The sequence below is a fragment of the Schistocerca cancellata genome, chromosome 4, assembly GCF_023864275.1.
Source record: "Schistocerca cancellata isolate TAMUIC-IGC-003103 chromosome 4, iqSchCanc2.1, whole genome shotgun sequence".
NCBI lineage: Eukaryota > Metazoa > Arthropoda > Insecta > Orthoptera > Acrididae > Schistocerca > Schistocerca cancellata.
Genome location: NC_064629.1, coordinates 618319355 through 618439944, shown reverse-complemented (window position 1 = coordinate 618439944; position 120590 = coordinate 618319355). Strand labels below are relative to the sequence as shown.

The window sequence follows — 120590 nt, the reverse complement described above, 5'->3', positions numbered from 1 at the left end:
TCGTTTCAAATTGCATCGAGTGATGGACATGTACGGGTATGAAGACAACCTCATGAATCCATGGACCCTGCATGTCAGCTGTTCAAGCTGGTGGAGGCTCTGTAATGGTTTGGGGCGTGTGCAGTTGGAGTGATATGGGACCTCTGCTACATCTTGATGATACAACTCTGACAGGTGACATGTATGTAAGCATCCTGTCTGTTCACCTGCATCCATTCATGTCCACTGTTCATTCCGATGGACTTGGGCAATTCCAGCAGGACAGTGCAACGCCCCACACATTCAGAATTGCTACAGAGTGGCTCCAGGAACACTCTACTGAGTCTGAGCACTTCCACTGGCCACCAAACTCCCCAGACATGAACATTACTGAGCATATCTGGGATGCCTTGTAACATGGTGTTCAGAAGAGACCTCCACCCCCTCATACTCTTATGGATTTATGGACAGCCCTGCAGGATACATGGTGTCAAATGCCACGTCGTGTTGTGGCACTTCTGCACGCTTGCAGGGGTCCTACATGATATTAGGCAGGTGTACCAGTTTCTTTGGCTCTTCAGTGTAGTATGTACATTACATTTGTCCATTTGATGTAATGCAAAGAGATTTCTTTTGTGGCTCAAAATTTGTTCATCTCTAAAGGTTTGTGAGGTTTTTTTTTTATTTTTTTTTATTGCATGAAAGAATCACAGTATAGATTCTCCCATCATTCCCATAAAGCAGTTTTTGCAGTTACCTTTTCTAATTTCGCTGAACTGGTTGACAAAGTCACAGATTCTGCAGACATTTACATAACAATTCCAAACATAATCCACAGAAAAATAGGAATGTCACTAAATGTCTTGTCAACAGAGTTAAAAGAATTTGTTCACTGGAACATCTACATGCCAAATTAAAACATCTGAAGCAGGCTTTCCAGAAGCATGACTATTTGAAAAAAGTAGTAAATAGAGTTCTGTGACCAAATGAATTACTAGAGTCAAAAAGACAGTGGAAAAACACAGTTTCATTCCCTTTTATTAAAAAACGTAACTGCAATTAAAATTACTTCAAAGTTACAAATGTACAGCTGTTCCAGTTGAAATATGTAAGAAAACTGTACAGGATATTCTATTTTCAAAATTTTTTTGTCTGAACTCTACAAAATTTCTTTTTCATCATAGTTCACATCTTCTGTGATGTCATTTTCTGAAAATTCTCTTTCCTCTAAATCAAGGAGATAAAGCATGAGCATTTTTATTACTAACTAAGTCACACTTCACAATTTTAGCATGGCAGAAATATGTTGCTCCAACGACCCACAAAATGAAAGAAATATACACACTTTTCCAAGTTGTCCACATCATTTAACGATCAATGCTATATTTACAGTCCCCATTGAGCATCACTCAAAAGCAGGAACCACAAGAACATATAAAGAAATGAAAGAGAATATCAAGGAAGTTACCTTTAGAATTATGGGGAGGGGATACTTTCAGGTAGGCTAACATAACTCATACTTTTATGGGTTCTGGCCCCAAAGTGTTAACATTACAGGGAAAAAACAAATAATACATTTACCAAACACGTCATGCTTTCTGTTGAATAAATATTAGTGCTCTAGAAACTGTCTCCAGTGTGCAGTACATAAAGAAAATATGAAAACACATAAAACTGTTCTGAGTGTATATTTTTTATTACATGCAACAAAATTCAGTTGCTGACAATACAAACTACATCACATTTCTGCAAAAACGAACAAAACAAAAAAGTCACTAAAAATTCAAGATCACAGATTTTTCCAGGTTGGGTAGAGGGAGGGGGACAATCCTACCCGGAAACTTTAGAGTGTTCAGTTCCATAGTTCTGAATTAATCCAACTCTCAAGACGTCATGCAGCTTGTATTTTATACCCCTACTGCCATTGTCAGTGACCAAACAAACCTGTGTGCAGTAGCTATTAGGGAGGTACTCACTGAGGCAATATGATATGCAATGTGACTCGTGATACAATGCCGAAGCAACCCACATTGGTGGAGTGCATAAAAAATGTTGCAGAAATGACTAAACTGGATTGCACTGGGAAAAATGACAATATTATCAGAAGGATACTCACCATACAGTGGAGATGCTGAGTTGCAGACAGGCACAACAAAAAGACTGCTAAACAAGTAAGCTTTTGGCCAAAAGGCCTTCTTTTGAAGCAGACAAAACAATCACACACACACACACACACACACACACACACACACACACACACTCTGTCTTCTTCTTGTGCCTGTTTGTTTCTCAGCGTCTCCACTTTATGGTGAGTAGCAATCTATACTTCTCATAATATTGTTGTTATCCCACCTTGGATTTCCCATTGTGTAATGCATCAAAATCGTTTTTAACACTGGGAGAGTCATACCTCTTTCAGTTATGAGTAAATATGTGACATATTTGGAAGCTGTCCACAATGAGACTTGCAGCAACACATCACACATGAAGCTATTGCCACCTGCCATGTCTTGTTGCTTGACATATTGCTAATGTGGCAACACAAGTGTTGCAGGGAGAACTGACATGTCACATGACCTTTATTAGAACAAGTCATATCATATGTTGTATCGCCTCAATGAGAACAACTCCTTAGTGAATGCAGTGCTCTTGAGTACTGACATGTAATTTATAACAATAAGTACAATTACTAAATATGGTAAAAAGATTCTTTCAGTTTTGCAAAATAAGTGCACATTGTGACAGCAGTGTGCCAAGAAGGTGGAGCTTGCTTGTCCGCCCTCTGTTGGTGCTCAATAAAAAGTTTGCATTATGGATGAAAACACACACACGACACTGGTGTGTGTGAAATATTCTACCAAGAACCGATGGAACAGTCAAACCAACACAAAAAGTTTACAGATAGTATAAATTGCATTGCCATAACAAAGTACAACATCAGAACTTCATGTGGTGTGGACATGTGTTCTCCTTCAATAAATGTCAATTGGAACTTCTAAGAAACACAGTCTTCTGGATGTGCTATAATACATATACTGACTAACCAATTCTTAATGTATTTAAGTAACATGTACAAACAAATATCACTTTCAGTACGCACAACAAAAATATTCCCTGCAATAAAAGGATAAGTCCAACAGATAAATACGGAAAACACTCTACCATTATAATTACACGTATGACACAAAATGATTATTCTTTTTGGACTGTACTGATGGACTGTTACAAGAATAGTTAAAATAAATTCATATCGGCAGTACAGATACAAATCAATTCACATGTATTTTTCAGTTTTATATTCAATCTCTATATGACATCAACCTCTGCATAATATAATACTGGTGAACATTAATGCTGTCATACTCATTTCCTATATGATTTCAATATCTACAGCACCAAAATAATAGCACAGCAGGTGAATTAGGCCACCCAGATAAAAAAGTCATATAAAGTAATATACTCAAGTTCACATACATAATAAAATAACCAACTTATCTCCTTCATTTTTCACACTTCACTGTAACTTTTCAGTGACTTCAGTCATAAAAAATATGACATAAACTAGCAAAATCAGAAAACATATACATAAAGTCAATTAATACATTCAACATACTATATGAAACTTTGGCTGTATCAAAAATAGAGAAAAAATATAATAGGAAAACATTTCAGAAATCAGATCTGACTGCAGATATTTCTGACCATCTCAACACAAACATGCATCACATGATGTCCAAAATTAGTCAATCCTTACACAGATGTGGTGTGGCAGTTAATTTTTCTCTTAAAACCTACACAATACTGGTATACATCAACATAAAACACACTATCCTTTGTCGTGAAGGTATATACATATTTCTTCATAATTTTAGGTAGTAATAAACCTGTAAAGAGGAACCTTGTTAGACTATTTGCAGCAACATGTATGTGCATACATTACAATGCAATGCTTAATATGCTCAAAATTACACTGCATGACGAAAAAAGTGAAGCAACCAGAATGAGAGGAGGAAATGAAATGAAACTTCTCAGGTAGGGAAGATATGAGATGTTATTACAGTGGTTATAAAAACAAGTCAAACTTGCAAAAAACTTGGCAGTGTAAACCCATTTGTCCAAACTACTTTGCTCTTGCTCTGGCCTGGATGCATGCACTCATTAAGTTGAGAAGGGATATTACTGGAGAAGGGGGAAAACATGTGGCAGAAAAAAAATAAATAGTTATAAAATGTGGCAATAGATGGCGCTGTAAACATTATACTTTAATAGTGGTCAACCAAAAATGACAAATGAACCATACAACAATGCCTAAGGTGTACATTCGACATTAAACAACCTGTACAACTCAGTGTGATGGGAAAAATCAGTTTTTTAATTGTCCTGAGGCCAAAAACCGCATAAAAAAGCATCAATCAAAATCAAACCCGATTGTTAATTTCCTTGCAACTGGCGCAAAACACGTTCAACATGGTGTCCACCGTTTTCTGCAACAAGTTGAAGTTGAGAAATGTTCCACAACTAATCGAAGTGTTTCCGGGCTCATGTTCAGAATGTGTTGTGCAATGCATGCCTTCAATGCCGCTAAGTTTGCAATCGGAACACTGAACACAACATCTTTCTGATAGCCCTACAGCCAGGAGTAACATGGATTAAGATCAGGTGATCGGGATGGCCAGGCTGTAGGGAAATGGCAGCTGATAATTCTAGGATTTCCGGAATGGCGCTTCAGCAACTGCTTAACCGGATTTGCAATATGTGGAGGTGCGCCATCTTGCATAAAAATGATCCCATCCACACATTTGGAGAGCTGGAATGGTGTGGTTGCGCAAAAGACAGTCATAGGGCTTACCGGTGACAATACAGGTAACAGGACCGGAAGCACCTGTCTCTTCGAAAAAATGTGGTCCTACGATAAACATTGCCTTAAACCTGCACCACACAGTGAGCTTTTCAGGATGAAGTGGTACTGGTTGATTTGCGTGTGGATTTTCCATTGTACATATTTGGCAATTCTGTGTACTGCCATATCCTGTCAGATGAAAGTGGGCTTTGTCTGTCCACAAAATCTTCTGCGGCCAATCACTGTCCACTTCCATGCAAGCAAGAAAGTCTAAAGCAAAGGTCTCTCTCATTGGCAGATCAACAGGAAGCAACTCATGCACATGGGTAATTATGAATGTACACCAAAGCAGGATGTTCCGTAGGATTTTATGCACCGTGCTCATGGGTATGTCCAATGTTCGGGCAATTCTCCGTGCATGACACGTTTGCACACCACCACTCATCTCCTCTTGCATTGCTGTGACCACTGCTTACACTGACATAAAATCAATTCGTTTCCTCCCTCTACCAGGTTGCACACCAAAAGAACCCATCTTTTCTCCAGACCCACGGCACTCATCGGACCAACACCTTTTTTCAAACCCTTCAGTGTCCGGAACTTCTGCAGAGTGATGTGTGCACAGTCATCGTTCTTGTAATACAGCTTTACAAGCAGAGCGTCTTCCTGCATTGAGACAATCATGGCGAACGTCGCAGACGTGAAAGGAGGAAAAGCCGTGTACCCGGCGTGTTTATACCAACTTCAATGGGTCGTGCGCATGACAAGTGTTTTCATTTACGTATTCTGACACATACAGCGCCATCTATTGATCAATTTTCATACTACTTTTTTCTTCTGCCATACGTTTTCCCCCTTCTCCGATAATATTCCGTTGCAATTTGATGTCATTCTGACCAGTGGTGTTATTTCTACAATGTTTTGAAAGTTTAACTTTAGTTATAATCACCCTGAATTTGCCATGTTTGAGAGCACTGTCCTGCTGAAAAATGGCACAACAATACTGTTGCATGAGAGGGAACACGTGAGGACGCCTGCAGTGTGCTCCCAGTATACATACCTGTTGGAAAACTAAGCAAGGCATGGGAGCCAGTACCTAGCGCAAACAAAGAAAATCATAACATCCACATGCACGATGCGATGTGGGCAGTGGCTGACAGGCAACTGAGGCTCTCCCCCACCAATGAGCACGGCACAAATCCTGCGAGGCCAGAACTCTGGACCCACAGGTATACATACTGGGAGCGCGCTACAGACCCTTCATTCCATAATACCATCTGATGATGGCGGAACGGTTGTTCGCCGGAATATGGTGGACCTTTGACGATTCTGTCCGGCAGTACACCTGAGAGCCTTGGAAGCATCATATATGCTGGGAAAGCCTCAGATCGCATATTACTCCATTACTTGTTCTCGGATGGTAACGCAGATGTGAAGGTATTGTAATGTACTTGATGTAGAGTTTTAAAACTACTGTAGGCTACCGAAGACTATCAGAAGTTAGTATAGACTACGCTAGTTTTTGTAGTAGCCCTGATCAATTAAGATCATAACCATGTTACCTTTACATTAGGCATTTTGCATACTTATCGGGTGTTACCTCATATCTATCACTTTGTTTGCATATGAAGACATGGGGGAAGAAACGATGAATCTTACTTTATATCAAAATTTTGTTTATGCTTCTGTTAGACACATTGAAGTCCATATTGTCTGCTGGTATATTTGTTTTCTCAAAAAGTAATGAGTATTAGCAGTTATAAACAAATTTAGAATCATAAGACGAGGGAAAAATTATGATTGTCATGGAGTTTTACAAAGTAAACATGAATGTTTTGCATCTGTTTGAATAATATTAAAACCGGGTTCATGTTTGTATTTCAATGTTAGTAGTGCTGGATATCAGTTTAAAGTATTTCCATTGTTGTTTAGATGAATTATTACTTTAACTGTTTAAAATGACAATAGGTTCAAGAGCCACACCGATTAAGTTTAGTATTCTTGAAAGTCTTGAAAGACTCATAGTGACATGATGTGCTATTTTGTTAGTGCAAAGGTGTTATTATTTCGATTTCTACAATGGATCCAAATAAAAATGCTGCTCCAATGTGGAAACTTAATACAAAGAAAAGGCAGGAGTATGGACGAGTATCGGATGCTACTAAGAAAATAAGAAACAACATGCATGAAACTGGAAAAAACTGTGAATGTTTTGAGAGAATTACTGAAAGTGAAAGGTAGACTATTATAAAGCATTTTAATGGATTATCTGGTAGGAATGCTCAGAGTTTACATTTATCTGGGCTAATAAAAGCCCATTTCATCAAACAAAGATGGAGTCATAAAAATCAAGCCGAGTCTGATCTTCATAATCATTCGTACACATACAATTTTTGGGTAAAAAGAGGTGAATTATTACATGAAGAACACGTATTCTACAATGCCTTCATAGCACTTCATGGTATAATCCCACAACGTCTGCAAACTATTCAACAACAGCCGGCCACGTATGGTATGGAACGTCCTGATGGGACAGGTAAAAACAATATCAGACCCCACTCTGTAAGTAATGAAACATGGTTAAAGGTCAATGGATATATTCAGTCCTTCAAAGGTCGCCGTACTCATTACTCCTTGAGAAAAACATCCAAAATATATTTGCCAGAGGAACTCAGTGCAAGGAGACTACACAAAATAAATATGGAAATTAATCCAAATGTGCCCATTTCATATGATAGCTAGTTATGCATTTTTAACAATGAGTATAACATTCCATTAGGTTATCCTAGGTCAGACACTAGTAGTGAATATATCAAGCAATATTGTGTACTACAAATGACAGTTGGCAATACATCTGTTTAATATCCATGTTCTGACATCTGGTGATTCTGTGTATTGCTGCTATGATCAAACCTTTGCAAAGAAACGATTGGATGAAGTAGTATCCATGCTTCACCACTGTATCTTCAATATTCTTCCACATAAAGTGAAACAGCTACACATTTTCTGTTACTCTTGCGGTGGACAGAATAAAAATTACAGTTTTCTGCTACATTCATTACGCTGTAGCAACACGTTACCATTCACATAAAATCACAATAACATTCTCTGAATGGGGGCACTCTTATTTGGAGTGTGACAAAAATATGGCGCTCATTACACAGAAACAAATTATTGAAGTTCCTCAAAATTGGTATGCCATTATTAGAGATTGCAGAGTGAAGCCTAACCCATTCAAAGTAATTGAATGCAACCAAAATCTTTTCAAAGAGTGGACAAAATGCTTTTCTCTTCGAAATTTGTACAAGCCAAAATTATCTACACCTTCTAGACCATTGAAAGAAGTTAAAACTGAAGTGCAGCTGCCGCGTCTTCTTTCTCCGAGGTCAGGAAGCTACAATGGACCATGGGAAATTACAGTAATGACCATGAAGAAGAAGACAACAGAAGATAAACTAGCTGATGGAGAATTCATGTTACCTGGCCCAGCCTACTCAGACTTCATACCAGTTCCACTGTTGAAATGGAAAGATCTTCAAGTAACTATTGAACTATTCTCAAATATGTACTGGCATATTTCTATAAACTTAATTCTTCTATTCTAAAGATATTTTATACACTTTCTTTTTCAGAAAATTTCAAGTCTTGTCTCCAGTGAGACATCGAAAAACTGTTATAAGAATCTACCTCAATGAAAAAAAAAAGTGTTAAAAGTGTAAACAGGTTTCATTGTTTTATATTCTTAGAAACTTAAATTTGAGTAGTCTATTACTTCCTTAAGGTAGAAACCTCATTAACATAAAATAATTAGCACAATGAATATGAAATATGTCAACAAAAATGAACACCCATCATTTTTTCTGCTTCTAAATGATCATCAATTTTGAAAAAGTGTTCACTGTTATTATGACACAGTGCTAGTAACAGACTAGTCAATACTATGCCTAATATCCATACTTCATGTTAACCACAACTGAATTTGAATAAATAAGTAAATGTTCACAAAAAAATTTTCAAAGCTTAAAAAATTGTTTTTCTCTATAATGGTAAAAAGCGACATTCATCTTTTTCCCCGCATGACTTCATATGTGATTAGTGTCTTACTAGATTCTCCTAGAAACCAGAAGAGGTGAACCACCTAGAAACTGAGTGGCTATATATAATGGGCCACATAACCTACAGAACGTTTTTGTTCTACATTGTAGTCCTCCTGTCTGTCATTTAAAATTAAACAGTCTTCACAGCAAAAATTAAATTGTCAATGTTTAATTTAGGGTATATTAGAAAATTGTTGATTTGTAATGCAAAGCAGAGTGACGATATAGCAAAAGTAGAAAAAATGCAATGCAGATTGCCTTTGATCATGATGAAGAAGGTTCCACTGATTACAAAATAACAATAATTATTATACAGACTTTTTTATATTTGTGTGTACTTGAATCAAAAGTAATTGCTTTGGTTATATAAAAGTGCAGAAGTTATGTAATCAACTAATTTTTATGATTTATAAAATCAATTTATATTATTAAGGATATAAAATACACAATGAGCTAACACTGAATGATGTTCAGTTCTAATTATGTGTAAAACAAACAAACAAAAAACAAAGAGAAGTCATCGGCTCCCAACTTCTCTCTCATACATTCATTTATGTTTCTTGCCCTACCAATACTACCATTTACGACCGACCCTTAGTTTTAGTAAAGCACAACTCTAGCTTTGTGCACAACATCGTGATCCTCCCTTCTGATGATCAGAAGTGGTGTATGTGAATTTTGATGACGAGTATGCCTGACCATTTTCTCATGCTGGGCCAGGTCCCATTTGAATGCCCCAAAACATTAATATTTCACAATTAATCCTAATGAGGCCCCTTTCCAACACTGTCAGGTGCTGATAATGCTGTCTCATATAAGTACACGGCATCTCCATTTCCTTCACAGTGATCACTCATCTGATGCAGTTCATCACTCCCCTTATATATCATACCAGGCCTTGTAACAACACTAAACATTAACAATGCTAATGGACTCTTATAACTGCTCCACCTATTACAGAGAATTGCAACTCTTAATCATTTACATAGCCACAAATAGTGTGTACATGTACAAAGTTACAATGACTTCTGAGCATGTCTTCAGGGTGCTTCACTACTTTTTCAAGCAGTGTATATAAGCATGGAAAAGAATATTTCATTCCCCAAATTTCATACTCAAAAAGCATTTGATTATGAAACCATTACACTCAGAGTAATATACTTTCTGCTAAATACCCAAGTTCAAGTGGCTTGCAATATGATATTAAATTACTAATGTGGCAAGTCTTAATTGTCTTGATTGTTAACTTCAAAACTTTTCCTTCAGATGGAACAATTTTTCATGATATAAAACATACTAAGCCAAAGAGTATAATACTTCACTGAACATGAGGGGGAATGGGCACCAAAATGTCACAGAAATATTTTACAAAACATATGAACCCCTCAAGTCACGAAATAAATATATTGCAGTATTACTACAGTCTCCAAATAAATGCTGTAGGCCTGACAGATATTTTAGATTGCAAAAACTTTTTACAGTATATTTATGATTTAAGATGTTTAGATACATATGGAAATACAAGCTGAACTGGCCATGAGGACATTTAAATTAGTCAGACATTTTTTCCATATCGGCGACATAGAAATAGCTCACTGAGTCAATGTATGGGTTTTGATTGAATAATAACACAAAAAACTGATACTGAGCGTCTTTCTCCAAGAGGCAACTAAAGAAAAAAAGTAAAGAAATGTAGCAACAGGGCGGGTAAGTTATCTACAACTTGAGGTCAAGAGAAATATCAAGGTCACAGAACAACAAAATCAATGTTGCAGTTCTTAATTTTTGTTATTGCCTGTAACATTTTGTGTTTATTGAACTGGTAGACATGAGTGTTTTCACACCTCCCGCCCCCTGTATTCCTGTCTCTTTCTTTCCATTTAGTAATTTTTAGTTCCAAATAATCAGCTGTTGACCATCCAAATTCCTATTTTTCTCTCACAATTGTTAATATTTGCATGCAGCTTTAGTGTGGTATCAATTTACGTGCATTATACCAAATTTAGATTCCCCCAGAGATCCAAAATGAAAACATTCTAAACTCCTACCAATGTGGGACACCACAATTTATAACTCACTTTGAAACCCAACAGACACATTTTGATATCCTGCAACTTAAGATACCTTACTAATTCAGGCCATCGTACCTTTGGGAGATAATGTACTTCAACTTTGAAAATACTTTGGTTCAGAACCATTACCAAATAAAAAAAATTCACTATCTCATTAATGTCATAAATAAAATTATTTCCTAACAAATACTGCTTCAGTGGACATGGCTGATTCAGCAAACTAGTCAAATAAGTCCCAGAATGAGATTTTCACTCTACAGCAGAGTGTGCGCTGAGATGAAACTTCCTGGCAGATTAAAACTGTGCGCCCGACCAAGACTCGAACTCGGGACCTTTGCCTTTCGCGGGCAAGTGCTCTACCATCTGAGCTACCGAAGCACGACTCATGCCCGCTACTCACAGCTTTACTTCTGCCAGTATCTCGTCTCCTACCTTCCAAACTTTACAGAAGCTCTCCTGCGAACCTTGCAGAACTAGCACTCCTGAAAGAAAGGATACTGCGGAGACATGGCTTAGCCACAGCCTGGGGGATGTTTCCAGAATGAGATTTTCACTCTGCAGTGGAGTGTGCGCTGATATGAAACTTCCTGGCAGATTAAAACTGTGTGCCCGACCGAGACTCAGAAACTTTGCCTTTCGTGGGCAAGTGCTCTACCATCTGAGCTACCGAAGCACGACTCACGCCCGGTACTCACTGCTTTACTTCTGCACTTGCCCGCGAAAGGCAAAGGTCCCGAGTTCGAATCTCGATCGGGCACACAGTTTTAATCTGCCAGGAAGTTCCCGAGTCTGAGTCTCGGTCGGGCACACAGTTTTAATCTGCCAGGAAGTTTCATATCAGCGCACACTCCACTGCAGAGTGAAAATCTCATTCTGGAAACATCCCCCAGGCTGTGGTTAAGCCATGTCTCCGCAGTATCCTTTCTTTCAGGAGTGCTAGTTCTGCAAGATTCGCAGGAGAGCTTCTGTAAAGTTTGGAAGGTCGGAGACGAGATACTGGCAGAAGTAAAGCTGTGAGTACCGGGCGTGAGTCGTGCTTCGGTAGCTCAGATGGTAGAGCACTTGCCCGCGAAAGGCAAAGGTCCCGAGTTCAAGTCTCGGTCGGGCACACAGTTTTAATCTGTTAGTAAGTTTCATAGTCAAATAATTGTTTCAAATTTTCATACACCAATTTAGATAGATAAATATGCATGTATTTATTATGCTTGTGTGTAATTTCATAGTGTTTTTGTTTTGTATATTGGTACCTTGGTTGCTATGGGATTATTTATCAATTGACACTTTTTATTTTTAGTTCACTGTTGCTATTTGAGTTTACACATTGTCAGTTTGTCATTGGCAGATAGTGAGTGAAGCTGTGGAAGCTAAGACATGGACTACCGAGGGGAGAAATCTGAACATTTCTGATATATTCTTCTGTTTGAGTTCAGTAGAGGAGTGACAGCAGCAGAGGCAACCAAAAACATTTACGCTGTGTATAAAGATAGCGCCTCTGGACAGAGCATGGCATGAAAATGGTTTTCACATTTTAAGGAGGATCGTTTACACATTAGTGACTCTCCATGTTCAGGAAGACCTTCGGGGTTTGATGGAGATTATTTAAATGCATTAATCCACAATCATCCACAAAGGTGTACACAAGAACTGGCAAATGCAATGAACTGTTATCATTCCACAATAATGCAACATTTACATGCAGTGGGGAAGGTTAAAAAATCTGGTACCCGTGTACCACGTGCTCCATGCCAAAATCTCAAAAATTACTGGGGTGGCTTTGCTTGCTCATCATCAAATGTCTCACTGACCATTCCTTTGCTGTATCTTTATTGGTGACAAAAAATTATCTCTCTATGCTAACATCAAGGAAAAGAAAGAAATGGTTGAACCCAAACGCAGCAGGAACTCCCTGTACAAAGATCTGCATGGATCCACGAAAGATAATGTAACACATCTGGTGGAACAGCGACAGTGAGGTGCACTACTAATTTCTTCCCTGACATGTAACAATCACTGCTGACACTTATTATCAACAACTGAGACCTCTTGCAAATACAGTCCAAGAACAACAACCAGGAAGACTGTGTGAAGTGATGCTACTCCATGATAATGTCCACCCACATTCTCTTTGACTGACAAAAAAAAACTGTATAGGAATTGGGTTGGGAAGTCATTCCACACCCACCTTATTTACCTGATCTTGTCCCCTCAGATTTTTCCCTTTTCACTCTCATCCTGTTCATGACAAGATGTGTGAAATGAATGTAGTTTTAACATGCTGGTGCTCCAGTTTATGCACAAAGATCATAGCAGACACCTTCCAATGACAGGAGGACTATGGCTCTCAGAGATGCACTTAAATGGAGGAGAAGTAGTTAAAGTTTCATAACCAATTACTGGGTCAGTCTGTCCATAAGTTCACTAATTATCTATGTTGAAGGCACATCTGCAGCATGAGGATTCCCAATGACCCATAAAACATTGAGCATTTCATCTCTGGTTAAACAAACTCCATGTCATCATCCAGACACATAAATAAGCTCGTTCTGAGATATTTCTGTTCATAATGGTGCAAGTTTCATGTTGCAAGCTGCTTAACTACATTCATTATAACACTATATAATCTGCATTAAAAACAAAATATACTGTACCTCTTCAACTTAATTATTTTGCCAATTCCGTGTGTATAATCCTCAGTTCATTATTTGGCACCATACTCATGGCAAAAGAAAACACTTCTGTTCCTGCCACATCACAGTTTATGTACTGGAGCTAATTGAAAACATATCCTTTCTCTGCCAGGAGTTTCATAATTGAAACCATGTTGTAGCAGTCATCTGTAAAATAAATGACACTGTTACAAATTATAGCTTCTTAACAAGAATAGTAACCAAGAAAAAGGCCACACTACACATTATAAAATGAAAGTATTGCGTAATAGCTGAAAACAGAGGTGTAATAAGGACTCCAAAAAGAATAATTTTAAGGCTAACCAGAGACAAGATAAATCAGATAACACAAAAATCTGGATCTTAAGTGAGCAACATAAAGAAAAAACTAAGTAATACTGTTATTTTGTCGAAGTTATCATGGTGGGACTGTGCAAAAATACAGCTTAAGTCACACAATAAAGTAAAACCCATTCTTAATAACTAGCATTATTAATAGTTCCCACTTCTGTTTTTACAACACTGTTAGAATTAACCTGTAAGTACTATTGTACTTTCAAAACAACCAAATTATTAAATAAAACATATTATTAAGTATCATACCTATACCAGAATGCTGGCGGCCAGAAAATTTTATTCCAAATCTTTCCACAGCACTTTTTAAGCTGGATGGGTAATGGCCAGTTGCCCTGGCGATGCACTGATGAATGAAATAAACATATAAAATTATTTTTGTATGCACTTTGTGAATCTACCAGAGCACAATGCCCAACAGTAACAGCACCAACACAAAAAGATCTGTTTCACAGTGAATAGCATTTTTTTGCTGTAGATCAGCTGTGAGATCAATCAAGTATGCATATTTTAAAGCTCCACAACAGATGTTAGGAAATGGAGTCAATTATCTGTGTATGATACTAGCTTATAAATAAACTCTTGAAACAATTTCTCTCAGATCAAGAGAGTTGCTAAATCTTTAGCAGGTTCCTTCATATTTACTTGTGACTGTTGTGGTAGATGTGTACATTACAGGTCATGCTGCTCAGCAATCTAACAACTTAGACATAACATGTTTGCTCACTATAAATATTAACTAAGGACAAAGAGGAAGAAAGACTGGCAGAGACTTTAAGCAAAATACCTGCTTAGCACTTACCTGAAGTACACTATGTGATCAAAAGTATCCGAACACCCCCAAATACATACATTTTTCATACTACGTGCATTGTGCTGCCACCTTTCTGCCATGTACGGCACATCAGCAACCTCAGTAGTCATCAGACATTGTGAGAGAGCAGAACTGGGCACTCTGCAGAACTCATGGACTTCAAATGTGGTCAGGTGATTGGGTGTCACTTGTGTCATACGTTTGTACACAAGATTTCCACCCTCCTAAACATACCTAGGTCCACTGTTTCTGATGTGATAGTCAAGTGGAAATGTGAAGGGACACGTACAGCACAAAAACGTACAGCCTGACCTCGTCTGTTGACTGACAGAGACCGCTGACAGTTGAAGAGGGTCGGAATGTGTAATAGGCAGACTATCACACAGGAATTCCAAACTGCATCAGGATCCACTGCAAGTACTATGACAGTGAGGCGGGAGGTGAGACAACTTGGATTTCATGGTTGAGTGGCTGCTCATGAGCCACACATCACACCGGTAAATGCCAAACGATGCCTCGCTCAGTGTAAGGAGCATAAACATTGGACGATTGAACAGTGGAAAAACGTTGTGTGCAGTGACTAATCATGGTACACGATGAGGTGATCCGATGGCAGGGTGTGGGTATGGCGAATGCCCGGTGAACGTCATCTGCCAGCGTGTGTAGTGCCAGTGCCAGTGCAAGTGCCAGTGCCTACATTGATGTTTCTGATGGTTTAAGCATCTTCTTGCTTCCCACTGTTGAAGAGCAATTTGGCGATGGTGACTGCATCTTTCAATCGCCAATCTTGGTTGTGTAGGTTTTGCTGTAGACACAAGAAGAGAGTGGAACAGGAGGGGAAGATTGTTGCCCTTCAGATGGAACTAGATAAAGCAAAACAAGAGCTGGAAAGGTTAAGGGTGGAGAAGGGAAAAGAGAGGTGGGAAGTGACAACAGGTTATAGAAGAAAGAGGAATAGGATGTTCTCAGACAGTGTGGTTGTGAATGTGGAAAAAAGGTTTGATCTGTTGTCACAATTGGAAACTATGAGCCACAAATAGATGTAGGAGTAGGACAGGACAAAACAAACTTTCAAAAAGTGTTTGAAAAGTAAGAAGCCAGGAAAAGCTGTGAAGAAGAAGATAGTTTTGCTGTTAGGTAGTTCACAACTGTTGCAGGATGAACTAGGGTCAGGTTACAAGTTTTTTTAAACCTAGTGCAAGTCTGGGTCAGGCGATAGAGGATGTAGGTTCACTTTACAAAGACTTCATAAAGGAAGACACCGTGATAATAGTGGGTGGGGCAGGCCACAGCATAGATAAGAACCCTAATTATTCAACTGAGAGTGACCTGGTAAAGATAGCTTCAGCAACGAGACATACTGGTGTTGGGCTTGTGTCTGTTCTGAGGCCGCCATGACCCACCTCATTTAAACTATTCTATTAGGAGAGTTAATTTAGAGGTGGAATGGCTGCTTGGATCAGATATGGGGTCTCATATCAGTGTGGTTCCTGTTGACTCTATCAGCAAGTGGAATTATACTAGGCCTCCACCTCAACAGGAAAGGGAAGGGAAAACTGTCTGGGCTAATAGCAAATATCTTGGGGAGGGGGGGGGGGGGGCACTGCCACTAGTTATAAGTGATTAAAAGTGACAGATCAGCAGTTTTTTAGGATAGGGAGGACAGAAACAAAACATGTGCAGAGACAGGCTGAAAACATTCACATTGATAAAACAGGCAGCCAGAAAACAAATTTTAATGTACAGAATCCATGCAGGCAGCCTCTGATTGAAACTAGAGATACTCAAAAACTGGCAGGAAAATTAGGTTCATCCAGTTATAATTCAGCCAGTGTACAAAATCAATTATTGTTATTGCATCAGAATATCCAAGGACCAAGAGATACACTTAATGAGTTACTTATTTGTGTTGAAGAATTAGAGTTGAGCAAACCAGTTGATATAATCTGCCTCTCTGAACATGTGACCACTTGTATAGATATGTTAAATGTTACAGGATTCAAGTTAGCTTCTTAATTCTGTAGAGAAAATATGGAGAAAGGAGGAGATGCCACATTTGTAAGAAAATGTTTTCATTTCAAGAATATTGATATTAATAAATTTAGCTCAGAGAAGCATTCAGAAGCTCGTGCAATTGAAGTAGTATTTCATAATAAGTCTTTTATAATAGTAGGTATATACAGAACACCTTCAGGAAATTTTAACCTCTTCATAAAAAAAATCTGGAAGCTCTGCTGTCCCATCTCATGGAAAAAAAAATAAAAAAAATAAAATAAAATAAAATAAAAAAAGAGGAAATAGTGGTTGCTGGTGATTTTAATGTGAATTTATTGAAAAGCTCTGTCAGTGAACAGTTATTGCAGTCAGTAACACTATCATTCAATTTAGTTCCTACTGTGAACTTTGCTTCTAGGATATGTGAATGCTCTGAGACTGCTACTGATAACACCTTCGTAGACAGATCTAGGGAAAAAAGTTGTATCACACAACCAATAGTAAATGGGATATCTGATCATGACATGCAGCATCTTCTGTTAAATGTTGAAACTTGTCAGGATAAAAAAATCTATTAAATCTGCATACAGGAGGGTAATAAATAAGTCAAAAATTGAGAAATTCGGGAAATTGCTCAAAGACATGAACTGGATAGATGGTTACAATATTTCTGACTGAAATGGAAAATACAAAGCATTCATTAATAAAGTTACCTCACTTTTGAAAACTGATTTCCCCTAAAGGTAGCTTACATCACACAGAAGTCAAAAAATAAACTGTGTATTACACAAGGAATAAAGATATCATGTGGGACAAAAGGGAGACTGTATTACTATCTAGGAACAACTCTCATGTTAGAATTGTAATGCATTACAAAGAATACAGCAAAATATTGAAGCAAGTAATCCAGAAATCGAAGCAGCTTTATTATGACGAAAAGATAATTACATCAGGCAACAAAATAAAAACTGTATGGGATATAGTGAAGACAGAGACAGGTGGGGCCAAAAAGGAAGAGGAACAGATAGCTCTAAAAATAAATAAGACTTTGGTAACAAGTGCATGTAGAGTTGTAAACCTCTTAAACAAGTACTTCATTTCTGTTGCTGACAGCTTGGGGTTATCAGGTTCGGTGAACAGTGCAATGGAGTATCTCAGACCAATCTTTAAAAATAAAGTCAGTAAAATGGAAATAACACTCACACCTCCCAAAGAAGTAGCATCCATGATAAAATCCTTAAAATCTAAGTATTCTAGTTGATAACATATCAACGAAGTTAAAGAGTGCTCATGTGAGTTGAGTTCTATCTTAAGTTATTCATGTAATCAATGCATTATCAGCAGAACATTTCCAGACTGGCAAAAATATGCTGAAGTTAAGCCTCTTTACAAGAATGGGATAAAGAGATACCTTCAAACTATTGACCAATTTCACTTTTGCCAGCTTTCTCAAAAATATTTGAAAAGGTTATGTTCAAGTGTTTCCTTAAGCATCTGACTCCAAATAATATATTGCCCAAGTCCCAGTTTGGATTTCTTAAGGATTCTAATATAGGGAAAGTTATCTACACTTACAGTGAGAATGTACTTAATTCATTAGATAATAAATGAGAGGCTTCTGGCATTTTCTGTGACCTGTCAAAAGCTTTTGACTGTGTGAACCACAGCATTCTCTTAAGTAAATTAGAATATTTGGTGTCACCGGCAATGCTGCGAAATGGTTTGAGTCTTATCTCTCTAACACGCAATAGAAAGGGTGTCGCTGCGAAATACCTGTGCAGTAAGCAGTTGGTCATCATCTGATTGAGAATTAATTACATGTGGTGTTTCTAAAGATTCCATCTTGGGTCCACTGCTGTTTCTTGCAGTACATTAATGGCCTCTCATCAGTTACATTACCAGATGCTAAGTTTCTTGTGTTTGCAGATGATACAAATATTGCAATAAGTAGCAAGTCAAGTATAGATTTAGAAATAGCTGCTAATCAAATTTTCACTGACATTAATAAGTGGTTTAAAGCTAATTCACTGTCATTAATCTTTGAGAAGACGCACTATATGCAGATCAGAACCTGTAAGAGATTTCCTTCCAGCATGTGTATAACATATGAAGACATGCAGATCGAAAATGTTGACAGTGTTAAATTTCTGGGATTACAACTCGATAATAAATTCAGTTGCAAAGGGCATACCACAGAATTGCTGAAGTGCCTAAACAAGTCTGTATTTGCAGTGAGAATGATGTCAGATGTAGGAGATAGAAATGTAAAAAAACTTGCATACTTTCATTCTGTTATGTCATATGGGATAATATTCTGGGCGAACTCATCAAACCAAGCAAAAGTTTTTAGGACGCAAAAGTGTGTGATAAGAATTATTTGTGGTGTAAATTTAAGAATATCATGTAGAAACCTGTTCAAGGAACTTTGTATTCTAATCACTGCTTCTCAGTATATTTATTCCTTAATGAAAGTTGTTGCACGTAACACAGCTCTATTTGCAAACAATAGCTTGATACATAGTATCAATACTAGGAATAAGAACAATCTACATAAAGACCTAAAATTACTTCCCTTGGTCCAAAAAGGGGTCCAATATTCAGGAACACACATTTTTAATAAATTGCCAGCAACCACTAAAAACTTGGTTTCAGATAAAGCATGGTTTAAACAGAGTTTGAAACACTTTTTGATAGGCAACTTCTTCTACTCTATAGCACAGATTGATAAGCCAGCTGAAGTAAAAGTGTCTCTTAGATTTCAGTTTTGATAGCACTTTGTCACAACCGTCAAGATTAGGCATTTTATGTACGAAAAATTTATTAATAGTGCATAACAGTATTTCATTCTGTAAATATTAGCTGTTCCAATTTATCACACTGCATTCCCCTATTTCGACAATCTCCTGACAAATGATCAGGGTAGTAAGTATTATATTCAAATATTTTATGTTTTTATGTTATACTTTCTGACATGTTCTACACCCACAAGAATCATCTCATTTTTTGGGTCTATGGAATGAAAACTGAATCAAATCTAACATAATCTAAACACGATTGAGCACCTGTTCATAATGCACGCCCTGTGACAGAGTGGTTACAGAACAATAACATCCCTGTAATGGACTGGCCTGCACAGAGTCCTGACCTGAACCCTATAGAACACCTTTTGGATGTTTTGGAACGCTGAACTCGTGCCAGGCCTCACCAACTGACATCGATACCTCTCCTCAGTGCAGCACTCCATGAAGAATGGGCTGTCATTCCCCAGGAAAACTTCCAGCACCTGACTGAATGTATGCCTGCGAGAGTGGAAACTGTCAACAGGCTAAGGGTGGGCCAACACCATACTGAATTCCAGCATTACCGATGGAAGGTGCCATGAACTTGTAAGTCATTTTCAGCCAGGTGTACGAATACTTTTGATCACATAGTGTAAGTTAAGGAATCAAGGGAGACGTAAATCTCATTGGTGAGATCGGGTTTGACAGGCACTTCTATTGAATGTGGTTCTTGTGTTTCTTCTCTCTCTTCTCTCTCTCTCTCTCTCTCTCTCTCTCTCTCACACACACACACACACACACACACACACACACACACACACACACACACACACACACACACACTCACTCTACATAGTGTTCAACTTGTTTGTGAACTGAACTCCAACAGATGGTATTCACACAGCTACACAACAGTGACAAATCCTCATATTGATGCAACATGAAGTGACTTTTCATTCATCATGTTCATGATGGCACAGGACAAACAGCATCAACAATGAAGCACAAGACATCAACAACAAATGGCAATAGAGCAACAGTAACTGCAGTACTGGCAGCATTTTGCACCAATTTCAGTAAGAGTATTGGTATATGGTGATTCAAAACTCCTTCCTAACATTCTGTGAGGCAAGTGAGGAACAAGAAAATTACCACTGTCATCTGATGTATCAGTTGCCTGCTTGCCAAGTAACAGACATTGATCATCATCAAAAGATATTTTTCCTCATTTTGTCTTCCGAAAGTGTCATAGTTTTGCTTTAACAATTTAGCCCTCTTTCGAATCGTTGTAAACTGCCATTTTAAGAAATTTATGATGATCTATCTTTGCATTTTATGTAGTTGGCATCAAACCTAAGGCTGGTTTCAACACCACAGAGCTTTAATATTGGAGATGATTTACTCGTGCTTTCCTCTGACCTCTGCATTGACTGATCCAGGAAGTTATAGAACGGGCAAGGCAGGGGGGAAGGGGGGGAGGGGGCAAAAGTTAGCATGGACTACAAACTGCAGTGCAACTTACCTCCGGTGGTATCAGCCTGCTTCACATGTAACAGTGTCAAACACTGCCCAACCAAACATATCATGGACGGATACCACACATAAAAGGCTTAAGTACAAAGTGTAACTTTTATCTGTTGAAACACGATTTCAAGCAGACATATTTAGATTCTCTTATTCATGATTTGGCCACATGTTTTGCCCCAGAGGAAGTCATGCACTTGGAACTATTACTTTTAGCAAACCCAATATTAGAAGGTGGTGTGAAAATTACTGAGAGCAGGACAATGACTCCAAATGTACTATGATATGTCAATGATAGGTTAAACTTACAGATCAATCAACTGTACTCAGTTGTTGTGTTGCATCACACCTGCCCTCTCTTCTAGTATAGAGATGCAATTCTCCAATGAATGAAAACCAGCTTGTCTGATAAACAGAATAGGTGAACCTCCAGTTAATCCTTCACCCCTTTTTCTAGTTGCAGTCAAAAATCAAAATTATTTCATGAGAAGCAAATAATAACCTTTATGTCTTGAGTGCTTCAAGTAGTATCCACATCATCAACATATCCAACTGCCACCTACAAGTTCAAATGGTTCAGATGGATCAAAGCACTATGGGACTTAACATCTGAGGTCATCAGTCTCCTAGACTTAGAACTACTTAAACCTAACCTAACCTAACCTAAGGACATCACACACATCCACGCCTGAGGCAGGATTTGAACCTACAACCATAGCAGCAGTGTGGTTCTGGGCTGAAGTGCCTAGAACCGCTCGGCCACAGCGGCCGGCTCCACCTACAAGTAATGCTGCAGTTATATTGGAGCAGTGCAGCACGACCAGAGCAGCATGGCGTGGCAAGCAGAGCAGCAATGGTGAAACAAACCAGTGCTGTTCAGTGTGTGTGATGCTGCAAGTGATGGGGCGCGGAGCAGAATGGCACAGAGTGGTGCTGAGAGGATCAAACATGTTGGTTTTAAACAGACAGCGACCAGAGCATTTCGAGTGACTCTGCTGCGGGTAGCAGAATCTGTACTGTTGCTGGCACTTGTGTTTCTTTTGTTGTAGTGTTGAAATAAAATTAAATGATCATATGGCATTTATTGAATGGGATACCCCCTTCGGGGTTTGGCTGCCGTATTGCAAGTCTTTTTAGTTGACACCACTTCAGTGACTTGCATGTCAATGATGATGAAAATGGTGATGAAGGATACACAACACCCAGTCCACTGCAGCGAATTGAACCTGAGCCCCCTTGCACAGAGAAAATGGTAGCTGAAGCTATGATCGAAACTGTTTTTATCTGGCGTCCTTTATGGGACCACCAAAACAACTATCATCTCAACTGATTCATTCTAGACAAGTTTTGTGATGAGGTGGCAGCACTATTACAGACTATAAGTACAGAACACATTTCATTAATTTCTTATTCTCCCATTGTCTTAAAATGAGAGGCGATAATAAAGTTGAAGTAGCACAGCTGAGATACACATGAAAATCATGTTTTACTAAGTGAGAAAATGTTTTCAAAACCGTCTCATTTGCACAGCTTCATTTGAATGTCTGTTAAAGTTTCGTCCTGTCTGATGTATGTCTTGCACAGAACGCTCAATGTCTACTGTATGTTGCTCATCGATACTTAGAGATCGTTGTAGGTCAATGACAGTGTTGTGGAGAACATGTACATTTCACATCATCATCAACAAATTCTGCTAAAGTTTCTATTGGCTTCCAAAATATGCACCACTTTGTGCTCATTATTCCAAAAGCACATTCTATTAATCATCATGGTCCAGAAAACTGTTCGTTAAAATATTCATTCCATGAATCTAAAACACATTGACTGTAATATTTGCTAACATGCCCCAATGGATATGTCTCCTCTCCAATGAATACAAAAGGCAATTCAACTGATGTATTTAGTAGTGGAGTGTCTGGCAGTATATTAAGCTTCCCTTCTTGCATCAAGCGAAAAATAATAGAAGAATAAAATCTACCGCCTTCCCTATCCTTCCCAAACCCGCAACATTGATTGTAACGAATTTCCCCTAATGACCTGCAACTGCTAGTAGTATGATTAAATGAAAATTTCTGTAGCCGTAAAACAATGTACCGGCATTTTCTGGGCATTTTAGACCAATTTGTTTTCTGTGAACATCACCGACTGCAGATGGAAAGTTGTTCATGTTATATAAATCATTTACAGTACAGGGTGATTCAAAAAGAATACCACAACTTTAAAAATGTGTATTTAATGAAAGAAACATAATATAACCTTCTGTTATACATCATTACAAAGAGTATTTAAAAAGGTTTTTTTCACTCAAAAACAAGTTCAGAGATGTTCAATATGGCCCCCTCCAGACACTCGAGCAATATCAACCCGATACTCCAACTCGTTCCACACTCTCTGTAGCATATCAGGCGTAACAGTTTGGATAGCTGCTGTTATTTCTCGTTTCAAATCATCAATGGTGGCTGGGAGAGGTGGCCAAAACACCATATCCTTAACATACCCCCATAAGAAAAAATCGCAGGGGGTAAGATCAGGGCTTCTTGGAGGCCAGTGATGAAGTGCTCTGTCACGGGCTGCCTGGCGGCCGATCCATCGCCTCGGGTAGTTGACGTTCAGGTAGTTACGGACAGATAAGTGCCAATGTGGTGGCGCTCCATCCTGCTGGAATTTGCAGCTCTCTGCTAGCTCTGCGAGTCGATTTTCCTGGGCTGCGAACAAATGCTTGCTGGATGCGTGCTACATTTTCATCACACGTTCTCGGCCGTCCAGAAGTTTTCCCTTTGCACAAACACCCATTCTCTGTAAACCTTATACCAACGTTTAATACACCACCTATCAGGAGGTTTAACACCATACTTCGTTCGAAATGCACACTGAACAACTGTCGTCGATTCACTTCTGCCGTACTCAATAACACAAAAAGCTTTCTGTTGAGCGGTCGCCATCTTAGCATCAACTGACGCTGACGCCTAGTCAACAGCGCCTCAAGTGAACAAATGTACAACTAAATGAAACTTAATAGCTCCCTTAATTCGCCGACAGATACTGCTTAGCTCTGCCTTTTGTCGTTGCAGAGTTTTAAATTCCTACAGTTGTGGTATTCTTTTTGAATCACCCTGTATTTAGAAAAAGGCACTCACATGTAGAGTGGCTGGAGGCAACCCCACAACAGTCTGGTAGTTGACTACACAATTCTTACAATGGTTGTATTTCCTATTGTGAATGTCAGAGCGACGTCTCAAAAACTACTACTGGTTTCTAGGAACCTGTAACAATTCTCATTTCATCAGCTATTGACGACCCTTAAAAATGATGAGCGTTAAAAATAATGTTATTTCACTGGAAAAATCTGTAGTAGCTTGAATATCAGTTAGATATGAAAGTTTGGCCTATTAATCATATGACAAAATATTCTCCTCTTTGACTACTATCATTTGCTAAAATCTTGTTTTGATATCTCAAACTGTTTGTGAGATATGAGGAATGTTAAAAATATTTCATTCTGGCTTTTTTGCTCACACTTGAGTTCAGGATGAAGTGCTTAACATACAATCTATTTTCTCAAGACTGGTGACAGACAGTGATATTATTCTAAGCTTAAAGTATAATTCAGTATGTCAGCCACATTTCATATGCAGGAACATATGACCTAGCATGCACCAAATGCAAATTCATAGCAAGTGCTATTTTTCAGTGCAAACTTTTTGAAATTCTTGCAGTAGGTTACTTAATTTTGAAATATCACAATAACTATGACCATTAACAAAATGATAGGCAGTTCATCGTTAAGCTGGCGAGTAAAGCTATGAGATGTGTGAGAATCAATTTTTTTCACTGAATAGTTTCTTTAAAATCATTTGAGAAAGACTACAGATCGGCTGGCATGCATGTTTGCAGTCCATGCAGTCAAGTGAGCCTGCCCGGTGGTTGCACTGTTCCCTACCCCACTATACCCAGGCACAAAGCAGCACTGTGCAACGGCCAGACACACAGCTTCACTCTGCATTGTTGTGCCACTCCACTATAACCCGTGACTAATAAATCATCACTTAAGCCACCTCGGTTGGGTCTGCCATTTCTTGCGAGGGCACTCTTCTCCCGATTCATATTATGTACACACTATCACCCCTCAGCTGATTCCTGGTATCAGATCTCCACATGAATTACTAATTGATTCACTAATAAATAATAAGAAAGTTAAGCCAATAATAGACCAGGTGCTTGCATTTCACTGGACAAGTGGTGAACCTATGTTCTCTTTGAATCTGCTCTCTTGCTTGCTCAAAAATATGATTACGTGCAAAAGGTGATCATCAGTTACCAATTAAAGGCACATTCAGCATCAAAGTTATTTACCAAAATGCCTCACAGTTCCCAAAGTCGAGAATTTATATGGCCTTCAAACATTTCCTGTTTACAATTGACAAATTAATCGCTTTTGTACCTATATATGTATCAATCTAAGCCATGAAAGACATATGTCATCAACTTAAGGATTTGTTTTTGTCTCGTCTGGTCTCAAGTAACTATCAATTATGAGGCTCACATCACACTGAAACCATCAGCTTCTCCCAGTTTTGCCGATGCAAAACAGAAACTAGACCACTTGTAGTATCCAAAAGTACAGTGTTTGTGCATAACCAATAGTCATAATCTACATCTACATGCATACTCTGCAAGCCACCATATGATGTGTGGCGGAGGGTACGTTGAACCATTACTAGTCATTTCCTCTCCTCTTCCACTCGCAAACAGAGCAAGGGAAAAACGAGTGTCTATATGCCTCCATATGAGTCCAAATTTCTCTTATCTTTGTAGTCCTTATGCGAAATGTACATTGCTGGCAGTAGAATTGTTCTGCAGACAGCTTCAAATACCTGTTAATACCTGTTTTCTAAATTTTCTCAAGCTTGTTCTTCGAAAAAAACACACACACACACACACACACACACACACACACACACACACACGAGCTTTCCTCTATGGATTCCCAAAACATCTCCATAATACTTGTGTGTTGATCGAACCTACCAGTAACAAATCTACAAACCCAGCTTTGAATTGCTTCTGTGTCTTCCTTTAATTCAGCTTCGTGGTGACCCCAAACACTGTAGCAGTACTCGAGATTGGGTTGCACTAGTCTTCTATACGCAGTCCCCTTTACAAATGAGCCACACTTTCCCAAAATTTTCCCAATTAACCAAAGTCAATCATTTGCCTTCCCTACTACAATCCTTACATGCTCATCCCATTTCATATCGCTTTGCAACGTTACGCCTCAATATTTAATCGATGTGACTGTGTCAAGCAGCACACTACTAATGCTATATTCGAACATTACGGGATTGTTTTTCCTACTCATCTGCACTAGCTTATATTTTTCTGCATTTAGAGCTAGCTGCCATTCATCACACCAACTAGAAATTTTGTCTAAGTCATCTTGTATCCACCTACAGTCACTCAACACCATCTTCCCATACACCACAGCATCATCAGTAAGCAGCTGCAGATTGCTGTTTCTCATCCACCAGATCATTTATGTATATAGAGAATAACAGTGGTCCTATCAGACTTTCCTCGGGCACTCCTGATGATAATAAAGAGACTTAGCAGCTCACTCCACTTGGGCTCAGTTTTCAAGGCTGTCACTTTACAAGCCAATATGGATACTTACTTAATAATTTACTTACTAAACTGGAAGGTGATGAATGATAGATGAAAATATATTTATCAGACAAAAATTTGCAAATACCGTGTCTTTTACCAATAGAAGCATATCTGAAAACTACAGGTAGACCTGCAGTTGGAAGTGTGTGGATCAAGTTTCCATTGAAACAAGGCAGAAGTTATAACCTCACAACTCCACCTCCATTTCTGCCTACACGACACCCATCCCAGAAGAGGATACACTAAAAATGAAAAAGTCATTCAACGTATTATAGGTGATAAGGACAAATAACATACAAATATTTTTTAAGTGTAGGGAGTTAAGATTCGGATTTTATGCCTGGGTAGGGGTGCAGCCAGGGGAGAATATCCCTGGGGCAATAAAAGTGGTGTGAGGTGTTCCTCCCCAACTTTACCCCATAAGTTGACTACTAAAATGAGTGCTTTAACTTAAGTGGTAATATACATTTTCCCACATGGAGGTTAATAAACAAGATGCTTTCATTACATCATCAGCACGAATACATGGTAATCACTAGCTGAAATGTAAATTATGGTGTAGGTCGAGTGGGTGTGGACATGCCACAAGGACATGCAGACTGTCAGGGTCGCTCTGAAGGTGTACGGGTGAGGGTTCTCTTGTTGTAGTACGTAGACGTATGTGTGGCACGTATGATCAGTACGGATGCTACAAAGGCTCAGTTTCTCTTCAAGAGAAGCAAAGTGGCATGCCCCTCACCCCCCCCCCCCCCCTGCCCACCCCCCTTCTTGATGGAGACTTTTATCCTTCGGAGTTTGTTGGCTTCCCACTACTGTAAGATACAGCAACTGTAAGTCAGATTCTGAAATTTGCACTGCCAGTACATTTATTTTGAGGATTCCATTAACTAATGTAACAGCACGATCACTGACTGAGATGCCTATTTAGGTCAGCATCCAGAGGAATGACAAGGAGATTCTGGTTTTGAGGATATCATGATGGTGGAGATCAATGGCCGAGTCCATGAGTAATTGTCAATCATCTTCGAACTTCTGAGAAAGTCTGTGCAAGAGAATATTTCTGTCAGGTTGAGAGCTCTGTGCCTTTGCTTTAATTCTGCCTTGTAGATACTGCATACTTTGGGCTGTTCATAAATTTTTTTGTTGATATATCCGTATCCAACTTATTCATTGTTCTTGGACATGGCAGGGTTGTACTAAAGGTGGCATAGACATGAAGGGCTGGACATGAAGGGCCGAACAGAACCTATGGTGATGAACATTAGGGTCTATGTGATCCTTTATACCACAAGGGACATCCATTGGCACAAATTGAGGAATACATCAGTGAGAAAGCTCCATTTGTGGGTTGTGTGACCAAATTATTATGGAGAAAATGAGCTCCCAAACCACGCCTTCTAGTGTAACTGTTGTTGTTCTCCACGTTTTCAAATGGTTCATAAAAACAACTGATGTTAGGGTTCTGGAAAAGTCACATAAGACGGATGTTCTGACCCACAATAAAAATCTTAAACTACATAATTGAGTGTTGTTGGAGATGTACTCTCAAAGGTGGGATACTTGCTTCCACAAGGAGACTACTGACAGGGTTCGTGCAGAAAACTCCAGTAGCAAGGTGACCTCCATGGAAATGCACGGAGTCTAGCAGGCCTAAAACTGAAGGCGCTGTTGACCTGCAAGTGTCCATTTCATAGTCTGATTGAGTTAATGTCAATGACTGATAATATTTTACTAGAACTTGTCAACCCGCCAAGTGCACAGGCACCAAGGGATGGAAAAAAAGGTTTGAGAATTAAAAGAGAATTCTCCTAAGTATCATGTTGTTATTTTATATCTACAAGAGGCCTTTCCTTATGACTGTAAGTGCACGCTGTTGCAACAGTGTCATTTCATCCAAGTAGCAGTATATAGTAAACACTACTACCAACAGATGTCTACTGTTAACATGGTGTATGTAGCAATCATGCCGTAGGTTTCGACTGTTGCTGCCTAAAAACTCGCTCATGTTCAGCAATGGCGTTTGCTACGACGTTGTAGCATGTTAAAGGTCAGTGAGCAAGTGCTAAAACAAATATGTTACCTGGCCAAAGGCTTCTGATTTTTGCTGACTGAGAACAGGTGGAAGACTGAGTCAGAGTGCTTCAGTGTAACTGATAGAATAATAAGTGAAATGAAAAATGGGTCGCACATGTATCACACCATTTGTCTGATGTTAATTTCCTATCAAGAAAACACTTTAAAGAAAAAAGCTCTGTATATTATCTTGAAAAATGTGCAGTTGATTTTGATGCCAAATGCAGTGGAGATATTAATACTGTAGAGCTAGTTACCAAAATAGCTGCTTTCAAGTTCCAAGTGAAATGTCTGAACACGAACATTCACACAACTTCCCATTTGTAAATTTTAAGATTTTCTGAAGTATTTGTTCAGAAATGCTTATGCTAACATCAAAATAGCTTTGATAACAATTATGACAATGGAAGTGGCTGTAGCATCTTGAGAATGGAGTTTCAGAAAATTAAGGATGCCAAAAAAGTATTTAAGGTCAAATATTGGTGCAAGCAGACTGTCAAATTTAGCCATCTTGTTGACAGAATAGGACACATATGCTAAATTTGACTTCAATGGCACAAACAAAGAATTTTCTCTGCTCAAAACATGGAAAAGAGGAAGTAAAATTAAGTAATAAGTACATTTTGGAAAGGGGCAGTTTCCCAACTCTTAATTATAGCCCTTTTTTCTTTTATTTCTAATCAGTCATTTATGTACATTCTCACTCCGCAGAGGCTTGTGCACTGATATGACACTTCCTGGTGGATTAAAACTGGGTGTCTGGCCAAGACTCAAATTCAGGACCTTTGCCTTTCGCAGTAAAGTGCTCTACTTGCCCGTGAAAGGCAAAGGACCAGAGTTCAAGTCCCAGCCCAGCACACACTTTTAATATGCCAGGATGTTTCATATCAGTGCACACTCCACTGCAGAGTGAAAACTTCATTTTGGAAACATCCCCCAGCTGCGGCTAAGCTATGTCTCTGCAATATCCTTTCTTCCACATGTGCTAGTCTTGCACGTTTTGCAGGAGAGCTTCTGTGAAGTTTGGAAGGAAGAAGGTGAGGTACTGGCAGCAGTAAGGCTGTGAGGACAGGTTGTGAGTCATCCTTGGGTAGCTCAAGTCACTGGAGAACTTGACTGTGAAAGTTAAAGGTCCTGAGTTCGAGTCTCAGTCCGGTGCACAGTTTTAATCTGCCTGGAAGTTTTATTTTCAATTTATGCACTATTAATGATTTATATGAACAAATAAAACCTGTTATTTTAAATACAAGGTGATTACAATTAAAGTTACAGTTCCAAAATGCTGCTAAGAATGACACCAAGTTTGAATGAAATATTATGGAAGAAGTAGGAAACTTCATGGAAAGAAAAAAAATAATGAAAATTTTACCAGTACATGGTACTGTAAGCAGCAGAATATGCAAAATAAAAGAAGTGGGGTGCACAGCTGTTCCTCTGTTTGTGTCTGCAAACAACAGCATGACTGTCTCAATGATGATTAGCACACTGCCGGTAAAGCTTTTCACAAGAACGGTGACCACATGAGCTCTGCAGAAGTTCCTGACAGTCAATGTTATGAAAAAAAGGCATTGGTCCATTGTCTGCCAAGGAATTGGAGAAAATGATAATGAAATTCAAAAAGACAGACTATTTTTAAGTGCAATGTGGCAGAGCGAGGAAAACAACTGATCCAACAGTAGAAGTGTGGCCACAGCATTACAGGAGGGGTCGAGCAATGGTGTGCAGACATGTAATGTATGGAAAATTGCCCAAACTTTGGACATGCCTAGTGCATAACAATTTACGAAACATCCTGCATTGCTAGCCATACAAAATTACCCACGATCAGGGGTTGCTTCATGCTGACCTGCCCGTAAGACATATGTTGCTCTAGAATTTCTTGCTCATATGGAAGTGGACAATGAATGGCCATGGAATTCTGAGGACATACAAAGCCCATTTTTATCTCCATCGACATCCCAATACACAAAACTGCAGAATATGGGAAACAAAAAATCCACTGTCACATCAACAGGTATCACTTCATTCTGCAAAGGTAACTGTGTGGTGCACGTTCATGGCGTAGTTCATCATAGGGACATATTTTTTCGAGGTGATGGGTCCTGTTATCTGTACTGTCACTGTCAAATGCTATGAGAGACTTCTGTGCACAAACACTATTCCAACCGTTCAAGAGCTTGGATGCATGGGTAGGGTCATTTTTATGCAAGATAGCACTCCTCTGCACACTGACACAGCCAGTGATGCAGTTGTTGCAAAGGCATTTTGGAAATGTGAGAATAATCAGCCATCATTTCCCCACAGCCTGGGCATTCAGATCACCTGATATTAATCTGAGTGACTTCTGATGTTGTTTTTTTTTTTTTTGGGTGGGGGGGGGGGGGGGGAAGGAGGCCAGACAGTGAGGTCATCGGTCTCATCGGATTAGGAAAGGATGGGGAAGGAAGTTGGCCATGCCCTTTCAAAGGAACCATCCCAGCATTTGCCTGGAGCGATTTAGGGAAATCACGGAAAACCTAAATCAGGATGGCTGGATGCGGGATTGAACCGTCGTCCTCCCGAATGCGAGTCCAGTGTCAGTGACTTCTGACTGTGGGGTTATCTGAAAGATGATGTATTCAGTGCTCCGATTACGATGTAGCTGAACTGAAGGCACACATTGTGCATCACATTCCGAATGTGACCCCTGAGACACTCCACTCTGTCGTGGAATGTGCTATTTCTCAATTTCAATTAGTGGCAGAAAACAGTGGACAGCATACTGAACATGTCATGTGCCAGTCTCATACCAAACACTGATTTCACTGATTTTTAAGCAGTTCTTGGCCTCAGGACAATTAAAAACCAAGTTTTCCTACCCTATGTGGTACAGCCTTGCCACGGTGGATGGACTTATCTTACTAACAGTAAGTTTGTAATCCAAAAAACCACCTGCGGCTTAGAATAGAGTGCAAAGTAAGCGGAAGTTCTGAAAAATGTTGGTAGGTGGCGCCACAACTAACTTTTGTCATCGAATATATGTAGCGCTACACAGGCATGCTTTGCAGGCACAAAGATAAATACGGGTGCCAAAACCTCTGTGTCAGAAAAAAAAAGAGAGAGAGAGAGAGAGAGAGAGAGAGAGAGAGAGAGAGAGAGAGAGAGAGAAGAAGAAGAAGAAGAAGAAGGGTGGAAGACGAGCTTTTCTTTCCTCCGCCCCGAGTTTCGACCACTGCATTTTCATACATTATCCATCGAAGTAAATACAAATTCCATATTGTTCATCTCCGAATGTTGCAGCGTTTCAATGTACTACGAAAATCCGACTGGCAAGACTGTTAGGGATGTTTGTCAATATGGCCAACTCTACATTCTGAATTTTTTCCTACCTGTGAGAAGAGATGGTTGCTAATAGGAACTTTTATGAATTATGAATCACATGCAGTATTCTCTTCACCATAAGAATAATACGAATATAAACATTTTGCCATGTATTCTTTTGTGTTTGCTGCTATCTCATTTAAATTCTGTCTGCCTAATAAACTACGAAACTAGAGTGAGACAACAGCAAACGTGGAAGAATATACATATCATGTCATGTTTATATTCGTATTATTCTTATGCTGAATAGTGATACAGTCAGAAATGAAGCACGGCAATTGACTAGATTTTTAAATCTAAGATGACTCTAATTTCTGTGCAGAATGTAATGTACTAAAGAGGCGTCTGCAAAGATTTTCAAACAGAGAAAAATTTTCGCTAAACTCTCGTTCAGAACATCTTCAATCATACGCAGTCTATTATTTGGTTCTTGTTGATCGTTATCAAAGAAAGCAGCAGTGTAAGTAACAACAAATAGCAGTCTCTTGCAATTGTTTTGCTAATGAGACGATTGTAAGCGGCGGTAGCACGCACAAAAGCAAGCCATGCCGCGAGCGGCGACAGGCCGTAAACACTCATTATCAGAATGCGACAAACAAGGCATGACATAGTACAGTAATGCATCTTCAGCTTAGAGTGACGTAAGCACCTATAACAAAGAGAATGGCACTTATCAGATCAAAGAAAATTAAGCAATCAATTCAAACCAGATGAAGAACATGGAAAAGGAAGGGTACCCGTATAAATACGGAAGGAGCGCCTGACGCATAGCAATGGCTACCTGGTAAAGCTTAACTGCTAAGCTTACGACTTGAACCAAACTACTGTAGCTGTATCGGCATTCATTTGACCTAAATTGTGCCTCATATTACAATGGGCCAACTTTGTTTCGATTTGGAGGTGCGGCGTAAAACTTTTCTCTCCCCTTGAATTTCGAGTCTCAAATTTCCGGTGCGGCTTGGATTCGGGAAAATTTTTTTTTCCTTGATTTCGAGTCTCATTTTTCAGGTGCGGCTTAGAATCGAGTGCTGCTTATATTCGAGTAAATACGGTATATAAGGGAAGTGAACATTATCATATGCTGAGTGAACACTGAGAAGGAACTCAAGATGTCATGTACTCATGAGAGACAAGAGTTATCAGCACCTGATAGAGCTTGAAAGTGGCCTCATTAAAGGTCTCCATTTGGCTGGCTGGTCAAATTATGCAATATCAAGATTTGTGGGCAATTTGGATATGGCAGTGGCCTGATGTTGGGATGCATTGGAATGTGAGGTCAGGCATACTCCTCATCAAGGTTCTGATTGACCCTGTCTGACCACCACAAATGAGTATCGCCATATTGAGCACCATGTACATAGTAGCTCTTTCACATCTGTGTCCACCATCTGAGGACCAGATGACATTCTGGTGATTGTCCTGCATAATGACATAGATCTTTAGTATTGAGAGATGTCACTAATATTCAAGTCAGATGATACATTTGGTCCTTAGATCGAGTGATAAAAAAGCCCCCTGCATGGATAAAACTCAAACTAGGTCTGCCATTGCAGCGTCATCCGATAAAAGTGCAGGGAGTGTTTCAGGCAGCGCAAATGTCTGCCTGAGCATAGTTAAAAATGGACAGGCCAACAAGATGTGGACCACTGTCGACACTGATCCACAGCGACAGACAGGTAGGTCCTCACGGCGCAAGAGATGACCATGCATTAGCCAGGTGTGGACAATGTGTAGCCGGCAAAGAACAACTGAGTCCTTGCCGGAGGCTCGCAAGGAGGAGCGCCACACATCTGTAATGTCTTTGACAACTTGAAGTTTGTTGGGTGAAGGCAGGGTGTGCCATTCATCACCCCAGGCACCAAGCACCTTCTGCTGCCAAACTGACCTGAGATCACACTCCGAAAGGCCAATCTCCAAGGCCAGGGCATTGACAGCCTGTTTGGCCAGCGTGTCTACCCATTCATTTCCCGGGATGCCGACATGACTCGAGGTCCACACAAAGACCAAGGAGTGGCCGCAACAGGCAAGAGTATGGAGGGACTTCTTGATAGTCATCACCAGACTAGAGCGAGGAAAACACTGGTTGATAGCTCGTAAACCACTCAGGGAGTCACTACAGATAACAAAGGACTCACCTTAGCAGGAATGGATATACTCTAGGGTGCGAGAGGTGGTTACCAGCTCAGCAGTGAAAACACTGGAGCCAGCCAGCAATGAGCATTGTTCAGAATGATCCCCTAGAGTAAGAGCATACCCAACACAACCAGCAACCATCAAACCGTCAGTATAGACCATGTCAGAGCCTTGAAACACGGCAAGGAGTGAAAGAAAGTAGTGGCGGAGGGCCTCAGGAGGGACCGAGTCCTTTGGGCCCTGTGCCTAATCGAGCCGAAGGTGTGGCACACACCACGGGGGTAGATGTACATGGGCTCGGAAAACAGGTGGGAGAGGGAAAAACTCAAGCCCCGAGAGAAGAGCCTGGACATGAACCGAGATCATACACCATGACCGGGGCTGCTGTTCTGGAAGATGGACGACTGAGTTGGGGAACAGCAGACGGTAATTGGGATGCCCGGGAAAGCTACAAACATGTGCAGCATAAGTGGCCAGTAATTGTTGGCGCTGGATCCGCAATGGAGGGACACCAGCCTCCACAAGTATGCTGTTCACAGGGCTTGTGCGGAAAGCTCCAGTGGCGAGTCGGATCCCACTGTGAAGGATGGGGTAAAGCAACCGCAACGCAGAAGGTTATGCCGAACCGTAAGCAAGGTTCCCATAATCTAGACGGGACTGAATTAGCGCCTGATACAGTCATAGAAGGGTAGACCGATCGGCACCCCAGCTGGTGTTACTCAGAGGAGACCTGGGGCAAAAAATGGAAAAAAAATTGATTATTATTTTTTTGTTTCATTAAAATCTACGGAATCTCCTGAACATTCTGATATATTATTTATTTGGTGGAAATATTATCTTGTTGGTATTATCGTCCTTTACTGTACATCTGCACTGTCAGTTTTCATCCTCGTGACTTACATTGACTCATTTGAACGGTCATGTTTCCAAAACTATTTACTGTAGAAGGCTGTGGTTTTGTTGTTTTGTAGTTGACAGTCTGCTCTACACAGTGTATTGTTTCCACAGCTCTTTGTTTGAATGGCGTGAAGTGTTTCGTGAATAGCTTTCTGTTTAGTGGGTTTTAGTTCGCGCAGCAAGCAGACATTGACAGCATTTTGCAGAAGAAAAATGACAGAACCATGTGGAATATTCAAGAAGTGAAGAAACAAAGCTAACAAGTTTTACCGAAAATGTGTAGCTGATGAAGCTTGTTTGAGTATAGCACAAGGAACTACAAGTGACAGCAGTGACAAGAAAAGTGCAGTGCCTACACCCTCTCCCCCCAGTGCTTCAAAAAGGAAAGTTGACTATAGAGTTTATGAAGAGCTCAGTGTAGAAAAAGACATGGATATGAATATAATTGTGGAGTTCGGTATTTTGGCTCGTGTTCTAAGTGAAGCAAGGTGGTGCAGTAACACTGTCTGAAGATGAATCAGATAGGAAAGGAATTGTTTGTCATTTACATATTTCCTGTCAGAACTGTGAATTCTCTAAATCGTTTTGCACTTCAAGCAAGTGCAAAAACAACTTGTATACTAATAACGTAAGATTAGTATATGGACTGAGGTGCATTGGGAAGGGTCAGGCAGCTGGGAAAATGTTGTGCAGCATCAAGAATTTGCCAGGTCTTCCTACAGAGTATGAACACAACACAAATGTCATTGGTGATTGTGTAAAAGAAGTGGCTACAGATTCCATGATATCTGCAACAAAAGAAGCAGTGGAAGCAAGTGATGGTCGCACTGATATCAGTATTGCCTTTGATGGTTCCTGGCAGAGACAAAGACACAAATCTAAGAATGTAGTTGCAACGGCAACAAGTGTTGACACTGGAAAAGTCCTGGATCTTGAGATTTTGTCAAAATATTCTCAAGGATGCACATGTGCTGACATGGATAGAGAGAGAGAGAGAGAGAGTAGAAGCCCATAAGCCAAATTGTGGAAAAAATTATGAGGGAACAAGTGGAGGGATGGAAGTGGCTGCTGCAGTAAATATTTTTCAGTGATCTGAGGAAGAAAGGGGAGTTAGGTATATTCAGTTCTTGGGAGATGGAGACAGCAAGTCTTTCAAAGCAGTAGTGGACAGCAAACCTTACAGTGTGCCCATATCTAAACTAGAATGTGTAGGCCATGTGAAAAATAGAATGGGTGCACGTCTCAGACAGTTGAAAATAAAACTTGGCAACGCAAAGCTGTCAGATGGTAAAACAATAAAAGGTCCTGGCAGACTGACTGACAAGGTGACAGATCAGTTTTAAGATTATTATGGCAAAGCTATTAGGGACAACACCAATGATTTGCACAAGATGGTGAGAACAGTGTGGGCTATCTAGTATCATAAAATTTCAACTGATAACAATCCTGAACATTGTTTGTGTCCTCCTCCTGAGACATGGTGCAAATATAGAAAATCTGAAACTGAAGGATCTCTGGCAGATTTTAAGCATAAAGACAGTGTACCTCAACAGTAATGGAGGCTCTGAAGCCTATATTTAGAGATATGGCCCATCCAGATCTGTTGAAAAGGTGTTTGCATGGGAAAACACAAAACGTCAACGAATCTTTCAACAATCTTCTCTGGACTCACATACCAAAAAGTGTACTTGGGATGAAGACCCTACAGTCAGGAAGTATGACACTGTAATCACATTTAATAATGGATGTAGTGGCACACAAGAGTACTTGAGAAGGTGGGAGAGATTTTGGGGAAGAATAAAGTGGAAGGTCTTCACAAAGTGGACATCGGAAGAGTGAAAAAAGCTGAAATTTCAGCAAAACATGTGACCAAAGAGGCAAGGAAAAGGAGAAGGCAGCTGTTATTTGATAGAACTGGTGGTGAAGATGACCTAAAATATGGAGCAGGGCATTTTTAATAACATCATGTAACAATAAAGGTAAGAAATTGTATATGAAAACTTTAAACGTCCTTTTCTCACTTTATACATTTTTCACTACAAAAGCCCCTTTTTATCAGAAACTATTCATCCTATTGCAGTGAAACTTTTACAGGGTCCTGCACAACTATCCAGTCAGCCATGGATCTACAACCAAGAATATACGTTCGGCTCAGCTATTTTTATGTGTATTTATGTTAACAAAATTTAGGCATTGAGTAAAAAATTTGTAAAACCTTTTGTTTTGAAGCAAAACCTACCATCGTAGATCAGTAGAATAAAGAGTCAGTGGTTAATATACAGCATAATTTTTAAATCCTTATCTACAACAGTTTCTGAGATAATGGGTCATTAACATTGGTGAATTAACATGGGTGAGATAGGGGTCCGGGTCTCTCCTTCAGATGCCGCCAGCACGTTTGTTTAAGCTGCCGAATATCAGGGAGCCAAGTCAACCAGGTATCAAAAACCAATCCCAAAAACCGATGTGTCTCCACCACAGCAAGAGGTTCGCCATCAAGATAAAGCTGTGGCTCAGGGTGAACTGTGCAATGCTGGCAGAAATGCATAATGCAGGTCTTGGCAGCCAAAAACTGGAATCCATGTGCTACAGCTCTAGACTGCGCCTTGTGGATAGCACCCTGTAGCTGCCATTCAGCAGCTGCAATGCCGGTGGAGCTATAGTATAGGCAGAAGTCATCAGCACACAAGGAATCTGAGACAGACGTTCCCACCACTGCAACAAGCCAATTAATTGCAACTAAAAAGAGGCAGACACTCAAGACAGTCCCTTGCGGGACCCCATTCTCCTGAACTCGTGAGGAACTATGGGAGGCCGCAACTTGTACGCGGAAGGAACGAAGCGACAGAAAATTTTGCATGAAAATCGGGACTGGGCCCCGAAGACCCCACTCATGTAGCATGGAGAGGATGTGTTGAAACTTCCTGGCAGATTAAAACTGTGTGCCCGACCGAGACTCGAACTCGGGACCTTTGCCTTTCGTGGGCAAGTGCTCTACCATCTGAGCTACCGAAGCATGACTCACACCCGGTACCCACAGCTTTACTTCTGCCAGTATCTCGTCTCCTACATTCAAAACTTTACAAAAGCTCTCCTGCGAACCTTGCAGAACAAGCACTCCTGAAAGAAAGGATATTGCAGAGACATGGCTTAACCACAGCCTGGGGGATGTTTCTCATTCTGGAGAGGATGTGTTGTCGCAATGTTGTATCATATGCCTTTTGCATGTCAAGAAAGACAGCAACCAGATGCTGGTGGTGGACAAAGGCTGTACCGATGGCAGACTCCAGACAGACCAGATTATCGGTGGCAGAGCGGTCCTTACGGAACCCATCCTGAGACGGAGCCAGAAGGCCCCGAGACTCAAGTAGCCAACTCAACCTCCAGCTCACCATGCATTCGAGCAACTTGCAAAGAACATTGGTGAGGCTAATGGGGCGGTAGCTGTCCACCTCCAGCGGTTCTTTCCAGGTTTCAATACAAGGATTACGATGCTTTCCCGCCATTGCGACAGGAACTCACCCTCAACCCAGATACACTTGAAAAGGTCTAGGAGGCGTCGCCAGCAGTCCACCAAAAGGTGTTTGAGCATCTGACAGTGGATGCAATCTGGCCCGCGAGCCATATCAGGGCAAGCGGCTAGGGCATTTTGGAATTCCCACTCACTGACCAGAGCATTGTGGGTGGTGCGTGTGGAATGAAAGGCTCCGACGTTCCACCTGCTCTTTCAGAGAGCGGAAGGCCAGCGGGCAATTCGCAGAAGCAGAACTCTGAGCAAAATGCTCCGCTAAGTGGTTTGCAATCGTGTCGGAGTCAGTACAGACTGCTCCATTCAGTGAAAGTGCAGGGACGCTGACAGGGGTCTGATAACTATAGAGTCGCCTAATCTTGGCCCAAACCTGGGATGGAGAGGTACGGAGGCCAATGGTGTAGACATACCTTTCTCAGCACTCCTGCTTGCATCTGCAAATGAGGTGGCAGGCTTGCACACAGTTAAAGGCAATGAGGTGTTCCAATGATGGATGCCGCTTATGACGTTGGAGGGCCTGCCTGCGATCTCTAATTGCCTCAGTGATCTCGGGTGACCACCAACGCACAGTCCTCCGCCCAGGGGACCCAGACGAACAGCGAATTGCAAATTCTGCGGCTGTAATGATGCCGGTGGTGATCAAGTGAACCACCACATCAATGGCGTCATTGGAAAGAGTCTCAATAGCGGCAATGTGTGCCCGACCGAGACTCGAACTCGGGACCTTTGCCTTTCGTGGGCAAGTGCTCTACCATCTGAGCTACCGAAGCATGACTCACACCCGGTACCCACAGCTTTACTTCTGCCAGTATCTCGTCTCCTACATTCAAAACTTTACAAAAGCTCTCCTGCGAACCTTGCAGAACAAGCACTCCTGAAAGAAAGGATATTGCAGAGACATGGCTTAACCACAGCCTGGGGGATGTTTCTCATTCTGGAGAGGATGTGTTGTCGCAATGTTGTATCATATGCCTTTTGCATGTCAAGAAAGACAGCAACCAGATGCTGGTGGTGGACAAAGGCTGTACCGATGGCAGACTCCAGACAGACCAGATTATCGGTGGCAGAGCGGTCCTTACGGAACCCATCCTGAGCGGATGCAATCTGGCCCGCGAGCCATATCAGGGCAAGCGGCTAGGGCATTTTGGAATTCCCACTCACTGACCAGAGCATTGTGGGTGGTGCGTGTGGAATGAAAGGCTCCGACGTTCCACCTGCTCTTTCAGAGAGCGGAAGGCCAGCGGGTAATTCGCAGAAGCAGAACTCTGAGCAAAATGCTCCGCTAAGTGGTTTGCAATCGTGTCGGAGTCAGTACAGACTGCTCCATTCAGTGAAAGTGCAGGGACGCTGACAGGGGTCTGATAACTATAGAGTCGCCTAATCTTGGCCCAAACCTGGGATGGAGAGGTACGGAGGCCAATGGTGTAGACATACCTTTCTCAGCACTCCTGCTTGCATCTGCAAATGAGGTGGCAGGCTTGCACACAGTTAAAGGCAATGAGGTGTTCCAATGATGGATGCCGCTTATGACGTTGGAGGGCCTGCCTGCGATCTCTAATTGCCTCAGTGATCTCGGGTGACCACCAACGCACAGTCCTCCGCCCAGGGGACCCAGACGAACAGCGAATTGCAAATTCTGCGGCTGTAATGATGCCGGTGGTGATCAAGTGAACCACCACATCAATGGCGTCATTGGAAAGAGTCTCAATAGCGGCAATGGAGGTGAACCAGTCCCAGTCAGCCTTATTTACAGGGAGACCCAGAAGAGTGACGCTGTGGCAGTGACAGAAGACAGAAAGATCGGAAAGTGGTCACTACCGCACAAGTTGTCACGCACACTCCACTGGACAGATGGTAATAGGCTAGGGCTGCAGATCTAAAAGTGCCTTCACACATTTCACACTGAAGTCGTTAAGCAAGTGTTGGCACAGCTTGACCTTTCTCTTTTAAATAATGGTGCCTTCACACATTTAAAAGAGAAAGGTCAAGCTGTGCCAACACTTGCTTAATGACACTGCCTCGGCCTGTTGCCACTGAGCCAGCCCACAGAGGGTTATGGGCATTGAAGTTGCCCAGTAACAGAAAAGGTGGCGGCAATTGGGTTATCAGTGCAGCCAGGACATGCTGCGGGATGTCACCATCCGGTGGAAGATAGAGACTGCAGACAGTAACAGCCTGAGGCGTCCACACACGAACAGTGACAGCCTCTAAAGGTGTTTGAAGAGGGACACACTCGCTGTAAAAAGAGTTAAGGACGAAGATGCAGACACCACCAGATACCCTCTCATATGCTGCCCGGTTCTTATAATAACACTGATAACCACGGAGGGCAGGGTTCCGCATCACCGGAAACCAAGTTTCCTGGAGAGCAATGCAGGAGAAAGGGTGAAAGCTGACAAGTTGGCAGAGTTCAGCAAGGTGGTGGAAAAAACCGCTGCAATTTCACAGGAGAAAGACATTGTACATGGCCGAAAATGGCGTGAAGGGACCGAGGAGGCAGATTACGCTGCTAGGTCACCTGCTGCCACCAACTGAGAACCTATGGATGTGTCATCCATCGCGTCTCAGGGACGGGCGAGATCTAGGACCTCAGCAGAAGCCAGAGTCTCCACCTCATTCTCAGATGCAGAGCTGGTAGGTAACTATGGTGGCGGTGGTGCCACCGCAGTTTCCTTCGTCTTAGGGGTCTTTGGCGATTTCTTGCACTGTTCCTTGGGTTGCTCAAGCAGGGAGGGCTTCTTTGATTCAGTCTCTGGGACTGAAGAGGACCGCGAAGCCCTACGACCAGCTACCTGGGGCTTCTTCAGCCACTGTCTGCTTTGCCACTGGTAGGAGGAACCTGGGAAGGGAGTGACCCAAGGGACCCATTCCTAGCGAGAGAAGCCGAAGAAGATTTACACTTCTCTGGCTTAGAAGTGGGTATGGATGTCCCCGATGGTTGGGAGGGTGCTGTTCCCGAGGTAGGTGGTGCGGGAACAACAGGGAGGGGAGTGCCCACCGCCATCAAAGGGGCAGGTGTGGTCTTATGGCTCTGAGAGCTGACTGTAGTTGGTGTAACAGATGGGGGCTATCACTGTTGTCATAGCAGCGGCACACGAGGAAGTCATATGCACAGGATGGAGTCATTCATATTTCCTCTTACGCCTCAGTATAGGTCAGTTGGTCCAAGGTCTTATATTCCATGATATTCTGCTCTTTCTTTAAGATCCTGCAGTCTGGCGAGCAAGGTGAATGATGCTCTCTGCAGTTGACACAGATCGGAGGTGGGGCACATGGAGTATTGGGATGTGATGGGCATCCATAATCTCGACATGTGAGGCTGGAAGTACAGCGGGAAGACATATGGCTGAACTTCCAGCACTTAAAGCACCGCATCGGAGGAGGGATATAGGGCTTGATATCACAGCGGTAGACCATCACCTTGACCTTCTCCGGTAATGTATCACCCTCGAAGGCCAAGATGAAGGCACCGGTAGCAACCTGATTGTCCCTCAGACCCCGATAATGCGCTGGACAAAATGAACACTTTGCCGCTCTAAATTGGCACACAGCTCGTCATCAGACTGCAAAAGAAGGTCCCTATGGAATATAACACCCTGGACCATATTTAAACTCTTATGGGGCATGATGGTAACTGAAACATCCCCCAACTTGTCACAAGCGAATAACCTTCGTGACTGGGCAGAGGATGCTGTTTTTATCAAAACCGACCCAGAGTGCATTTTGGATAATCTCTTCACCTCCCCAAACGTTTCCTCTAAATGCTTTACAAAGAACTGAGGCTTCATTGCCATGAAAGACTCCCCATCAGCTCTTGTACAAACTAGGAACTGGGCGAATAAGTCTTGCTGCCATCCTTAGCCCTTCACTCCTCCCACGGTGTAACCAGGGAGGGGAACGATTTTGGATCATATTTCTGAGTGTTGAATTGAGCCCTAGAACACGTAGATTCTGCTGGCGGCTGGACACCAGCAAGAGATGATGTACCACGCTTCACTGCAGGTCATCTGCCCTGATGCCACCCACTCCGACTAAGGGCCCTCCCCATGGGTGCCACCCCGCCTCAGCAAGGGACACCTGGCAGGATGGCCACTGCCGTGAGTACCGATGCCCCAGGGAGATAGGCATCTACTCCTTGGCATATGTGGGGAGTTAACAGCGCAGGCATCAGCAGAGCAATCCGGGTCTTGTCAGGGCACTACAGCCAACAGGGTACATGGCGGCCCCACCACAACGGACTGGCTACCACGCTGGATATTAGGTGCAAGGAAGTCCATGATCGTCGTCTCCGCAGAAAGCGACACTGCACAGTGCATGGCAGAAATCGCACCCAGGAATGTATCCTCGCCCAAGAGATGCAGAACGAGCGGGAATGCAATGCGACGATGAGAAAGCAGGCAAAAGATCTCAATGCACGATGGACACAATGCACCTGGTAAGGCACCCTTCTCCAATTGGCTCGCTCTTTGGAAGAATTTTGAAATATGGAGGTCAAACCCGAGAGGGGACCATCACATAAAGGCCGAAACGTGTGAGACTCCTTTTAGTCTCCTCTTATGACAGGCAAGGATACCGCAGGCCTAATCTAACCCCCGAACCTGCAGGGGGACCCACAATGGTAACAGTTCTGTTTACGGCAAATGCAAAGAAGGTAGTGCTCAAAGACCCATATCATTCTTAGATGTAGTGCCAATGGGGCAACACACTTGAGATAAAAGCTGGTAGATTACCTTGGAATCCCTCATCTGAGTAAAGTAGCTATGTGTCCCTATGTTGCATCATAGGTCTTTTGTATGTCAAGGAGAACTAATAGGTGTTGACTAAATGCTGAGGCTTCCCTGACAGCAGTCTGCAACCATAACCTTTGAATAAATTTCCTTTACTACACAATTATAGTCACAAATTTTTTGTCTTCAGACTAGCGGTTTCTGTCTATTATGACACTCTTCAGATCTGCAGCAAAATATGGGAAAAATACAAATACACTAGCAGATTGTTTTCATCTTAAAACAATAAAATAGACCATAATGAAAAGTATTACTGACATACATGTGCATTTTTGCACTTTACAATTGAAGAGGCATACTTGTTTTATAAAAACATGTCCTAATATACTGGAGCCATAGTGGCATCGTCAAATGGTAAAAACAAAATCAGCACCAGTCTTGTCAGATTATATATAAATAATAGTATATACAAGAGTCATCTTGTCAACAGCACTACTGTTCAAAACAAACTGCGTACAATAGCCACAAAATGTTTGTGTTGCAAGTTTTCCAGATGTCGCTACTGTAGACGTACACTCATTCTTTGATGATTAATTGAATGATGAAAAATAACAGGGGATACAATCAGTAAAGTCTGCAATGGGCTTATAAGGTGTAAGAGGCATTACAGTGATAAAAAGCAATGAAATAAAACATGATAAAAGTTAGATTGCTAAAAAGGAAAATGTTAAGAGACTGTAACATATGCACAAATGGCGGTATTACAGATAAAGAAGTAAATAGTATACAGCTTTCAGAGTGCACAGAATAATACAAAAAATTACAAAATAAATAGCTAAAGAAGCCTAATGAATGAAAACAGACTACCACTCATAATCAGCACCCTCTGTTAGCACCAACTCCAGAACGCCGCATTGGAGAGAACTGGTTATTCTATATTCGGGTCACTGTTCAGTTTGCGACCATGCCGCAACTTGCATAACCTTTGAAATCCACAACAGGGTTGCTGTTAAACTGATTGGTCTGTAGCTGCCTATACTGTGGTTTTCTTTGCTAGGTTTCAATACTGATAAAATCATACTTCCCATCCAATAGGTGGGGAAAAATTCCTCCTGCTTGATCTTGTTAACCATCGTCAAGATACTTCGATCATTTGAGTCACCAAGTTAGTGAAGCATTTGATTGTGTAAGGAATCCAGGCCTAAAGAGCAGCTTCACATTGTGCTACTGCAATGCTGAATTTCCATTCTGTGATAGGGATGTTATCGATCTACATGTGTCAGGTGTTAAAATGTAGAATATTGCAATACATAAAGATTTGAAAGTGGCTGAAAATTGTTTGAAGCTGAAATTTTGACTTAGTATGTGGCCAGTAATTTGGCTATGTCAAAGGAATTGGTATGAAGTACTCTTCAATCTAAAATTCTGTTTTGCAGTTGTATCTGTACCCATTGAATCAATGTATTGTTCCCAACAATCCTACTTCCATTGTTTGATTACATAATGTGCTTTTACTTTTAATTATTTTATATAATATTATCTGAGTACCTGGCACTGTCCAGATGTGTATTTATTCCAATCTTTCATTAGTCTATCTTCTCTTTCCACTGTATCTGCACAGCTCCTTCACCCCTTCTCTGTTCTCCACCTCCACCCCCACCCCCAGTCTGTCCATCTCCTCCTTCCCCTCTGTCTGTTAACCTGTTCCTCCCCCTCTGTCCATCTACTCCTTCCCCTTCTGTCCATTTCCACATCCCTTACTCTATTTCCTCCTCCCCCCTCTATTTGTCAAGTTCTTCCCCTCTCCCTCTCCCCTCCTCCTCCTCCTCTTCCCTTTCTCTGTCCTTTTCCTCCTCCCCCCTCTCTGTTCATCTCCTCCTCTCCCCTCTCTCTGCCTATATCTTCCTCCTTGTCTCTGCCCATTTGCCATTCCCCCTCTCTCAGTCCATCTCCTACTGTATCTGTAATTATCTACTCCTTTCCCCTTACTGTCTGTCCATCTCCTCCTTCCCCTTCTCACTTCATGTTATCACAATCACCCCAATAGGATGCTAGCAGTTCTTATCCCCACAATATTTCTTCCCTGTCAGTAACTAATTTGTGAACCCAGTTTAATTGAGATCGTTCTAGGGGTTTAGAATGAGCTTTCTACCTGTGGCTTTGTAAGCATATGCATATGTGAAATATATTTAACATATTTCACACAAATTTGTACACATATTTCATCTGTATCTGCAGCAAATTTCACCCTGCAGTTTCACATTCATGCAGCACAATTTCTATGAAGTCGTATCTCTTGAACTACGTGCTGTACAATAATATAATTTTGCAGGTACATTCACTGGCATATTCAGATACTGCATGTGAAATGTGTTGAGAATAGAATTAGTAGTAAAGACGTGATAAATTAAGACATCATGCATAATGTGCCAGGTTTTCACAGATCTCAAGAGTTTATGATGTCATTATCTCCTGAACTACATGTCGCACCATGATTTATTTTTCTATGTAAATTCAGGAGGAGGAGGAGGTGATTAGTGTTCAACATTCCATTGACAGTGAGGTTATTAGAGGCAGAGCACAAGCTCAGGTTAGGGAAGGCTGGAGAACAAAAGCAAGCGTGCCCTTTCGAAGGAACCTTCCTGACATTTGCCTTAAGCGATTTACAGAAATCATGGAAAACCTAAATCAGGATGGGTTTGAACCATTGTCGTCCTGAAAGAGTCCAGTGTGCTAACCACTGCACTACCCTGCTTGGTATGTAGATTCAGCAGCATATGTTGATACTGCCTATGAAATATGTTGCAAACAGAGTTAGCAGTAAAGAAGTAATAAATTAAAATGTCATGCATCATGTGGCAGTAGTAAGCAATAACCTTTTTTGCTTTCATCATTTTGTGGGGCTAGTCCGGAGAATAAGTTTCATAGAGGTTTGAAATTATGTGTGAACATTGTTCCAAGTCTACATGTGCTCTCATTCTCAAATATTGGATGACTACAGTATGGATATTCACATGTTACTGACTACACTGCTTTTTCACGCTCACCCCTTTTATAGGTACTGATTACACACTTTTATTAGGCCCCTGCTTGGAGGATGTTGAGGGCAGAAGCTTGTGATCAGCTTGGAGCACTATGGATGATGAGACAACCACTTCCTTCTCCGAGAGCAGCCAGCTTGTAGATTATAAATGAAATCAATACATAATGGAGTAATGTGTTGCAGAAGTGTCACAAAAGTTGATGGTGAGTTACTACAAGGGCAAGGTCCAGCATCTTCGCTCATTTCTGTAAATAATATTAATAATCACTACGCAGAACACTGCACATGGATCAAAACTGTATTCTTATGGTACACAATACTGTTATGTAGCTAAGATTGGCAATGAGTGTACACATTCCGAAGTGGCACAAACTCAACTGACTTCCATCAATCACAGAAGGGCCAGTGTGAGATGAGTAGGTGGTTTTACCACCACTGCAATGGTTGGCAGACAGTAGGTGATATGTGTACCAAGTCTGGTTGAGATCAATCCAGTAGTTTTGGAGATCTGTCACATACATAAATTCATATGTATGTACATCCATTTTTATTATATATATGGAATAGATTACTGGCAGAGGTACGTCTCATTTGTCATTCTAATGCTTTTTGTCTGTTTTCTATGGCCTCAGCTATTTCTTGAGACCACCATAGAACACATCACTATAGGCACGCAATTGTATCACAGATTTGACACAAAGACTGCAGAGTGCTAAGCTGATCACAGAAAAGGTGCCAGGAGTGGCACTAAAAATGCACTGGAATCTTTGTATTCATCAGATAAAGGTTGAAATCCAGAAGTTGGGTGCTTGACTAGTTGACCTCTACTCATTGCATTGTCACTGCATTGCACATAATTGTGTATGTTGACATCAGCCAGCAGGATAAGATATAACAATTTTTCCACCTTCCAATAAGATACATCCCTACTTTTGGGGGGAGGGCGGTGGGGAAGGGGGAGAGTATAAGTTGTGAATTATTACCAAGGCAGACAGTCGAATTCTAACGGCTATGGCCTAACGGTGGTGTTCTGTAGAACCTTCTCACTAAAAATGGATGGTTGCACCAATGTGCAAATGCCCCCTGAAGCTCCTATCATGTAACTAAAGACATGGTACTTTCAACCCGAGACGTGATTTTCCGGTAACTGCGATTCTTGCAGTGCAACACATATGTGGAGAAGGGTGACATCAATTTCTTGAGTTCTGCCAGGTGGTGGTATTAACTGCTACAGTTCCATTGTATGAGCATTAAAAGAGGGGGAATATGAGCAGTGAAAATGAAAGGTGAGTTATTTCTGTTTCCTCCCCAGCTTCCCTTACTATTGGTGTAACATCCTCTGTCTACAGGTACTTCTACTGTAATGGGACATTCAAGGCCCAAGAGTTGTAACAAAGAGGTTCTTGATTTACATGTTATTATTATTTTGCAAATGTGTTCAACACAATGTTCTGCCACAGTTCGGAATGTCTGCCCAATATAAGACTTCCCACACTGGCATGGGATATTATGTTTCCTAAGGTGCATATCAAACCCCACGCCAATTTGGGATACCTTATACCAGGTAGACATGCCAAACTGTTCAGGAATGTTGTGTTGAACACCATTGTCATACAAGCCTGGGACAACCTGACAAATCAGCGGTAGTTTAGCACTGCCTGATCATGAGGCATCATATGTTTTACAAGAAGACTTAAGTTTTATATTCAGCATCATATTTCTTGAACTATGTTCTTAGGGAGGCCATACATATCTGTACAGCGGGCAATCTTATCAACAGTGGTTTTCAGTTAAGCACTACCTGGAATCCAGCTGCCATTAAATGAAAACAGAAGAAACAAGAGTTTCCGATTCATGACTCTACACAGGGAATTGCTGACGTGTGATTCAGTTTTTAAGCACAGGAGTGTCCAGTAGCACAGTCTTTGCCCACAGCACATGCACGGAAGGCCTTTCTGCAGCTCCCGCCAGGGGCACAAGTGCTGCTTTCCTCCAACTGTGAGTGTATTTCACACACACATACTGCCAGGCCCTGGCCAGATAACTGTCTCCCCCCCCCCCCCCCCTCAATTATTGTCAGCTGCATCTTGTAGCAGTGACAACAGTATCTATCACCATCTGAAGGTGTCGAACAGCTGTATTGATGAAATATTCTGGGATTCATACAGTATGATCCGGTGGCAAACTCGAGAAGAATATTTGCAACAGATATATTAGGAAAGCCTGAAAAATTTTATTATTATTACTATTTTGGAGCGCCAGCCTTTGACATACGACAGGTGATCAAACATTTTATGTTCCTGTATCTTCTTTTCCTTTTTAAACATCAGGCAAACTTGTGACCAGGATGAGTGAAAATAATATGGGTAGTTTGTGGACTGTGGAGGTTGTTGGCAAGTGTGATCGTCATGTAGAGTTCAGCATTTTCATATATACTTCTGAAGGAAAGTGACATGATATATAATCAAAAAGGAAACACTGAAAACATGTCGAGCCTAATGTCATATCTCTATAACATGAACTTTATTTTTTCTGGAAAAATGTAAATATGAAGGTACCTGAGTCAGCCTGAGTTTCCTTTGAGCCTCTCTGTATGCATCATACACTTTGAATGCTGCAAAATTTCATGTTTGAATTCTTCATCAAATTGGAGCATTAGGCCTCTTTAAAAGATAATTCCGTTGGTCACATTACTGCTTTTATCTGTAATAATAGTGAGAGGGATACCTTCTAACTTTGTAGAGGCTTGATGAGAATGTGTTTCAGTCAAGGCTTTAGCAAATAAGGATACATTTTGCATTTTTTCCAAGGAGATTGTCCATTCTGCCTCTGTCATATACTGCACAGGCGGTGATTTGTTCTCTACTGTACACAATTCCCAGTTTATTTGTGAATTGTTCTCCAATAAATGGTATTTTTGCACCTACACGGAAGTTTTGTCTACATTTATGTTGCACAAACAATACTGTCCTTAGCAGAGGGCACATAACATACCAAACTCACTTCACCTTAATCCTGTTCTACTCACAGATGTTCCGTATGCAGAACAATTGTCAGTACCCATTTGAACAAGCACAATTTCTCTAATTTTAACACTGTAGTCATTATGTGAGGTGTGCTGGAAAAATCAATATATTATTTCGTTCTAATTGGAATGTGGGCTCAGCATGTTTAGCACAAGACTCTTTACGACACACACTACATTTGTTGTCTCTTATTGCAGCTTGTTAAGTATTTTTATAACACTCTCTTGACAACAAAACAAAACCATGACAAATCATGCACCTCATCTCTGAATCTTCTTTTTTCTTTTATTCTGAGTTGGTAGGGCTCCTAGACCAATAATCAATACTTAAGAACTGGTCTAACTTGGTGCTTGCCATCAAGAGTGCTCTCTGATAAGGCCACACCAGAATCTAGCATATAAACTGGCCCAGGACTGGTCTGAATCAAATGGGATGCAATCTGTGGTTTGGCTTAGGTACTATTATCGTGCACTCTGTTTGTCCTAAGCGGAACTCTGATACAGCATGGACTGGACTTTGCTTTGGAATACAGACTAAAGTTAGATAGCACTGTTTCCGAGGAGCATCCTATATATAACTCTTGTTGTAAATAAACCAGGGTAAATTCCCACTAGCTTGTGTGTAACTCACCTTTAAAAATGCCAACAATATGAGAAATTAAATCAAAATCAATGACTGTGCAAAAGTTTAATTTTGTTTTTGATGAAAAGGAGAAATTCAAAGACACAGTTGTTTGTGGTTACATGTAGAAAAGTATATTCTCACATCAGACACAAACACAAGACTCTGAATTTGTTAAAACATTAGGATGAGGCACAAAAATAATATTACTCATTTTTATAGTACTGAGAGAGCCAACTGTAAAGAATTCAGCAGCCAAAAATAACTGTGGTAGAACACAAGATTAAAAAGATATCTCTGGCACACCAAATTGGTTAAAACAGTTTCCAAAATTTTAATATCCACATTTGTGTATTAAAGGCATGTGGATCCACCTCAAGGACTTGGAACTGGTCTACAGATAGCATTTCACTTATCTGCACAGACACTGACTTCCAATGATACCCCCATCAGTCAAGTGACCTTCTCTTTAGCAAAACAGTTGTTTCTCAATTCCACGTTCACTTACAGAGATATCTGTCATTTCTGCATCTATGTGCAACTGAAAATATAAATATATTCATTTACCTTCTTCAAATCAAGCCATTTTCTCATGCAGCTTGGAACAGCAATATTTGAAATCTGGCACTGAGTTGGCAGCAGCCTTTCGAAATCTTGGTTACCATATGTTACAAACACACATCTGTTATTGAAGTCATTATTGTGAAGCCATATTCTGAACTGCTGAAAAATGCTCTCAAATGTCTCGGAGTTATCAATTATCTCCTGGAATGAAATATGACAAGAGAGAGGAGTGAAAAATACTGCACACAAATAACAACGCAAAAACTGTAAAATAGCTGTGTAAATACAAGAAAGTAATAAATGAGAGCTAGTAATTACAATAGCAGACAGAAACAGTGGCTACTTACCTGTTACTTAAACTAGGATAACTGGTGTGAGGCTGAGTGTATATATATTCTCCTTGCTATTGTATCTTATCCAATCACAGTTTCTAAGTGACTTATCCATCTGGCCTACTTTAAAAGCCTTCAACATCTTGCTTCAGTCCTTGTCTCACATAGCCTTAGGAAAAGGGAACCTTTAAACCCAATGTTTTACAGTTAACTCTCTTTTTAAGTGATGGTTATACAGTGCCACCTGTGATTTTGGTACATACATAATTTTATCAACTACCTTATTTAATAGTATAAATTCCCTATAAAGCATTTTCGACAAGATACAAAAAAGGATGGAAATTTATAGTTAAGGTCCTATTGACACCTACATATACATGACTAATCTGCAAATTCACACTTAAGTGCTTGGCAGATGGTTCATCGAACTACCTTCAGACCCTTTCCTTACCATGCCATTCTTGAATAGCAATTTCTCTTTTTTATCACAATGATCATTTCTCAATATGCCAGTGGCCATCAACAAAACATTTTCACTTTTGGAGGGGAAAGTTGGAGATAGAAATTTCATGAAAAGATCTTGCATAATGAAAAATGCCTTTGTTTTAATGATGCCATCCCAATTGACATTTCATATCCATGTAAGTATCACCCCTACTTCGCAATAATACAAAACAAGCTGCCCTGTTTTGAATTTTTTTGGCATCCTTTATCATACCTATTTGGTAAAGATCCCATACCATGCAGCACAACTCCAGAAGAGGACAGGCAAGCATAGTGTAGGCAGTCTCTTTATAGACAGTTTGCATCTTCTAAGTATTCTGCCAATAAAACAGTCTTTGGTTCACCTTCCCCACAATATCAATGTGACCACTCCAGATTAAATTGTCCGTACTGTAATCCTTAGGTATTTAGTTGCACTGACACCTTTAAAATGTTTGATTTATCGTGTAAGTGAAATTTAACGTATTCCTTTTAGCACTGATGTGGAATACCTCCACACTTTCCCTTATTTCGAGTCAATTGCCACTTTTCACATCATACAAATATTGTGTCTAAATCATTTCGCAATTGGTTTCAATCTTCTGATAACTTTAGTAGACAGTAAACAACAGCATCATCTGCAAACACCCTAAGAGGGCTGCTCAGAGTGTCTCCTAAACCATTTAAATAGATTAGGAACAGCAAAGGGCCTACAACACTTCCTTAGGGAATGCCAAATATCACTTCTGTTTTACTCGACAATTGTGACCTTTCTGACAGGAAATCAGAAATCCTGTCAAACAATTAAGACAATACTCAATAGGCAAGCAATATGATTAGGAGACAATTTGTGGAGCAATTCCCAAATTGCCAGGTAATTTGAACTACTGAATCATGTTCTTCAACCCCAGTGGGGAAACAAGGCCTCTCCATATTCCTATAATGCATTGACACTCGCAAAGAGCAGCAGTGCTATTGCAGTTGTTTTGATACGACAGCTTTATGAGTAAAGCCCTGCTCACCTTGTCCATATCCATGCTGGCTGACTGCAACTGTAATGCACAATGACACTTATGTTTCAACCCTGCGTTGCCATACCAACAACAGTCCATAATGGCAAGTAATGACACTAACACTACAAATGCGAACTCTGTAGGCACAGTCTAAATATCATTTCTATAAACTTGGATACCCAAATGATAAACAGTTTTCAGTATACATTGGCTCAGGTAGCTAAAGTTTAATTATAAGCACCCTGAACTTCTAAGTTCCTTGTGTTAGCAGTGTTCTAGATTTGAATTTCTTTGGTGTAGGAATTCTGGAAAACTACATTTTGTAACTCTGTTTTAGTGGCATTGTCTCTGGTAACATTACTGTTGTTATCATGCAGTGAAGGTATTTATTGTGTCTTGCCACTGGTATGTTCTACATTTGACTAGAATTTCTTCAGACTGTTAGCAACACTACTTCTTTGAATTAAAGCCACATCTTGTGTGTGCTTCTACGGTTAGTTTGGAAAGAGTGCAGATTGCCCTTAAGAACGTGACAAGCGAATTTTTTTCTGCTTTTTTAAAATATATATAGTTTTTGTTTATTTTTGGTGAATATGGATGTTGCCATATTTAGTCTTGCTACAATGACCTTGTGGTCACTAATCCCTGTACTTGTCATGATGATTCGCTAATGATTACTTGTTGTTAAGAGGCCAAGTACATTATTGCAACACTTCAATTGGGCTTCTGAACTAACTGCATGAAATAATTTTTGGAGACTGCATTTAGTACAATTCTGGACACTGTTTTTATCCCTACCACCAACAACAAATTATATGAGTCAGGTACCTATTTGAGATAAGACTCAAATTTTCCTTGAACCCTTCAGCAACTGTCATCTGAGTCAGGAGTCAGTAGAAGGTACCAATTACTAACTTATTCCAGTTGTTAAGTATAACCTCTACCCAGATTAGCTCACACCAACTGTCTCCTTAAATTCCACTACAAGGTACACCACTTCTAACAGCAACCAACAGCCACCACCAACAGAAGTGCATCTATCCTTTCTGATCATCATCAGGCTTGGTAAAATCTTTGGCTGAACTTATCTGTGGCTTTAGCCAGCTTTCAGTGCCTATAATGATTTCTGCTTCAGTGCTTTCTATATGCACTTGGAGCTCTGTTTCTTTCTCAACACAGCTACAACAATTTAAAATCACAATACCAATGTTTCCTAGATCTACCTCCATCCTGTGTTTGACCTGTACCCTTTGAGACTGAAACAATTTTTACAATTCTGCAACCATCTAACCTAAAAAGCTGCTCACAGTCCACTCCACATAGCAACTGCCACCCATGTAGTTGCCTCCTGTGTGTAATGGATACCTGATCTATTAAGCAGAACCTGATACCCCCTACCTTATGGTGCGAGTCAAGGAAATCTGCAACCTACATGGATACAGGACTCCCTGAGCCTCTTATTCAGAATCTCCACTCAGCTCTGTACCAAAGGCCCACAGTTGATCCTGTCAATGATGGCACATGTGGTGAGCTCTGTCTTTATGTTGCAAGTTAGACTGGCTGTCTTGACCACTTCAGACAGACACTGGAAACCAGAGAGAATCTCTTCTGATAAAAAGTGACGCACATCATTAGGCTTTTTCATGGAGGGTACCACAGCCGAATATTTATTGGAAGAATGTGGCATTTTTTTCTTCACTTAGGCTTTTATTTATTTATTTTCAACACTGGTTTTGGCTTATGAAGTTATTGTCTAGTGCATATCTGTACAGAATAGAATATTTATGTTACTGGCATGAAATAAGAACACAATGGTGTTAAGGTAAATTCGCAGAAAAAATAGTTACCATTAAGTCTGGCAAATATTTAAATTGGCAGTGTCTTCACAACCTGTGTCTCAATTTAAATTAGTTTACAAACTATTCAAGGTGTTTTTACAGTTTTGGCATTTATTTTGTGCATATAAGGCAGAAAATATGCACAGATAGAATACTGACCAAAGAATAAAAGTGTAGGTGTCTTAATGATATCAGTATATACATAAAGAGAGGAACTAATAAAATGAAGTAAGATGAAATTATTAAAAAGTGTTACAAAATGGCAAGTTTGAAAATTTAAAGTTCGTTTAGTATATAATGTTAATAATTCCATCTGTCAGTGTGGAAATCATGTGTGACTAATCTTATATGTCAGTTTGGCAATTACAGATGCAACAGCTATAGTTTCTTTTTCTTTCCTTAATTAGCCACAAGCAGAGCACTAACAAAATTGTTGAGGTGTCCTCTGTTTTTCATCTGTCTGTTTGTTAATAAGTGTATTTGGCTGATTTTTAAAATGAATAATATTTTTATCTCTTCCAGAATATCCATTTTCTTCCCTTCTTTGACTGATGAAGCATTTCGAATTTGTTGAAAATGTCTCCGGATACCTGTTTGTTGTGGATATGTTTTATAAATTAGCGACAGTGTTGTTCTTACATATTAATGTGTGTAAAACTAAATCATGGTATCAAATGAACATAAACATGTGATATGGTCTTCAGCAGAGAAACTGTAAGTGCTTCAATGGTTACATAAAGATGAGTCTCTTCATAATACTGAGAGATGACATAAAGGGAAGAGGAAATTATGCAGACCTGAAGAGGATGGCAGAAGACCAGACAGCCTGGAGAACTACCATGTAAAAACCTGCCTTTAGGCAGAACACTGATGATGATGATACTGAAAATGAGGTAGTGGTTGGCATAACAACTGCAAAAGACTGGAGAAAAAAAAAAGCAGGAAAAATCTTGAATGTCATACAGTGGCGAATGATGGTGAGAAAGGATTGAGAAACTGTGCAAGATTCTGAAGTAACCTAAAAGCAAAATTCTAGACAATGCTTTGTTGGTGTAGTTTAAGCAGGAGAGAAAAAAAAAAGAACTCCATTGTCTGGACCAATCACAAAAAAGGCACTGCTTTTATGAAAAATTAGATGGAGACAATGCAGTAATGCTATTGGCAGTCACAAGATGCCATTGTTCATGAATAAAAAAAAAAAAAGTGAATAGAATCAAGATAAAACACCCCATGCACCATACGACAGCAATTTTGAGGGATTTGCCAGATGCTGAGCCCAGTGACATAAGTGACTGGATCAGTACAGCTAACGTTGACTGCAGAACAGAAGAATAATTAACTGACAACCAAATCATTGACGCTGTAATTCAAACAAGTAATGAGAGTGAGAAAGATGGAAAGATGATGATGGCAATGGAGACAATGAACCTATGGCTCAAGTATAACAAACAGATGTTAAAAATGCATTTGATATAGCCCTTCAATACATCGAACAAAGCCCTACATTTACCTCAACAGACATGTTGAGGATTAGGAAATGGCAGAACATCATGGCAAAATCAAGGTTGTTGTCTGCTAAGCAAAAGAACGTTACAGATTTTTTTCGTCCTTCTTAAGGACAGAAGATGCTTTTACTGTGTGATTTCTCATGTTTTAAATAGTTAAGTGCAATTTTGTGTGTGAGTGTGTGTGTGTGTGGGGGGGGGGGGTGAGGTTGTCAATGCAGTACTGGAATAAGGTATATAAATTCGTTAAACTTTCACTCACAGTAGCAATATCTTGCCATAAAATACAGACATATTTTACAGTACAGACACTACTGTATGTTACACTTACATGAAAGTGTTTTAGTGTGCTTTGTAACTGTTTTGACACAGAACAATATTTCAGACAGTATTTCCAGCTGAAAATTAAAGCTGTATTGTATTGTGAAGTTACGGGTCAATATACAAGTTCCTCTGATAATTCAACCTATTTTGCATTCTGACCATGCTCCATGTTCTGAAGGGAAGAGGTTAGCGACGTTTTACTGGATACAGAAGAAGAGTAAATTGACAAAGAAACAAACAGTCTTGCTTCCGTGATTGGAATTATTATTTATACCTATCTAAGTCATTAACAGATGGTTCTGAGTCCTGACACTGAAACACAGACACGCATGGTCGACTGGTAGAGCCAAGGAGGCTGCGAGATCAGATTCTAGACAGCGCCCTCTGAGTGTCCCATCCAGTAAACAAGTTGGGCCCATACAGCGCAGCACCACACAGATCGACCACGCCTAGTAAAGTCGTGTATTTTTGAGCCTTTCAGCCCTTGGGACTCAGTGATATTATTGCCGCAGTGGCCACAAATGATTCGGCCTTCGAGGCATGGATAGTGGCTTCACATCACTGGCCGGTTGGCCAAAGTGCCTGAACCAAATGTCCAAACCTGTGGTTCCTCTCCTATTAAGCAGGATTGCTATCGTAATGACACAGTCAACAGTAGGGTAAAATAAACCTATCTCATGACAGCCTACCTAAATTGGTAAATAAGTAATAATTACAACCATGCAACCAACACAGTTGGAAAAAATTTTAAGAGTAAATTGGTTTCTTCTGATAGTAATAACCTTTATACAAATACTAGCCAAGTATCTGGTGTTGATTGGGTATGTATTTATTCCAATCTTCCATTAGTACATTTCCTCTTTGCCTCTCTTTTTCCATCTCCGGTTCCCCCCCCCCCCCCTCTCATCACCATATCCATTTTCACCAGCCTCTCTGTCTGTCCACTTCCTCCACTCTCTGACCATCACCTCCCACCACTCTCTCTGTCCACCTACTCCTACTGCTACCCCACTCTTCATCATCAGCTTGTCCCCCATTTCTATGTCCATCTGCTCCTCCTCCTCTACCTCTCTAATCCCATCTTCATCTCCCTCTTTCTTTGTCCATCTCCTCCTACCACATCTCCCTGTCCATCTCCTCCTCACCCCTCTTGCTGTTCATCTCCTTCTCCCTCCTCTGTCTGTCCACCTACTCCTCTCTCCTCTTCTGTCAGTCTCCTCCTCCTCCCACTCCTCCCTTTTCTGCCAATTTCCTCCCCCTCACTTTTTATCTCCTCCTCCCCCCACTCTCTTCCAATCTCTTTCTCCCCCTACCTCTGTGCATCTCTTTCTGTCCCTTCTCTCGGTCCACCTCCTCCTCCCCCCATATCTTTGCCCATCTCCTCCTCCACCCTTTCTGTTTGTCCATCTCCTTCTCCCCATTCTCTTTCCCCGTTATTACCACAAGCCCAACAGGAGGCTGGTGGTTAGTTTTCTTGCGTCTTTGCCTGCATACGCACGTGTCGAATATATTTAAGACATTTTTCATGTATTTGTAAACATATTTCACCTGTATCTCTAGCGAATTTCGCCCTGCAGTTTCATTTTTATGCATCTCAATGCTTATGACATCATATCTCTTGAACTGTGTATGCACAGTGATATAATTTTTGCAGGTGTATCTAGCGGTATGTGTGTCTACTGCCTGTGATATGTGTTGTGAATAAAGTAAGCAGTAAACAAGTAATAAATTAAAAGTCTACATCTACATCCATACTCCGCAAGCCACCTGACAGTGTGTGGCGGAGGGTACCCTGATTACCTCTATCGGTTCTCCCTTCTATTCCAGTCTCATATTGTTCGTGGAAAGAAGGATTGTCGGTATGCTTCTGTGTGGGCTCTAATCTCTCTGATTTTATCCTCATTGTCTCTTCACGAGATATACGTAGGAGGGAGCAATACACTGCTTGACTCTTCGGTGAAGGTATGTTCTCGAAACTTTAACAAAAGCCCGTACCGAGCTACTGAGCGTCTCTCCTACAGAGTCTTCCACTGGAGTTTATCTATCATCTCCGTAACGCTTTCGCGATTACTAAATGATCCTGTAACGAAGCGCGCTGCTCTCTGTTGGATCTTCTCTCTCTCTTCTATCAACCCTATCTGGTACGGATCCCACACTGCTGAGCTGTATTCAAGCTGTGGGCGAACAAGCGTACTGTAACCTACTTCCTTTGTTTTTGGATTGCATTTCCTTAGGATTCTTCCAATGAATCTCAGTCTGGCATCTGCTTTACCGACGAACAACTTTATATGATCATTCCATTTTAAATCACTCCTAATGCGTACTCCCAGATAATTTATTGAATTAACTGCTTCCAGTTGCTGACCTGCTATTTTGTAGCTAAATAATAAGGGATCTATCTTTCCATGTATTCTCAGCACATTACACTTGTCTACATTGAGATTCAATTGCCATTCCCTGCACCATGCGTCAATTCGCTGCAGATCCTGCTGCATTTCAGTACAATTTTCCATTGTTACAACCTCTTGATACACCACAGCATCATCTGCAAAAAGCCTCAGTGAACTTCCGATGTCATCCACAAGGTCATTTATGTATATTGTGAATAGCAACGGTCCTATGACATTCCCCTGCGGCACACCTGAAATCACTCTCACTTCGGAAGACTTCAAGCATAATGTGGCAATTTTTCATGAATCTCAGTGTTTATGATGTCGATCTCCTGAATTACATGTCGTACATTGATGCATTCAGTGGAATCTGTGGATACTGTCTGTTAAAAGTGTTACAAACAGTTAGTAGTAAAGAAGTAATAAATTAAAATTCATGCTTCACATGGCAGTTTTACTGCATGAACAGTGACAATGTAGTACGCAATAAACTTTTTCCTTTTGTGGGGACTGTCAGTGAGAAAACATTTTGTAAAGATTTGAAATTATGTTCAATGTTTGTTGCAAGCCACTATGTGCTCTCATTCTCAAATACTGGATGAACTAAGTTGGATAATCGCGTGTTATGGGCTACACTACTTTTCACCCCCACCCCATACTCTTTGAGAGGTAGGAGGTTCTTATCCTCCCAATGATTTTTTACAGACAGTAGTGACATGTGTACCAACTTTGTTTGGTATCGGTTCAGTAGTTTAGGAGATGTGGAACATACAATAAACATACTTCCATATTTATAATATGTATGGATATATATACATTTCTAAACCATATATATTAAAATATGTATCCTATGTCTGTCCAAATGTTTATTAGAGTAATGTTTAAAAATTTGAAGTAAATCATTCAAGAACTTTTTGAGAGTTCTCCTAACAACATTAAACATTGATGTGCCTTTATAAAGGAGTATAGATTTTAAATATATATTTATGCACCACAAAAAAATAAGTAGACTATGTCCCTCCAAAGGTTTATTAGAGAGTCATGTAAAAATCAGAAGTAAGTCAGGCACATACTTCTCAAGACTTTTGGTATGTCCCTGTTAAGCAGATTAGTCAAGCTGCGAATTTTCACTGCTTCTTTAATAACGCTGTCCGAATACGAAGACTTCGAGAAGAGAATTTCGAGAAGAGAATTCCATATTTTGTCCTGTACTGAGACAATGCTACGCCACTGCAGATTTCTCTGGATGGTGCAGACGTATGTTTCCTTGATTTGCAACACATCTGTCCTCCACAGTGTGACAAGTTTGTAAAAGGTATGATGACCCACAGCTACAGGGAATCTTGTAGACACCAGGCCTTCTTAAACCAAGATCATCTTTCACTGAGCTTGAAAGCAGACGAAAGATGTATTTAACTTTATGTTTCTCCAATAATCTTCTTGTTTGTGAAGAAATACCACCGGCGTGTGTAAAAACAAGCATTCCTCTTTGTTTTTCACTTTCTTCCAGCTCCTCACTTTGTCTAGCACATGTTGTGTGTAAGGCATGGCAAATCTCCCATTCAGAATATCCAATCTCTACAAGGAAGGAAGGTACAGAGGTAGGGTAGCTCATCAGATAAGCTTCCTGAATCCAATATGGCTTGTGCTCTGTGGAGCAATATCCTACGCGTGCCATTTCATTGTGCTGGTTGGTGACAGCTGGAGGCCAGTAAATATAAGTCCACATGCGTAAGTTTACAGTACACAGTGTGACCCAAGGTGCCATCCTATTTTCTCCACACCAACATGTCCAGGAATGATAGTTCACCATTCTCTCAATCTCCATAGTAACCCTGATGTTAGAATGAAGACAATTTAGGTGTTGCAAAAATGAATTCAGCAATGCAGTGCCGTGGGGCCAGATGACAATCTCCATGAAATCTTCAGTAAAAAGATTGGCCACAGTGGGTGGAAAGGGCTTACCCAATGCGACACCGTCAGTGTGTTTAAAGTATTGGTCACTGAATGAAAAGTAAGTCTAAGTGAGCACGTGCTCAAACAAATCAACAAGCTCCCCTTCCAGCTTCTCACCAAAGAGCAACAGTAATTCCTACAGTGGCACTCAAGTGAAAAGCAAGACCACAATGAAACTAATGAGAATATCTGATGGTGCAAGTCACAATTTCTTGAGCCGATGGACAAAATATTGTGAGTTGCGATGTTGTGCTCCCATTTTCTCACTAAAGGGCTCAATTGTGCTACGTTGGTACCCTACACTCTAACACTGCTAACTGTTTGCCGAAGGAGCACAGTATCCTTATGAATCTTAGGCAATCCATATAGTCTAGAAGGAACTGGTGCCTGTGTATGAAGTTTCTTGGCCACAGCATCAAAGATTGTGCTGTTCTTGAGAAGCTCTAAAGTTCTCCGTCATAAAATGATCATGGTGGTCCTCATTTAGAAGGCGATACGCAGAGTCATTCAATAATGGCTTCATCTTATTTAAGTACATCTTTTCGGAGAGGATAACAGTTGTGTTGCCTTTATACACTGGTAAGATCACAATATTAGGTCCTCACACAGAGATTGTAGCACTGACCTCTCAGCAGCTGAGATATTATGGAGTGGGGTGGGGTAGGGGGGGGGGGGGGGGGCTAATGGCAATGTACAGGATGACTGACAGCCTCTGTGTGTATTCATCATCCAAGAGGTGGCATAGCTGTCTCTCTCACTATCAATCAGCATATCTCTACTGTTGGTCACCGAATTTGGCGCATTCACACCTGCACACTTTCTTCTGAGACTGTCATAAATAGGAGGCTTCAGTCACAGCCTCAGCAGTGTGTTCCCTGACGAAGTACTGTGGAAATTTTACAACATCTGATATCTCACCCGAGAATCAAATTTAAAATATAAGACACGCCATCCACAAAACAGAACCATTAAATATCTCTTACATCAGGAACCTATACAATTAGATGTGACATAATACACACTGGCCAAATAGGTAGGAAATTTGGATTAGATTAAAAGAACACATGAAATGAAATGAAAATAATCAAATTCCATTTTCAGTCATTTCAAAAATCAGTCAGATAAACTTATTGACGAACAAACTGAAACAAAAAACAGAAAATATCTCTACAATTTTGTCAGCATTCTGTCTAAGGCTAATAAATAAATAAATCCATTGGTAATTCCCATGCCAACAGACAATATTAGTCACACACAATTTCCACACTGACAGATAAAATCAATCATGTTAACTATACACCAAGAGAAATTTAAATTTTTTAACTCCCAATTTCATAACACCTTTTAAATATTTTATATTATTTTATTTTATTTGTTTCTCTTTTCAGTATCTCCTCTAGCAGATATCGCAACGGAGCCAGGTAAGCTGGCATGTTTATCGAAGCAGAATAGTGTGAACAACTGCCATGGGGGGAGGGGTACAAATTATGCATGGTATGGCTAGACCCGCTGATGGAAGTGCTTACCTGGTGGTGGCAATAAGCCAGGCGGGCAGTTCTATTGCTGAGTTCAGCCACCATGGACTCAGCTTGTTCTTTACGCCATGCATAGTTTCCAAGTGTTTAGTCATCAGCCAGCTGCGACAGCCATGTGCTGTGTTTATCTCCACACTCATCTCTACACAGTTTCAGATTTTCTGCTTCCCCGTAGACTGACTTGCACAGCAAGTTTAATTTCCTCTTACAGTGTCCACTTTCCCAGTTGATGTCAATCCACTGTCAGACCATTCAGTACCTTGTGCTGACAGTGTTGTTGACCAGCATTGCAACACCTGGGCAGATACTAAACTCTCTTTAGATGTACACTGAGATTACCAGACATCTGCCCTTTTATTCTTTGGGTAACATTATATATGTGCACAGTTCCCACCTTAGATGCACAAAATAAATATCAAAACTCAAAATACCTACACCAGTTTGTAAACCAATACAAAGTGAGAAACATATTGTGAAGATAGTGCCAATTTTAACATTTGGCAAATTTGAAGACAACAATTTTTCTGCTAATTTACCTGCACACCATTGTGTTCTTATTTCTTATTGGTGACAAAAGTATGCTTTTCTGTATAGACATTCACTAGACAATGGCTTCATAAGACAAAAATGGTAGTGAAAATAAATAAATAACAGCTAAAGCAAAGAAAAAATGATTCACTCATTCAACACATCTTTAGTACTGGCATGAGTCACTACCTGCAGCAATTGGCTGCCTCCTGTGCTCTTCATACCTTCCAGTAAGATCCCTTTAACATCTGGGATGACTCCCTCCTCCCCGGTATGCACCCAGAGAGCACACTGGACTTGTTCCCCTCATTGGGCCCCAGTATGCCCATAACACTGGAGCTCCCAACTACCAGTAATCCCACCCTCTGGTGAATGTCCACATCTTACAGGTCAAGAGGCTTCATCTGAAACAGGACAAGTGACTGCATCTGGCTCAAGGTCTCTATCAGCCACAGACAGCACCTGAAGCCTTTTTATCAGACAAGACCAGGGAGGCCTTACGATCAGTCCCCTGGAAAGTCTTTCGCTGCCTGCCACACCTAGAAATTACACCTCACTCGACCACGTATGAGATGTCAACCTCAATGTGAGTGGTAACCAGGCCAGCCACAGTAGTGGGCTGGGGTGGCATGAGGGACATGCAGAACATTCCTTGGATCCCCACATCCAGCCCCCCACAAGTGAATCCCATTGCAACAGCCTCAAGCTGTGTAAGCAAGCCAGCACCATCTTGTATGGTGCAAAACCACACTACATAGAACACAAGAAATTTACAATTAAACTACAAAAGCACACAGGCAAATCTTAATGAGTAACTTGCTCCTACTTAGAAGCTCAAAATAAACACACAAACAATGTACTGATCTGCTGCTGCTGCTAGTGCAGACATCAGCCCCTGGCTGAGCTCTACAACAGGCAATGGCTGTTCAAATCAAAACAAATGACAGAAGTAAGACAGAGGGTTTAAATATACAGCACACAGTTACTGAAATATGAGACTATGCCTTGTAAACACAGAAGCATACAAGAAATTTATGATTTAACTACAAAAGCACACAAACAAATCTAAATGAGTAACTTGCTTCTATTTAGAAGCTCGCAAAATGAGCACACAAATGATCTAACCATCTGTTAGTGATTGCACAGAGGTTGCTGCCTGACTGGTTGTTAGAACACAAGATCAGGTGGATGAATATGGGGAAGCAAATTGGTCATCTCCTAACAAAAGAAACCAGCTTGGCATTCACATGAAATGATTTAAGAAAATCCTAAAGCCAAGTGGCCCACTCTTCTCAAGTAAGAGTCTAGTATCACAATCACTGTGCCCGTTCACTTCGTAGACTCCCAGAAGCAGTTTGTGAAGTGATAACGTTTGCATGTCTTCATATTATTCACATATTCTAAAGACACAACATGTTTATGACAACAGAGATCTTTTTGGTAACATATGTTAATAAATCATCCTTGACGGAGTTGCCATGCCATATGACAGTTTTCCTTTCTGTCTTTAAGATGAAAGTCTATTTGCATGGTAAATGTGTGTGTGTCTTAACTGGACAATATGACTTATATGTTGATTGGTTCTCTCTTATTTTATTGTGTAACGAGCTTAAAAAAGACTACTTAGATAAAAAGGATTATTTATGCATACTGAACTTTTGAAAAACTTTGATCCTTAAACTGGTCTAATACAGAAATGCAGTATTTGACTTTCAATTCATTTCTGTCTTTACAGGACAGTAACACATACTTTTAAATTTTTATAGTGCAGTTTCTACTTTTAATAAATAATGGATACTTGATGTACCTTAAAACTATAGGTTTTGCTTCTACCACTTGTTTTACACCAGATTTTTAAAAATCACCTTGCTAATGCAGTATATTTGATAATCTGGCATTTACAGACCCCAAGCACACCAGATTATTGAGGTCCTACTGTATTTCGTCTTTCATGATATCAGCCTTGACTGGGATGGTGATGCAGAAATATATTCTCATGACGATTAGAATTAATTCCAGTTGGCAACGCCACTGTGAACGTAATATTTCAGCAAGTCACACTACCGAGATGTTTCCAGACTTTGTGCTGGTTATTGGCTTGACACTCGAGTCCAGTATGGGGAGATGTACAATTTCAGCACATTTGATTGCAACCAAATTGTGGGTGTCTGACATGTGAGACACACTACCTCTGAGTTCATGTAGGCTTACTGTGAATAGGGTGTACCACAAGAAAACCCAACACCACAGATTGTTACAGATGGGCCAAATAAATTAGTTGGGGCAAATATATCTACATTCTATGTGGACAGATTACGCAGTTGGTTTCGCATTCATAAATCACATTTAAATGTGAGAAGATCACATTATGCCTCATGTAAGGCGACCATCATGGTGATCACTGCCGCAACTCCCCTTGATGCAGCAGCAGACAGAGGTGTATTGCCAGTGGTTTGGCCAGTGATCATGATGATGTTCAGTTTGTGAGGTGCTCAACTGCGCGGTCATCAGTGCCCGTACAAAGTCCCATTTTTTTTCACAGTACAAGCTAGCCACTGTCACAAATGATGAGGATGATGATGATGAAATGACGAGGACAACACAAACACCCAGTCCCCGCACAGAGAAAATCCCCAAACCGCCCGGGAATCGATCCCAGGACCCCATAATTCAGAGGTAGCAACGCTAGGGTTCGGCCAGTGATAACAAGGTTCTGCACATAGCTTCGAAATGGAGGTATCCACATGTGAACATTCCTAGGAGAAAGGACATTGCCAAATGCAACAGTGTTGCAATTTTAATGACCAGCAGTGTACATTCTGGTTTGCATGGCCAGTAATTTGCACCTTTCTGAAATGTTAAAACAAGTGGCTGTGATCTATTTTCAAGGTCTCTGTGAGACTGCAGTTCATGTTCCTGATGCTGTCTGGGTATGCTGATATGGCGGGGCGGGTGGGTGTTTAAACTGTTACCTGCCCAGAGTGTTCTGTAGAGATTACTCACCCACTGAAAACATGTGGTCATGGGTTTCTAAGACATGCACACCATCACTCTCCAGCCATTATGACTGACGATTTCTATCCCAGAGTTTAAGCAGCCTGAAATGCTGTACCTCTATGTCATCCACGCTCAGATCAATTTGATGTCCAGCTGAGTTACAACTATTGTTGCTGCAAGAGGTGATAGCTTTATGTACTGTATCAGTTCAACCCCAGATGACTGGGAAACCGTGGCATGGTCAGATGAGTCCCGATTCCATTTGGCATGAGCTGATGGTAGAGTTTGAGGGTGACAGAGACCCCTTTAAGCTATGGACCCAAGTTGTCAACAAGGCACTGTGCAAGCTGGTGGTGTCTCCATAGTGGTGTGGGCTGTGTTTACATGGAATGGACTGGGTCATCTAGTCCAACTTAAGTGATCACTGACTGGAAATGGCTATATTCAGCTATCTGGACATCATTTGCAGTCATTAATGGACTTCATGTTCCCAAACAAGGGTTGAATTTTTATGGATGTCAAAATGCCATGTCATTGGCCCACAATTGTTTGCAATTGGTTTGAAGAACATTACGGACAGTTCGAGTCAGTGATTTGGCCACCCTGATTGCCCAGCAGATATCCCTTCGAACATTTATGGGACATAATCAAGAGGTCAGTTTGTGCACAAAATCCTGCACTGGCAACACTTCTGCAATTATGGATGCCTTTACAGACAGCATCGCTCAATATTTGTACAGGTGACTTCAACAATTTTTTGAGTCCATGCCAGGTCGAGTTGCTGCATTACACTAGACAAAAGGTCTGATATGACCTTAGGAGGTATTACATGACTTTTCTCACCTCACTCTATATGCATAATAAGTCAATTTTTGTTGTATGGTATTGCAGTTTTTATGGGCAGCATTGTACATCAACACCAAAGAAATATGTTTGCTTGCGTGGCTAAGGAACTATTTAATTACACAAAAAATAAGCAATCGGCCACTTTCATATAACTTAATTTATGCCAAGAAGTGCTTTGGGGTTTTCGCTCATCTTCTGTTGGGGTAATACACTTATGTCTTCATCATTATTGATTTTATGTTGACTGCATTTTGAATGCTGCAGCTGCCCTGTGCACAGTAATTCACACACACAAACTTACTTTTAGATTCACTCATACACTGATACAGCACAGCATTTGCTATGTGCCCAACTAATGTGTTCATTTACATTTAAAAATACATCTGAAGCAAAGTTATAGTTTTGGGGTATATTTGGAATTGCTATAATTATTTTTTTTTTAATGTCAGTTGCATTTGCACAATATTGCCAACCTCCAAACCTGATGTAAGCTTATGTACAAAGGAGGAAATGAATGGTGTCCTATTCCTCACTTAACATACTAAGAAGGTGTGCTGAAAAGTAATGCTTCAAAATTTTTTATTCTGGTCTCAATATCGGTTGAGGTATTACATATCATGCATATTACTCATTCAACTTTGCCACTTCACTGAGGGAAGTTGCAACCCTCTACCACTAGAGGCTCCGAAGGAAGGAATAGTGGGTTTAACGAACCATCAACATCGAGATCATTACAAATGGAGAACAAGCTCAGATTGTGCCAAGGATGGGGAAGGAAATCAGCCGTGCCCTGTCAAAGGAAACATCAAGGCGTTTTTCTGGAGCGATTTAGGGAAATCATGGAAAACTTACATCTGGATGGCTGGGCGCAGGTTTGAACCATTGTCCTCCCAAGTGCGAGTCCAGTGTGTTAAACACTGTACCACATTGTTTGGTAGAGGGTTCAGAATTGTAGTGTGCAACATGGCAATGTGTAACTTAACTATGTCAGTGTTCTGTGAGACCCTCAGAAACTGAATGCATGAATTCTAAGAGTTAGTCCATTTGTGGAGCACCCAATCCTTCAGCATGATAATGCCAGACCACACATGAGTACTGCAACATCTGCAACAGTCTGATGGCTTGGGTTTGCTGTCATCAGTCATCATCCATATAGTCCTGACTTGGCTCCATCTGATTTTCATCTGCCTCCAACATTAAGATTGTTAAAGAACATCTTCAAAGACTTCATTTTAATAGTGATGAAGCAGAGCAAGCAGAGATGAGGTTGTTGCAGCGTCAACAAAGTCAGACATTCTATAATGACAACATCGACAAACTGGTCTCTAACTGGAAGTACATACATAGAGATGAAGAATAACTATGTAGATTGTTAATAACATTTGTTTTATTTAAAAAGCTTAAAGAGTTTTGACATAAAAAAATTAGGAGGCATTAATTTTCAGCATGCCCTCTTATGTATGTACTGTAATGACTGTCACCAGATTGTTTTACAAACAGCATTTTTTACTGTTACTTAGATTAGTGAAGCATGGTTAAACATTAACATACTGGGTTAATGATGTAACATGACTATATTTGCAATCAGTATATTCTTTGGCAGACTGCTAATGGTTGTCTAAATAGTGGAGACATGGTTGTTGGCCAGCAGCATAATGCTGCAAAAGTAATGTGGCATATACAGTATTACATATAAGATTGGATTATATCAGAAGTCGAATTTTTACATTTATCGAGACTAGTAAAGCAATGGCAATTACTAGAACAGAAAAGACAATGGCTAAATTTTCAAAGGCCACAATGTCAACAATATCATCACTAAACAAGCAGAAAAAGGACCTACTAACAACAAGAAAGACAGTGACTGTACAGTCATTACTAACAATAATGTTTTTAATAGTCAGGACACACAAAGGTAAGTCTGCAGTTGTAATGTACAATAGTCAATGTTTCAGTACAACCATATAATTTTTCAATAGCAACAATATAATGGAAATTCTGTCAGATTCCACTTCTAAATTGTAGAAAAACCTTTTGTAAATTCACAATCAGCAAGAAACTAAATGAGATTCTCAATAACATGCAAAAAATTGAAGATACATACTTAGTAGAGAGTAGTTATAAACCAATTCATTGCGTAAGGGGCACCCAGATTTCAAGCAGATGTGAAATGGTTCCAACTATATGGCCAAGGCCAAATGGCTGTCCCATCATTGTCAAACTAGACCTGCAGTTATGTATACAACTACTTCTACTACAATATTTGCATTATATCTTTAACCTCTACACAAACACATCCTTCAAGGAAACAAAAGAAACAATTAAAAATAACTTGTATGGGCACAAAAATCTAATTTTATAAGAAACATACGAGTTCACTGATTTGTTAACTCTAGGCTAGCCTCTTTTTTTTTTTTTTTTTTTTTTTTTTAATAATAAAAAGTACCTTGAGAGATGGTTTAGCTATGGGCAGCTGCCTTGTCAGTTTACATGTTTATATTTTTATTACTGACTTAGAATATAAATTATTTAGAATGAACCATCAGCTAGTTATTAAAGTAATATGTTATAAAAGACGTGTTGATGACATACTGATCTTATTCGATAGTACAACATTATAAATTGGAGACCATGCACATTAAACGAACGAAATGCATCAGAATATCATCTTAACCAATGAACAGAGAAAGGTTTAAATTTCTGATGTCTCTATCAATAAAACCTCAGGTCACACAGGTAAGTACAAAATTGTTTACTAAAAAGCAATGCTCTACAGAATGCATTAAATGCCAATGGAACCACCTGATCAAACTTGACACCAATAAAGTATTTTACCTTTGCCTAATACTGTGCTGAAGATGGAGATCATGTGACAAAAATAGCACAGAAGCTACGAACACTGAAACTGGCCAGCAGAGACAATAAAATGATCAATATGAAAATAATATCCATTTGTGCACATTCTCAATGACACTTTTAATGATCAAACTATTCTTTGCAATTTTCGTAAATTACTTCCACAATATACTAATCAAGTACAGTCCTACCAAAAACATAACAATAATAACGAATGACCAAAAGCACAATAATGTTCTGTTCTCCTTCCCAACATCCGCCAATTTAGTAGTCATATTACTACTGTTTCATTCTTGTTAAATTACTTATTCTGTTACTGCCAGCCAGTCGGTCAGTGCTTCTTTGTTAGATAATCATTTAAAGTCTATTTTTAAATACTGAAATTGCTAATACAAACATCTTACATCATTAATCCAGTATACTGATGTTTATTTGTGCTTCGCTGACCTAAATAAAATAAAAAGAAAAATATCCACTTGTAAAACAATCTAGCACTTGTCATTACAATACACACATGGCATGTTAAGCAAGGAACAAGAGATCATTCATTATTTTCCTCATACAGAAACTTATATCAGATTTGAAGATCAGTAATATTATTAAGTCTACAGACATGACTGATTTCAGAAGTAGTTTCCAAACATACGCAAAAATTGTAACTTGATTTTAGGTGTATTTTCCACTGCTAACAAACATGAAGGAGAGTCACATGGCAAATGCTCTGCTATATCAGAATATCAGTGAATCTAAAAGTGTGTGTTTGTAAAGCATGTACATGTGAAGCAAGGACTTCCAAGATAAAAATGAGTGGTCCTAACTTTAAATTAGACATCAATTTATAACTCAGGAACTGTGGTAGCTAAAGAAATTGTCACATTGCACAGGGCAGCTGCAGTGTTCAAAATGTAGTTGACATAAATTTACTAATGATGGAGGTAAGTGTATTGTGCCAACTGAATATGTGTGAAAACCCACAGCCAAAGAGTTCAATCACCAGTACAAAGGACATAATAAGAAATTACTCCTCTTGGCATATTAATGCAGAACTGTTTTTGACCTTCAAATATGGTCTTGTGCTGGGGCAAGTTTCATTAAAAAAAAAAATAATAATAATAATAAAATCAACAGCAGTGAATGAGCAGGTTGCTATAAATGATTTTTGTGTTCTGCTGGAAAATATGTTGAGTGGACATGGCATAAAAGGAAAAAAACTGATGCTGGAAATCTGTGCACTAATCAGATGTTCAATTAGTGGTGACCACTTTTGAAGTAGCACCCGTCTGAGTCTACACACATCTGCAGAGTTCCATACACAGCTTCAAACATTTCTGTTTGTTTTCCTTGATCCTGAGGGCAAGCTCAACCAATTTTACCTTCAAGTACAGCACAAGAACACATCTGTAATTAACTGTTCATCTACTGCAACCATTCTCTTATATAACATTAATGGATAACGTGACTGCTGTTCATTAATGGAACGACTGATCTGCAAGAAAATATTTTAATGACTTCCATGCATGCCCCACTTGTGAAGCTGACTAAGTACATCGTACCTCCATGCAGTGCCATGTGCTTTTCCAATATCAAAGAATATCCTTCCTTACAAGGTGTTGTCCTCTTAACCCACCTACAGCAGGATCAGGTTAGCTAGGTCTGAACAATACTACTTGAAGCCATACTGGAAACAACTAATGAGTTTTTTCCTTTGTAATACTCACACTGGACAGCAGTTAACCATATGCTCAAGGGTATTTCCTATGCAGTTTGTGATATCAACACTATCACAACAACTTGTGGAGATACTATTCTCCCACTGTTTTAGGAGGTGTATTATTTGAAGTTGACTGCAGAATGATTCTATTGCAGCCGATGTATATTTCACATAAGGGCCATGAAGATAAGATAAAGAGAAATTGGGGCTCGTATCGAGGCATATAGACAGCTGATTTTCCCTCGCTTTATTGGCAAGTGGAACAGGGATGGAAATGGCTATAAGTTGTACAAAGTACCCTCCACCATGCACCATACAGAGACTTGGGAGTATATTACTAGATGTATATTATGGCTTTCATTAATGAATCTAGTTACAGTACCACATGTAATCCCTTTCCAGGTATTTCCACCGGAAAGACCACAATAATATAAACATTTTGACAGTTATAATGGTACACAAAATTGTAGTACTAGAATTCTTTTTCATGAATTACCTGAATTATTCCAGTCCTGGCCACACAAAAATCTGACAGCAGAGGATTGCATATTGGCCTAATGTAATGGTGGAATTGTGACAGAACTTCAAATGTTTTGCCACTAACTTTCAAGCATGGAAACTCTATTATTTCCTGCAAGGTAAAATAATATTTATCAGTAATAAGCATATATAATCCTCACCAGTTATTGTAGAAACCTTAAAAGGTGAACTGAAATTGCAAGAATATACATGAAATGAACAATGTATCATTGCTCCACAGAAAATTGTACTTATTATTAATAATAACAAAGCATTGCTGAATAACTGACAACACAGTACATCATCAATGTGCTGCACTGTAATAAGTTTTAAATATTGATGTATTTCATATTCAAGGCAGAATAAGAACTCCGTTACAGTAGGTCTAATTGGCTATTATTAGCAAAGAAGAAAGCACTCATAAACTTTTATCTCTGGCCTTTATCCTGTATCTTCAAGAGACTGGCATGTTAATTACTGGATTTGGCAAATGTTTATGGTAGAGCATGGCCACGTGCCCTTCCTGTCACTACACCTTCTCCCCTGGGACAGAATTTGTGTACCCCAACTGTCTCTATCCAGTGTTATCCTATGTGAAATTGTTCACGAATCTGGTAACTGAGGTAGAACATGCGTGCCAGCCCATTACTGTAGGAAACTGCTAAAAACAAGACACAGGCTGACCAGCACACCAACCCTTGTTGTTAATGCGCAAGGCTGATTTGATCCAGAGCCAGCACATATGTTTGAATCCCGGAAGCAGCATGCTTATATGCACAGCTGTCCTAGTGGGTCTAAAGAAAGATGTATTAGGAATTAATATTTCCTTAACAATAAGGTCACTAGAGACAGAGCACAAGCCTTCATCTGACACGGGTGAGGAAGGAAATGAACCACGGCTATTTCAAAGGAATGATCTTTATATTTGCCTTAACCCTATGGTGCACATTTTCACGGTAGTGGACAACTGTTAACAGTTGCTCTTTGGTGTTTTCAATCAGTCCTGAGACGGCAAATACACACAGGGAACAACACCAGTAGGGAGTGTCTACTGGAGTGGGCTGCGTGCATATGCAGCCTCAGGACTGACTGAAAATGCCAAATAAGTGACATGAACAGTTGTCCACTGCGGTGAACAATTGCACCATAGGGTCTGAATGAGGGAAAAACAGACTTTTTTTAATGTCAACATTTCACTGAGTTGTCATGTTTATGTTGTAGTAATGGCTAGAGAATCACTTATGACTGGTTGAATACTGACTACTTTCATCCTGTCTTCAAATGCAAGAATACTAGCCAATAATTTGTATTCATCTGGGTCCACTGAGTCATATGTGTCATAAGGTGCTATCTAATAAAATTTCACATTTTTGCAAAATTGTGTTGAAATAGTTTAAAACTAATGTTAAATTATAAGTTATGGTTTGGTGTAATGATATCAATATCTCACTAAAGACATACAGCTGCAGGTGGTATCTCACCCAAAAGCAGCACATCACTAGCCACAGCAGGATAGACCATACAGGTATTTATATGAAACAAGATTCCATTTAGTCACTGACCATAAATGGCTTCAACCATTTTTTCAACCCAAAAGCTAATATTTCATGGAGGGAGGGAGAGAGAGAGAGAGAGAGAGAGAGAGAGAGAGAGAGAAAGAGAGAGAGAGAGAGCAGCCTCTATAATAATGAATCTATAAGAGCCTACAGCTAAGCATGCAGATACTGATAAATTTATCACAACTTGGGGGCATGATCTGGCATTTGATAAAGATGAAATAGTTTGTCTACATCTAGAGATAAGTTGCAGGAAACTATAAAACAGTGGTTTTCAAACTGTGGGTTGCAGCTCCCGAGAACATTGTGGCCTTACAGTGCGGATGCTGCAGTCATTTAAAAAAAAAAAAAAAATAATAATAATAATTGATTTATATGCTTTCTGAATAAAGCAACAGCACATGTGATAGCAGTGATATCTAGTGGGTCAACAAGTAAGTATTGTTACTACTGCAGAGTGGTACATGACAGTCAAATTGTATTACATGACTCCAATTGCTTTCATTCAGTAACAGTCAGCTCTAAAGTTAGTTTTATTGAACGCAGATCATTTTTAATTGTTGTTTATCTTCTGTGATATTTGTTTCTCTGTCAGGATGGACAAATTTTTAAATGTAAGTACAAAATATGATGCCTCCCTGGATAGTCATGCATGTTTAAGGGCCACTTCTGGGATGGGGAGGTGCGCTGACGCCAAGTCGAATCCGTCCTGTGGATTAATAATAATTGTTGGTGTGCTTGCTAGCCTGGATTTGGTGTTTAGGCAGTTTCTCACATCCCACTAGCTTAATATCAGACTCGTATCTAACTCCTGCTTCAGTTATGCAATTCGCAAATATCAAGAATTAACAGTACATGCAGGCAGCTGGGGTACATAAATTTTGTCCCTGGGGTAATGGAATGGTGACAGGCAGGGCATCTGGCCACCCCTTAAATTAACCATACTAAATCTGTTCCTAAGCATGCTAACCTTGTGCCAATATGGGACAAAGGCACCAGAAAAAGAAAGAAGTACAAAATGTGTTGCTTCAAATGTGTCTTGCCATTGTAAAGACATGAATAGACAAAAATGTAATGGTATGAAGGCAGTTACTTGAATTTTGGTTTTTACATGTAGTACTGTTAAAAATGAAAAATAACTGTGGTGTTTCATTTGTTTCTAAGTTCCAGTACGCTTCCAGTGAAATGCTGCAGCTGTGTCAGGCCTATCAAGATGACCTCTTCAGCTGAAGTGCTAGGTGTATCATCATAGCTCCATACAATGGAGCAAAGCAACATCCTGCAAAAAAACTTCATTTTTAAATCCTCCTGTAACCTTGTCAGGAGATTGCAGCAGTAAGCTCCTTACTGCAGTGGTCCTAGAAAACCATCAGCATCACATTGCCCCATAGCGGTTGGGTCTTCGCTGTTTTTGGTGGTGGTGAATTCACATTGTGTATGAGAGCCTCTATCATGTACAAAACATCCTGAAAGGTGTAGAAAACAAATCCATTCACTTTTTCCACAACTGCCTCAAATTTGATATATCGGTCTTTGAGCACTTTGGTCTCCATTTCTCTTGTGATTCCTGGTTCTTCACAGAGAGATGATCTGCCACTTGGTTCACCACTGCCTTTTTAAGGGTCATACCCAAAAATTATTGGGCAAGGTGATGCTGATGGTGATGGTTTCCTATAATTGCCACAAGTCAGGTACTAATAAATTATGCTCTTGAGGAGCATACGACCACAGTCTCCTGAAAAGATTGCTGGAGGCTGTCAACAGGCAGTGTTGAAGGGAGTTGTATAGAGAGGTGTTTCTGGTCCACAACAATGTCAAAAATCACTATCCATAGGGCACCACTATTAAGCAGCTTCTATGGGCTATCAAATTTTGCCTCCTTACACATTCTCCTGATGTGGCACCCTGTGACTTTTTCCTCTTCCCTTAGATGAGGAAAGCATTACATAGCAGGCATCTGTAGAATGTCAATGAGGTGTTCTCAAAGTGTAATTATTTCTAGAAAGTCAAAATGCAGGCTGGACTTCACCAACCATGGTCGTTGCCAAGTCATCCAGTGTTAGGAAAAATATGTTACACTGAAGGGCGAATAGACAGGATTGACACCATTACCATGTTTTGTGGTCACAGTTTAATTTTGCTATGTGACTGAATATGGCTGATGATGTTAATATCAGTTGGTTTAAAAACTCGAAAGTAATAGTGATTTCACAATTGAGTTGGATGAATCTACTGACAATCACAATGATGCACATCTAATTTGTTGTGTGTTGTTTATATGTGGCAACAAAATTTCATGAAGATCTCTTTTCTGCACAAAAATAACTTGGAACAAAAGCAAAAGACCTCTTTGGAATACTACATTCTTTTACAGAAGAAAACATTAACTGGGCAAATTGTGTAGGCATATGTACATATGCAGGTTGCAATAAGGCTGGCTGTTATGCTGGACTCTGATCCATGAAGATACTTGTCATGCTGTTTGGATACACTGTTTTATTCACTGAGAAGTGCCAGCATCAAAGAGCATGAGCCCTGTCTTTCATGAGGTTGCTCAGTCAGTAATCAAAATGGTAAACTTAATTAAAAAGTGACCACTTGAAGTCAAGATGTTTTCAACGAATGTGCTTTGGTATGGAGACTGAGCACATTTCCCTAATTTATTGCAGTAACTCTCACTGGATTTTCTGTGTGAATGTCCTGAAAAGGGTGTATGAACTCAGGAATGAACTTTACTCTTCACCTGTTCAAGAGAAACAAACGAATTCTGAGAAGTTTGTAGACAGTGACTTTGTTTTGATGCTGGCGTATCTCTGTGAAATCTTTGAAAAACTCAGTTCATTGAATCTAGCCCTTCAAGATAATCTGACCAACATTCTGCAAATGTCAGATGAAATTTCATCCTTCAAAATAGAAGAGAACGTTGGATGACAAAGGTAGGTTGGCTGATTCAGGAAGGGGACCAAACAGTTAGGTTATCAGTCCCATCGAATTAGGAAAGGATGGAGAAGGATGTCGGCCGTGGCTTTTCAAAGGAACCATCCCAGCATTTTCCTGAAGTGATTTAGGGAAATCACAGAAAACATAAATAACGATGGCCGGATGTGGGTTTGAACTGTCATCCTCCCAAATGAGTGTCAAGTGTGCTAACCACTGCTCCACCTTGTTCGGTGGATGACAAACATATACATTATGTTTTCCCTGCTCTTCACCCAGTTTTAAAAGACATTGTCTTTCAGTTGAGTGGAGAACTGAAGTATGTTTGTGGATCATTTAACTAAACTCAGTCACCACTTCATGAAGCATTTTCCAAATGAAGCACTTTAACCAACACCTGGATCAAATACCCTTTCAATACACAACTTCCTTGAACACACACTACACAAGGAAAAAAATCAGTTTATTGATCTTTCCTCAGATTCCAAATTGAAATTGAAGTTTGTTTTCTGACTACTGCTTGAATTTTGGAGCTTGGTTATGTGGGAGTATCCACAAGTAGGTAACAAGGCCTTAAGAGTTTTGATACCTTTTGCAACATCCTACTAATTTGAAGCAGGTTTTTCGGCACTGGCAGTCATCAAGGGGACAAAAAAAAAAAAAAAAAAAAAAAAAAAAAAAAAAAAAAAAAAAAAAAAAAAAAAAAAAAAAAAAAACCTGGTCAAAAATGAATGTGGAGAAAGAGAAACAAGTCCGAATTTCCAATCTAGCACCAAAATTTGAACAAATGACGAAGAAGCAAGCTCATCCTTTCCATTGATTCAGTCGCAAGAATAAGATGTACCAATATTAAAATTTGGTTAACATGTGTTACTGCCAACAGCTAATAAAGAAATAACCCATCTTATTCATTTATTTTCAAAGTTTAAGTTTATTTATTACACACTTTGAGTTGAATGTTATGTGCGAATGGAGTCGCAGATGTTTATGTTCAAGTCAAGGAAGTCGTGAGCCCGAAAAGTTTGAAAAGCATGTCTCTAAACAATTTTTGGTAATGGCAAATATCGTAGCACAGGCAATGAGCACTGATGAAACCTTGCCCAAAGTAGTACATGACAGTTTTACACTCATTTTTCTGTTGTGGTTTTACTCTGAATAATAAATCAGTATTGAAATTTTCACAAACTGATATTTTCGTCTTGTTGTAAAACAGGGAACATCACTGTGTTTCAACTTACATAAAATAAGAATTAGTCTCCCTGAATATACATTCAAACCAACTTCCCAATAATTTAGAATATGTATAGGACAAAAACAAAATATTATAAATTATACCACATTAGTCTCGTCATGTGGTGAAATACTAGAGATATCATCAGATGAACTAGCATACATAAATTTGTCTGAACACAAAGCACCCTCAGTTAAAATGTGATGTACTACCTCATATAGATGCATTGTGTATTTGGCTGTTCTCACTGGAGCAAGAAGCTACGCATCAATGGACTGCATCCTATTTGTAGTCACGTTACATTTTTTCCTGCTTGAGAAGCTGGAAAAAGCATCATGGCCAAATAACTGCCTTTACCAGCTGCAGTTTACTGTGTATCATTCCCTGCAACCCATCTTCCTACTGACACTGGACTATGTACCTCAACAGTAACAAAGCTTAAAGTAGCACAATTCATTTCCAAAACTGGTCCACTACACACACAATTAGCACTGTTATGGGATAAAATGAAATATACACTTACTGCTTTTTTGTATTTAGTACTGTTCAACCTGAACTCCAACCTGTTCCTCTCCCCGATCTCATGGTGGCAATCGAACTCCAGATTGAAGCTTGGCAAATGGTTAAACTCTGCATGGACGATTTTTCAAGGTATTATTTGGGAACACCTCTGCACCAGTATCGCAACTATCTCTTCCAGAAAGATATATGTGGTTTCCCATACTTGTGTTGAGCTAATGAAATGATTCCAAAACACATGAGTTCACTGGGGCTTTAACTACACAATCCTAAAATGCTGAGAGGTTCTCTGTGGTTGATAAACATTTTCATAATGAACTGCAAGCCTACAAGGGGTAGTCGTGAAGTTTTAATTATCACTTTTAAAAAAAGTCCCTTGTAGGTATTTGTCTGCAGTAGTACCCAGTGATATCTCTGTATTACATTACCATAGCATGGTACTGGAGGAGTCAAAACAAAATGGTGTAGCCCAAGTGAATTGTCATGTGATAGTTATCTGCATCTGAAGAAGATAACACTGCAACAATCTGACTGACTCTGAGACAGTGGAAGTGTACAACAACGTGTCATCATATGACACAATGGTAAAGTGGTGCAGACGTGCGGTCAAACAAGTCTGGGTGACAAAGTGGTTGACTGTCTATTTGTGAAGATCTAGGAATCACAAGAGAAACGGAGGTCCTAGTGCTCGATGACCAGTGTATTAGAATCAAGGTAATTGTGGAAAAGGTAAAAATTGGCCATGGATCAGTTTTCAACACCTTGCAGGATACTTTGAACATGACAGATGTTGTCACACACCAGGTTCTGAAATTGCTCATCACACACTCTAAACACTAAAGGACCCATAAACAGAGGCAGCAGCAGAAAAGTTGCCAATCAAGATTATTTCTTTAGCTACAAAGGAGCAAAGCAACACCCTGCAAAACACTACTCCCATAACCCAGTCAGAAAATGGTGGTAGTATGCTCCGTAAAGAGTCTAATCTGTTAGCACCTCACTATGGTGCTCCTAAAAAACTATCAGTGTCACCTTGCCCTATAACTGTTGGGTTTTCACCCTTTATGGCTGTGGTGAGTTCAACTTGTGTGTGGCAACTTCTGTCATGTTCAAAGATGTTGGAACCTGATCCATGACTGATTTTTCACTTTTTCCGCTATTGCCTCTACTGTGATATGTGGTCTTTGAGCACTTTGGCATCCACTTTGCTAGTGATACTAGTTCTTCTCAGAGACGTGATCTGCTGCTTTGTGGTGAGACTTCACCACTCCAAAAAAAAATGTGAATACCAAAACATATCAGACAATGTGATGCTGATGGTTTTGTAGGATTTCCACAGCGAGGTGCTAACAGATTATGTTCTTCAGGAGCATGCCACCACAATCTTTAGATGATGTTACACGAGGTTATCAAGACAAAGTGTCACGGGAAATTGCTTGACGGGGAGTTTTTGCTCCACAACAATGCCCCAGGTCATTATGCACACAACACAATCACATACACTGCTTCTTTGGGCTATCAAATTTTGCCTCACTCCCATATTCTTTTGACATGGCACCCTCTGATATCTTCCTCTTTACTTAAATGAGGAGAGCACTTGCGGCAAGCAGTTTCAGAGTGAAAAAGAGATGTTATCATAACGGAATGTTTCCTGAATGGTCAAAACGCAGAATTTGACAATAAATGTCACTGGCAAGTCACCTATAGTTGGGAAAAATGTGTTACATTGAAGGGTGAATACGTATAAGGATTAATACCATTACCAAGTTTCCTGGTCACATCTTAATTTTTCGAGGTGACAGAACTTTAAGCTGCCTCTTGTGCTCCATTGGTGATTCTCTTTATTCCATCAGGGAACATGTTTTCATAGCTCACCTGAGGAATGGATCAGCAGGGAGTTGAGTAACTTTTTAATTAACCCATTCTTGGATGCTGTCACAGTGTTTAAATGAAGCCAGTTGACTGCAATTGTCCATTTAGGTTTACTGAACATCTAATTTGGTCATTTCTTTCTAGTGTTGCACGAATTGCTAGGCATAGTCAGACCAACACATTCTTATGTTGGCAAGTATATGAGAAGAATTATGATGAAAATGACCAAGTAATGTGAAAAAGTGAATGCTCTACTCTGCAATAAGACGATATACAGCTTATGAAAGCATGAAGTATACATCAACTTATATATTCCGCAACCCACAGTACAATGCATGGTGATGGGTAAATTGCATTTCAGAGTGGAACTTTAATGTAGAAACCAGTACAATGCTCTTACAGACTTAGCTATCTGGCCATATTTTAGACTCAAAGAGCATGGCTCATTGTGGAAGTCAAGCGTCGGAGTTCAGGCGTCCATTAGGCAGCAAATAAATGGTATTTAATAGATATTTTGTGATAACATCACTTTATCACTAAATACTGCTGAGTAAAAGAAACATAGAAATTGTTAGCTGAATAAAGTAAATAGAAAGGAAGATTAATATGCTTGCTGTGCCTTGTCAAAAACTGGATCTGAAAGTTAGTGAAAGACTGTGCCAAACAGTATATTGACTAGAGGTGACATTTTCTGAGAGAGCTGGACCATATAAGCTCTAACCTCAGGTAGACTACAGGCTTCTGTAATGTGGAAGTTGTCTACAATCATATAGAAACAGTTGTGTTACATTATAAAGAAAAGTGACTGGCAGCAGTAATAACTAAACCTTACTGTAACAAAGAATGTAGTAAATTATGTGTCATTGTTGTTGAGGACTTCAATACAAAGACTGGTTTGATCATAGCTCGCCATGCTGGTTTATCGAGTGAAAGTCTCTTCATCTCTGTACATCCATTTGAACCTACTTACTGCATTCAAGCTTTGGTCTTGCTCTCTAGTTTTTAACCAATACAGTTCCCCCAATTATTAAGTTAACTTTTCTATGCTGACTCACAATGTGTCCTAACAACCTATTTCTTCTTCTGTTCAAGTTCTACCATTAAGCTCTTTTCTTCTCTATTTGAAGGAATACCTCTTCATTAATTACTTGATCTACCCGCCTAACCTTCATCATTCTTCAATAATCCCACAATTCAAGAGATTCAATTCTCTTCCACTTTTTTCTCCGATAGACTGTTACACTTCAGACAAATATTTATGTATAAGACTTCCTAACACTTAAATTTCTATTTGAGCTTCAATTCCTATCCTAAATTTCTCCTTAGTTTCCTATACTCCTTGGTCTGTTTACAGGGTGACACAGCTATGACAGAGCACTCCACACACACCGAGAATAAATACAGTGAGGTATAGTTTTTGCTACGTTATAGCCAATAATGAGCCCAATTTCCAGATGGATGTTTTTTTTCCAACATTTATAATGGATTATTACATTGATTTTCAATGGAACTACAGTAGAGCATCAATTACCCTAATGCCAATAAATCATTAAAATATTAACCAAAAATGTTGCAGTTCCCAAATTCAAAAATTTGCAAATGCCATGTAGTAGTTCTGCTGATGTCGGGTTGGCGATTTCAACAGTTTCCTCCTCCCAGCCAAATGTCATTGTTGCTGTTCTGTGTAGATGTCTAAACCTTCACTTGTGACAGATTGTGATGTCGTATTGGCGTTCGCAATAGTGACTAAATGTAAATGTATTGTTCTTGGTGTTTCCCATCAACTTAAAATAATTCACCAATAGATTAATGGTTATATTGAATCCAGCACAGCTCAGAAATAACAGTGATACTATTACAAAATTTGTGAGTGTGCTTCACAATGAAGATGTGTGCTTGTACAGAAAAATTATGAAAATGGCAGAAATCTGAGATCTAGACACTGCACAAGGCTTGGAATAAGCTCTCTCTTTAACAAGAATCCATCACTCTACCTAAGGAGGCACCAAATAGCCAATTTGTATCTGAACTGACTGGGCTGATTAAAGAATCCTCAGGATTTGTAGAATGCAACCAGAAAAATATTCATGACTGGGTTGAATGTGATGTTGATGACACTGGCCATCAAGTGTTAACAGATGAGATGTCCTAGGCCCTCATAACTGGACAGCCTAGTGACAAAAGCCATACCAAGAAAGGATAATGTAGTGAGGAAGCTTTTCACTGCCTTGAGATGGCTATGATGTGGTTATAACAGTGGATGTCAACCTGGTCCCTTCTGCCCAATAGTGGGCATTCCAGATTTAATGGTAGGCAGTATGCAGTTAAAGATACTTTCATTTGGTTTTGATAAAATTTTGACATATATTAATTAATAAGCAAATATTTTTGCAAGCTATAACTTGCTGCAACTCTCCTTTAAAAATTTTATAAAGTACTTCCCTACTTTATAAATCACCATTGCTATGGAACTGGTTGGCAGATGGAAAATTTTACTACTAACAGAGATACAAAAGTGAGTATCAGGTAAAAAAGGTTGACTACCCTTGGATTAAAACAACAAGCAGAAACTGATGCCTTCCTTAAAATGTTTCTGAGATTTAGTGGCAAAACACCATGTTCAGCTCTACAGCTAAATAAAAAAAACAACTTATTTTCCTAAATTGTAGGCCTATTTTAATGACCATTTTGAACTTTTCAAACTATGCTCTGTAGAAAGTTCTCTGTGTTATTTGTACAGCCTGTGATACAAAATGTAAATGTGCAGTTTTGTGTTTAATTTAGTTTCCCCTTGCTTCATGTTCCTAAGAACACTGGTCTGATATGTTTTGTACAGGGTGAGTCAAAAAGGACTTTACAACTTTTGAAGTAACTTACAGATTCAGTAGATGAGTAATTTTGTAGCAAACAACCTCAAGTCTGAGTCATGTGGAGCATCAGTACTCAATTCCGCCACACCAGTAGCGTCATCATAGTGCACAGTTAAAAACAGCTACTTTCACTGGTGTGGAGTGTGCTCACTGTGTGTTTTGGTTCATGAAACGAACTCTGAAACAATAGTTAAGCATAAATTTTCCACCAGACGGGCAAAAGAACCTCCAAGTAGATCTACAATTCATTCTTGGCAGAAGAACTTTGTTATGCTTGAAAACTTTTTGATTCCACAGAGTGATGAAGATAACCGAGATCGGATGGTTTACTACCGGCAAGATGGTGCACCACCTCATTTCCTCATGGAAGTTCAAGGTTTCGTCAATAATCGCCTGCCAGGTTGGTGGATTGGCAATGAAGGACCAATCACGCGGCCATCTCACTCCCCATACTTGACACCACTGGATTGCTTTCTCTGGGATTTCATTAAAGACCGTGTGTTTTCCTCCTCACCCAAACAATTTAGCCTATGTGAAAAATCAAATCTACATTGCTGTTGCACTAGTTATGGCCAATTTGCTGCAACAAATGTGGGAAGAAATTTATTACCAGCGGGATGCTTGCCACATCACAAATGGTAGCCACACTGAAACCAAATGACACTTGACATGTTTATGTGAAACTTCAAGCTGTTTGCTACAAAATGACACATCTACCAATTCTGTAAGTTATCTCAATAAATTTCTGTATCATTCCAAAATTGTGAGGTCTTTTTTGACTCACTCCATAAATGATTGGTTACCAAAAAAATCAGTTACTTCAACATCTCTTGTCCAAAATTGCTTCAGGCAATCAATGCTCTATTATTTTCTGTGGCATTGGTATAAGTCTTTGACAAGGACTTCATCAACAGAATAGGGATGGAACTTAATCAAATAGTAACATGATAACAGTGCCACAAAACACTGTCCCACCATCAGGAGAATGGGTCCCACAAATGTCTGCTCTACTGTACCACATGTAAGCAAAGGTTTAACTCAGGCACAGTTCATGTGTTTATTATTATGACTGTCATATTAAGTGCTCAAAATACCAACCTTGAGCACTGCTACGTGCTATAAAGTGATTTTGGACACACGATACTGCAAGCTGACTTTCACTGGAACTTACCACAGCTCAGGCTCGTGATATATGTTATTTCATGTCTTAAAGGATCATCAGTGTTTTCTTGTATACTTCTTGTTTTAATTTTCCCCAGATATAAAAGTACAGAGGTGTTACATCTGGTTGGTTAGTTACTTACATGCTCCACGGATCATTTTGCATGACAGATCATAATGATGTGGAACGAGTCTTTTTACATCCACATCGCAAATAGAATGAGTTGTCAAGGAAAAACTTTCTCAGTTTGCTTTCAAATTTTACTTTGCTGTCTGTCAGACATTTTACATCACTGGGTAAGTGATCAAAAATTTTTGCTGCAGCATTGTGCACCTCTTTTTGTGCTAAAGACAACTTTAATTTTGAGTAATGAATGTCATTTTTCCTTCCGTTATCGTAATTATGTACCTCATTGTTCCTTTTGAACTGTAGTGGATTACTTACCACAAACTTCCCGAGGAAATAAATATACTCATCCAACGATCTCCAAATGTTCTATTAACACAGTCTGTAATTATATGTATGGAATGGGTGAGACATTCATCATGTAGGTAACATATGGATTGCGTTATGTCCAATAGGATGTCTTCCCATAAGTGCAGCAGTATATGCTAAGAACACTAGATACTTGTAGCTATGAGAGCTGCATTAGTAAAACAGGAACAATGATGCAATTCTTGATAAGCCTGGACCATACATTGGGAAAAGAAGGACTGTTTATCCATTTCTATCAGCCAGCAAGGAGTTTCAACTGACCAGTAGTGCATTTGCAAAGATTGATTTGACAATGTTTTGCAAATACGAAAAATCTTGCAAAAAAAATGGCATGTAACTTTACTTTTTTGCAGAACCATTAGTAGAACTGGAACTAATTTTGAAAATCAATGTCATGAAGCTTTTGATGGAGTCTTTTCCTGGCCTTATCCCATGTCTTCATAGTGTTGCCTTGTTACTGTGGATTTGGCAATGTTAGTGGTAGAGCTTGGCTGGATGTCTTTTTGCCCCTTGCCCCCCACTATGAAGGAATTTGTGGACACCCATATGTGAACATGTGAGAATGTTTTCCAAAATGTTTGTGAATCATGTAACTGAGTCAGTATGTGGGTACCAGCCTCGTATTCACCTAGTTGGATGTGGGAAATTGCCTAAAAACCTCATTCAGGCTGGCTGGCCCAGCACCCCTCATTGGTAACACAACCAGGCAAATTCGATATGGGACCAGCAAGCCTCCCCATATCCTGCAGCATGCTAACATGTGTAGCTATCCAGGTGGGGTAGCTTTTGATAGAGTAATGTGTGTAATATTTTCAGAACACTCTTTGCCTCACACCACATGTGGATTCTATCTTACCGCTGTTGAATCCTAACTGTATCACTCTCATTAGTTACTGTTCTCTTTAGTTCATGTATTTTATTTTTCATATTTCTAGTTTCTTGAAAAGTTTTTATAATATTTGCAAAGACAGACGTAAGGACTTGGCACTATCATATCTTTCAGCATACAACTGCACCACTGTTCCAACAGTTTGTTGACATTTACCATAACTGAAAACCATATCAACTATTTCATTGTTGTACACGTGATGAAAGTCTGAAGCAAGTTGGCTGACCACTCTGGGAGTTCCACACCATGTTACGTTATTGAAGTTCTCTTTGAAGGATCTTTTCAATGTCGCAGAAAAAAAGTATCAGCCCATAAAAAAAGAACATGGTGTCCTCATTAGGTAGCTACAAACATTAAAAACTGTGTGTATACATTAGAAAATTTGCCACAGTGTCCCTTACAACTTAGCAAAAACTGCACCTTCATACCATACTTACTTATACTGGATGTGTTTGGTGTAGCTTGTCCTAGCTGTCTCACTATGTATAGACTGAACCTTTTTTCCTTTATGAAGATGTTGCGGGGGGGGGGGGGGGGGGTTACAATCCTGTATCACTTCCTGTTTAACTACTGTCTCCCTTTTATTTTCTTTGACTCTCATAACTGCAGTCTGGTTATATAGTCACAAAAATATTCAACAGCTACCAAAGGGAATTAATAACAGGCAATGACAGAAAAAAAGGAAGTAACTTTCATTCTACGCCATTACATCGATTTTATAACAAAGTTAATATTTTTCTACCATGCTACACATGTTACCAGTATCAAATATTTGTCTATGGAATAGGATGAGTTGTCCAGAAGAATCATTTCAGATTAGATTTAAAATTAGTTTCATTACCTGTCAGAAATATTTTTGTTGCTGCATATTAAACTTCTTCCTAAGGTCGGTATTACACTATCAAATTTCTTTGTCAAAGATTTGATCAAAGATGTGATCAAATATTCCATCAAATATATTTGACAAAGATCTTTGACGTAGTGCTAGAAGGGGTATTACACTGTCATCATATTTTTCGTCAAAGTTCAAGATGGCTGACAACAGCAACTTGTTATTAACTGCAGCAGTTGCATGTACCACAATTGCACTGTGTGCACATGCGGAAGAGAAGCGGGGGGCAAAAAAGGAAACATACCTAGGTGAAGCCGTGGGTTTTATGACGACACGATAAAAGCATTCAACAAAACTTGTTACGTAAGCTTATAGTGGAGGATGTCAAGTCGTACATCAATTACTTAAGAATGGATGAGAATACATTTCTGTATGTGCTCAATGAAGTGTATCCTCATATCACAAAGCACAATATTCACTTAAGTACAGCTACATCTGCAAAAAGCAGGCTCGCTGTAACACTCCGATTCCTTGCTACAGGAGAGGGTTAGGTTAGGTTAGGTTAGGTTAGGTTAGGTTAGGTTAGGTTAGGTTAGGTTGGGTTGGGTTGGGTTGGGTCAGGTTTCCAATCTTCGTAATCTATTTTTGTATTCAGCGTGCCTCACATTGTAAAGCGCCTCATCAGCTTCATACATCTCTATTAATTTTGTAGTTGTGGGCAAACACCAATTATATTTACCGGCAATGTTTAGAAAAATGCTACAGACGACAGAATGCAGCAATGCTAGCGCTCCATGTGGTAACATGTCACATTGCAGTAAACAGAAGACAAGCAACTTCTTTGATCAAATCTACAGCGAGGCCCTAGATTAGATCAAATATTGGACAACATTTGACAAAGTTCCCTATTACACCATCAAATATCTTTGACAAAGATATTGGACAAAGATATCTGACAAAGAAAACTGATAGTGTAATACCGGCCTAAGCCACAGGCAGTTTTAATAATGAATAACAAAGTGCAGTTTTTTCTTCTAATGCTGTAACTGCACACATTATTGTTTTTCTCACAGACCACTGGATTACTTATGATGAATTAAAAACATATATATATATATTTTCTGAAGATGCAATTATTATGTATAACTCTTTAGATAGAAGCCTAAAAATGACTGTTGTCAAACACCACATATTAGTCTCACTACACATTAGTCTCAATACTATCTTGTAAGTGATGAGTTGCCCAAAAAAATTATGCGAAATGATGAGTGGAAATAGGCAAAATATTTTAATTTGTTGATTTTTCTTGTTTCTGAAACTAACAGTTACGTAGAGAGCAACAGCTGCTGAACTTAGTTATTTCAGTTTAATACCATGGTTGTTACCGTTCAAATATCCACCACCATGTACACTCATTCTACCCTTTTCACTGACTCTTGTTTATGTGCTACATTAAATGTTTGTTTCGTTCTATTACTTTCATAGAACTAAATATCTGTGAACAATTGTGGACTTAAATTCAAGGGTGATGATAGAATAGACCTTATGAAAAAAATAGTTTTATTGTAAAATAAAGGCAATCAGTTTGAAAGTGCACATTTGTGAAATCATAAACGATGGTATTTCGGAAAGTAAAGATACACTGTACGCCAGAGGAACAGAAGATTTTAGGCGAGCAAGTTGGCAACACTGGTGTTAACCTTGAACTGTTAGCTTTCTCCTTGCAGTCGTTCAGCAGTTGAACGTTGCTTCTGGTTGGAGTATGTCATGTTTAAAATGGCTGTGCCGATTCAGAATCCCGCCAAATGCGAAGTGTGCTCCGTCATATGTTTTCTTCATGCAAAAGGTCAGCGACCAACGGATATTCACAAAGAAATTGTTTCTGTTTATGGGAACATTATGAATCAACAAAACGTAACGAAATGGTGTCATCATTTCTCTGAAGGTAGGACCGATGTTCATGATGAACAAAGAACAGGTCGGCCATCTGTGATCTCTGATGGCCTTCTTCGAAGAACGGAGGAAGCAAATCGTGCGAATAGACGTCTCACATTGAAAGACAACTCTTTATGACGTTGTGACTGTCAAGTTAGGGTACAGGAAATTGTGTGCGCACTGGGTTCCAAAACTGTTAAAGGAAGAACACAAAAAGAAAAGGATGGCGTTTGCACTCGACTTCCTCACACACTATGCTGAAGCAGGTGATGAGTTCCTTGATCACATTGTGACAGGTGATGAGACGTGTGTTTATCACTATACACCTGAATCCAAGCAACAATCAATGCAATGGCGCCATCTGAATTCACCAAAAGCCAAGAAATGCAAAACATCGAATTCAGCAAAGAAAATCATGGCTTCTGTTTCTTGGGACAGACAAGGCATTCTTCTGTTGGAATTTATGCCTCCTGGAATGACAATTAATGCTGTTGCATATTGCCAGACTTTGAAATGTCTTCGAAGTGCAATTCAAAACAAACTCAGGGGAATACTGACAAGTGGAGTCCGCTTGCTTCATGACAACGTTAGGCCTCATACAGCGCTCGTAACCAAAGCACTACTCAAACAATTCACATGGGACGTATTGGACCATCCGCCATACAGCCCGGATCTTGCGCCCATCGACTTCCATTAACTGAAGTCACATCTTTGTGGAAAATCATTCCACGATGATGAAGAGATCAAAGATGAAGTTGAAATGTAACTGACCGTTTTCTAAATAAATGTTCTATGACTGTGGGATACAAAAGCTTGTGCACTGGCTTAACAAATGTTTGGATAACGTGGGTGATTATGTCGAAAAATAACAAGTAATCCAGTTAATAAGATGTAACTGACCGTTTTCTAAATAAATGTTCTATTTAAGGACTGCGAGCCACTGTATCTTTACTTTTCGAAATGCCCTCAAACGTTATGCGGCAACAGTCAATACACTGTTTCTCCTTGACATGATGACCACAAGGTGGTTGAGACATTGCTGCTCAAGTCTGTCCCACTCTTCGATAACAGCTTTACTGAGATCATACAGTGTACGAGGAGGGTTTCTGTGACAATGGGCTGTAAGGATAGTCCTATCAGCAGACAGTCTCCAGGAGGAAGGTGTTAATATATTATCATCTTGTAAGATGAACCCATAGCCCAAATTTTAATTGGATGGAAGGAGAATACGTTGGAGGATCCTGTCCTGATGCCACACAACCCTCCAACTACTCTTGACAGTGACGAGATGTTTCTGATATAAATACATAATACTGGCCAGTACATGACTGACCTGTCTCCCTGCTGAACAAATGAGACTGCATGCCTAAGATGTGTACAGGTTCCTGGCCACATCCACACTCTTCTACAATGAGCATTTGGCATCAAACACATGATGTATTCATAGATAAAGAGAATTTGATGCCACTGATCCAAGTTCCCTTGCATACCATTGTTGTTAGTAATAGATGCCTAGAGGCTAAAGTAATGGAGAAGTTGCATACTGTCTGGGGTGACACAGTGTTCCCAATTTCCTAGAAAAAGGCAGCAGATAGCTTTACTTCATTGTTCCTGAGTAGTGTTGACCACGGGCAACCAATAAGACAAATTTTCAATGTTTGAGCCTCAAAATTGTGGTCAAATATTTGAATGGGGTCACTGAGATCCATGTCAATTTGGAAGGCAATTTTCCTTGGTAGCTATGTTCCTCATTATAAAGTGACAATAAGTGTACAGTTACAGCTTGAAATGATCCTTCAAAGCTTCTTGCAGACTAAACAGAGTACAAAAGCCACATTGTCCCAATCACAATTGGACAAACAGGATGGTCTACTGTACTGCACTACAAAAACAGTCCGATTACTTTTACCTCGATCACATGTGAGGATTTCCTTTGGTCCTAAAATTTTTCTCCAATCTAGAAACATTTAACATTACATTTTGTAATACTTTAGTTAAATACGATTCAAAACCAGTTGTTCGTAACACCAATATTTCCACAGCACTTAAGCTTTTCCAAAAGAGTGTCATGATATACACACTCAAATACCTCGGCTAGATTACAAAAAATACAAACTGGTGATGTTTTGTTATTTAAGGTTTGTAATATCTGTATGTATAAATGGCATACTTGGTTCAGCAAAGCTTTGGGAATCCAAACTGTGATTTGCTACATAAATTTCTACTTTAGAGTGCCACTAATATTGTGTATTACATCGTTTCAAATATTTTGAAAAATATGACATTCTGACACACACACACACACACACACACACACACACACACACACAAAACATGGATTAGGAGGGAGTGACAGGACAAAAGATAAGTGTATGGAGACAGTGCGTTAGCAGAGACTGAGGCCAGGAGTATTACAAAAGTGATGGATGTGTTGCAAGGATAGCTCCCAGCTATGTAGTTCAGAAAGTATAGTGCTCAACATGCTCAAGTTCAATGACTGCTTCACAATCTGTGCCATCTGGATCCTTCCCTCCAACACCCATCTTTTTTCAATTGTATAGATGGGAGTTACCTTTGTAACACCTCCTTCACTCCTATAATCCTACCAGCCTCTATCTCCACTCTCCACTGACCCACAACCTCGACACCCTCTACCTAACGGTTCCCTATTCTGCTGTCCAATACCCTCCCACCAACCCCCACCATCATTTCATCTTCATCCTGTGCCACGTCTCACCAGCTCCAGTGTGTGTGTGTGTGTGTGTGTGTGTGTGTGTGTGTGTGTGTGTGTGTGTGTGTGTGTGTGTATTTGGTGAGTTGTCTTCTTTATCCTAAATTATTTATCATCATTTAAAAATTCAGTACTTGAATAATAAAATTTTTGCACAGGGGTAACATGTAATTTTCTTTTCAACAGACGCAGGTTTCTACCTGTGAAAGTTTTTCACTCTTAACATGTCACAACTTTTCATAGCCATGAACTGAGGAGTCTGGGTGTACAGAGTTTTAATCTATCTTTGTATTGTTTATCGTGTAACAGGTTGAAAATGATTTTTTTTTTATCTGTAAATAGTGGTCAGCACGAATCCCTATTCCCAATATTACACATTTTTAATAACAGTTTTTTTTAGTATTAATACCCTATTTACACTACTTGCATTTGCTCAAAAACTCTAAACAGTCTACGATTCTCTCAATCTACCTGTGTCCCACCTCCTTAACTTCATACCTTTCTACAGTTCCTTCAGGTTTAACCTGCATTTCAGAACCAATGATTTATGGTCAATGACCACACATATGCCCCTGGAAATATTTGGCAGTTTACAATATGGTTTTGAAATTTCATCTTAACATTATACAATGTATCTATCCCTTCAGGTCTCTTCCACACATACAAACTTATTCTGTAATTCTTGAACAATCTGTAAGTTTGTTGATTGGTTTAAAAGAGGGGAAGGAGGGGGGGGGGGGGGGGAGGGAACAAACTACAAGGTCACTGGTCTCTTGTTCCTAATAAAACAATGCCACAAGTGTTAGAATAAAACAGATGAGACATATAACACAAAATGGAAAGAAAGGAAAAACCACAAGAACGAAGGACAGGCAAGGAACACTAAAAGGAACAAAAGAGGACAAGAAAAGAGAGAGACGCTAGAAACAGAAGAGAGTAAAACAACAAAGCAGATTACAGTGGCTGGCCGACCAAGAGAATAAAAAGGAAAAGCCAGCAACACATTAAAACTTCCACCTTAAAAGAACTAGGGTGGAGGACACAGAGGGACAAAGAACATATGTTAAAACTTAGGTCAAATGATAAAACTCACCCTCACGAATAAAACATAAAACTAAATCAGCCAATGAGGCGTTGTCAGATAAAATGAGCAGCAACGAGTCTGGTAACCCAAGGTTTCACTGCTGGGCAGTCAAAGTGGGACAGTGCACCAGAATATGGGCCACTGTTAACCGGGCGCTGCACCTACACTGAGGTGGGTCTTCATGGTGCAAGAGGTAGCCGTGGGTCGCCGAAGTGTGGCCAATGCGGAGCCGGCACAGGACAACTGATTCCCTGCGAGAGGCCCGCATGGAAGAGTTCCACATATTCGTAGTCTCCTTGATGACACACAGTTTGTTGTGCATACTATTATGCCATTTTGTCTCCCAAATCCGAACCCTGCGGCGTAAGTCAGAATGCAGATCAGGTTCAGAGATGCCCATCTGCAGAAGCAGTTTCTGCATAGCCTGTTTGGCCAGCCTGTCAGCAAGTTTGTTGCCTGGGATGCCAGCTAGGGTAGCACTGGTCGATAGCTTGTAGGCTGCTCAAGGAGTCAGTACACAGAAGAAGCAATTCATCAGGGCATGAACGGATATACTGAAGTGCACAAGATACGGCCACCAGCTCTGCAGTGAATACACTGCACCAACAGGGCAAGGAATGCTGTTCAATATGGTCTCTGTGGACAAAGGTGAAGCCAACATTACCATCAGCCATCGAGCCATTGGTGTAAACCACTTCAGAGCCCCAGAACACTTCAAGAATTGAGAGGAAGTGACAGCGGAGAGCCGCAGGGTTAACAGAGTCCTCAGGGCCATGCGAAAGATCCAGACGAAGCTTCGGCCTACAGCTACACCACGGTGGTGTACGTGAATGAACCTCGAGGAGAGGTGGTGAAGGGAAGGACTCCAGTTCAGACAGAAGCAATCGCACGCAAACCACAATCGTTAGCCATGACCTGGGCTGCCTATGCAGGAGGTGAACTGTCGTGGTTGGGAAAAGAAGGTGGTAATTAGAATTTTCAGGAGAGCTATGAATGTGTGCAACGTAACTGGCACGCAATTGTGTACATCTGATCTTCAATGGAGGGACTCCAGCCTACACCAAGTAGGCTTGTCACCGGACTCGTCCTTAAAGCTCCTGTTGCTAGTCGAACTCTGCAATGGTGCAATGGGTCAAGCAAACGCAATGCTGAGGGCACCACCGAACCATAAATCACACTCCCATAGTGAAGGCGGGATTGAACAAGGGCTCTGTAGAGCTGCAGAAGCATGGAACAATCTGCACCCCAGCTGGTGTTGCTCAGGCAGCGAAGGGCATTGAGGTGCTGCCAACACTTCCGTTTAAGCTGACAAAGATGAGGAAGCCAAGTCAAATGAGTGTCAAAAACCAGACCTAAGAATCTATAGGTCTCCACTACAGTGAGTGGATTGTCATTAAGGTAAAGTGCTGGTTCAGAATGTACAGTATGACGCTGACAGAAATGCATGAGACACGTCTTCATGGCAGAAAACTGGAAGCCATGGGCTAGAGCCCATGACTGCTCCTTGGGGATGACTCCCTGTAGGCAATGCTCAGCAACACCAGCACTGGAGCAGCAGTACGAAATGCAGAAGTCGTCTGCATACAGAGAAGAAGAGACGGAGGGCCTGACAGCTGCTGCTAGACCGTTAATGGCCACTAAAAATAGAGAGACACTCAATACAGAGCCCTGCGGGACTGCATTTTCCTGGATATGGATGGAACTATGGGAGGCACCAACTTGGACATGGAAAGTACGGAGCAACAGCAAGTTTTGGATAAAAATCAGGAGCAGGCCCCAGGGACCCCACTCATACAATGTGGCATGGATATGATGTTGCCAGGTCGTGTCATATGCTTTACATAAGTAAAAAAAGATGGCAACTAGATGTTGGCATCTGGAAAAGGCTGTTCGGATGGCAGACTCAAGGGACACAAGATTATCAGTGGTAGAGCGACCCTGACGGAAGCCGCCCTGATGTGGAGCCAGTAGGCCATGTGACTCCAGGACCCAACCCAACCACCGACACACCATACGTTCCAGCAGCTTACAAAGAACGTTGGTGAGGCTGAGGGGCCGATACCTATCCACATCAAGCGGGTTTTTACCGGGTTTGAGCACTGGAATGATGGTGCTCTCCCGTCATTGCGATGGAAAGACGCCATCACGCCAGATCTGGTTGAAGATGACAAGGATTTGTCGTTTTTAGTCAGATGAGAGATGTTAAATCATCTGGCTGTAGATCTGATCAGGTCCAGGAGCTGTGTCGTGGCTATGTGCGAGGGCACTGAGGAGCTCCCACTCTGTAAATGGGGCATTATAGGATTCACTGCGGCATGTAGTGAATGAGAGGACCTTCCCTTCCAGCCACCATTTGAGAGTGCGAAAGGCTGGGGGGTAATTCTCCGACACAGAGGCTCGGGCAAAGTGCTCAGGAAAATGTTTGGCAATTGCTTTTGCATCAGTAGATAACACACCATTTATGGTGACACTGGGAACACCTGTTGGGATCTGGTACCAAAAAGATGTTTGATCTTTGCCCAGACTTGCGAAGGTGACGTATGGCACCCAATGGTTGAGACATATCTCTCCATCATTCATGCTTCCGTCGTCTGATAAGTTGGCAAATGCGGGCACGGAGCCGTTTAAAGGCTATGAGGTGCTCCAGGGAAGGGTGCCACTTATACCGCTGTAGAGCTCGTTGACGCTCCTTAATTGTTTCAGCAACTTCCGGCGACCATCAAGGGACTGCCTTACACTGGGGACACCCTAAAGAGCGAGGGAACGTGTTTTCTGCCACAGAAACAATTGTTGTAGTCACCTGCTCAACCATCACATCAATGTTACCGTTTGGGGGAGATTCAACGGTGACAGCAGAGGTGAAAGTTTCCCAGTCCGCCTCATTTAAAGGCCATCTGGGCAGGCGTCTGTGAGCTTGATGCCGGGGCAGTGACAGGAAGATGGGGAAGAGGTCACTTGTCAACACGTTACAAGATTACCAAGAAAGCAAATGCTTCAAAGACTGTATCTATTCTTATGGCGCAAAAGATCTGTTGGGAGACATACCCACTAGAATCACTCCAACTAGTATAAGCTCTATAGACCATGTTATTACTAATTGTGAAAATATTGCCACAGCTGCTGTTGTAAATGGTCACATCTCTGACCATCTAGGCTAACTATTAGTGCAAAAGGGAGTACTTGTATAAAACCAAAGAAAATTTATGAATACAAAAGGAATCTCTCTGTTACCAACATTGCCAAACTGAGAGAGAGCCTTGGTCATGAATCTTGGCATCTAGTATTTCAAGCCGAAGGAGTGAATAATAAATGGGATGCCTTTCTAGATACATTATCTTATCATCTAAATAATACTATTCCCGTCAGAAAGATAAATATTAATAAGAATAAGGCAAGACAGTCAAGGCCTGTAGAATTTGATAATTCTACCAAAGAACTGAAAGAAAAAATGGAAGAAATGTATTCGATACAAAGAGAGACCAAAAACAATGAGCACTGGGATAAATACAAACAATACAAGTACCAGTTTCGCAAGCAAGTCAAAAGATTGAAGGCTGAAAAGATTAACTCGAAAATCAAAAATTCAGATTGTACCTCCAAGACCTGCTGGTCAATAGTAAATGAAATAAGAGACAGTAAAACAAAACTAAAAGGTAATATCAACATAGAGATATCTAATAACAATACTGATGTCACCAATCCTCAAGAGATCAGTAACATTTTAATGACTTTTGTACCATAGATAACGTTCCTGCTGGAAGTCTTGCTGAGAACAATTCTGAAGCTAATCAACTCCATGAACGTGAAATGAAGGATATTTTGAAGCTCATCATAGAATGTAAAAACAAAAAAATCTGCTGGCTGGGATGAAATTTCTCCATTTTTACTTAAACAGTGTGAAAACAATCTAGTGTATCCTTTGGTGCATCTAATAAATAATGCCTTAAAAGAAGGAGTGTTCCCTGACATACTAAAATTAGCCATTGTTAAACCTCTCTACAAAAAATGTGATAAACAACTAGTAGAAAATTACAGACCACTTGCCTAACTTCCATTTTTAGCAAGTTAATTGAAAAAATAATTCTGAAATATACATTAGACCTTTATAATAAGCACAACATCCTGGTAGATTTTCAGCATGGTTTCAAAAGTGGTCGTAGCACCATGACTGCAACACTTCAATGTATGCTGAAAGCTCTTGACAAAATTGATGAAGGCATGCAAGTAGCTGGAGTTTTCCTAGACCTATCAAAGGTTTTTGATGAGGTTGATCATAAGGTACTTCTGTCAAAACTGGCCAGAGATGGCATAAGTGGAAAATTATTGCACCTTATCACATCATATTTAAGAAACAGAAGACATTGTACGTCAATCTCACACAATAGTGGAGAAACATTAAAAAGTTATACATCAAGGGTCAGGAGTATTAAATTTGGTGTACCTCAGGGATCGATAATTGCTCCCTTCCTTTTTATATGTTATGTCAATAACTTCCCAAAGATAGTAAAAAATGATACCTCCATTACAATTTATGCAGATGACACTTCAGGCCTTTGTTGGGGAAATGATATTCTTAATCTCGGCATAGAGGTAAAAAAATTTATAGATATTGCAAAGGAAAATTTTGAAAATGACAAACAAAGTCAAACTTACAAAAAACAAATATAATCCCCTTCAATGTTGGTGATTTGCAAACTTGTATTGATTCTCAAGATAGTATTACTGTAGGGAAAATCTGCAGTGAGTGTAAATTCCTAAGTATATGCATAGATAGCAAACTACTATGGACACAACAAATTGACTATGTATGTGCAAGGCTATCATATATCCTGTATGTTTTAAGAAGAATAGCTCCATATGTCAATACCCAAACAATGAGGATGATGTATTTTGGTTTAATACATCCATTTCTAGCATATGGTCTTGCACTGTGGGGCGGGGCTTCCAAAACTCATGTAGACCGAGTATTTAAACTCCAGAAAAGGGCCTTGAGAATATTAGGCAAAAAAGATGCTAGAACATCATGTAAGGAATTGTTTATAAAATCTGAAATGTTAACTATCTATTCAATGTATATGTTTGAAACAATAGTATTAACTGTAGAAGATAAGAAATATAACTGTTGTAATGCAGAAATTCATGCTAGACAAGTACAAAATTACCATATGATACACAGAAGACTGAAAAAACCTGCAAACAGTCCATATATTAATGGAGCAAAATACTTTAATGCACTGCCAAATGAACTGAAGGTAATAAGTGGAGAGACATTCAAAAAACATTTAAAATCGTGGCTCATTGAGGAGTGCTTCTATAGCCTACTGTAGAAACTAGAATCTAAAGTATTATTATGTCAAATAATTTGGACTACATTCTTAAGTTCCTATTATAAAGTAAAATTAGACTGTATACTGTTGTATTGTACTACCAATTGCTATGCATGTAATTACATGTTTCATGCAAATAAATTACAAATTACTACTACACAGGTAGTCGCGTGCACTCCATTGGACAGATGGGAGAAGTCCTGGGGTGCAAACTGATAAATAAATGGCTAAGTAATTACCATGAGCTACACTGAAATGTGTGGCGGCCACAGTATTTAAGAGGCAGAGGCCAAACTGAGGCAGTAAAGTTTCGACATCCCTGCCTCGGCCACTAAGCATGGTGCTACCCCCCATGGGGTTATGGGTGTTAAAATCTCCCAAAAATAGGAATGGTTTAGGGAGTTGATCAATCAGTGCAACTAATACATTCAGGGGTACTGCACCATCTGGAGGAAGATATACATTGCAGATAGTTATTTCCTGCATCGTCCTTATTCTGACAGCCACAGCTTCAAGAGGGGTTTGAAGGGGCACAGTGTCACTACAGACTGAGTTTAGGACATACACACAAACTCCACCTGATACTTGATTATAGTCACTACGGATCCTGTAATGTCCCTTATAGCCATGGAGGACAGAGGTCCCCATTGTCGGGAACCAGGTTTCCTGGAGGGCAATGCAGAAAGCAGGTGTAAAGCTTAACAGTTGGTGTAGCTCAGCCAGGCGGTGGAAGAAACTGTCGCAATTCCACTGGAGGATGACATCATCATGAGACTGGGAAGCCATGGAACATTCAATGAAGCAGTTTACACCTCAGGGTCACCTGCTGCCACCGATTTTTTGCCTGAGCAGTCTATATCCAAGTGTCTGAGGGTCTGGTGAGATCCAGGTCCTCAGCAGATGCCAAATTGCCACCCCATCCTCAGACACACAGCTTGTAGGTAGCAGTGGTGTGGGTGCCACCACAATTTCATTGATCTTAGGGGTCTTCCTTTTGGATTTCTCTCGCTGCTCCTTGGGTTTCCCTGGCTGGGAGGACTTCACTGGCTCAGTCTCCGGGACTGAGGATGAGTGCGAAGCCCTAAGACCAGCTGCTTTTGAGCAATTCAGCCACTGGCGGGTTTCATCTTTCCCACTAGCAGAAACCTGGGAAGGGAGTGACCCAAGGGACCCCTTACTAGCGACAGAAGCTGAAGATGACTTACGCTTCTCCGGCTGAGAAGTGGGGATGGGAGGGAAATGCCCCCACCATCAAGGGAGCAGGTGTAGTCTTCCGGCTCAGAGAGGTGACTGGGGTTGGAGGAGCTGATGGTGCCAGAACTGTTGTAGAGGTGGCGTAAGACAATGTCATATGTAAAGGATGCAGGTGTTCAAATTTTGTCTTAGCCTCAGTGTAGGTCAGTCGGTCCAGGGTCTTGTACTCCATGCTGTTCCTTTCTTTCTGGAGAATCCTGCAGTCTGGTGAGCAAGGCGAATGGTGCTCTCCGCAGTTGACACAGATGGGAGGCGGGGTACATGGAGTATTGGGATGTGATAGGCGTCCACAATCTTGACATGTGATGATGGAAGTACAGCGGGAAGACATTTGGCCAAACTTCCAGCACTTAAAGCACTGCATCCAGGCTTTACATCACAGCAGTAGAGCATCACCTTGACCTTTCTGGGCAAGATGAAGGCAATGGTGGCAACCTGATTATCCCTCGGACCCCAGTGGACACGCCGTACGAAATGTACACCCTGCCACTCTAAACTGGCACGCAGCTCATCGTTAGACTGCAAAAGAAGGTCCCTGTGAAATATGATACCTTGGACCATATTTAAGGTCTTATGAGGCGTGATGGTTACAGATACATCCCTCAGCTTGTCACAAGTGAGTAACGTCCGTGACTGGGCAGAGGATGCTGTTTCGATCAAGACTGACCCAGATCTCATTTTGGACAATCGCTCCATCTCCCAAACTTGTCCTCTAAATGCTCAACAAAAAACTGAGACTTCATCATCATGAAAGATTCCCCATCAGCTCTTGAACATACAAGATACTGGGGCGAATATGATTCGTTACCACCCTTAGCCTGAAGTTCCTCCCATGGTGTGGCCAGGGAGGGGAATGATTTTAGGTCGTACTTCTGTGCGTAGAATTGAGCTCATGAATGCTTAGAGACTGCTGGTATTTGAGCACCAGCAAGAGATGATAGATTACACTTAATCGCGTGCCATCTGCCCTGATGCCACCCACTCCGACCAGGGGGCCTCCCCACGGGAGCCACACAGCCGCAGCAAAGGCCACCTGGCAGGATGGCCATTGCCGGGAGTCCCGATGCCCCATGGGGATGGACATCTACCATCTGCCAAGGCATGCGTGGGGAGTTAAGGAGTTAATGCCACAGGCATCAGCAGAGCGATCCCTCTGTGGCCAGGGGGCTACAACCAACAGGGTACATGGCAGCCCTACCACAATGGACTGGCTACCGTGCTAGATATTAGGTGCAAAGAAGTCCATGGTCATCGTCGACGCAGAAAGTGACACCGCATAGTGCATGGTGGAAAACGCAACCACGAAGGTCTCCTCGCCCAAGAGAAGGAGAATGAGCGGGACTGAAATGCGACAACGAGAAAGTAGGCTAAAGATCTCAATGCATGATGGACACGATGCACCATGTAAGGCGCCTTTCCCCAATTGGCTCACTCTTCGGGAAAATTTTGAAAAATGAGGTCATACCCTACGGGGGGACCATTATGTAAAGGCTAAAATGTGTGGAATTCCTTTTAGTCGCCTCTTACGACAAGCAGGAATACCTTGGGCCTATTCTTACCCCCAGACCTGCAGGGGATAATCTGTAAGTAATGATCAAATTATGCTCTGCGCAACATTCTACCAGGCAGTTGCCCCTTTCATTCCTTTGCCCCATTCCATGTTAAAAATGGTTCAAATGGCTCTGAGCACTATGGGACTTAACAGCTCTATGGTCATCAGTCCCCTAGAACTTAGAACTACTTAAACCTAACTAACCTAAGGACATCACACACATCCATGCCCGAGGCAGGATTCGAACCCGCGACAGTAGCAGTAGCGCGGTTCCGGACTGAAGCGCCTAGAACCGCTCGACCACCACGGCCGGCATTCCATGTTATCCTACTACTTCTTTTCCTCTTCTTGTTATCGAATTCCAGTCCCCCATCATAATCAAATTTTCTTCTCCCTGAAGTTTCTGAATAATTTCCTTTCTCTCATCATACACCACTCTGATCTCTTCATTATCTGCAGAGCTATAAGGTGTATAAACTTGTGCTACAGTGGTAGGTATTGGCTTCATGTCTGTCTTGGCTATGATAATGCATTCACTATGCTGTTGATATCTTACTCACATTACTATTATCTTCTTATTCATTACTAGTTGAGAAACCTGGCATTGCCCACATATTTATTTATAGCTGTGTCAAAAAGTGGCTGTGTGGGACTTATTTTTGACTTACAAAAGCTTCTTTATTTACAACCTTTGAAGTAGTATGATTGGAGATATGAACACAGAGCTTGTTTGCTTCACTAACTTGGGAGAGAGCCATGTACCGATGACCATGTAAAAGGAACTGACGCTAAGGTCCATCAGAAATTGTACATGTTTACAGCGAAATAATAAACTGTTAGGAAAAAGTGGGATTCAGGGCATAAAAACTCACTAGCCTGTGCCACTTCCCATCAAAATTTTTGCTTCTATGATGTTACATTGGAGAGAAGTAACTTTAAGCCTCTGTGAGTGAAGGGTTCTGAGGAGCAAGATAATTCATGATGCTCTCGATAAGTTACGCCACGCCTAATGTTCAGAAGGACTTTCCAAAGAGTGAGTTAAAGGTTGATCTTCTTCAGCCACATAAAGTCTCGCTGTTAGTTTGTAATTGTAAAAATAAGATTGAGGTCTTTTAATTCTGTCACTGAAGCAAACTTCTGGAAACATATCTGTCACCAAGTTTAAGGCTGGTTGGCTGACCTGGGGGAGGGGACCAAACACAGAGGTCATTGGTCTCATTGGATTAGGGAAGGAAGTCATCCATGTCCTTTCAAAGGAACCATCCTGGCATTCGCCTAAGCTTCCTTATTTACAACCTTTGAAGTAGTATGATTGGAGACATGAACACAGAACTTGTTTGCTTCACTAGCTTGGGAGAGAGCCATGTACAGATGACCATGTAAAAGGAACTGACACTAAGCAATTTACGGAATCACGGGAAACCTAAATCAGGGTCGTCAGACACAGATTTGAATAATCGTCATCCTGAATGCACGTCCAGTGTGCTAACCACTGCACCACCTCACCTGATAACCAAGTTTTTTTTCTATTTAAAAAAATATAAATAAATAAAAATAAAAGCTAGCCATCTATTGGGTCTTTGGTGTACTAAGAAACTAACAGCACCATGTATTGGTTCTCTTTGGTGTACTATGCAAGTTACTTGACTACGATATACAGATTTACTGATTTCGTTTTGCGTATTAAAAACTTAACGAGACTGCTTTGTTCCTTTTGATACATTTTATTTATATTTTTTGCTAGGAAAAGCGAATGTATTAAGTTTGCTTTGTGATTTGGGTTCACATTTGTTACATTTTTATTTTGTTATGTTTACAAATAAAAATGTCTAGAAAACAGTCATGTCTTTCTGAATACACCTGAAAGGCTAAAGACTGAGGACTATGTGGTCGCAAGAATCGAATAAAGATCATGAGACAAAAATTTCCATGATTAAACATCTGAACATCTAACAGGAGAACATTCCCAAGTGTCAATAAATGATCCTGATGAAATCTGGCGGCTGTGCAGGGGGGCAAAAATAGTGCGAGATATGTTTTTTTTTATTGGGGCTGAAGTTCACTTTTAAGGGGTAAAATACTCCCTGAAATGTAATTTGGCAGTTTAGGTTTAGAGGCAATACCTTCAAAACCATTATATATAAAAAATGTTTTCATATAAAAGTTGATATAATTAATGTTCTTGAAAACAGTATAATCAACTTTTGTAATAACTTGAAATTTTGCAAAATATCTCACCACCATTAATTTTGAAAAGCAAAAACCTTTTTACAGCATAAATTAAAGAAGATTTCAATGCACATGCATCCCTGTGTAATAAAACTGGATCCTGAAATACCATTTTCGGCAAACAAGATATACATAAAGTGCTGTCAGAGAATGTTCAGCATACCTAATTAAAATATTGATTCTACTTATTTATTTTACTTACATTTGCTTGCATTTTAAATTGCTATTTTATGTTCATGGTTTTTTTGTTCCTTAGTCTAATGTTTCATACGTTATTTTTTTAACTGAAAATAACAAGTTCTCCAACCGAACAGGCCTCACATGGCCCAACAGCACCAACTGACCGCCATGTCATCCTCAGCCTACAGGCGACACATGATGCCTGATATGGAGGGGCATGTGGTCAGCACACTGCTTGCCTGGCGATTATGTTTTTGTGACTGGAGCCTCTACTTCTCAAGCAAATGGCTCCTCAGTTGACCTCACAAGGGCTGAGTGCTCCTCACTTGCCAACAGTGCCCTGCAGATCTGGATGCTAGCCAAACCTAACAGCACTTAACTTCGGTGATCTGATGGGAGCTGTGGCAAGGCCATTGGCAAAAATAGTAATTTATTATTTTGATAGAAAATAATTACAATAATGATAATCTGTAAAGGAATGCTTAAGACACAACATTTTTTACACCACGCACATAAAATGAATGAAATATCTTTACATAACATACTCGAGAGAGAAGACAATATAAAACACAATTGAGCAAGATATCAAATTGTTGCAGGTGATCCTCTGAATATCCTCATTTGTATAAGGTATATTTCAGTACATTGGTGCACCTTGGTGAAGAGAACTGATTATGTACTAGTGACTGCAGCTTGACTGTATTGTCTCTCAAGTGTAGGTTGATATTACAAGCATTCAACAACACTAGATCTGAAAATCTTCTCACAAAGTTCTTCCAACATCGAAAGCCATACACGTTCCACAGCTGTAATTGTGACATCAAGCCCTTTGGGATCACCAGATGTTTCTTGTTCCCTGCTTATACGATCAAAACAGTCCCCCCCCACCTGATCAGAAAGTCTGTTCTTCTTGCCATCACACTTCACAAATTCCCATTCTACCTATTTTATACCTATCCATTTCCTTTTAAAAATTATCTAACCTAACTACTTGGTAACAGGATCTAACCTACCATGCTCTGACCCATAGAGCATCACTTTTGTTTTTCCTGCTGACAACGTCCTCCTGAGAAATCCTTGTAAAGAGATGCAAATGGGGGCCACATCATTGAGACGTACAGTAGAGCTGCATGTCCTTGGGGAAATGTAATGGTATTGTGAATGGCTGAATGCAAGGGGAAACTACAGCCAACATAGAATGGCCACATTGACTAAGGTTAAACAGCTGGATCAGTCAATACTCCCAGACTGTTGCCCCTGCAACTACTGCAAATACTTCTGCCCCTCTTCACAAACCACAAGTTTGTCTGGCTGCTGCAAAGATAGTTCTCTATTGTGATCACATCTATGTCACGGCTATCTGTATTGTTGAAGCATGGAAGCCACCCTATCTCGGCAAGAGCCATGATTCATGAGGGGATGTGACTAATTATAATTGTTGGAATAACCCAAATACATAAATGATGGCCCACTTGTGAATGACATGTATGTAGAATACACTATTATTAAAATCCTGTGTAAATAAGGATCATGGATAACTATCTGTAATAAGATGGATAAGTTACATGTAAGTACACTGTAGTATCTTACTTCCGCAGAACTAATAAGAGACAAGTAGTAGTTACATCAGTTCAGACAGAAGACAGTTTCAAAAACAATGAGGCAGTTAGATTAGATACATCATCACTGGGCTATTTTGAACTGTTTAAAAGAACATAACTACATATTATCACGTTTATGAGGAATCTGGATTCCTTACTATGCTATCTGTGAGACAGAAACAAGCAGTTAACAGCCTGTGGTGACTTCAATGTAGATTTTGTAAAGGATGCTGATAGGAAAAATGATGTGGAAACCTTATTTGGATCCTACAGTTTGATCTGATCGACCTGATATTTTCTATCCGTCAACTGATGGAAAAAAGTTGGGAGTATAACAAAAGGGTGATAATGGTTTTTATAGACATAGAAAAGGCATATGACTCAGTTGACAGGGAAAGACTCTGGGAAGAACTGAAGAAGATAGATATAGAAGATGGATACATTAATGTTATAAAGACAATGTACAGAGGCCACAATTGTAGAATTAGAACACCAATGGGGATCTGTGAATACTTCGAAATAAGACAAGGACTTAAGCAAGGAAGTATTCTATCTCCTGCGCTTTTTAATGTTGTGATGGAGGGAATGAATAGGGCAGTTAAAGATATAGTAAAAGAAAAAGACAAAAAGATGATTTTCGCAGATGATATGGTAATATGGGGTGATAAAGAGGTAGATGTACAGTTACAGCTTGATGCGTGGAAGGAAATAATGAAAAGGTATGGATTAAAAATAAATAAAGATAAGAGTGAAGTAGAAAGGAATCAACAGAAATATTACCTTGAATGGAGAGCCCTTCAAAGTGATAGAAAGTTTCACTTATTTAGGGAGTGAAATATCTAGGGATAGAAGAATAACTAACGAAATTAATAGGAGGTTACAGAAGGGAGGCAATTTCTACCAAACAATAAAACATCTGATTTGGAACAATGAAGTTTCAGAAAGAGCAAAACTCCTTATGTATAAGAATTATTACATCCCTATTGTCACCTATGGTGGAGAAACATGGACAATGACAGAAAGGGACTGGAGCAGACTGCAAGCAGGGGAAATGAAATTTCTCAGAGCAGTTAAGGGAAAAACAAAAATGGACAGAGTAAGGAATGTAGAGATTAGAAAGGACCTCAAACAAAAAAGTATGAGAGAAGAAATTGAAAGAAAGAGATTAAGATGGTATGGGCATGTTAAGAGGATGCATGGGCAGAGACTCCCCAAAATTATGGAAGAACTAAAGATGGATGGGAAAAGACCTACAGGGCGCCCAAGAACACGGTGGAGAATGGGAGTGAGAATATCTGTTGAAAGGAGAGGTGCGACCTGTCAGCAAGTGGAGGAAGAAAAGTGGTCGGAGGACCGAGCCAAATGGAGAGGACTCGTCAGCACCCAGACCCGGCAGTAGCTGGAGCGGGATTCGGATATAAACTCCTGGAAATTGAAATAAGAACACCGTGAATTCATTGTCCCAGGAAGGGGAAACTTTATTGACACATTCCTGGGGTCAGATACATCACATGATCACACTGACAGAACCACAGGCACATAGACACAGGCAACAGAGCATGCACAATGGCGGCACTAGTACAGTGTATATCCACCTTTCGCAGCAATGCAGGCTGCTATTCTCCCATGGAGACGATCGTAGAGATGCTGGATGTAGTCCTGTGGAACGGCTTGCCATGCCATTTCCACCTGACGCCTCAGTTGGACCAGTGTTCGTGCTGGACGTGCAGACCGCGTGAGACGACACTTCATCCAGTCCCAAACATGCTCAATGGGGGACAGATCCAGAGATCTTGCTGGCCAGGGTAGTTGACTTACACCTTCTAGAGCACGTTGGGTGGCACGGGATACATGCGGACGTGCATTGTCCTGTTGGAACAGCAAGTTCCCTTGCCGGTCTAGGAATGGTAGAACGATGGGTTCGATGACGGTTTGGATGTACCGTGCACTATTCAGTGTCCCCTCGACGATCACCAGTGGTGTACGGCCAGTGTAGGAGATCGCTCCCCACACCATGATGCCGGGTGTTGGCCCTGTGTGCCTCGGTCGTATGCAGTCCTGATTGTGGCGCTCACCTGCACGGCGCCAAACATGCATATGACCATCATTGGCACCAAGGCAGAAGTGACTCTCATCGCTGAAGACGACACGTCTCCATTCGTCCCTCCATTCACGCCTGTCGCGACACCACTGGAGGCAGGCTGCACGATGTTGGGGCGTGAGCGGAAGACGGCCTAACGGTGTGCGGGACTGTAGCCCAGCTTCATGGAGACGGTTGCGAATGGTCCTCGCCGATACCCCAGGAGCAACAGTGTCCCTAATTTGCTGGGAAGTGGCGGTGCGGTCCCCTACGGCACTGCGTAGGATCCTATGGTCTTGGCGTGCATCCGTGCGTCGCTGCGGTCCGGTCCCAGGTCGACGGGCACATGCACCTTCCGCCGACCACTGGCGACAACATCGATGTACTGTGGAGACCTCACGCCCCACGTGTTGAGCAATTCGGCGGTACGTCCACCCGGCCTCCCGCATGCCCACTATACGCCCTCGCTCAAAGTCCGTCAACTGCACATACGGTTCACGTTCACACTGTCGCGGCATGCTACCAGTGTTAAAGACTGCGATGGAGCTCCGTATGCCACGGCAAACTGGCTGACACTGACGGCGGCGGTGCACAAATGCTGCGCAGCTAGCGCCATTCGACGGCCAACACCGCGGTTCCTGGTGTGTCCGCTGTGCCATGCGTGTGATCATTGCTTGTACAGCCCTCTCGCAGTGTCCGGAGCAAGTATGGTGGGTCTGACACACCGGTGTCAATGTGTTCTTTTTTCCATTTCCAGGAGTGTAGATAGATAGATAGATAGTTTGATCTCAATAATTAACTTTTCAACACAGGTGGGTCAAGACAATAGGATCTTAACTGATAATATTTTCTTTGGAGAACGTCAAAGCAAGAAACCAACTGTGTACCCAGTCACAAATGCTCCCTCTGATCATATTACACAGTTTGGATAAATAAGATACTGTGTTTAAGTATTGATACTCCTTAGTAAAAATCAGTTAGAATAATTAATGACTCCACCACAAATTTTTGTACAAATAGTGTACAAGAGAAGGCCTGGGATGAAATTTATAACGAACCAAATGCTAACATAAAACTTAACCTGTTCCATGACAAATTCATATTATCATTTGAAAAATAGCTTACCACATAAGTTAACCAGAAAGGGCATTAAACAACTATAAAAAACCATGGATCATTAGAGGGATTAAAGTATCTTGAGAAAGGAAAAGGGAAATACATCAGTTGGCAAGAACAAGCAGAGCGCCTGCAGTTGTAGCACACTACAAAAACTACTCGGAATTACTAAAAATCAAGGAACAAGCACATGATGTCAGGAATCAGTAATTATCTCAACAGACTTAAAGTTATATGGAATGTAGTGCAATGAGAGACAGGACAACCAGCCATAGAAGAGCATAATCATTGCTACTGAACTGAATGTAAGGGCTATAAATGATGAGTCACAAGTTGCAAATATATTTAATAATCATTTCTTAAATATAGTGGAAAGTATATGGACAAGAAGTTCAAGAGAAAAGTCACAGCAGTATGTTGAAAAACAGCTCTCATAAAATTCAGCCATATGAATGTCTCCCCAACTTCTATTGAAATTAAGGAAATTATATATTCTCTCAAAAATTAAAGCTCATCTGGATTTGACAGTATTTCCAATAGGGTACTAAAGATTTGTCCCCATATAATATGCCCTGTCTTATCTGAAATACGTAATGTATCACTAACTCAAGATATTTTTTTTTCAGACAGAATGAAATAGGCTGTTGTTAACCCCTCCTCCCTTCTTTTAAAAAAGGTGATACGAGAGGTGGCAATACCTACTGGCCTGTTCCACTACTAACAACATTTTCCAAAATTTTTGAAAAAAATGATGTAGTCTAGAATAGTATCTCACCTGAGCAACAACAATATCCTCAGTAATTCAGAGTTTGGATTTCGGGAGAGCTGATCTACTGAGAATGCAATTAACATGTCCGCTCACCAAAGCATTAAATAACAAAACAACACTGGTTGTTATTTTTTGCGACCTATCCTTGGCACCTGACTGTGAGAATCACAATATCCTTCGAGATAAACTGAGGTTTTTTAGGGCTGATGGTATAGCCAACCAACGGATGTCATATCTAACCAAAAGAATGTAGAAAGCTGTACCTGGTAATTCAAAAAATTTAGTCTGGGGACATTATCATGGCTGGGGAGAAACCATACATGGCTCAATTCAATTGTAGGTCTGCTACTGTTCCTCACATATGAAGTAAGCAAAATTAACTTATTTTTGCAGATGATGCTAATATTGTAATCAATCTCAGCAAGGTTAGAGCAAAGTCTACAAAGAAGCCATGGATTACTCGAGGAATAGGGGTATCTTGTAAAACAAAAAGAAAACTGTATCTGTCAATCTGAAACATTTCCAATGTTGATGCTATAGCACATTATAAGATGTGGGGTATAGTGAAGGAGGAGACCGGTAGAACCAGACATGAAGAGGAACAAATAGCATTAAGAGTAAATGATACATTGGTGACAGATGTGTATAGTGTTGCAGAACTTTTTAACAAACATTTTATAACTGTTACTGAAAAGATGGGGTTGTCAGGTTCGGTAGATGCAGCTATGGATTACCTTAGACCAGACATTTCAAGTAACTTCCATAATATGAATTTGACCCTCACTACCCCAACAGAAATAATGTCCATCATAAAATCTTTAAAATCAAAAACATCTAGTGGGTATGATGAAATATCAACAAAGTTAATTAAAGAATGTGATTCTGAGCTAAGTAACATATTAAGCTATCTGTGTAACCAGTCGTTTATCAGTGGAATATTTCCTGAATGGCTGAAATATGCTGAAGTTAAGCCACTGTTTAAGAAGGGAGATAAAGAAATAGCATCAAATTTCCGTCCAATTTCACTGTTACCAGCATTCTCAAAAATTTTCGAAAAAGTAATGTACAGTCGTCTTTATAACCATCTCATCTGAAACAACATACTGTCAAAGTCACAGTTTGGATTTCTAAAAGGTTCTGATATTAAGAAGGCTATCTTCACTTACAGTGAAAATGTGCTTAATTCATTAGACAAAAAATTGCAGGCAACTGGTATATTTTGTGATCTGTCAAAGGCATTTGACTGTGTAAATCACAATATCCTTTTAAGTAAACTAGAATATTATAGTGTAACAGGAAATGCTGCAAAATGGTTCAAATCTTATATCTCTGGCAGGAAACAAAGGGTGTTATTAGGAAAGAGACATGTATCAAGCTATCAGGCATCATCCAACTGGGAACTAATTACATGTGGGGTCCCACAAGGTTCCATTTTGGGGCCCTTACTTTTTCTTGTGTATATCAATGACCTTTCATCAGTAACATTACCAGATGCCAAGTTTGTTTTGTTTGCCGATGATACAAACATTGCAATAAATAGCAAATCAAGTGTAGTCTTAGAAAGATCAGCCAATAAAATATTTGTGGACATTAATCACTGGTTCCTAGCCAATTCTTTGTCACTAAACTTTGAAAAAACACACTACATGCAGTTCAGAACTTGTAAGGGGTGTCCCAAGAGTATATGTCTAACATACGATGACAAGAAGATAGAAGAAGTGGACAGTGTTAAATTCTTGGGATTACAGCTTGATAATAAATTCAACTGGGAGGAGCACACCACAGAACTGCTGAAGCGTCTTAACAAATCTCTGTTTGCAATGCGAATTTTGTCAGACGTAGGGGATATAAAAATGAAAAAGCTGGCATACTAAGCTTACTTTCATTCCATAATGTCATATGGGATTATTTTTTGGGGTAATTCATCAAGCCAAGCTAAAGTTTTCCGGGCACAAAAACGTGCAGTAAGAATTATATGTGGTGTGAACTCAAGAACATCCTGCAGAAGCCTGTTTAGGGAACTAGGGATACTAACTACAGCTTCCCAATATATTTATTCCTTAATGAAATTTGTCATTAAAAATATATCACTTTTTCAAACCAACAGCTCAATTCATGGAATCAATACTAGAAATAAGAATAATCTTCACAAGGATTTAAAGTCACTTAGTCTTGTACAAAAAGGTGTGCATTATTCAGGAACACACATTTTCAATAACTTGCCAGCAGCCATAAAAAGCTTAACAACCAATGAAATTCAGTTTAAGAGAAGCCTGAAGGATTTATTGGTGGCCAACTCCTTCTACTCCATTGATGAATTTCTTAGTAAAACCAACTGATTTGTATATAAGTACAACATAACTTCTGCACAATTTCAGTGCAGTAATGTGTTCACTGAAAATTTGTGTGTGTGTGTGTGTGTGTGTGTGTGTGTGTGTGTGTGTGTGTGTGTGTGTAAGTATAATCTAACTTCTGCACCATTTCAGTGCAGTAATGTGTTCATTGTAAATAAGTATTACAGTAGTTGTATTACATGTTTATTACCTTATAAATAAATAAAAAACTTTTTTATTTTAAATTCAGTGCATTAGTATTTGTAAAATGACTCTTAGTGTTCATTAAAAAATGACGATCATTCCACTTGGGACCTGTGGAATGGTACATTAGCTTATTTGTTTTAGTTGTAAATATTTGTCATGTATTGTTGTTTTTCTGACATGTTCCACATCCTGGAGGACCTCCTCACTATGGATCAATTGGAATGAAAGTAAATCTAATCTAATCTAATCTAAACATACAGCAACCAAAGATTAGATTAGATTAATACTTGTTCCATAGATAATGAATACGACACTTCGTAATGATGTGGAACGTGTCAGGTTAATAAAAGATGTCTGTACACGATATTACATTACACAAAATATTGCATGACACTAATGTTTAAGTTGGTTCTTTTTTTTCCCCTCCATTAATTTATATCTAAAAATTCAGCCACTGAGTAGAAGGAGTTGTCATCTAGAAATTCTTTTAATTTATTTTTAAATGTTGGTTGGCTATCTGTCAGGCTTTTGATGCTGTTTGGTAGGTGACCAAAGACTTTTGTGGCAGCATAATTAACCCCTTTCTGTGCCAAAGTCAGATTTAACCCTGCATAGTGAAGATCATCCTTTCTCCTGGTGTTATAGCTATAAACACTGCTATTACTTTTGAACTGGGTTGGATTATTAACAACAAATTTCATAAGTGAATATATATACTGTGAGGTTACTGTGAGGATCCCTAGATCCTTAAATAGATGTCTGCAGGACGACCGTGGGTGGGCTCCAGCAATTATTCTGATTACACGTTTTTGAGCAATGAATACTTTTCTACTCAACGATGAATTACCCCAGAATATGATGCCATACGAAAGCAGTGAATGAAAGTAGGCATAGTAAGCTAATTTACTGAGATTCTTATCACCAAAATTTGCAATAATCCTAATAGCATATGTAGCTGAACTCAGACGTTTCAGCAGACCATCAATGTGTTGCTTCCAGTTTAACCTCTCATCAACGGACACACCTAAAAATTTTGAAAATTCTACCTTAGCTACAGACTTCTGTTCAAAGTCTATATTTATTACTGGAGTTGTGCCATTTACTGTACGGAACTGTATATACTGTGCTTTACCAAAATTTAAAGAGAGTCCATTTGCTGAGAACCACTTAATAATTTTGTGAAAAACATCATTTACAATTACATCACTTAGTTCTTGGTTTTTGGATGTTATTACTATACTTGTATCATCAGCAAAAAGAACTAACTTTGCATGTTCATCAATGTGGAATGGTAAGTCATTCATGTATATCAAGAACAGTAAAGGACCTAAGACTGAACCCTGTGGGACCACGTACTTGATAGCCCCCCAGTTTGAGGAATCAGCTGTTGTTTTAACATTACATGAACCACTTGTTTCAACTTTCTGCATTCTTCCAGTTAAGTATGAATTAAACCATTTGTGCACTGCCCCCCTCAAACCATAATGATTTAGCTTATCTAAAAGAATTCCATGATTTACACAATCAAAGGCCTTTGAGAGATCACAAAAAATACCAATGGGTGATGTCCGGTTATTCAGAGCATTTAATATTTGATCAGTGAAAGCGTATATAGCATTTTCTGTTGAAAAGCCTTTCTGAAAACCAAACTGACATTTTGTTAGTACTTTATTTTTACAAATATGGGAGGCTACTCTGGATTACATTACTTTCTCAAAAATTTTTGATAGATATGTCAGAAGAGAGATTGGGCGATAGTTGTTGACATCCAACGTATCCCCGTTTTTATGCAATGGTTTTACAATGGCATATTTCAGTCTATCAGGGAAAACACCCTGCTCCAAAGAGCTATTACATACGTGGCTGAGAATCCTACTTATCTGTGGGGAACAAGCTTTAAGTACCTTGCTGGAAATGCCATCAATTCCGTAAGAGCTTTTACTTTTCAGTGAGTTTATTATTTTACTGATTTCAGAGGGAGAGGTTGGTGGAAATACAGTTGTTTCAAACTGCACAGGTATGGCCTCTTCTATTAGTAGCCTTGCCTCTTCTAGTGAAGATCTAAATCCTATTTTCTCCACAACATTTAAAAAATGATTATTGAAAATATTTTCAATTTCTGATTGTTTGTTAGTACACTTGTCATTCAGTTTTATGGCACTAAAGTCTTCCTGTGCTCTTGGTTGTCCTATTTCCCTTTCAATAATATTCCAAATTGCTTTAATTTTATTATCAGAGTTACTGATCTCAGACATGATACACATGCTTCTGGACTTTTTAATAACTTTTCTTAGTACCGCACAATAGTTTTTATAATATTGAACAATTTAGGGGTCAGTACTCCCTCTTGCTGTTAGATACAGTTCTATTTTATGGTTGCAAGATCTTCTTATTCCTTTAGTTAGCCAAGGTTTTTTATATGTTTTCTTGGAATTATGTTTAACTATTTCCTTGGGAAAACAATTTTCAAATACCCTTAAAAATGTATCGTGAAATAAGAAATGGTAAAACAATGTTGTTGAAAGTATCACCAAGTCATTTCCTATGATGGTCTCACCCTCCATTTTAAAAAGAGAAAATATATTCAGTTTTGCATATCTAGGGCTGCTACATAAAAGATAACTATAACACATGGTGAGGAAATAATAAGTAGCATGGAAACTTCAAAATTCTTGTGTGTCTACACTGATGAGAATTTAAACTGGACAAAGCACATATTGGAACTCCTAAAACAACTTAGTTCAATATTTGCACATAAAATAATTGCAAATCTGGGGGCAGACAAATCAATAAGTTCACATATTTTCGTTCAGTAATGTCATATGGACTAATGTACTTGGGTAACTCACTCTTAAGAAAGAAAATATTCATTGCTCAAAAACAAGCTGTAAGAATAAGATGTGCTGCTCACCTACGTTCAACTTTTAGACATCTGTTTAAGGAGTTGGACACTCTGACTGCTGCTTCTCAGTAGATTTATTTCCTCATTAACTTTGTTGTAAATAATCCACTGCAGTTCAAAAGGAACAATGAAGTATATAATTACAATACCAGAAGGAAAAATGACATTCATTATGTCACATTAAGATTGTCTTTTGCACAAAAAGGGGCGCACAAAAATAAATAAATAAATAAATTATCCAGTGACATAAAATGTCTGACAAATAGCAAAGTAAAATTTAACAACAATCTGGAAAGGTTTCTCCTTGACAACTCCTTATATTCCGTAGAAGGATTTCTATTATTGCCATGTGTAAAAGGTGGTGGATAGGAATCACTAACTCATATCTGTAGATTTAAAAAAAATTATGAATGTTCAGTATATAGCTTTATTTACAAATCAGTATGCAGTGTGAATGTAAAATGAGTTGTTCCACATCATTACTGTTTATCGTGCAAATGTTCCGTGTAACATAAAAAACTAACATGTATGTCTAGTGTCGATGAACCACTAAATAAGTACAGTATTAGGGTAGGAATCAGGTGATCCTAGTGACTGCACCTTCTGGAGGTAGTACATGCATAGACTGTATTTCTACATTGTCCCCCAAAAGTTTATGTGATCTGTGTATGTAGCAACAGTCACATACTTGAGTTCACACACCATGCCTACATCTATCAACATGCTATGAAAAAAAGAGACCCCATTCTGTTTCTCAAAGGTGTGTGGCAGCATTCATGTCAGTGAGCTCAATTAATTTTTAGTCCATGCTGTATCATGAACTTCACATGTAAACAACTGGTAAAGCACATTCAGAGCTCAGTGGCATAACAACAAGTATTTCTTGAATAGACTATGTTGTGATGTATAAAATGATCAATGCACATGACTACTACATAATGGGTAAAAACGACGAGCGTTCTTAACAAAAAGTGCTTGCATAGGTTAACTACCTTCATCCAAAGTTTGTCAATAACATTGCAAAATAGCCTCTGTTACAATAACTAAAGCAGAAATTACTATCACTAAAAACATTATATGACCTACACAAGCTTTTTGATTGTGACACTCATTATAATCCTCATAAAAATATAAAGAAATGTATTAGTTCCCAGTCACATAGCAATAGTCACTCTGAGTTTGAAATAATCAGACATACGAAATTTCATAAGCCATTAAAGAAGAAGCAAATTATACCCATTTTGCAAATGACGAGAGCATAGGAATGTAATATCAGTACTGGAAGGACAGCTGGTAAAATATTTGGTTCAAGGAAAATGGAATTTCACTGAATTTCGCCAAGACTCACACAGAAGCTGTAATTATTTCACGGACTACATATAAAAAAATCTCATTTTAATGAAAGTTGATTTCTCTTGCAAGGAGTTCAAAATGGAATATTTCAATTAATAATACAATGAAGTTGAAATTCTGGTGGCAGTTGCTGAACTATTTATACTATGTGATCAAAAGTATCCAGGCACCTGGCTGAAAATTACTTACAAGTTCATGGCGCCCTCCTACGGTAATGCTGGAATTCACCCTTAGCCTTCATGACAGCTTCCACTCTCGCAGGCATACGTTCAATCAGGTGCTGGAAGGTTTCTTGGGGAATGGCAGCCCATTCTTCATGGAGTGCTGCACTGAGGAGAGGTATTGATGTCGGTCGGTGAGGTCTGGCATGAAGTCGGCATTCCAAAAAAAATCAAAGGTGTTCCATAGGATTTAGGTTAGGACACTGTGGAGGCCAGTCCATTACAGGGATGTTATTGTTGAGTAACTACTTCACCACAGGCCATGCATTATGAACAGGTGCTCTATTGTGTTGAAAGATGCAATCGCCATCCCCGAATTGCTCTTCAACAGTGTGAAGCAAGAAGGTGCTTAAAACATCAATGGAGGCCTGTGCTGTGATAGTGCCACTCAAAACAACAAGGGGTGCAAGCCCCCTCCGTGAAAACACGACCACACCATAACACCACTGCCTCTGAATTTTACTGTTGGCACTACACACGCTGGCAGATGACATTCACTGGGCATTCGCCATACCCACACCCTACCATCGGATCGCCACATTGTGTACCGTGATTTGTCACTCTATACAACACTTTTTCCACCGTTCAATCGTCCAATGTTTATGCTCCTTACACCAAGCAAGGCATCTTTTGGCATTTGCTGGCATGATGTGTGGCTTATGAGCAACCGCTCAACCACAAAATCCAAGTTTTCTCACCTCCCGCCTAACTGTCATAGTACTTGCAGTGTATCATGGTGCAGTTTGGAATTCCTGCATGACAGTCTGGATAGATGTCTGCCTATTACACATTACAACCCTCTTCAACTGCCGGTGGTCTCTTTTCAGTCAACAGATGCGGTCAGTCTGTACACTTTTGTGCTGTACGTGTCCCTTCACGTTTCCACTTCACTATCACATCAGAACCAGTGGATCTAGGGATGTTTAGAAGTGTGGAAATCTCACATACAGACGTATAACACAAGCGACGCCCAATGACCAGAGCATGTTTGAAGTCCATGAGTTCCGTGCACCCCATTCTGCCCTCTCAAGATGTCTGATGACTAGTGAGGTCGCTGATATGGAGTAGCTGGCAGTAGGTGGCAGCACAATTCACCTAGTATGAAAAACATATGTTTTTGGGGATGTGCGGATACTTTTGATCACATAGTGTACGACACATCATTACTATTATGACAAGATAGTTGGTGTCTGCTCTTTCTGTGGTAGAATCTTTAGATCAGAAAATATTTCTATTAACACATATATATATAAATTGTTGAGCCTAATGAAATAGTTTGTGATGATGTAAACCAAAGATTGAGAATGTTTCAAGTCTATCCATGAGACATTTCCTCATCTAGTAGAAGCAAAATTGAATTGTTGGATGTAGCATTTGAATTGTGATATCAACTTTGGACGCGAGGGCGGGTGCGGCTGAGACTGATACGGAGGCTGGGATATCATTTAAGGAGTTTATTACTAAGTTCTCAGGCATAAAAAGAACTAACATTGTATTACTGTTCAACTCAAAAATGCTGGGAAGTTCAAAAAGACTGACAGCAGTAACATACAGTGTACTGTGAGGGTGAATAGATTTTATATCCTTAACATATTAACATAGACATGGATGTAATTTGGTTCTAGGTATCCACATAGTCGTTTGTTTTGAAGCTGAATGTCAACTTGAACATTACAAAGAATTGATAATTGATACACATATCACTGATATAGAGATACATTATGCAAGTAGACTTACATTCCTGCTATTATGCATACAACTGTTTATTGTTTTCTGTATCAGATATCACTGACAATGAGTTAGACACCCAAATACCAGTTTGGCTGTTAAACATTTTAAGCCCAGTTCATGGTGTTTAGGAGACATCCTATAACAAACATTTACAAGCTGTGGAGCACATAGCGGCTGATCCAGGCGGAGGTTCGAGTCCTCCCTCGGGCATGGGTGTGTGTGTTTGTCCCTAGTATGATTTAGGTTAAGTAGTGTATAAACTTAGGGACTGATGACCTTAGCAGTTAAGTCCCATAAGATTTCACACACATTTGAACATTTGGAGCACATAGCAGTCAAGACTTTTAAAAGAGGGACTGTTTGAGGAAATTCAAGACTCACTTTTTGAACAGTTCCCTTCATTTTTTCCTGAAAATTTGACATGTGTTAGTCAGAAACAATGTATGTGCTACAAGAAGACTTTGGAGCACAGTAAAGATGGGATCAGGGATGACTGAATGCCAGTTCAATCAGAGACCACCGTTTCTCATTTTTCTGAGATGTAGAAAAGGATATTCACAGGAATATACAGTTATATTAGATGCATTATGCAGAAGAGAGCTAAAGGAAATATTAGCCTATGGACACACAATTCCTACGTAATAAGTTGGCGTTTGAAGCTTATATTTAAATAAACCTTTGCTCAAGCTGAAGAATTAAATTCTTCTTCACTCCAATTACACTTGTTCTGTTAATTTTCTAGTTTGTAACAAATCACACTGTGACAAAACTGTATGTGATTAAAAAATTCTGGTGCACTTGTAATCAACACGATTGTCACCATATGCGATTTAGTAGGATGAAAAACAGTGTCTTTTTCATATTCATAAATTGCGAGAGTTTATTTAATGACTTTGGCTACAAGTATCTTGATAGGGATTCTTAAGATTAATGTTTTTGGATATAATATAATTTATACTACTTAGTATTAAAATATTTTACAACTTCATGTAAGTGTTACTGTAATATACTTTTAAAAATGCAAATATCTGAAAACAATTTGTAATGTAATGTACTGTATCTTTACTGTCAGTTAATGACAGTTTCATTTTCATCCATCTTCTAATAAGTGTACTTCTGTAGTTACTGTCATTTTCTAGAAGATGGTCCAAGGCTACATGTTGTAATGAGATGTTAAAATTGCAAAGTGGAACAGCTCTTCTTCCCTCAACAAGACATGAAATAGACATATCAAGGCAGTGGCTGGTTACTGATTATGCAGTGTTGTTAAAGAAATAAAATGGAGAAACTGGAGACTGGCAGCTCTCAAAAAGCACCAACAAGACTTGCAAATTTGGTAACTGCTTACTATTACTTCTTTCAGATCAAATGACATCCCACTAAAATAGGATGCATTCCTATATGGGCCAAGGTGGTGGGTAGGAGTTACAGTACATCAGTTAGATGAATATTAACCTTCATCAAGACTAATATTGGTATTTACAGTATGTTCTTAAGTGATGCTCGGTGCATTAAATATTACATAACTATTATGAAATCAAGAATTAGTCTGTGTTCAGAACCATATGATACTGATTATCAGTGATACATCGATATTGTTGACTAACTTTCACGCAATCATTACCGACACCATTTTATGGGTTTGTTTATCCTACATGTGGGTGTTCCATAACAACTTAATCCTACAGAAGCTTCATTTCCTCTTGTAGCTGAAATCAATGACATTCGAAACTATTGGATCTCAGGGTGAAACACAATACAATTTTTTAATCAGGAATATTATACATTACTCGTATCTCCGTCCTGAAACGACAAACTATACGTTAAGTAATACATAATTGTTTGCCGGTATATGTTCGATGCCGGTAAAATAGCGAGTAGAAAAATCGCACAATTTCAATATCCGTCGGTCTGTTCCTCCACGATCAACTAATAAAATTACCGAACTTCTTACCTGCGGTGAAATCTGTTCTGGATAATCACACGTAGCTTCAAAATCGAGCACAAACAAGTTTTCGTAAATCTGCGGTGAAGGGCGCAATGTTGTTTTTATAGTGTATCTCAGAGCCTTAGAAGACATCATCCGCTGCGTACTCCTTTCTTTTAAAGCATCTACCTTCACGCGATGAGACAAACACAATACCAATGTAATACAAAAGTTGACAATAACAACTAGTAGTCTAGTATCTTATTATTTGTGTTCAAATACACAGTAGTCCGCACTTACATCAAAGTTCTTACAAGCGTCCAGTTCCGAAGACATTACATTGTGTTGCGCCGCGCAACTAATTTGGCACTTGCAGTTTAGCAGGTACGGAAAAAATTTTTCATTTTTTTTCAAAATTTGATCGATTATAGTCAAATTTGATACGCTGATTACGAATACGATATTTATTATCGCCCCAGTCAATTATTTACATCAAAAAAATTGTTTTAAATTTTTTTAAATTTTTTTTATTTTTCAATATTTTGTCGATATAGTGAATTCTGATGCGCTGATTTCGAATATAACATCCATTTTCATTTTCCCTTGACCGTCGGCGATATCTTCTGCCCGATAAGCGCGGCGCTGCCGATGACGCAACATTGCGTAATACACTAACTAATCAGTATTTTCAAATCATAGGCGGCCGCTGCCGCGGCCGCATTCCAAAAAAAAAACTCCCAACCTAACCTCAAGTGGGCTACGCTACAGATCACTTTATTTATGAAAATACAAAGTACAATCACCAACAAACTTTACATATTCACCCACAAAGCTCTCCAAGCCAGATACATTTGGAATGAAAAATTTTTTCCGTACCTGCTAAACTGCATAAATTGATCTGTAGCGTAGCCCACTTGAGGTTAGGTTGGGAGTTTTTTTTTTTTTTGGAATGCGGCCGCGGCAGCGGCCGCCTATGATTTGAAAATACTGATAAGTTAGTGTATTACGCAATGTTGCGTCATCGGCAGCGCCGCGCTTATCGGGCAGAAGATATCGCCGACGGTCAAGGGAAAATGAAAATGGATGTTATATTCGAAATCAGCGCATCAGAATTCACTATATCGACAAAATATTGAAAAATAAAAAAATTTTTAAAAAATTTAAAACAATTTTTTTGATGTAACGTACTATGCTAGATAACTATTTGGCAGAATTTTTGTGGCGTCACCGTTTTCAAAAGGATGCATTTCATAACTTGGTTGAGCACGTTCGTTTAGTGTATCCCGAAGCAGCACAGTGATTACGTTTTATTTTTATTTTGCTAAATTTAGTTAAAAGTTTGTTGATTTTGCACTGGCGTTTGATGAGCAAGAGAATTAATTGTGGTTAATTAGTAAAAATACGTACCTACCGTTCCGTTAAAATGAACGTATACTGTAATCGACAAAATATTGAAAAATAAAAAAAATAAAAAAGTTTTAAAAAAATTTAAAACAATTTTTTTGATGTAAATAATTGACTGGGGCGAAAATAAATATCGTATTCATAATCAGCGTATCAAATTTGACTATAATCGATCAAATTTTGAAAAAAAATGAAAAATTTTTTCCGTACCTGCTAAACTGCATAAGTGCCACTAATTTTTCCATCCACCCTTTCGAAGGCATAGCCCGTAAAGTCCGCTACGTTGGAAGGCTAGTAAGTGATTCCATATGTGGTACCTGATCGTCTACTGGTACGGTATTCAAGAGGACATCACCTGTGCGGGCGTAATCATGCAGATTTTACCTCGAGAACATACAGAAATATTGGTGAAAAAAGGCTGTTCCACAAAAATTGGGTAAGAAAACAGATTTCTAACAGAAATCAGTTGGGGGTGACAAAACCGCTAAAATAAGTGCTGTCGACAAAGGACGGCTGTCGTTTGAAAAGTAAATGACTGAGTAAAACAACTTCTGAATTCCTTTTTTTGCTACATTTATTTGCTCTAGAAGTCATATACACATATGTGAGACGACATGGCAGCTAGCGTTAAGTTACGAGTAACACCGAGATATAAAACTAGTTCTTTGGCGAAACGTCCGATGTTAATTTGAAACCCCAC

At 39.8% G+C, this 120590-nt stretch overlaps 1 protein-coding gene across 1 annotated transcript; it reads right to left on the bottom strand.

Annotated features, from left to right (window-relative positions):
- Positions 1 to 1656: 1656 nt before the first annotated feature.
- On the bottom strand, positions 1657 to 118787 carry LOC126184312 (ERI1 exoribonuclease 3-like). Its single transcript, XM_049926688.1, has 6 exons — positions 118514 to 118787; positions 71569 to 71703; positions 50762 to 50959; positions 14258 to 14354; positions 13637 to 13822; positions 1657 to 3863 (listed from the first exon to the last, which is right to left on the bottom strand). The coding sequence occupies exons 1-5, from the start codon at positions 118640 to 118642 to the stop codon at positions 13758 to 13760; spliced, it is 624 nt and encodes a 207-aa protein (XP_049782645.1). The 5' UTR covers positions 118643 to 118787; the 3' UTR covers positions 1657 to 3863; positions 13637 to 13757.
- Positions 118788 to 120590: the final 1803 nt, after the last annotated feature.

What these genes read in the sequence shown, in the direction of transcription:
- LOC126184312 (XM_049926688.1), bottom strand. Translation starts at nt 118,642, where the DNA reads ATGATGTCTTCTAAGGCTCTGAGATACACTATAAAAACAACATTGCGC. An exon ending in AATGGCTTGATTTGAAGAAG is followed by an intron (nt 14,355 to 50,761) that starts GTAAATGAATAT and finishes TTCATTCATCAG; the next exon opens with TGCATCGCCAGGGCAACTGG. An exon ending in CCGCCAGCATTCTGGTATAG is followed by an intron (nt 13,823 to 14,257) that starts GTATGATACTTA and finishes TTTATTTTACAG; the next exon opens with ATGACTGCTACAACATGGTT.